Raw genomic sequence first — 120224 nt, 5'->3', positions numbered from 1 at the left:
TTGATTATACCCCATCCTACAGAAGCTGTTAAAATTTATAGAAACAAAAGTCAGTTTGTGCTAGACAGGACTTGTCAAGGGGCAGTTACTGTTCTCAGTTTCCTTGGGATCCCTGAGGCCAGGGGAATGGACAGACCTTCAGCCTTTACTCTCAGTGTGAGAAAATGGAGGATGCAGAAAAAGTTAAGGAAGTTGTCCTTAATGTCAATCTGTTTCAACTCCAGATATCCAAGTTACCCATCTTTTAAGGAATCAATACCTCGTCTGAGAGCTGGGGTACAGGATCAAGCAACAAAGTTTCAGAGTCAGGCACTGGCATTTGAACAAGTGGCCTCAACCATGTGTGTGTTTAAAAATGCCTAAATTGAGCTGGGCACAGTGACCCATGCCTGTAATCCCAGTGGCTCAGGAGGCTGAGACAGGAGGATCACAAATTCAAAGCCAGCCTCAGCAATTTAGTGAGGCCCTAAGCAACTTAGGAAGACTCTGTCTCAAAAAATAAAAAGGGAATGGGGATGTGGCTCAGTGGTTAAGCACCCTTGAGTTCAATTCCTGGTATTAAAAAAAAAAAAGTTAATATAGTTTACTTGAATAAAAATGGGAGGCTGGAAGGTATAGAAGACTCCAAATGCATGAAAGATGTCTACCCTCAGAGTCCTCCAATCTAATTTGAAAAACAAAATTTATTGTTTCAAGATAACCTAAGTGTGTTGGATAAAAGACTGGTTCAGACCTAAGTTTCTTCAGGGTGTGTCAGAAGAGATTATTTTACAGCCAGCTTTGGTGGTACACTTGATCTGTAATCCCAACTACTGGAGGAGGCAGGAGGATTGCAAAGTCAAGGCCAATCTAGGCAATTTAGAATATGTCTCAAAAATAAAATGAAAAAGGTACTGGGGTGTAGCTTGGTGGTAGAGCACTGCCTAGCATGTGTGAGGTCCAGGGTTCAGTCTCCAGCATCATTTACAAATATAAATACACACCCCATATCTATTTCTCAGATCTGACTTTACTAGTCACCAATCGTCCACTCTTGAACTAGCTAGGTCTCTGGCAAACTAGGAATGGGCCTGGGTTTTTAGTCCTTAAGGATCACCTTGAAAAACACAAGCGGGGGGGGGGGGGGGGGGCACAGCAGGAAATGGTAGAGAAGGATGGAGGAAATAAGTAAAAAATGTTTTAGAAGTAGGGAAGGGGTATCCTAGAATAACAGTGTAAACCTGAAAATGTGATGTGATGCAGTCCTATGAACTAGGGTGTCTTATAAATATTGTTTTTTCTTTGGATTGTAACGGCAACTATGTTTCAAGTTCAATTTTAAGTTTTCATCTTCTAATTTTCCTTGTTGTACAGAGGATTGAATCCAGGGGTGCTACCACTGAGCCAGATCCCCAACACTTTTTTTTTTGGTGGGGGAGAGGGAGTACTGGGGATTGAACTTAGAGGCACTGTACCACTGAGCCACATCTCCAGCCCTATTTTGTATTTTGTTTAGAGACAGGGTCTCACTGAGTTGCTTAGTGCCTCACTAAATTGCTGAGGCTGGCTTTGAACTCGCCATCCTCCTGCCTCCTCCTCCCCAGCCGCTGGGTTTACAAGCATGTGCCACCGCCCCTGACACTTTTTTTTTTTTTTTTTTTAGTTAGGTCTATACACTGATCTGCGCCATACAGTAATTTCTACTCCTGGATCAAATTGGTGATTAGGACAAGGCCATGACTTTAAATTAGATGATTGATCCCTCAGTGTGGGGTAGATCAGTAAATTGTCCTTCGTCTTAAATTAATGAAACTCTACAATAGTAGTTTTCAATCTGAACTGTACAATGGAATTATCTGAAGGAACTTTGAAACACATTCTTACCTGGGCCCTGCTTCTAGAAATTCTGATTTATTTCTAGGGTTCCCTGAGTATGGCCTGGACATTGGAGGATTTGAACTCTCCCCAGGTGATCCTGAAGGACAACCCAAATTGAGAACTGCTGCTCTAATTCTGAGCAATCATTAAGGGATTGGTAAACTTCTTAAGAAAAACAACTTATGAGGTCTTACCAGAGTTGGAAGAGACTTGTATTATCATTTGAGACTGAGAGAGTCAAGCAATAGGATGAGCCAAAAAAAAGGGGTTCCCCTACCATGGAGACTGGACTTTTTTCCTCAAGAATAATACATTAAAAAATACTTGGACCCAGGTACAATGGTACATACCTACAGTCCAAGCCACTTGGGAAGCTGAAGCAGAGAATCCCTTGAGCCTAGGAGTTTCAGGCCAGTCTGGGCAACACAGAGAGATCCTGCTTCAAATACATGGACAATAACCATAAAAAAATAAAAAAGTGGGTATTTGACATGGACACTCCCATAATCCCAGCTACTCAGGAGGCCAAGGAAGGAAGATTGCAAGCCAACCTGGGAAACTTAGTTTTGTCATGGTGGGGAATGGAACAGAGGAGAATGGAGGGATGACATGTAAATCAGTGGTAGAGCTCTTGCATAGCATTTGGGATGCCCTGTGTCCAACCCCCAGTACCACAAGACAAAAAGAAAACTTGGGTCAGGTGTGGTGGCACACACCTATAATCCCAGAAGCTTGGGAGGCTGAGGAAGGAGGATAGTAAGTTCAAAGCCAACCTCAGCAATTTAGCAAGGTGCCAAACAACTCGGTGAAAACATGCCTCTAAATGAAATACAAAATAGGGCTGGGGATGTAGCTCAGTGCCTCTGAGTTAAACCCATGGTACAAAAAAAAAAAAAAAAAAAGGAAGGGAAGGGAAGGGGAGGGGAGGGGAGGGAACTTGGTCACACAAGCAATCCAACAACCCCAAACCTGGAGTTTCCAAAGGAATGGGCTAAATCACCTTTGTAGGTTGTAAACATTAGAGAGAATTGCTCAGCCTTTTGAAGAATTGCAAGGTACAGAAAATTTTAAGTGTTCCCAAGAAGTCAGGCTCCAGCCCTGACAGAAGCTTTTGGATTTGTTTGAAATATATGACAGACACACTACAGCAGGTAAAGGTATCATGAAAGGAAGAAATAAAAATATTTTGGGGGCTGGGTATGTGGCTCAAGCGGTAGCGCACTCACCTGGCATGTGTGCGGCCCAGGTTCGATCCTCAGCACCACATACAAACAAAGATGTTGTGTCTGCCAAAAACTAAAAAATAAATATTAAAATTCCCTCTCTATCTTTAAAAAAATTAAAAAAGAAAATATTTTGTGTAAGAGCTGGAAATAGACATTTTTGGTCCCATAAGGGGGCAAAGCCAAATGTCTCTAGGCACATATAGTCTCTCTTGAGTGGACTCCTGGATCTGTCCCAACAGAACAACCATTCCAAAGGGAAAAAGAAACAAATTGAAGGTGAGCTGGGGAGGCAGTAGGGTGAAGAATTCATCTCAATTTGCTTGGGACCTTCTGATTTTGGGTTATGGAGTCCTGTGCCTCAGGAAACCTTTCAGTCCTGAAGAGTTTACCAAATTACAAGTCAAGGGTGGGGGCCATCTGTCTCAGAACTGAACTTGAAAGATAAATGTCCAGATTACCTTCCTTAAAATTTAGTACTGTCTTAGGTTGAGAAGCAGAAGCGGAACATAAACTCTTATACAAGTGGTTTATTGAAGAATTGGTGCTCTTAGAAAGGGAGTAGGAGCAATGCAGACAAGCTAAACAAGAATGTGCTCCCAAGTAAGACTGACCCCAGCCTGATCTCACAAGAAACTCTGCAACAGAAACTTGAAGAAAATTGAAGCTCAGCACGGAAGCAATTTAGAAGGCTGAGGCAAGAGGATCACAAACTCAAGGTCAGCCTTGGCAACCCTATCTCAAAAAGGAATGATACAACTCAGTAGGGTAGGGTTCCCCTGGGTTCAATCCCCAGTACTGGGGAAATTTTTTTTTCCTTATGTAAGTCAGGGGCCAGTCTTTTATACTTTTGTCTGAGAGGTGGAAATTGTTTTCTTTTTCTTGAAGTACTGGGAATTGAACCCAGGGTTGTTCTACCAAGCTACATCTCCAGCCTTTTATTTGTTTATTTTGAGACAGTTTTACTAAGGTTCTAGGTGGGCCTCAAACTTACAATCCTCCTGCCTCAGCCTCCTGAATAGCTGGGATCATAGATGTGCACCACAGCACCCTGCTTCTTTACCAGAATATGTCTCAAAATTAAGAGTGATTAGAACCACTCAGAGGGAGCTGGGGATGTAGCTCAGTAGTAGATCACTTGCCTAGCACACCCAAGGTCCTGGACTCAATCCCTAGTACCACATATACAAATAGAATCATCAAGAGGGCCTGGTAAACTAGGATGCTAGGCTGTATGTCTGAAATGGAGCCTGAGAATGTATATTTCTAATAAGTTCCCAAAGAATGCAGATGTCATACCTTGAAAAATACTGTTCTAGAGAAGAGGACAGCTATGGGGTTTCCACAAACACATACAGCTACTGGTGAAGGCAATCTGGGAAGCATCTACTACAGGTACTAACGAGATTTTCCTCAGGAAGGCATGTTCCAGGATTGGATGAACTAGGGCATCACTTGAGGATGGGAAGATTACATCTTTAGGTCAAACTATCTAAATTCATGATATCCTGTATTTTCCTTTTGTCATCCTGCATCTCCCGGAAAAGCACTGTTGAAACATTCCTGTTTATCTTAGTCTTGTTATTACATTAAGGGGCTGGCAAGTACATGAAGCTTTGAAGAGGGAACAGCTGGAATCTTCTAGGCAAGTGTACAAGGGTCAGGTGCAAGGAGTGAAAAGTTGAGAAAGGGTATGTATAAATATTTGGGGGCAAGGCCCTAAGCTAAACTTGGAAATTTTTGATGATTATATGTTAAATAAAAGGAAGATGGCTTTTGATGACAACTTTTTAATTTCATGAGCCCCACCAGAGCCCATAACACAGTCCTAGACTCTGGGGATCACCACCAGGTGAAGGTGAATATATGGAAGCAATCAGTGACCTTGGCCCGGTGTGCATGATCCAGGTAGTAGCTCCCACAGGACACCTGGTAGCCCTGGGCCTTAATGTCCATCTCCACACAGTACAGAAGGTCCTTGATTTCTGGGCCTACCTTCCAGGGCCCAAACTTGACAACTGGCATCTTTCTGGCCTCCAGAGAATGGAGGGGCTGGGCACACCTTGTGGCTTCCTCCTCAGTGCGCATCACACACACCACCACACTTGACTGGCGTACTGCCACGGCCTCTGCCCTTGCCAGACGCAGCAGGAGTTCTAGATTCTCACTGTAGCCAGGCACTCGCAGCAAGAACTGCTTCCGCGCCACCTGCTCACCAAAAATCTGGGGCGTGTCTTCCAAGAGCTTGACCAAAGGCTGGATTTCATAGAATTGAGCCTCACGGTATACCTCAGGGATGTGCTGTGTAGGCACCTGCCCACTGCGTAGGTAGTCCAGAATGGCCCCAAAATAGGTGCCAGGGCGATCGATGAAGAAGCGACCCTCTGCGTCAGTGCAGGCCTTGGTTGAGCTACAAAACATCTCTGTCAGCTTTGAGCCTGGGAGTTTTCTCAGAGTCCCCATGGTGGTGGTGTAGATCTGGCCCCCGATGTTCAACTCTACAACGGTGGATACCTGGGGGCAAAAGCGGCAGGGTGAACTAATAGCACCATCTCCAGAAAGCTCATGATTTCAGTAACCTAATACAAAACATGGGGGAGCCTCAACCTTTGTCATTAGGTATTGGAAGTTACACTATACTGAAAGGAATTATATTTATACTGTGTAGCTCCAGAGGGTGGATATTTTAAGGAGAAAAAAGACTTCAGATACAAGAATGCCTATTCAAGCCTTTTACATATATATATATGCATATATATATATATATATATATATATATATATAATTTTTTAAGTACTGGGGATTAAACCCAGGGGCATTTTACCCTGAGCTACATCCCCATCTCTTTTTATTTTTTATTTAAGGAAGCATCTCATTAAGTTGCTCAGGGCCTTGCTAAATTGCTGAGGCTGGTGTCAGACTTGGATCCTCCTGCCTCATCTTCAGAGTCATTGAGATTACAGGCACATGCCCCCATATCCAGTTTCAAGCATTTTAACTTCTTTCGATCAGTGAAAACTGCTGTGGAAGTCCCAGTGATAATATTTCCAAAATATGTGGCCTTTGGCAAGCCTTTTCTCCTCCCTGGGTCTGTTTCCTTATCTATAAGACAAGAATATGCAATCTTTTGTGGTACTGTAATAGAACCCAGTGCCTGCCATGCATGCTAGGCAAGCACTCTACCACTGAGCTACATTCCTAGTCCTGAGAACATGCAGGTCAGGAGTTCCCAACCTGGGATGCTCAGATCTCTAAAACAATTTTAAATTAAAGAAAGTAAAGGGATGGACATGGTGATCCACACTTGTCATCCCAGCTACTCAAGAAGCTAGGTAGGAGGATCACAAATTTGAGGCCAACCTGAGCACCTCAATATAAAAAATAAAAAGGACTGGTGGTGTATCTCAGTGAGCATGCAGCTAGGGTTCAATCCCTAGTGTTGAGGGGAAAAAAAAAGAAAGAAAGGAAAAGGTGTGAGTGGGTGATGATCCCCCATCTCATTCCACCATCTTTCCTGCCCGCATGCACCCTCACATTTCAGAAAATTTTAAAGAACTAGAATTCATTCAGAAGTACTTCATGGATACTTACTATGTACTCACATCCTGTGCTAGGAATTGAAGACAAAAATTATTTTTTGAGTGTATATGTGTAGTTCTAGAGACTTAACCCAGGAGACCACTGAGCTACATCCCAACCCTTTTTATTTTTTATTTTAAGACAAGTTCTTGCTAAGTTGCCCAGGCTGGCCTTGAACTTGTGGTACTCCTGCCTCCAAACCCACTGGAATTACAAATGCCACCATACACTGAAAGGACAAAAAATATTTTATCATCAGAAGTTCTGATTAGCAGTTGACAGATCTTTGATTAATTTTAAAAATAGAATCTGTGGGCTGGAGATATAAGTTGATGGTATAGCACTTGCCTAATGTGTGCAAAGCCCTGGGTTCCCTCCCTAATACTGGGGAAAAAAGAAAAAAAGAAGAATTTGTTTGATGGATGTTTTTCAAAATATGAGCCTATGGGGCTTAAATAGGACTGGTCAGCACTAGATACAGTGGATGTAAAACTGCTTCATAAATTATAAATGTGCAAGGGTAAATTAAGTTAAGATGTCCAGTGGAATTTTTAAAAACCTCTCTGTACCAGACCCTGGGCTGAGCACGAAGGATGCAGGTGAGTCTTCTTGGAGATGCCCTCAGCTAGTAGGGAGAGGGACATGGAACCAGACTGGGAGTTGTGTTGTATTTGAGGAAACTTTGGGTGTTTCTAAGGGATTTCTAAAGGATGTGATGGCTTAAGGCCCAGGGTTTTATCCCTAGCACTGCAAACAAACAGAAAACTACATAATTGTTAGTACACATGAAGTGATACACCAGTTGTTACTTTTACAAACTAGCTTCCTAAACAACTTTTGTTATTTAAAATTCACTCATTCAATAAAATATGTATGTGACTATTTTGTACTTTGTGCCAGGTACCTGGTCCCAGCCTTCACATTCTAGTAACTGCAATTTTATTGTTTTTGTTTTTGTGTTGTTGTTGTTGTTGTCGTTTAGGGGTTTTGGGCACTTAACTGCTAAACCATGTCCCCAACTCTTTTTATTCTTTATTTCGAGACAGGGTCTCATTAAGTTGCTGAGGCTAGCCTCAAACTTGTGATATTCCTGCCTCAGCCTCCTGAGTCACTGGGATTACAGGAGTGCACAATCACACCCAGTTTGTACAGTGTTTTAAATGCATTGTCTAATTCAATCATAACCACACTGCTATTAGAATGTATTAAATCCCTATTTTACAGATGAAGAAACTAAAGCTGAAGGAGGTAAAGTAAGCTGTTTAAGATCAACCAACTACTAAGTGATGATTTGAACTTGGGTCTGCTGTACTCCAAACTCACCTCCATTCTTCATCCCCTACTGATTCCTTGTTTTGACAAAATATGTGGAAGACCTATTGTTTGCAAGCCTTGCGCTAGGCAGATGATTAAGACACAGCCCCTGCCCTCAAAGAGCTCGCAGGGGAGAGAGAGAAACAGATGGCTTACACATGTAGGTGCTGAGAGGAAGACCCAAAGGTAGGAGGTGTCAACTTTTTGTGTTGAAGGTTTTGATTTCCTAAGGGATGTGATGGCTGCTGCTGCCATCTGTGTAATGTTAAAGGGAAGGCTGGATTCCTGACCTGGAGACTTTACAACTCATTGCAGGGTCAGGGATGGAGAAAGGGCTCAGGATTGTCCTTCAGTCTGATTTAGGTGCTACCTCATTCTCAACTGGCCTGTGGATTCTACCTCTAAGATTAAAGTTGTATACTGAAATTAAGAGGGCCAAACACAATCAAACTGCTGGAAAGCACTGAGTTGCCATGGCAACAGCTCCTACTAGGGGACAGTTGTGCTACTAGATGGGAAAAGGCAGAGGAGAGAATGCATCTTGTCAGCAGCTGTCAATACAGCTGAGAGAAATAAGCCCAGGATCTATGACTACTCCTTTCTCCCATAAACTTCAAGGGCCTTGGCAGGGCTGTTTAGTTAACCCTGAGGTCACCTCTGCGAAGCAGGCAATTAAATGTGAATTTGCAGACTTTACCCCGTGAATGAACCAATGTGTTCTCATTATTCCTGTTATCACTGAAAGCTTGCGGGTCTTTTCTTTCTTTGAATGTATATGTGTTGTGCTGGGGACTGAACCCAGGGATGCTTTACCACTGGAGCTACATTCCCTAGTCGTTTATTTTGGGAGAGAGTCTCACTTAGTTGCTGAGGATCTCCCTGAGTTGCTTGCAATCCTCCTACCTCAGCATCCTGAGTTGCTTAGATTATTGGTCTGCGCCATCACGCCTGATTCACAGGTCTTCTTAAAGGTCCTCATATCACAGGCAAGGAAAAGTCAGAGATGAGTCTCATAATTAGGAAGTGACAAAGTAGAGCTGGTGCTGGCCATGAGGATATAGGGATGAATTAGACCCAGCCCACTCCCAGTTCAAGCTACAGGGTCTCTACACATCTTACCTATTCCTTCAAACATTCATACATTTCGTTAGATCAGTCTCAGATGAATGAAAGAAGGGATATCTTCCCAAAATGTCCCCCAAGCCCTTCAAGATCTCTCACCAACCCACAACCCTGAACTTTCCCACTTCTCTACTCAGTTATCTGAGCCCTAGGTAATCTTGCATTCTGCTCCCACCCCTCAATTTCCCCACACACCTAATCAATCACCAGATCCTAGTAATTCTATTTGCCTGGTAAGTTCCATGACCCCCTGGATTCCCCCCAAATCCATTCTCCATTCTGAAATCAGAATCCCTTTTCTGAAGTGCAAAACTGATGCTGTCACTCTCTGCTCCCCACCCCCTGACCAGGTACTTAACCACTGAGCCACATCCCCAGCCCTTTAAATTTTTTGTTTGTTTTGAGACAGGGTCTGCTAAGTTGCCAAGGCTGGCTTTGGAACCTGTGATCCTCCTGCCTCAGCCTTCCAAGTCACTGGAATTACAAACATGAGCCACCTCACCCAGACACTCCCCGCTTTAAACATTTGAGTGACTTGTAATTCCAGCAGCTCTAGAGGCTGAAGCAGCAGGATTGCAAGTTCAAAGCCAGCCTCGGCAATTTAGCAAGACCCTAAGCAACTTAACAAAAAAAAAATCTCAAAATAAAAAACATAAAGGATTGCGGCTATAGCTCAGTGGTAAAGTGACCCTAGGTTCAATTCCCAGTACCCACCCTCGTTCCAAAGGAAAAAAAAAAAAACACTTGAGTGACTTTTCATTCTCTGCAGATAAACTCTCAATTCCTTAACAATGCTTAAAAGTCTCTTGGGGCGGGGAATGGGGGCGGGGCTGGGGTTGTGGCTCAATGGTACAGCACTTGCCTAGCATGTGTGAGGCACTGGTGAGGTGCTGGGTTCAATCCCTGGCACCACATAAAAATAAAAAACAAATAAAATAAGGGTATTATGTCCATCTACAACTATAAGGAAAAAAAAGATATTGTGTCTACACACAACTAAACAAATATATTTTTTAAATGACATTAAGAAAAAAGTCTCTTTGCAACATGTCAACTGCTTGGCCTTTAGTAATCCAAGAATAAAACCACCTGCTTGTTCTCTTTCAGGACTTCAATCACTTGCCTCTTCCCCTCCCCTCACTGAGTTCTCATCTTTCAAGTTCGTTCCCCCAGGAATCCTTCTAGTAGGGTTGTCTCAGGATCCCACAGGACTGAGTACTTCCATTGTTACAGCAGTTCCCTTCTTGTAATACCCTGTTTATTCATCTGGATCCCCCATTACCCTGTGTCCCTAAGGAAGAGACTCCTAATTCATCAGTATGTCACATGCTACAAGGCTCAGCACACCAGGGATATTCAATAAATGTCTGTTGGATTGATTCACAGGAGCACCTGATATTCTGATAAAGGCTAAATCTTGCCCTACCTGGAATCATTCTCAGTGCTGGCTCCATAAATTGCCCCGCCTTTGCCCAGGAATTTGTTATTTATTGAGCACCTAGGGCAACGAGCACTGAGCACCCTGAGTACACAACATCTAGAGCACACAGATAATGAGCTAGTGGCTCTATCAACAGCTAACACCAACACTGTCATCACTCTATGGGGAAGACCCGTACTCTTCTCCACTGCTAATCCCCTTTCCTTTCCTGCAATATTCAGGATGGCACTTAAGCCAGGAGAAAATTAGAATTTTTTGCTTTTGTAGTGCACAGGGGCTTTTTTAAAAAAATAAAATAAATACATACATACATACACACACACACACACACACACACACACACACTTAGTTGTAGATTAACACAATACTTTTTATTATGTATTTTTTTATGTGGTGCTGAGGATTGAACCCAGTGCCTCACATGTGCTGGGCAAGGACTCTACCACTGAGCCACAATCCCAGCCCCACTGGGACTTTTTAGCAGGTCCCATAGTGTAATGGTTAGCACTCTGGACTTTGAATCCTACAGGGGCTTTTTTCTTTCTTTCTTTCTTTCTTTTTAATACTCTTTCCAAACTCCCTCTCCCAATTCCTGGGGACAAATAAGCAAGCAGGGGTATAACAGTGATCCCTTGCCTTCTGAATACAGCCCTAATTGCTCAAAGTCTTTTTTTTGTTTTTTAATGTTTTTTTCTCTCTTCTACCCTCTCCCCCTCCCTAACAAGATTAGGGAGACAGTGATATTCTAACTGGGAGATATCCCCTAGTTAATTACCCTTGAACACTCCCACTACTGGAAGGAGATACCTGCTGAGGATCTGGGAAGTGAATATTAAGGTACCCTGGGACCCCTATAAGAGCACACCGGGAATGTAACACTTGAAGTGTTTCTTTAAACACTCTCACCCCCCATACCTTCCCACCCTCACCCCCCCACACACACACACACACACCCTGATCCAGAGAGTCACAGCCTTTGGGACAGGAGTCCCCTGTGTTTCTCCTTTGCTAGCAAAGCACTAAACCTTCTTTTCCCTTTTTCTCAAAACGTGTCCTCATTATTAAATTGGCATTGATTGGCATTGGGGACAAGGACCAAGCTTTTCATTACAGGGGGACTCAAGATCCAGGCAGAGGACAGACAAAGGCAGGCTGGAAATGGCAGGGGAAGCCCTTGGGATTTCCTTGGGCTGGTTGAATAGACTCCCCCATCTGGGGCAGGGGAAAGGGAGAGACAGAATAAGAACAGAGTACTACACCAGAGCCAGGGGAATGGGGATGAGGGTCCCGGGGGACACGCCACACACAGAGTGGAACCAAAACAAAGGACACAAAAATCAAATGGGGAGGGAGGGCGGCGAAGCGGGTGCAGTAGTGCACGCCAGTAATCCCAGCGCCTACAGAGGCCGAGGCCGCAGGATGGCAAGTTCCAGGACAGCCTCAGCAACTGAAGCGAGACCTTGTCTCAGAATAAAATATAAAGAGCTAGAGCTGGAGCTTAGGGGTAGAGTGCTTGCCCAGCATGTGCGAGGCCCTGGGTTCAATCTCCAGCGGAGGAAAAGAAAAGGAAGGAAGGAAAAGAAAAAGCGCAAAGAGGAGAATCTGCACAGAGCCAAATAGGGACCAAGGCGCGAAAGCAGAACGAGCAAAGCAGGAGGGACAGCCACCGAGGACAAAGGAGAGAGCCCAGCCGAAGGCAGAGGGAGACAACGCCACTAGAAACGGGAGACTCAGACAGGGGGAGCAACTGGCAGAGAGAGAAAAAAAAAAAAAAAAAAAAAACAGCGAAGGAAAACCCAGGTGGCGGGAGAGCCAGAGCCGAAAGGAGAGGGAATATAGCAGCCCCAGCCCACCCGTCCGCCCAGCGAAGCCACGCACTCACGGTGGGCGGGCTGGGCCGCATATTCTGGGGCGTCGAGGTCAAACTCATAAGGGCTCGGTAGGAAGTTAGCACTAAGAACCCCAGCAGCCTGCAAATAACTCTGGCGGGCGGAAATGCACCCAGCTACCTGCGGCTGGGCGGGCCTGGGCTGGGCGAGGCCGTGAAGAGACCCTAGGCTAGGCACCGCCCCTTCCCGGGCCCGGAGTTTCGCAGCGAAATGGAGATGACCAAGGGAATTGATTCTGACAACCAGGGACTGACTGACTACTCCCTACAATGATAACTGGTGAAAGATCATCAATTCCCATTTTACAGATGAGAAAAGTGAGGCTCTAGGATGTAGGGAGGGAGGTGTGGACTACTTTTCCACCTCCGAGCAGCTGTTAGGATTGCAAAGCATGACCAATTTTGAAAAGATCTAGGACCTATTATTTTCATTGTTGAATCATAACCTATAAGCAGGGGAGAGCATAACTCCCCTTCCTCATGTGTGGGCTGTGCATAGCAACTAATTGAAGAGTACAGTATGGGAAGGGTGAAAGAGAGGAAGCTTTGCTGTTGTGAAACTGACAACAAACTGAAGTATTACTACTTCAGCCAGGTTATCAAGGTCAACATCAACAGTTACCAATCTTGATCATGGTATGTACATTTGATATGTGATGAAAACGACCTTCCTCCCAGCAGGGCATGATGGTACATATCTGTCTAGGCAACATAGAAAGACCCTGTCAAAAGAGAAGAGAAAGAGAGGAGGGGAGGAAGAGAGGAGGAAGGAAGAAAAGAAAGAAAGAAAAAAATGATATCTACCTCCTAAAAACCTATAACCCCAGTCTAATAGTAAAAAAAAAAAAATCAGGTCAGGCATTGTGGTGTATGCCTGTAATCCCAGCTACTGAGAAGGCTGAAGCAGGAGTTTCTCAAGTTCAAGGCCAATTTAATGAGACCCTGCCTCAAAATAAAAAAATTAAAAGGACTGGAATCTGGGGATGTAGCTTAGTGGTAGAGCACTCCTGGGTTCAATCCCTAATATTGGGGGAAAAAAAAAACAATGTCAGACAAATTCCAATAGAAAGGCATTCTAATATATAGCTAACCAGTACTCCTCAAAAAAAAAAAAAAACTATCAAGGACATCAAAAAACAGGGAGGAGGGCTGGGGTTGTGGCTCAGTGGTAGAACACTTGCCTAGCATATGTGAGGCACTGGGTTTGATTCTCAGCACCACATATTAAAAAAAAAAAAAAAAAAGTCAAGTCCACTGACAACTAAAAAAAAAAAAAAAAAAAAAAAAAACCCAGGAAGGAAAATTTGAGAAGCCCTCACTCATAGCCAAGAGTGGCTTAAGGAGACACAAGACTAGATGGGATAATGAAAAACATAAAATAAAAAACAAAAAACTAAGGACATATAAATAAGTTATTGACTTCAGTTAATAACAGTATATCAAGGGACTGAGGTTGTGGCTTAGTGGTAGAGTACTTGTCTCGAACCATGAAACACTGGGTTCTATCCTCAGCACCACATAAAAATAAACAAAGATATTGTGTTCATTTACAACTAAAAATATTTTAAAAAGTATATCAATGTTGGTTCATGGATAAATGTAACAAATATACAATATTAAAATATAATATGTTAAGGAACAGAGAACTGGGCATGGTGGCACAACTCTATAATCTCAGCAGTTTGGGAGATGGAGTCAGGACAATTGCAAGTTTAAGTCCAGCCAGAGCAACTTAGTGAATTTGTAAAATACTAGGTGAGAGGCTGCCACGGTAAAACGCCCTGAGTTCAATCCCCAATACCACAATAAATAAATAAATAGGAAAACTGAGTGTAGTATATGTGGAAACTTTCTGTACTATCATCTCAATTTCTTTGTAAATCTAAAACTGTTCAAAAATAAAAATAAAGAAGGTCAGGCTGGGGATATAGGTCAGTTGGTAGAGTGCCTGCCTTGCATTTACCCCTGGGTTCGGTCCCCAGCATCACACACACACGCACACACACACACACACACACACACACATACACACGTAAGTTCTAAAAAATCAATTTAGTTAAAAAATAATAAAAATTTGACCAGTCTGGGAAATCATATAGAGTTTCCTCAAAACACCTAAAATAGAAGTATCATAAGATCCAGTAATTCCATTTCTGACTACTTCTCCAAAGAAGTAGAAAATAAAGTCTTGAAGAGACATTTGTTCGCTCATGGTCATAGCTGCATTATCCACAATAGCCAAGAAGTGGAAGCAGCCCAAATGTCCATCAAGAGGTGAATGGAGGGCTGGAGTTGTAGCTCAGTGGTAGAGAACTTGCCTTGCAAGTTCAAAGCACTGGGTTCAATCCTAGCACCACATAAAAACAAATAAAGGCATTGAGTCCATACACAACTAAAAAAAAATTAAAGAGGTGAATGGGTAAACAAAGTGTAATATATAACACAATAGAATATCATTCAGCCTTAAAACAAATAACATTCTGACACATGCTCTAACATGACGTTCTTTGAATAAACCTCAAAGACATTATGTTACAAGCTCCAGTTGTGGCTCAGTGGTAGAGCACTTGCCTAGCATGTGTGAGGCACTGGGTTCAATTCTCAGCACTGCATATAAATAAATAAATAAATAAAACAAAGGTCCATTGACAACTAAAAAATATTTTTAAAAAGACATTATGCTAAGTGAAATAAGTTCCACAAGAAGACCATGCTTTATGATTCTTATGCAGAAACTAGAGTAAAATAAGAGAAAAAATGGAGGGGATCAGATGTCATAAAGATTTAGGGAAGATCAGTGGGGTATAAGAATATCAGAAGGGAGTGAGGAGGGACAGGTAAGATGAGGAAATGTAGAATGAGTTTAGCAAACTTATACTGCGTCCATGTACAAATATACCACAGTGAATTCTACCTTTATGTATGTGTATAAAGCACTAATCAAAAATTTAAAAAAAAAATAAGCAAGTGAAAGGAAGATGAGTAGAGGAAGTAGAATAGGGGGAAAGAGGAGGAGAAAGGGGAGGGCACAAGGAACTGAAATGGAATAAATAAAATTCCATGCACGTACAATTTTGAAAAAGTATAAATGAGAAAAAGAAAAGGCAACACCATAAGACTAGCATAAGATATACCAAGAGGAAGTCAGTTTTTCATTTTGGGGAATCTGGCAAGGCTTCATGTAAGAGGGTCATCTTGAAGGAGGAAGAGGTTTGTGCAAGAGAGGTCTGAATGGCATCCTTTCCAGCAGAGAGCTAAGTTGTGCAAAGTGAAGGAGGGAGGAAAAAGGAAACTAGCATGTGCTGAGTACTGACAGTGAACACAGATTCTCGTGCCAATCCTTCCAAATAGTTAGAATTGCTGGACAGATGAGGAAACTGAAGCTTGGGGAAGTTCAATGAGTGGCTCAAAAGTCATACTGCTGGTAACTTCAGGAGCCATGTTTGGACCCATGTCTTTTTCACTCAAAAGTTCTCTCCCTTTGCCCATGAAGAATCGTTGGGTTACGGAGTATATTAGTCCATTTTCTGTTACTAAGACAAAATACCTGATGCTGTGTACTTTACATAGGAAAGAGATTTATTTAGCTCACAGTTTAGGAGGCTGAAAGTCCAAGATCAGGAGGCCCATCAATTCAGCTCTTGGCTGGGTTATAACATGGCAGTTGGCATCATGGTGAGATTATGTGAGAGAGGGAGAGATCATATTTCAAGATCAGAAGCCAGAGAGGCACTGAGGAGAAGCCAGTAATGACCTCTCACTAGGTCCCACCTCTTAAAGGTCCCACTACATGTTAACACACCATACTGGGTACCAAGCTTCTAACACATGAATCATCAGGAAACATTCTCAACCATAACACCAGGTGAAGTATGTTTCTTAATCATTATAACACTCCAAAAGTGTCCAAGCCATGGGGAGGGACCTGTGATCTCTTCAAGGCAGGCTTCTCTGCTCATTGTGCCTGGTTGGGGAACCTCCTATGAATGCCACACAGCACAAGTGCACACTGTCCTCTGCATAGTCTGACTCCCTCTGAGGTTGATCAGCCACGTGGGTCCGGATGATTCCACAGGGAGGCAGACTTCTGAAGTGTATTCACCCCAGAAAGGAGGGCTGCCCATTCCAAGGGGCAGTGGGTGAACACCAAGCAGCCTGGGCTTTCAGGTCCACTTCCTGCTTCATTGCCAGCGCCAGCCCCCTTCTCATGCCTTCCTGCCTTTGTTATGTGTTTCCCCCTATTTGGAATTGCCCACCAGTCCATTCTTCTCTGCCTGGAAAACTCCAGCACCACCTCAAGACCAAATTCAGATGGTCCTCCACTTCCTTTTGTATCTGTTATGGTTTGGAAATGAGATATCCCTCAAAAGCTCTTGTGTGAATGCAGGAATTCTCAGAGGCAAAATGATTAGACTATGAGAATTGTAACTGAATCTATCCATTCTAGTTTAAATAAAAAGACTCTGTGGTTAACTATAGGCATGTGCGGTGTGATTGGAGGAGGGGGCCCACTGTGAGCTTGCCCTGGAAGGGTTCATCTTCCCTGAGGCCCTTCCTATTCCCTCTCTCTCTCCTGGCTGTCATGAGTGGAGCAGCTTCCTTCCACCATACACTTCCGCCATAAAGTTCTGCCTCACCTTGGGCCCAGAGCAATGAAGTCAGTCAACCATGGAATAAACGTCTGGAACCAAGAGCCAAAATAAACTTTTCCTCTTCTTCCTCTAGGTTGTGTGTGTGTGTGTGTGTGTGTGTGTGTGTGTGTGTGTGTGTGTTTAGTACTGAGGCACTTTACCACTGAACCTCATCCCTAGTCCTTTATTTTATTTTTATTTTGAGACAAGTTCTCATGTAAGTTACTTAGAGCCCTGATAAATTGCTAAGGCTGACCTTGAACTTGCAATCCTTCTGCTTTAGCCTCCTGAGTTTCTGGGATTACAGCTATGGGCCACCGTGCCTGGCACCACCTACATTTTATGTATGAGCACCCCTGGACTACCAAAGATGAAGGATCTGTACCAGAGTCAGCACCAACAGGCAAGAGACCCAGGTCCTACCTGGTTCAACCACCATTTACAGGATAACCTGGGGCCAGTCCCTCCCTCTCTCTAGGCCTCAGTTCTCTACCTATAACATGGTAGGAGTTGGGGAATTATCTGAGAGGGTCCCTGTTATTCTGTCTTTCTTGGTGCTATGGCAACCAAAGAATTCAAAGGGCCCCTTGGTGCTGTCTATGCTGGATCTTATTTCCCTTTGGCCTGATTCCAAGAGCAAGTGCTGTTTCCCTCTGCCCTCCTCCCACCCACCAGCTCTTTGTTCTTCCTGAGACAAAGCCTCCAGCTCTTCTGCTCCCCAGGCAGCTGGGCTTCTGGCCAGCCAGCCAAGTGGCAGCTGGGACTCAGATGAAAGGGCCCTCAGAAGGCTATCTGTGGCAGAGTGCCCAGCCCAGGCCTGGCAGCCCTGGGCCCAGCTGTCCCATGAGGCATTCTGCCCACCCCTCTCACACAAAGCTCCCTTTATGAGACCCGCAAAGGAGGACACCCATGTCAACCCACAAGAACCACCTTCCATTCCCTTCCCTCTGCCCCACAACAGCTTAAGAAATAACCAGGTCTTTAGGGAATGTTCCAGGACGGATCAGACTGGCCTGACTCCATGCCAGGCAGTTTGGAGAGTTTTATCCTGTTTAATCTCCAGAACAATGCTGGTTGCAAATATTGCCATTCTCTTTTGAGAGAAGAGGAACATGCATATCTGAGTGCCTACTATGTGTCAATCATGGTATGAGGCACTGGGAAGACAGCAGTGAGCTAGGGGACAAGAGCTGGCCTTATAGGCCTCACTTTCATCAGGGACACAGATTGTAATTGAATAACCACAAATAAATATCTGGTTACACAGTGTGAGCAGTCTTGAGAGGAAATAAGTAGGAACTGTAATTATAGATAGCTATGCTAAAGAGTGGATAAATAATGGTGGATTCATTAGAGGGGAGCCAGGGCAGGCAATGTCTCAAGGGTGAAGAGGAGTTCAGTGGTAGGAGGGTAGGGTACAGTGGGGCACACAGGACCCTGAGCTCTGAGGCAGGAAGCAGGTGTAGAGTTAGAGGAGGAATGGAAGAAGGAGGCCTGTGACAAGAGAGCAAGGAAGGACACCCCCTTTTGATCATCTTTGGCTGCAACATCCTGTTAGAAATGCTACATTATAAACCACAGGGCACAGTGGGCACACCTGTAATCCCAGTGACTGGGGAGGCTGAGGCAGGAGGATCACAAGTTCAAGGCCAGCTTCAGCAACTTAGTGAGATCCAAAGCAACTTAGACTCTGTCTCAAAAATAAAAAAAATTATAAAATCTGAGAAAAAATGAGTTTATTTGCAGTTTGACCAAATAGGAAAGATAGATAATCTGCCTTCCTGAACCCCCTGAAGAATTAGGATTAGGGAAAGAATAAAAGCAGAAATACGTATATGTATCAGGCTGTGTGGGGTTGTAAATCATTTTTCTTTCTTTTTTTTTTTTCCAATGCTAGGGATCAAACCCAGGGCCTTGTGCTTACTAGGCAAGCCCTCTACTACGGATCTAGGGATTGAACCAGGAACATCATACCTACCATTTTTCCTGTGCTATATCACCAGTCTTTTTTTTTTTTAATTGGAATCTGGTTAACTTTCTAGGCTGGCCTGGAACTTGTGATGCATTCCCTTCCACCTCTCAAATAGCTGGTATTACAGGAGTGTGCCACTGTGCCCTCCTGGCTGTAAATCTGGTTTTCAGGTCCTGTTGGCATTCGCCTGGTGCCAGAGGCTAGAATTTTGAGGGGTAGTTTTCATGTCAGCATGAGATGATTGAAATAGACACATTTAGGGGCTTCCACTCTGAATTAAGGGCAACTTGCTCTGACTGAGAGTGAAAGCTGTCAGGCCACACCCCAACGCTGAGATCCTCAGGACACCAAGAAAGCTGAAAATGGACACTCCCTCCGCTCAGGTCCATCTAGCACTGGGCTGACTCATAGACACAGGGAGATCTCCTGCCTTCTCCCTCACTGCGCTAACTCTTCTTTAAAAGCTCTATTCACCTTCAGGGATCTTGAAGCAATAAGTTTCTTCTATCTTCCTTCAGAGCTGGCTTTGGATAAAACCTATTTTCCTACTAATTTGACTCTCTATATTTCTGGAGCACAGTGTGGTAGCCTCGCCTCTTCCTCTCCAGGCTGGTGTTGGAGCAGCTAGGTAACGTGATTGATTGCCTGCAATATTGGAGACAGGAGTCTTTGACTCTGTGTGTGTAAGAATGGAGTTTGAATCAAGTAAGCATGAATACATAGGCAAAGCTTTAATCAGGACTGACTCATAGTGGGGTAGGGAGGGGTTGCATGGAAGGAATAGAGGAACTCTAGATAGGGCAGAGGGGTGGGAGGGGAAGGGAGGGAGCAGGGGGTTAGCAATGACGGTAGAATGTGATGGATATCATTATCCAAAGTACATGTATGAAGACATGAATTGGTGTGAATATACTTTATATACAGAGATATGAAAAATTGTGTTCTATATGTGTAATAAGAATTGTGGGGCTGGGGATGTGGCTCAAGTGGTAGCGCGCTCGCCTGGCATGCGGGCGACTGGGGTTCGATCCTCAGCACCACATACCAACGAAGATGTTGTGTCCGCCAAGAACTAAAATAAATAAATAAATAAATTCTCTCTCTCTCTCTCTCTCTCTCTCTCTCTCTCTCTCTCTCTCTCTCTCCCCCCCCCTTTTCCTCTCTCTTAAAAAAAAAAAAGAATTGTGATGCATTCTACTGTCATGCATTTAAAAAAATAAAAGCAATTAAAAAAAAAAAAGCTTTTATCAGAAAGAGAAAAGGGGGAGGAAACTTCACCTCCTCCAGGAGAAAGAGGCAGGTCTGATAGAGAAAAGTCAGAACTGTCCATGAACAAATGAGTGGCCCAGGCCTTGCCCTATATTGAGTGGCTGGGGCAGGAATGGTAAAATATTTAAGGAGTTTCTTTTTTTATGTAATACTCTTGCAGATATCTTTTGGCATCACCGTGTACCTGGTGTTTATGGCTGATGTGGTTACAAATAGGAGTATGAGCCCAGTGGGGTGGTGCATGCCTATAATCCCAGCAGCTCAGGAGACTGAGACAGGAGAATCGCAAGTTCAAAGCCAACTTCAGCAATGGCGAGGTGTAAGCAACTCAGTGAGACCCTGACTCTAAATAAAGTGCAAAATAGGCTGGGGATGTGGCTCAGTGGTCGAATGCCCCTGAGTTCAATCCCTAGTACCCCCCCCAAAAAAAAAAGTAGAAGTATGAGAACCAGGTGGCACACACCTGTAATCACAGCAACACAAGAAACTGAGGAAAGAGGATTCCAAGTTTGAGGCCAGCCTCAGGGACTCGGCAAGGCTCTAAGCAACTTAATGAGACTCTGTCTCAAAATAAAAAATAAAAAATTACAAAGGGTTCGGGATATAGTTCAGTAGTAAATCACCCCTGGGTTCCATTCCCAGTTTAAAAAAAAAAAAACTTTAGTAGCAGATTATGAATTGAGAAAGTTCATTTGTCATTTTATCCCCTATTATCCTTGACTGTCTGTAGGAAGCTAAAATGGAGGAAAAAAACCCTAAGAGATTAGCTGATAATGACTGGGTCTTTAAGTTTTTCAAATTTATAGGAGTGGGGCTGGGGCTGGGGTTCAGTGGTAGAGCACTTGCCTGGCATGGGTGAGGCACTGGGTTTGCTTCTCAGCACCACATTTTAATAAATAAAATAAAGGTCTATCAACAACTAAAAAATATTTTTTTAAAAAATTTAAAGGAGTGTTTGTTGCACTGGTAATATAGCTGCTAAAGTATGGCTAGGCTTCCTTTTGAAACCCTCTACTTGTTTGGGCCCCAGACCTAGGAAGCTCCTTTCTGGAGGGAACAGGCAACCTGAGTCCCTGAGTAAGGTTAGAACTTTCACTTTGAGGCTGGGAGTGTAGCTCAGCATTAGAGAGCTCTCCTAGCATGCACAAGGTCCTGGTTCAATCCCTGTTACTGTAAGAAAAAGAAGAAGAAAAAGAGCTTGTTCAATTTAACCTTGACTAAAGGAAACAGAGACCAGACCTAGAAGGTCAGTTCATAAACTTGTGGGCCTTTTTTTATTTATATTTTTGAAAATTTTAATTAATTAATGTATTTATTTAATTAGGCATATATGACAGCAGAATGCATTTTGATTCATTGTACACAATTGCAGCATAACTTTTCATTTCTCCAGTTGTATACGATGTAGCACCGCACCATACGTGCAGTCATACATGTACCTAGGGGAATGATGTCCATCTCATTCCACCATCTTTCCTGCTCCCATGCACCCTTCCTATCCTCTCTCTCCTTTGCCCAAAGTTCCTTCATTTTTCCCATGCCCCCTCCCCACACTTATCAGCAAGAACATTCGGCTTTTGGTTTTTTGGGGGATTGGCTTACTTCACTTAGCATGTTATTCTCCAACTCCATCCAATTACCTGCAAATGCCACAGTTTCTTTAATTCATCTATTGAAGGGCATCTAGGTTGCTTCCACAGTTTAGCTATTGTGAATTGAGCTGCTTATGAAATTGATGTGACTGCATTACTGTAGTATCCTGATTTTAAGTCCTTTGAGTATAGACCAAGGAGTTGGATAGCTGGGTCAAATGGTGGTTCCATTATAAGTTTTCTAAGGAATCTCCATACTGCTTTCCAGATTGGTTGCACCAATTTGTAGTCCTACCAACAATGTATAAGTGTGCCTTTTCCCCCACATCCTCGCCAACATACATTACATCCTCTGTATTCTTGATAACTGCCATTCTGACTGGCATGAGATGAAATCTTAGAGTAAGGATAATAGTCAAGGATAATAGGGGATAAAATGACAGATGAACTTTCTCAATTTAGATTTGCATTTCTCTAGTTACTTACCCCGTCACCTGAGTTTATTGACTGTGAGCACCCAGACACAAATTGTAGAGGAACTCTGTGCTTGCTTTTATCAATACTCCTTTTATCAATACACCACCATGGTGTTTTGTTTGTTTTTTTTTTCTCAGAAACTATTCCTGCTTCACTCTCCTCTGTCACCATCTTATCACCCTATGAAGGAATACAACTAAGAGACGATTATCAACAAATGGGATGGACTCTGGCTGGCTATCATTGGATAGCTAAACTATGTACAAGGCCCATCCCCAGAGCTTCCAGTTGGGTGACCTAAGGTATTTCTTCTTTCTCATTTTTTTTTTTTTTTGCAGTGTTGGAAATCAAATGCAGGGTCTCACATATGCTGAGTTAGCACTCTATCACTGTTCTTTGCCTCCAGCCCCAGGTGATCTTTATTATTTAAGCCTCTTTACATCAGATGTATCTGTCCCTTGCAATCTAAAGAGGCCTATAGGTGCAGATGCTGTGTTACATGTCTTCCATTTGTGCTTCCAGATCCACCATATTCTTCTCCCCAGGGAGGCCAATTATTTCGGGGGTGTATTTACAAGCTCTTAGGCCCTCTGACTCCACCTGAGTTTGGCCACTGGGATCCTAAGGAGATCAGAAGCAAGCTACTGTTGGAATATCTGGGCCCCTTCCTGACAAGTCCCTGAAAGGTGCTGCATTTCTCTTCTGAGGGTCAGGGCCCCCGACAGTTCTGGTATGGCTCCCTTCCTTGTCTTGTTAGCCTTTTACTAGTTTGGGGAGCCACAGTACTATTTCCCCATTGCTGTCTCGAAACCCTGCCAAACTTTATCAAGAGTTCCTTTATGAGAGCCTGATGTGGTGGTGCTCACCTGTAATCCCAGCAGCTCGGGAGGCTGAGGTAGGAGGATCATGAGTTCAAAGCCAGCCTCAGCAACTTGGCGAGGCCCTAAGCTACTCAGCAAGACCCTGTCTCTAAATAAAAACTAAAAAGGGCTGGGTATGTGTCTCAGTGGCTAAGGGCCCCTGGGTTCCATCCCTGGTGCCAAAAAAAAAAAAAAAAAAAAAAAAAAAAGATTTCCTTTATGAAACTTTCCTCAGATAATCCAGTTTGAGGGGGCCTTCTGTGTCCTGTCTACATGCTATTGAATGTGTGTGTCGTGCATGCCCACAACTGTGTGCACATTTATGCATGAACTGTCTCTGTACGATTTACTTGATGATTAGTCATGAACTGGGACAGGAAGGGAACTAATTTTAAAGTATTCGCTACCTGCCCTTTCCTATGAGAACATCAGCACCTCCCATCAAAACCCAATTCTCAGCCAGGCACAGTGATGCTCTCCTGAAATCCCAATGACTCTGGAGCCTGAGGCACGAGGATCTCAAGTTAAAGGCCTGGGCAGTTTAGCAAGACCCTGTCTCAAAAGGAAAAATAAAAAGGACTGAGGATGCAGCTCAGTCACAAAGTGCCCTTGGGTTCAATCCCCAGTACCAAAAAACAAAACAAAGACCCAGTGCTCAGGAGTTTCTCAGAAGTTTGCTCCTGTCTGCTATCTCTCTTTAAATTGGGCTGCCCTCTGAAGCCCAATCTTATAGCCAGTTTATCTTATAGATTAACTACACTGAAGTTAGCTAGAAATGAACAGAACCCTCCCTTCCAAACACTCCCTAATCCCAAGTTATATAGGAGAAGACCACATCTGAATGGGGCTTTGCAGAAACATCAGCCACAACAAAAAACAGACTAGTCACTCTAATCAACACAGAAACTTTGATAATTTATATCTTCTTTATTCCTGCTTAACTATGTGAATGAACTAAAATGCACACAAGCACACAACCCCCATTCCAGAAGAGGTTACTTTTTTTTTGGTGTGTGGGGGCAGGGGGTTGAATGAAGAATTGAACCACTCAACCACTGAGCCACATCTCTAGCTCTATTTTGTATTTTACTTATAGAGACAAAGTCTTACTGAGTTGCTCAGTGCCTTGCTAAATTGCTGAGGCTGGCTTTGAACTCCCCATCCTCCTGTTTCCCTAGCTGCTGGGATTACAAGCGTGAGCCAGTGTGCCCAGCAAAAAAGGGTTACTTTTCAAAAACAGTGAACAACTGAGGTGCTCACCTACCTGGGACCCGCATCCCTTTTCTTGAAAAAAAAAAAAAACATATAAAAGATTCTTCCTCAGGGCAGGGTGTTAGATGGCATTGAAGGTAAGGGACAGCCATCTTCCAACAAGGCCGGCTTGTTGCTAAGGAAGCTCTTCTCTGTCTCTCTGCCTCTCTATTTTCTACCAGTCAGCCGCAAACAGAACCTTTTGTGGTTGCACCTATGAGGCCATTTCATAAGCACGATTTGGTTTCATTCTAACAATCCTATAAAGTAGGGATGGATTTTTAGCCACATGTTATAGAAGGTAAAGCTGAGACGAAGGAACTCTCTAAAGTCCCACAGCTGGGACTCCAAAAGGTCTAGTTCATTCACTTTTTTTTTCCCCTGTGCTGAGGATCAAACCCAGGGCTGCTCTACCACTGAGCCACATCCCCAACCCTTTTTATTTAGTTTGAAACAGCTGCTCACTATGTTGCTGGGGCCTACCTTAACTTGCCATCCTCCAGCCTCAGAGTCCCCAGTCCCTGTGATTACAGGAGTGCACTACTATACCTAGCTCATTCTCATTCTTTATGTATTAGTCCAAATGGCCCATTTCCCAAGAGGCCTTCTGTTTTAAGGGGACAGATTGATAAAAATAGTGGGAACATGAGATTAAGGGAATAGTTCTGGGCTGGAGTTGTGGCTCAGTGGTACAGCGCTTGCCTAGCATGTGTGAGGCACTGTGTTCGATTCTCAGCACCACATATAAATAAATACATAAAGTAAAGGTCTATCAACAACTAAAAATAGGGACTGGGGCTGTGGCTCAGGGGCCGAGCGCTTGCCTCGCACACATGAGGCCCTAGGTTCAATTCTCAGCACCACATAAAAATAAATAAACAGAATAAAGATATTGTGTCCATCTACAACTTAAAAATAAAAAAACCCTAAAAATATATTTAAAAAAAAAAAGCATAGCTCTATAAAATGAGCCCACTGGGCTGGGGTTGTGGCTCAGTGGTAGAGCACTTGCGTCACATGCATGGGGCACTGGGTTTGATCTTCAGCATCACATAAATAAATAAAATAAAGGTATTGTGTCCATCTACAACTAAATATTAAAAATAAATAAATACAATAAAGTTCAATTGACAACTAAAAATATCTTTTTTAAAAAATGAGCCCACTCTGCTAACCCACCCTAACACACACATGCTGTCTTTGCCAAAAAGCCTTCTGCCTGGAGCCCCACCTGGTCTAGGCAGGGGCAAAGGTCAGGTAGTCAGTGTAGGTGATGAATGATGGGAGTTGAGAGAGAATGATGACTGGTCATCACTGGTTATCAAAGAGAGAAAAATGGGTTGTTAACCTCCACAAAGGCTCATGCTCCTGGGAACTCTGCCTTGCGAACAGCCTCCACATCCCTGCTCTTGGGCACAGACATGGAGAGGAGAAGGCAGTAACTAAAAGGGGAGTGCTGGGGCCTATAAAAGAATAAGACACCTCCCCCCCCACCCCCGCAGACACTCAATTCTGGGGTCCCTTCTCTTTGGAGAAGTTTGTCACTGTCCCTTTCTTAAATAAAACTGACTTTCCACACGGTCTTGGCATTTTTCAGGTCTTTAATCTTCAATATCAGGGAAACAAGGACCCATTCCTGATACCAAGACCAGTATCACCCTGAACACTCGATTTGGCGGATGTCATCACTGAAGTTTCTTTTCATAAGACAATAGTCTTTTCCTTCATGACACTTTTTGTTGTTGTTGTTGTTTTGTTTTGTTTTTCATTCCTTGTTTTTTGGTACTGAGATTTAACCCAGGGACACTTTACCACTGAGCCACATCCCCAGCCCTTTTTTATGTTTTCATTTTGAGACAGGGTCTCACTAAGTTGCTTAGGGCCTCACTAAGTTGCTGAGGCTGGCTTTGAATTTGTGATCCTCCTGCCTCATCCTCCTGAGTCACTGGGATTACAGGTGTGAGCCCTTGCGCCCGGCTATGACACATGTTTTTATTTAATGTCTGTCCCAAGGTCCATTACTGCAGCTGGGCTCCATATCTGTTTTGTTTAGTGCTTGCTTCTCCTTGCTTAATATAGTTGCTTACTACATATCAGGCCTCGAATAAATATTTGCTAAGTGAAAAAAATGGCAAAGGAAAGGAACAAATGTCTTATTAAATGTCTGCCCAACATCAGACATTTTAGAAGGTTTATCTTATTTCTTCCTTTTTGCCATGATTCCATGTGGTACATTGTTGTCCCATTTTAGTGATAAGGAAACTGAGATAAGGAGAGGGAATGTAACTTTCCCAGAGTTACTAAGCCCTGAGCCAGAGTTCAAATGCTAGTCCTGTATCCCCACAGCTATGCTCATCCCTCTGTCCCTCACTCATAGGGTAAGAGGAGGAGGCACTAATCAGTGGCACTCAGGTGAATCATTCCTGGACAAATAGAAACTTAGGTAGCAAATAGTGTCTGCTGCAGTATCTCCCCTGTGACCAGCCACTCCCAGATCCTCCTGGCACCTATGCTCCCAGCCCCTCCAGGAAGCCATGCTGTTCCCTGTTTGTCCTCAGGTGCTAGGCCCAGCTCCACCTGGTCTGAGACCTAAGAACACAGTGTTTCCTACCTCTCTCCAGGGCTTCCTATGGCTAAAAACCTGCTCTACAAGCTCTCTGGGGCGGACCTTGAACACTTGGCTGTACATGGTGCATGCTAGCCAGTTCACTAATTTCTGGTAATAAGGAGGGTCAACTGGGCACCATGGGGCATGCCAGTAACCCCAACTACCCTGGAGATTGAAGCAGGGGGATATCACAAACCGTAGGCCAGCCTGAACAATCTAGTGAAACTCTGTTTCAAAGTAAAGTTAGGAAAAAAAAATGGCAGAGAGCTGGGTGTGGGGGGGTCTTCCTGCTGATCTTCTAGGCCTACACTATACATCAGCCCAGGCTGATACCTGGCAGGATCTTTTTTTCCCTTCCCCCTTGGCTCTGAGACCCTGTCTACTGCCCTTTCTAAAATCATTGCCTTTCAAATGGAAGCTTCTGGGATGCTGAGCAGTGTTTTGTTGTTGTTTGTTTTGTTTTGTTTTATGGCACTAGGGATAGAATCCACGGCCTAGGCACATGTTAGGTAAGCTCTCCATCACTGAGCTCCATCCCCAAATCAATGTTCTTTTTCTTGAGCTGGGGGCTGGTTACACAAGTGTGCTTTGTAAAAATTACTTGGGTACATTTTTCTACATATAAGTTATACTTCAAAAAAAGACTGGTTAAAAAAAATTGTTGTCACCCACTCCTGCCTCAGGGTTGCCCACCAGACCAGTGGGACCCATCTTTCTACAGACCCACAGGCCTTTCTCATCTAAGAGTTTCTGATTGAATCATGTCTAGCAAACACAGGACAGCAAAGTAACCAACTTGGGCAGTGCCCCAAATCCTGGACTCCCAGAGTCCTCAAGCACTCTCTTCCTCCCTCCCTCTCAGAGCCATCTCTTGATGCCCCTAAGGCCTCTCTTTGGCCCAGTCTGAGTTAGAGCTTCTTAGATATTCTCTTCCCCCCACCCACCCTCTTTTTTAGGACATGATGACAGCATCTAGCCTGCAGGGCCAATTTTCAGGTGCCTAACACCAGGTGGAGATTAGTTATTGTTTCCCAACTGGCCACTGTCATTCAGAAGAGCACCTCCCTTGCCTGGATTTCTGTCAACTAGTCCTCCTGGTTCCTGGAGAGCAATAAACTATATTTCTTTCAGCCCCTCATTTCTTGTCTCCCAGCCTAACTGCAGGCTGCAGCTGATTACCCCATAACCTTTTCTCACAACCCTAGGAGAGGAGGAATCCTTCACAGGGATGGGGAATTAGCAGCAGACCCTCCCATTGGCCAAATACAGCAGGAATGCTAAACTGGGCTCCTGGGGTAACTAAGGCCAATGCCAGCTCCTTAAACAAAAAGAAATTCTTAGAAACTTATCCATATTCACAGAGGATGAGGGACAGAGGCTCAGGGGGGCCCAGCTGCAGGAGCCTGACCAGGATCACTCTGTGGAACTGGATAGCTACTGCTGCTGTAGTTACAGACAGGCTCTTGGCCATACCAGGACCTGAAGAAGAACCATCCAATCACCTGGGCTTCTGTAGTGGGATTAGGGATCAGGAATAGACCCTTGCCAAAGACTTTAACAGAAATTTCCCCAAAAGGGAGAGTAGGGTAAGGAGAAGCCAGAGTCTGAACTTTATTTATTTATTTATTTTAAAAAATATCTTTATTTTATTTTTATGTGGTGCCTCACGCATGCCAGGCGAGTGTGCTATTACTTGAGCCATGTCCCCAGTCCAGAGTCTGAACTTTAAATGGCCAAAAGCAATTGTCTCTTACCACAGGGTGAAATTGAATCAAACTTTGATGTGACCTTCAACAAGGGCATAGGTTGGTGCCACTCGTTATATACTTATCCACTCATGAAATTTGAATCATACTATTTTTACAAGATTCATTTAAATATGTATGTACTTATTATTCTCCCCATCTAATTTCATGAGGATTTCCTTCATATTATGAACTCTTCTGTACCCCTTTTTTTTTCTTTTGGTACCAGAGATTGAACCTAGGGGTACTTAGCAACGGAGCCACATTCTTAGTCCCTTTTTGAGATAGGATATGGCTAAGTTGCTTAGGCTGGCCTTGAATTGTGGTCCTCCTGCCTCGGTTCCCCAGTAGCTGGGATTATAGGCATGCAACACTGGGCCTGGCCCTTTGTTTGTTTTTGAGATGAGGTCTTGCCATGTTGCTCTGGCTGGTCTTGAACTCCTGGGCTCCAGCGATCCTCCTGCTTCAGCCTTCGGAGTAGCTGGGACCCTGCGTCTGGCTCTGCATATCTTTTTTTCCTTTTCATTTTGGGGATTGAACACAGGGCCTCAAGCACTTTAGGCAAGGCTCTAACACTCAGCTATACTTCCAGGCCTTCTTCAAAAGTTCTGTTTATTTTCAGGGATTTCAAAGATGGAAGCTTTGAAACGTTTATTCCATTTTTCTGGCATTGATTAAAACCTCTTTTTCTACCAATTTGACTTCCAATATTTCTGGGCAGTGAGCTGTTGTAGTTCGGGTCGCCCCCAGCCCCTCCCCCAGCCCGGGGGTAAAAGAGCCTCTGGGTACTGCCAAAGCCTATCAGAACGCTCCGGAAGGAACATGCCAGCACTGGGAATCTGTCCCACAGAAAGGGCTCTGAGGTCCTTGGACTTCGGCCCTGACTTTTCCCCACCGGGTGGGAGAGCACGAAACCCCGAGGAAGGGGCAGGAGGAGCCCAGGAGCTAGGCAGTAAGAGGTGGCGCAGGTCGGTACCGGGGGAATTCTGCTGGAACACTGGCCGGCACCAGAATTATTCAAGAGTTGGAATTACCTGAGAGATGACTTTCAGAAAACCTATGGGACCTAAAAGTTCCCGTAGCAAAGCGGAGTCTACAGAATCGGTTCGAAAAGCACAGTGGGGTGGAGGGGGGGGGGGAGATCAGCTCAGTGCTTTTTTCCTAAATCAAGCCCTTTTAATAAACCAGTTCGAAACACTGATGCCGTCTACTTGGTGAGAGGTATCTTGGAAAGATGAGAGTATTTTTCTCCTACCACCACCAGTCCCCAGGTTTCACCCGCTAAGGAGGCAGACGATTCGGAGGCTGGAAACCCGCGTTTCCCGCTGATGGCTCTGTTGATCTGCTCCTTCCCGACAGCGCCCTCTGCTGGCCGGAGCCGTAGGGGGAGGTGCTAGGCCTCGTGGGCTGGAAGAGGTTCAGCCCTTCTGCAGAAGCTAACCCTTGCAACTGGGAAAAGAGCCTGTTCTATAGTGGGAGGGAGGCGATCTGGTCAGAAAGGTCAGCCATGGCAGGTGAGGGTAGACCTCTAAGGGTGAGTTAGGAAGAGCGGGAGGGAAGATTTGAAAGTTTCTGTGGAGTATGGGGAAAAGTGCGTCATACTGGAGAATTATCAGTATATACCCATGTTATTTTGCGCTTTTTAGCTTTTGCTCAGGCTGGTATTTCTGCCTGGAAAACATTTCCCAGTCTGGTGTGGTTTATTGGTTTAGTTGTCTGTCCTCTCACATCAGTCTCCCACATCTGAGCTTCTTGGGGGCCTGGGCTATGCTTGGGAGTAACTCCCATGACCAGCCCAGAGCTTAGCATAGAGCAGAGTTCAGGTTAGTCTGAGGTATGATAGAGGGAATGAGAAAGAAGTAGAAAGGAGATGTAGTAGAAGGGCAAGGAAATAGATTTTTACCCAAAGTGCTGTATAACTTTCCAGGTCTGTCACCCCCAAATTCCTGGGGAATCTGTTAATCTATCTGAGTATTGTTATTAACCCCCCGATAAATTAAGCAAAGAGACATACAACAGATTAAGTAACTTACAATTTAGTGGACTTTCTAATGCTATCTGTTGATCAGATGATGAAGACTATGTCAGCCTAAGGATCCAGATATTGACCATACAACCAGAAACTGCCTTGAGATCACTAATGTGATATAATTCCTTCATACCTTCCCATACCCAGCCCTTACCAAGTTTCCTTTAAAAGAAGAGCAGGAAACCACCAAAACACCTCTCTCACTCTCTAGATGGCCCACATTCTTCCTTGCATGTGTATTCCTTGCTTTACCCTCAAAGGTGTCTCCCTCTTGAGAATACCCATATTCTCCCCTAAATGTGACTCTACTTTCCTAAGGAAATCTCTGCCTATGCCTCTGCTGAAAGTCTTTCCTTCTCATTTTCCCAGAACCCTGCTGGTTCTGGGTTGAATTTCCCCTTCTCTCTGGGAACAACTCAGACCCTTCTTTGGAGCCATCTCTTCCCCCTTGACAAGTTGATTTGCCAGCAGGGACTAAGGCCAGAAGGGGTAATGAGGTAAGGATAAGGCTTTGGACTTTTATTCCTGACTGGTGGTTTTTTGTTGTACTGTAAGTCTCTCTCTGTGTGTGTATGTGTTTGTGTGTGCTGTTGTTGTGTTTGTTTTTTTCAGTACTGAGGACTGAACTCAGGGCCTTACACATACTAGGTAAGCACTCTACTACTGAGCTACACCCCCAGTCCTTTTTATTTTGTTTTGAGACACAGTCTTGCTAAATTGTCCAGGCTGGCCTCAAACTTGTAATCCTCCTGCCTCCCAAGTAGTTGGGATTATAGATATGTGCCACTGTGCCTGGCTCTCTGGTTCTATTGAAGAGACCTAAGGACTAATGCAAGATGGCCAAAGGATACAGCTATAGTTTCTTCATCTTGCTTCAGCCAAATCAGTTTCTTCCTATATTGCAAGTTGATTGGGAAGGGAAGAATTCATGGAGAATCTCTGTAAATTCCTGGCTGGAAAGGGGAAAAAAGGCCCTAAAGGACAGCTAAGGGTGGTTTGAGGGATGGTAGCCTAAGAGAGTTTGGAAGAATGGTGAACATTGGTTGAGTTTTGTATACACACTCATGGATCTTAACTGGAATCTCCTTTGTCCCCAGCAAAACCTCTTCCCAGGACTTGTCCAGAGTGAACTCTGGCTGGGGTCTAAGCCTGGCAGGGTCCTCAGTCTTGTAGGCAGACCAAGAGCTCTCCTGACTGATGGTGACTTATGGAGTGTCTCTGTCAGGGACTGTCCATGGTGAAAGGACGCAGTTGAGCTCCTTGGGGTCTGGGATGACATTGACAGCTTCCTCACAGAGACCCTCTGTGACCAGTGCTTCCCAGGAGCTCAGCAAAGGTGTGTCAAATGAAAAAAATGAAGGAAGGAATGAAGACATACCCGGACACATGGAAGGAAGAGAGACTTCCACATTTTCTTTCATTCATCCTTTGGGTCAGCAAGCATGGAAATAGTCCTGAGCTCCTGAAGTGCTGGGCAGAAAGAAAAGCCAAGACCTGGTTCTTGACTACCAAGGGCTCCCAGGTAGGGGAGAGGCAGACATGTGTTTGGTCAGTGACAAATCTTGTCTAGTCACAGAATTTTAAAATTCATAGGCTTATCGTAAGTGATAGATCCAGCAGTGACATCCTCCCAGGTGAGGAAACTAAGCATGGCTAGAGGTGGATTTAGGCTCTCAGTTTCTTCTTCAGTGAATTATAGGAGCTGGGCTCACCACAGAGTCTTGTAGCTATGACTATTTTGACGTTTGTGATTGATTTGGGAGCACTTTGTGAACATACAGCCCCTTTCTCCTACTCAACCAGCCTAGAAGCTGGCCTTGGGAGCTAATTGCATCAGCTGGAGGAAGAACTGTCTTTTCTCAGAACTGGGGGAGGGGTATGACAGAGAGGAAGTTGGGAGTGGGGCTGGATGGGAAGATTTGCCAGCTTCCTGGGTCCACTCTGGTCAGCAGAATTTGTAGTAGATTCTCTGAACAGCCAGAGATCCATATTCCCAAGTAAGCAGAAAAAAAAATGGGCCTCATGGGGTGAACTGTCTCTAGAGAAAGGGGCCCTTCTACTCCCTCTAAAATGCCTCTTCCATAGTTGGTCATTTGGTTCTTTTTTTTTTTTCTTTGTTCTAATCAGTTACGCATGACAGCAGAATGCTCTTCAATTCATTGTACACAAATGAAGCACAATTTTTTACTTCTCTGGTTGTACAAGAAGTAGGGTCACACCCTTTGTGCAATCATACATGTACCTAGGATAATGATGTCTGCGTTATTGGCTCTTGGTGCCTCCAAATCCTCTATTCAGAGGAGTTGTGTTTTCAATGTGAAGGATTCTTCTTTTATTTTGGTACTGGCGGTTGAACCAGGGACACTCCACTACTGAACTATATCCCCAGCCCTTTTTATTTTTATTTTATTCCCTAAATTGCCCTGGCTGACTTTGAACTTGTAATTCTTCTGACTCAGCCTCCCAAGTCTCTGGGATAAAAGGAGTGTGCCTAAACTGGACGCATTGGTGCATGCCTGTACTCCCAGTGGCTTGGGAGGCTGAGGCAGGAGGATTGCAAGTTCAAAGCCAGCCTCAGCAAAAGTCAAGTACTAAGCAGCTAAGTGAGACCCTGTCTTTAAATAAAATACAAAATAGGGCTGGGGATGTGGCTCAGTGGTTGAGTGCCCCTGAATTCAATTCTGGTCCTTGCAACCAGCATGGCCAACCTAGCAGGTTCCAGCAAAGGTCGATGGAAAATTAGGAAAAGAAAGACTCACATATGCAGATATTGAAGATAACAGCTGGGATTGGGTGGAGCACTGCTGTCTAATGGAGAAGCAGGTCTAAAGACGCCAGCAATCTTTATTATATATTTATCTCGTTAATCAGATTAAAGACTATGCAAGCATTATTCTTTGTATTCCTGAAAGTTACAAAGTTAGCAACATTAAGCAGCTTATTCCCCAGTTGCCTTCTACAGTTACAATGTGCTATGTTAGGAGCTTTGTGTAGCTTTCAAGAAAGTCCATTGTTTAAATGGGGTCTTAGCACAGTGTTATGTGCAGGCTGAGGAGCAGCAGAGCTGGTGAAACATTGTGGTTGTCTGCCAAGAGAGTTTCTTTATTCCCAGGAGCTGTGTGCCTGAGATCAAGGTAGAGGCTGATAAGACCCTAGCACAGAGCCTTCTCATGGAGGACATTGCCATAGCAACTAGTCATCCTGCACCTTTTTACAGAAAATTTCCCAGGTACCAGGCATGCCACAGCCATGAAGTCATCAGGGAACCCATTTCAGATACTGCTCTCCCATTCACTGTCACCGCTCTGCACACCTGGTATCTCCCCTACCCCCCCAAAAAGGAGTGTGCAATGCACCTAGCAAGATTCTTTATGTAGTTCAACTCCTCTGCTTTCCAGGTAGGAGATTGAGGCTGAATGTCTTACTTAAGGTCATGCAGTGAGTCAGTTGTCCCTTTAGGAATCCTTTGTGATGGATAGCACTTGCCATTCCTTCTGTCTACAGGACAAATCTTCTTGAAGCCAAGAATGTTAAGGTCTCAGCACAGTTGTTTCTTCTTTCCTGGCCATTTAAGAACCATGTTTGGGGGCGCTGGGGTTGTGGCTCAGTGGTAGAGTGCTTGCCTCACCTGTGTGAAGCACTGGGTTCAATTCTCAGCACCGCATAAATAAATGAATAAAATAAAGGTCCGTCAATACTAAAAAATATTAAAAAAAAAAAAAGAAAAAAAGAACCATGTTTGGGGGTGCTGGGGTTGTGGCTCAGCAGTAGAGCGCTTGCCTCACACGTACGTGCGAGACCATGAGTTCAATCCTCAGCACCACATAAAAATAAATAAGTGAAATAAAGGTATTGTGTCCAACTACAACTAAAAAATAAATATTAAAAAAAAAATAAAGAACCATGTTTGGAGTTAGGCATTCCCAGGCTGCGATGTGGTAGGCCCTGGGCTGAGCTTAAGAATATGTATTTCTGGTGAGCCCTGGGATGATTAGATGCTGCTGGTCTGTAGATCACACTTTGACTAGCAAGTCTTGTTATCTTGTTTTGTTTTCTCCAAAGGCTATGTCACAATGTAATGCTAATCACATTTATCTGTGCATATGCTCATGATGGTTCTCTCCCAAATAGATAAAAACTGGGGATGGGGTCTTAGCACAGTGGTAGAGCACTAGCATGTGTGAGGTACTGGGTTCAATTCTCAGCACCATATATAAATTAAAAAAAAATAAAGTCCATGAAAACTAAATTATATATATATTAAAAATCCAAGTAAATAAATAAATAAATAAACTGCCGCAAGTGCCTGGACCTCATCTGCCCTCATGTCCTGTTAAATCCCAGGCCCAGAGTGCTGCACATAGTAGGCTCTCAATACATGGGCTTCCCTGTGTGAAAAGCAGGAGGTCGGAACATACTGTATTAGCTGAGTGTGTGTGGGGGGGAGGGGGCATATTATGACTACAAAGCCTCTCACTTCTTGACTCCATATATTCCCTGGCCAGGACTGGAGTGACAATGTGAAGAAAAATAGCCTGAGGATCCAGGTGTGGTAGCACAAGCCTGTAAACCTAGCAACTTGGGCAGCTGAAGCAGGAGGATTGCATGTTCAAGGCCAGCCTGGGTAAATTAACAAGACTCTGTCTCAAAAAATAAGTGAATAAATAAAAAGGGATTGGGATATCACTCAGTGGTACTGGGTTCCTTCTCAGTATCCCCTCCCCCAAATAGCCTGGGGAACTGGAGATTTGGAGAGCACTTGTCTAACATGTATGACCCCTGGTTCCCTCCAACCTTAGCATCACACAAGCACATAAAAAAAAAAAAAAATTCCTGGAGCCCATAGACATCAGGTGATGTGCTTGTATACAACATTTTCAAACTGAAAAGCTTGTCCCGACCTTGGTCTGTTTCCATTCTGTAGCCACCTGGCCTCAAGGCCAGCCTGGGTTACTTGGGGTCTGGCAACCCCAGATACCACCTGATCATCTTATCCTTGCATCACATTCATACATTATTCCTGGCTTGGACTTTGAGGACTTTGACTCCAGTCTATCTGGGCCAGTTTAGTTTGCCCAGCTTGGGGCACTCAGGGCGAGGCTGTAGACAGCTCTGCAGAGGCCATGCCAGGAGGCACCTTACTCAGCCTCAGTTTCCTTCGGGAGTGGTGGGAGGAAAGACTTGGGAAATCCAATGAAGCTTGAAGTCTAGTCCAGCTTTTGCTGCTTCCTTCCCCCACCTTTGCTGGGATTTTCCACCTGTGATGGCCCTGCTGGACCGGATGAGGCATCTTTGAGAGGAGGAAAAATACTATAACCCCTGAAACACATTTCCTGCTTTCTTCCTCTTCCCACACCTAGAACCTCCCTGAGTCCAGCCTGTCCCTTTAGCACTCCATGTCTGTCTTCTACTCTGACACATGACTGGCAACATTTTAACTAAGGCCTTCTGTCTTCCAGGGAGACCTAGAGGCAGTCTCAGTCTGTAGCCTGCTGGCCAGGGGACCCTGGTCAGCCAGACCCTCCCTCATTCCTTCCCAGGTCTCCTTGTGTTCTACACTTATTCATACAGAGGCCATTTAGTTGCCTAATTGCTAAGTCACTCTCTCCCTTTTCCACTTGATTTACTCATTCATTTCTCTAGTTCAAGCTCAGGAATATGTCTGGAAATAGAATGGCCTCAGATGGGATTAAAATTCACACATAGGCAGAATAACACAGTGAGATATACTAGCCATGTGCTTGGGAGGAGTCTAAAAATCTGAAGTGGAGAGGCCTTAACAAAGTTCAGTCCTCTCAGTTTTATACATGGGGCAAGGGAGGCCCAGGGGTAACCCAGGTCATTGGGCAAAAGAATCAGGAGGCAGCTGCTAGGGCACTCCTGGCAAGCCCTCATGCCAACATCAGCATGCCCCGACCACGAGCAGAACACCATGTTTGCCAGTTCTTAGTTTGTAACCCTGGGGCTGGGTGAAAAAATGTAAGAACTAACACAGGGAGTAATGCCCTTAGGGACTGGACCTAAATTCAGAAGGAGTTACAAAACCAGGGCAGCAAAGGCCTCCCCTTAAGAGATTTCCAAACCTTTCAGTTGACTGTGTGGAGGCTGGAGTCCAGGGAGTCTGGCTGTATCCCAAGAGGCCTGTGGGTAGCACCAGAACCCAGTGACACTGTCCAGCCTTATGAAATATCTATACCCACTGCTTAGCAGCCCTAGAGATTTGTATACAAGAGAAGCCCCATTTCTATTTTTCCTTTCTTTTTTTTCCCTTCTCTTAATACCAAGGACTGAACCCAGGGGTTCTCTACCACCGAGTTACATCCCCAGACTTTTTTATTTTGAGACAGGATCTCACTGAGTTGCCATGATGGGCCTTGAATTTGTGATCCTACTGCCTTATCTTCCCAAATAACTGGGATTGTAGGCATGTTCCACCTTGCCCAGCCCAGAAGTCCTATTTTTTTAAAATATTTTTTTAGTTGTTGATGGACCTTTATTTTATTTATGTGTATGTGGTGGGTGCTGAGAATAGAACCCAGGGCTTCATGCATGCTAGGCAAGCACTCTACCACTGAGCCACAACTCCATCCCCAGAAGTCCTGTTTTCTTGAGGAGAAAATATTTGAAAAAATTTTTCCTCAGTCAAGGAAAAAATAATGTTAGAAGACTAGAAGTGAATTCATCAAAGGCTTACTTAAGTGATTTTTGTTGTTGTTGTTGTTGTTGTTTTTATGGTACTGGGGATTTAATTCAGGGATGCTCTACCTAGATCTTTTTTTTAAATATTTTTTTTAGGTGTAGTTGGACACAATATCTTTATTTATTTTTATGTGGTGCTGAGGATCAAACCCAGTGCCTCACACATGCGAGGTGGGCACTCTACCAATGAGCTACAGCCCCAGCCCAGATATCACCAAGTTGCCCAGGCTGGCCTTGACTTTCTATCCTCCTACTTCAGCCTCCCAAATTGCTGGGATTATCAGCATGAGCCACCATGCCCAGCTTTAGGTAGTCAAACTCTTTTTGGGGGGAGGGGGTAAGGGGGTATGACTGATGATCAAACCTAGGCCCTCACATGTTAGGCAAATACTATACTACTGACCTACATCCCTAGCCCTTAAAATTAATTTTTAAAATTAATTAACTTAGAAAAATTGCTGTTTTCTGCTCATAGTTTAGGAAACAAGTTTATGCAAATTCTTTACCTTGCTGACTGATTGAGGTAACACCAGGCTAATGCATCTTATTAAGAGTTTTTTTCCTAGTCAAGTTCATGGTGGAAAAGCACCCTCTATAAGGAAGATTGTCAGGGACATGAACATGGCCAACATCCAGACCCCTTCTTTCTGGATTTCTGGCCCCCACTTCAGTGCTCTTTGCCCCACACCAAACTATTTCATTTCATGACGCTCTTCCCTTGTTCATTTCACAGTCACTCCAGGTTGAAGAAGTAAGCTTTGTGCTTTCAGAGGGTAGCAAAGACTCAGTTTGACCTCAGGTGATCTGAAAGGATTATTGACTTTCCTGCAGTCAAGTGCATCTGTTGCCAAAGGGAAAAGCTTTGCTTTAACTAGTTCTGCAAGCTGCCAGTGGAAGAGCTGGGCTCTTACTGAGGCAGTCTTGTAGAACTGAAATGACAAGCAAAAGGCTGGCTGGTCTGTCCCTGGGCAGAGTGGATCACCTGATACAGACCTTGGGACCCAAACCCTGGGATTGGCTTAAAACAGGGCTGTGTTGACCCAATGACTGGGCCTTGGCTTCCTGTCAATCTGCGGTCAGAACCAAAGCCTAGAAATAGTGCTGGGGCAGTCTTCCCAACTCATTGTGTAAAAGCAGGCAACCATGCCGGTACTAACCAAGCGCTACCCTAAAAACTGCCTGTTGGCCGTCGTGGACCGGTACTTGGCTGTGGTGTGCAACATGGAGCAGGTGGTGATGATCCCCAGCCTTCTGCGGGATGTGCAACTGGGTGGACATGGCGGCCAGGCCCAGATGGGGGCCCCTGATCTCTACACCTACTTCACCATGCTCAAGACCATCCGGATGGATGTGGAACATGGGCTCCTGCCGAGGGAGGAGTGGCAGGCCAAGGTGGCCAGCCGCAAAGCGGATGAGGCTGGAAAGGAAGCTGCCGAGACAGAGGAGGCCAAGGAAGAAGTCTCCGGAGAGCTGGACCTGGAAACCCAGTTCCATGTGCACTTCTCCAGCCTCCATCGCATCCTTACTCACCTGACTGTGAAAGCTCAGGAAGTGACAAGAAAATACCAGGAAATGACGGGACAGGTCCTGTAGGCCTCCGACTCTAGGGAAGGTAATGGTGGCTATGCTAAAGGGTCCGGGTCCATGGAGGGATATTCCTGGGGAAGAGGGAGTGGTGGTGCAACCTAACAAGAGAGGGGCAGGTTGGCTGTCAGAGTCACCACACATCAGGTGGCCATTGGAATCACCTGGGGAAGGCTCAAGACTGGGCTCACCTTCCTAGTCTTCTGACTCAGTATTGATGAGTAATGGCAGTAAACTATTATGGAGACAAGAAAAAAGTGGCCTGTGAGTGCATAACTCATGGGCACAAATGTGTCTGTGCCTGTGTGCATTTATTGGTAAGTATGTGAATGCTTATACCTGTATGAATGTTCTCCTTGTCAACGTCTTTAAGTATGTGATTAAAGCTAGGCACAGTGGCACATACCTGCAATCCCAGTGATTCGGAAGGCTGAGGCAGGAGGATCCCAAGTTTGAAGCCAGCCTTGGCAACTTGTGAGACCCTATTTCAATATAAAAAAAAAAAATAAGATAAAAGCAAGACTGACCTCAGCTTTGAGCTGAGTGCTCTTTCCATTATACCTACTCTCTCCCACTCTGTAATGATGGAGAATAGACATGCCCTCCCTACCCACAAAGTCTGTAGAGAATTCTTTCCAGGTACTTTCCCAGCTGTTTTCGTTTCTGCACCTCAAATCCAAATGGTCAACTTCAATGCTGCTTTTCTCTCTCCTGAGATTTTCTTGGCTGCCTTCCAGAGTTTCTTCTTGAATTAAATTGAACTGGGTCAACAGCCAGGGGGCCTCAGAAGAGCTGAGCTCTGGGTTCATGTCCTGCTTCTACCACTGAGCTGAGACCTTGGGAAAGCCACTTCACTTCTTTGTGTTTCAGTTTCTTCACTGCATCATGATAGTAATAAAAAATAACAACTGGCATTTGAGTACTACTTAAATCACTTGTATATTAACTATCTAATAAATTATCATTACTTTGAAAAATAGTTTTAGTTGTAGATGAACACAATACTTGTATTTTATTTATTTTATGCGGTGCTGAGGATTGAACCCAGTGCCTCAAATGTGCTAGGCAAGTGCTCTACTACTGAGCTACAATCCCAGCCCTGTAGTCTCATTCTTTTCTCTACATTGATGGATTTTCTGTGCTCCTTAGGGCGTAGATTTCAGAAGAGAATTGGAGATGGAAGACCTGGTAGAAATCCAACTTCTTCTTTTTTTTTTTTTTTTTTTTTTTGGTACTGGAGATTGAACTCAGGGACACTTGGCCTCTGAGCCACATACCCAGCACTGTTTTGTATTTTATTTAGAGATGGGTTTCACTGAGTTGCTTAGCACCTCGCTTTTGCTGAGGCTGGCTTTGAACTCGTGAGCCTCCTGCCTCACTTTCTTGAGCCATAGGGATTAAAGGTGTGAGCCACCACACCCAGTAAAATCCAACTTCTTGACCAACCAAATAGTCATAAAGGCCACAGCAGCTATTCTCTACTACAGTATTTCAACATACCTTAACCTCATTTTCATTCATGGACAAAGTATGGTTTGGCAGATACTGAAAAATCTGGGCTCTTTTCTTGGCTCTGCCATTTTCTTTTGTAATATCCTAGAGAACATATTTGACCTTTCTGCATCTCAGTTTCCACTAAATGTAGAAGAAAAACCAGAGGAGTGATCCTAGCTGACCATCTGGTTCTTCTTCACAGCTGAAGTGTTGCCAGTTTTCCAGCAGCAGTGACAAAACTTTTTCCCCTTGCTCTTCCTATTTTAATAGGTATATCACAGTGCCTTGTTGAATTTAGACTCATTTGGTTCTTTAAATTTCCTGCACTCCACAGATCACTTTACACAAGAGAATGCAGACTATGATGAGGACTTGCAGCAGTGTGTCAGCCCTGATTCCAGAAACACCTGGACCTGCGGCTGAAGTGAAGGCGACTTGTGTCTCTGGGATGCTTCCCTACCTCCCTCTGAGCATCAATTTGTGACCTCCAGTCCTTGGCTCACCTTTAGGATGTGTTGCTATTCACAACTCCATTTAATCCTCTTACCAGCTCAGGGTGGTGGCCAGTGGTTCATGAGGGAGTAGACAAAGTTAGTCTAGTATGACACGGAAGAGCAGAGGTGTTAGTCTATGACCAAAGTTCACGTCCCTCCTCTTGGCAGTCATCCACCCTGTGACCTCAGGCATTATTCACCCACTGGAGCCTAAGTAACCTCATGTATAAAATGGGGACAACTTACCTCACAAAGTTACAAAAATGTAACAAGATGAATCAAAAGAACCTGGTATATGAGAAATTATCAGATTGTAATAGACTGATTTTTCTCCCACCTTCCCCTATGTATTTGCTTTAGTCCTTAACTGAGGTAGCAGGAGTCCCTCAGGATGAGTACCTCACTGTTACGCCTGCCAACCACTGATAAGGCTGAGCAAGAACTATAAACCACCTGCCAACCACTGATGAGGCTGAGCAAGAACTATAAACCTATTTATTGCAGTAGCAATAAAGAAAAAATACCTTGTATTTGTACATCTCTTTATTATTTCAAAAGCACTTTCTCCAATGTTTTACTTTTTACAAGTGATACTCAAGTAAATAGAATAACTTTATTTTTCCCAGAAAACTTCTGCTTTGAAATCATGTATACAATTTTACTAATATCCCCAAACTACTGATTATAAAATTTCAGCTTTTTGGACAAGCTTTTTAGAATTTTTTGGGGGGCTGGGGTGGTGGTGGTACTGGGGACTTTAAAACCCAGGGGCACTTTACAACTTTTATTTATTTATTAAAAATATTTTTTAGTTGTCAATGGACCTTATTTATTTATACGCAGTGCTGAGAATCAAACCAGTGCCTCACACATGTGAGGCAAATGCTCTACTACTGAGCTATAACCCCAGACGCCTTTTTATTTTTTGAGACAGGGTTTTGCTAAATTGTGGAGGCTTAGAATTTGTGATCCTTCTGCCTCGGTCTCAAAGTTGCTGGGATTACAGGTGTGCTCCACTGAGCCTGGCAAACATTTGGATTTGACTATAAAGAACCACCTTCTTCCGTGACTGTGCCAAGCTCCACTGTAGACTGTGCTAGCTGAGCTCTTTGTCCAGGATGATTCACCTAAGAGCACACTCCTGTGCAGTATCAGATGTTTAACTGTGCTTGCCTTAAGTGTCTTCCTTCCAAACCACCCTATATATTGTTGCAAAGGGAGCTCAGAAATACAAACCTGACCATTATTCCAATTAAAACCCTTTTACTGAATTCCCCATACTTAAGGAATCAAGTTAAAATGATCTATGATTCACAAAACCCTTTATAATCTGGCTTATTTTACATTAGAACAGAAGCTGGCAATTCTTTTCTGAAAAGGGCCAGATATTAAGTATTTTAGGCCTTGCCTGCTATAAGCTCTGTCATAACTACTTGACCCTGCTGTTGTAGTATGAAAGCAGCCATATAAACAAATGAAAGTGGCTGTGTTTCAATAAAACTTTATTGACAGTGGGCCAGAGTTGGTCCATGGGCTGAAGTTTTCCAAATCTGATCAGAATAAATGGAGTTTAGTTCTGATTTGGAACTAAATTTATTATTTTGTGGTATTGGGATTCAATCCAGGACCTCACAAATGTTATGTAAGCACTCTACCACTAAGCCACATCCTCAGCCCTTAAACTCCATTTAAAAATCTTCCAAAAACTGGGTCAATGGAAAGTGAACTATTTTTTTCTTTTCTTTTTAAATATTTATTTTTTAGTTGTAGTTGGACACAATACCTTTATCTGTTTGTTTTTATGTGGCTGAGGATCGAACCCAGGGCCTTGTGCTTGCTAGGTGAGCGCACTACCACTGAGCCACAACTCCAGCCCTATTTCTTCTTAAAATGAAAAAAGAAGAGTCAGAGTACTTGTTCATGATAACTACTTTAATTATAGGTGTTAAACTTCGGCTGTCGTGGAGGAAATATGTTCCATAAAATTTAGAAACATCTTAGTAAATGGGAGCAAATATTTTGAAGACTTCAACGCACTGGATGGAATTCTTCAAGAATTTCACCATAAGTTTTCTTATCTATAAAAAAAAAGATTAAAAAAATTATCTTACAATTATGTTTTTTAAAGTTTTATTTCTTAGCTAGGCATGCTGTGCACATGTCCATAATCCCAGCTACTGAGAAGCGGAAGCAGAAGGATCACAAGTTGGAGGCCATACTGAGCAACTCAGTGAGACTCTATGTCAAAATAAAAAAGTGGTGATGGTGGAGGGTTAGGGATGTAGCTCAGTGATAGAGCACTTGCCTAGCATGTGCTAGGTCCTGGGTTCAATCTCTAGTACCACAATGGCTTGGAAATCACTGAAATATTTTATTTCTTAAATCTGTGGTGACATCTAGATGGCTACCAGGAGGGGCAAGTTACTCCTAGGAATATCCTGACTAAAGGGATGAAGGAAGAAATAAACAGGAAGGTTATAGGTCAGCTAGGAGAGGCCAGTTTCAACTAATGTATTGAAACCCTCCATGCTCCTGTAGTCAGTGCAGGATGCTCTTGACACACCTGCTGGTAATCCACTAGAAGACAGAATGAAGTGGCTATATATACACCTGCTGACAGAGGGAGGTAGTGGAAATATCTAGGCAAAGATTCAGAAGGCTCAGGGCTGAAGATTGCCTAGCTAGTGGGACTCACTTCTAGGAATTAGAATTAGCCAAGATTTCTTCAGCTCTAACATCCAATGATTCTGAGTTTCCCCACACCTGATTTATGGCTTTATACCTGTAATTTTATTTATATATATTTTAAGAGAGAGAGAGAGAGAGAGAGAGAGAGAGAGAGAGAGAGAGAGAGAGAGAGAGAGAATTTTTAAATATTTATTATTTAGTTTTCGGCAGGCACAATATCTTTGTTTGTATGTGGTGCTGAGGATTGAACCCGGGCCGCACGCATGCCAGGCGAGTGTGCTACCGCTTGAGCCACATCCCCAGCCCCAATATACCTTTGATTTTTAATGGTACTTTATTTTTTAATGGGTTTAACCCAGGGGCACTCTACCCCTGAGCCATATCCCCAGCCTTTTTTTTTTTTAATGTCTTTATTTTATTTTTATGTGGTGCTGAGAATTGAACCCAGTGCCACACACATGCCAGGTGAGCGTGCTACCACTTGAGCCACATCCCCAGCCCAGCCTTTTTATTTTTTATGTTGAGACAGAGTATTGCTAAGTTGCTCAGGCTGGCCTTGAACTTGGAATCCTTCTGCCTTAGCCTCCCAAGGGATTATAAGTGTATACCACTGGGACTGATTGCACTAGTATTTAAACTCTTCACTGGCCAAAAAAAAAAAAAAAAAAAAAGTCTTTTTTAGACACCATAAATATCACATAGGTGACTCAAGGCCCTGGGAATATTGTATTATAATACTAATAAAGTTTTAGAGTTGAACAGGACCTTTGGGATCAGTCAGCCTAACAATTTTTTTTTTTTTTTGATGGTGCTGGGGATTGAACCCAGGGCCTTGTGCATGCAAGGCAAGCACTCTACCAGCTCAGCTATATCCCCAACTCAGCCTAATGAAATGTAAATACTTTATATTATACATTTACATGCATAGGAAAGTATATAAAAATCTATTATATATTTAAAACGTTCAAAATTTTTCAACATTCATTCACATGTTTAGAAAGGGTCTTTAGGGGGCTGGAGTTGTGGCTCAGCAGTAGAGTGCTCGCCTAGCACGTGTGAAGTCCTGGGTTCAATCCTCAGCACCACATAAATAAAATAAAGATATTGCTAAAAAATAAATATTAAAAAAAAGGATCTTTAGTCCTTGGGAAGATAAAAATTGCCCTAGTAAGTTAAATTTCCAGTCTACAAATAGCACACACATACACTCATCAGTATTGTGTGTAAGTGTGCCAAATGTGGGTAATAAAAGTCATATTACAATGATATTCACAATTAACAGCAACAGTGTGCTGAGGGAATTACTGTCTATAGCTGGGTGAAGGCTTCACTCAGATGATAAACCTTGAGCAGGAACCTGTTCCATTGACAAGATGGAAATAGGGGCCAAAGGAAGAATGTTATAAGAAAGCACATGTCCAAGTGATACAGCGTAGGTTCAGGACAAGCATTTCCTGAGCTTCTTCCATTGACAAGTGGGGACATGGTGAGCTTGACCACATCTGCTGATGGCCTCCAGTACCTGATCTGTGCCTTCCCTATTTATTCCTTCCTCCAACCAGGACCCTCCTGGCAGCATTTTATTTTATTTTTTTTAAGAGAGAGGAAGGAAAGGGTCAGCATCCCAGAATCTCCTTCAAGGTCATGCCATGCCCCCCCTCATTTTTTTAAGAAAGAGAGAGAGAGAATTTTTTTTAATATTTATTTTTTAGTTTTCGGCGGATACAACATCTTTATTTATATGTGGTGCTGAGGATTGAACCCAGCGCCATGTGCATGCCAGGCGAGCATGCTACCGCTTGAGCCACAGCCTCTGGCAGCATTTTATGAAAGGTGAGTGATAGGAGCTAAAGCAGGATTCCCTGCAGGTTTAGGTCAGCTGTTAATTTTATAAGTGCTGCTATGTGTAGTAGGTTCTGTGCTAGAGGCTGGGAAAACAAAGATTAAACTACATTCCAGGGAGTAATACAGACATAATGTGGAAGATAGAAAGACCAATGGGCAAAGCGTTTCTACCAGCAGACAAGCAATTGACTCTGCCAGTGGAGATGAACCATCCTAGGGAGTTTGGATTTTATCCTAGAGGCAATTTATAGAAATATGACCAGATTTGCTGTTAGCAGAAGCAAGACTAAAGGCAGAGGTGAGCTAGAGGTGTCACAGTCCAAACAAGATATTATCTAGGTAGGCCTGAACCAAGGCAGTGGCAGTGGGAGAGGAAGAGTTCGAAGCTCAGCAGAAGGTTTGAGAAGGCGAGGGGACATGAATTTTGTTTGCTATTCAAGGGACACAGAAGTCCTCAGTCAAAAATTTGATACAGGGCTGGGGATGTGGCTCAAGCGATAGCGCGCTTGCCTGGCATACGTGTCACCCGGGTTCGATCCTCAGCACCACATGCCAACAAAGATGTTGTGTCCGCCGAGAACTAAAAAATAAATATTAAAAATTCTCTCTCTCTCTCTCTGTCTCTCTCTCTCTCTCCTCTCTCACTCTCTTTAAAAAAATTTTTTTGATACATGAATTTAAAAACTTCATGTTTGCTGGGCACAGTGGCACAAACCTGTAATCCCAGTTACTTCGGAGGCTGAGGCAGGAAGATTACAAGTTGGAGCCCAGCCTGGTCAACTTAAACTTAGCAAGACTCTGTCTCAAAATAAAAAAGTAAAAGGGCTAGGGATAATAACTCAGTGGAAAAGTGCCCCTGGGTTCAATCCCCTATATCTCTCTGTACTCCTTCAACAAAAAAGATTTCAATCTAGACAAAGATGTAGGAGTCATAGAACACAGAAGGCTTCACACATGAAGCCTCTAGCATAGATAGGATTAATCAGGGAATACAACAGAGTAAGGAACAAGGTTTTCTACAATTAATTTGAAATACCTTTTTCAGGAAAATCTTCTGGATGTGACTTTATATATGCAAACATGTCATGGTCCCTCACAGCATACATATAGTCTTGCCGTTTTAAAAGATAATAGCCAACAAAAACAAAGGAAGTAACATAGAGAAGCTGACGATGCAAACCTGAAATTCAAATGACAAATCCCAAAACAAGCAAATCAGTCATTGTGCATAAAGAATTACATTTTAACATTTTTAGATATCTAATTTATAGCTATGGTATTTCTTCTATCATTCTTTTTTTGGGTGCTTTATTTATTTATTTATTCTAATTTGTTATACATGACAGTAGAACACATTCAATTCATACTACAAAAAATAAAGGAAAACAATCCTTTTCTATATGACTATTTCGAAAGAACCTCAACTGAAAGTGACCTTGAGCCATCTGCCATATTCTTAAAGAAATCTAGTGATTATGAAAAACAACAATAAATCTGCAAACATAACCTACAATTTTAAAATTTCATGTTTTATAAAATACTCAATGGAAGAAGGTAGATAAGTGCCAAATCCTGAATTAACAAAGGGAAAAAAAAAAAACCCAACAACATTTTGTTTTCAATAAAGTTAACTTTAGACCTATATAAACTTATATTCTACTGCTTGTTCAGAATATGATTAAGACAGAGGTAAAGTCTACATATGGTATAAAAGCAATAAGTGATCTGGTTTGTCTGTATATCCCAATTTATATTTGAATATAAATATTTATATTTGAACATAAATATAAATATCATGGGTCACTAAACGGTTATACTACACCTTTTGAAAAATATTATAGATTCTAACAGCTTTTATTATAATGGATCAAGATAGCATTTCATCCAACACTCACCAACATCAAACGATCATCTCCTATAAAACAGTTCCAGAAATTTTAAACAAAAAAACTAACACATACAGTATCCATAATTCTCACACAATAATGTTTAGTGTTCAGACTTAATGTCACCGTGATAAAATATAATCATTTTCTAGCAAACATGGCAAAAAAGTTTGCTGTTCTGTTTTTCTATGAACTTCAAGGATGATAGACTTTAAGGCAAACACTAAAACATGACTCCAAAGACAGCATTGTGGCAGCAGATGCTATAGGTGTATTCTTCAAGTCCTTCTTAGGGTGATGGCCCTGAAAGAACTCTGGAGTTGAGGCCAGCATCAAGCCTTCAAACTACCCGGCATAGTGCTGCATGTGATGACATATTACCACCTGAACATCCACAGGCTTAGGTTTTATTCTGTTGCCACTGAGCTGTAGTGAAGAGCTAATCTGACAACCAACACTCTTTTTAAATCTTTCTGCAGTTGATGTCCAAATTCCCTGAACATTGTCAAGCCTGTCAATCCCTGAAAAATGACTAAAAGAAGGCAGATGACATACACTGATGGGACAGTTCTGTATTACTTTATCAACAACATCCAAGATGAATTCCATGAGATCAGGGTTGGCAAACTCAGGGTGAAATATTATTTCATGACCCAAGAACCTTTTAGAACAAACATCTATAATGAATTTCTTCTGGTTGGTTGCAGATACCCATGAACTATATTATCCACTTCCAGGGATCCATGTTATACTTAGCTAATTCAGGACAAATGTAACTGTATTTTTCCTTAAAGGTTGCTGCAGTTCCCAATGACTGCTCAGGAGGGATTCCTACCTCCTGTTCCTTTAGCAGCTGTTGAATGAAAATACATACTATATCTACCTGCAATCAAGATGTGTTTGAGGGCTGAGGTTGTGGTTCAGTGGCAGAGTGCTTGTCTTGCACATGTGAGGTACTGGGTTTGATCCCCAGCACCACATGATAAATAAACAAATAAAGATATCGTGTCCATGCATAACTAAAAAAGATGTTTTGATGGCAGCTTCCAATTATATAACCTTCTGCCACAGGTGACTCCATGTCCACTGTCAATAACTATGCCCATCAGTGTATGCTCACCAACTTGTCAAGATATCCAAGAGGCTGCTAAAGGCAGCACTGCCTGAGTTGCAATGTAGATAGACTCTTTAAAAAAATTTTTTTGTTTTAATTAATTATACATGACACATTTATAGAACACATTTATGCACTTTGATATATCATAAATAGATGGGATATAATTTCTCATTTTTCTGAGTGTACATGTTGCAGAATCATATTGGTCATGCAGTCACATATACACATACAGCAATAATGTCTGTTTCATTCTACTACCTTTCCTACTCTTAGTAAATACAAAAAAGCAGAGATAATACCCTGCATTCCATCAGACCACAATGGAATGAAATTAGAAATCACGATAAAATAAAAAATAGAAGCTACTGTTAACAAATGGAGACTAAATAATACACAATTGAATGATGAATGGATAGTAGAAGAAATCAAGGATGAAATAAAAAAATTCTTAGAAGTAAATGAGAACACTGATACAACATATCAAAATCTCTGGGACACTATGAAGGCAGTAGTAAGAGGAAAGTTTATTGCATCGAGTGCATTCATTAAAAGAATAAATAGTCAACAAATAAATGATCTAACACTACATCTCAAAGCCCAAGAAAAAGAAAAACAAAAGTGTAGATAGACTCCTGATACATTAAATGATTCAAACATAATTTCTGCAAGATACTTCCTGCCATTAAAAATAATGGTCCTTATTTTTTACTCAAGGTATTTTACTCAAAGGTATTTAAAAACCACTTGTTCCATGAATCTTTCCATAAGAGCCCAGTCCTCAATGATTCCATGTCATATTGGCCACTTTAGAGTACAGGTAGGATTACTAATGGCTTTATCCCCTATGAAAAAGTCAAGGTCACCAACATCCCTCAACCACTATCCTTTGGTTTGGGTTGACTACTTTTGCAGACTCTGATGGCAACACATGACAGAATAATGAACTATGGCTCGGTGTTACCTGTAAAGCCAAGCTTGGTATAGCTAGGAAGTGCAAGACCTCAACGCCACAGTCCACCACACAGGGAGGCAGGGAGTCTGCCATGTTTGGGATGCATGGTACCATTCCATCTTACCCACTACTAGTAATATATACACTAAGACAAAATACATATACAAGTACTTTGGAAAATGTGGGAAGCAATACAATTGCAAAATATTCCTACAACCTGGGAATGGACAGAGCCCAGGCTCTTTTGTATTCTTCCCTAACTCAAACAGCCACTGCTTCCCCTAACTGGCTACCTGCCATATGGTAAACCAAAGTGTGCCAGGTTCTTTCATGTGCCAATGGATCAGACAAAGATCTAGATCCTATCTACACTGATCCATACTCCTCAGAGAAAGACTTCATATGTTTTAGATGATGCTGTCAGTGTCCCTGTTACAAAAGCATGGCTTGCCCTTTCTCCAAATCCCTATTTCCCTAATCTTTCTCTCTTAGGGGTGGTCTTCCTTTCATTATATACATAATCCCTTCACAAACACTTTCCCCTTCTTTCCTACACCCAGTGAATCTAAACCTATAAACCACTGTATTCTTTGCATAATACTATAAATTACTGATACATTGAACTTGAAATAATAAATATTCAATTAGATAGACTACACTTAGATTACCAAATAACTAAATTTAGGGAAGGTAAGTGATAAACAGCAACAAGAGTTTTAAAAGTGAGTGTGGAGGGCTGGGGATGTGGCTCAAGCGGTAGCGCGATCGCCTGGCATGCGTGCGGCCCGGGTTCAATCCTCAGCACCACATACCAACAAAGATGTTGTGTCCGCCGAGAACTAAAAAATAAATATTAAAAATTCTCTCCCTCTCTCTCTCTCTCTCCCCCTCCTCTCTCACTCTCTAAAAAAAAAAAAAAAAAGTGAGTGTGGAAGGCTGGGTGTAGTGGCACATACCTATAATGCCAGCAACTCTAAATAATGAAGTAAGAGGACTGCAAGTTCAAGGCCAGCCTCAGCAATTTGGTGAAACAATGTCTTAAAACAAAAAGGGCTAAGGATGTAACTCAGTGGTAGAGTGCTTATCTAGAATGCATGGAGGTCCTGGGTTCAATCTCCAGTGAAGAAAAGGAAAGAGGGCTAGGATTGTGGCTCAGTGGTAGAGCACCTGCCTAGCATGTATGAGGCACTGGGTTCGATTCTCAGCACCACATATCAATAAATAAAATAAACATCCATTGACAACTAAAAAAATATTAAAAAAAAAAAAGAAAAAAGAAAAGGAAAGAAAAGAGCCAGGTGCTGTGGCACATGCCTGTAATTCCAGCAGTTAGGAGGCTGGCACGAACATCATGAGTTCAAAGGCAGCCTCAGCAACTCAGTGAGACCCTGTTTCAAAATAAAATATATAAAAGGGATGGAGATATGGCTCAGTGGTTAAATGCCCCCAGGTTCAATCCAGGTACCAAAAAAAAAAAAAAAAAAAAAGAGTTGTGAGAAAAGCTTAAGAAAAATTCTATTTGATAATGTCTGCTTATTGAAAAACAGATCTACAAAAATAAAAATATTTAGCCAAGCATGGTGGCATAGGCCTGTAATCCCAGCAGCTCGGGAGGCTGAGGAAGGAAGATTGCGAGTTCAAAGCCAGCCTCAGCAAAAGCAAGGTGCTAAGCAACTCAGTGAGACCCTGTCTCTAAAATACAAAATAGGGCTGGGGATGTGACTCTGTGATTGAGTACCGCTGAGTTCAATCCTCGATACCAAAAAATAAAAAAATTTAAAAAGATCTGCAAATTTTTATTTCATTGATAGAATATTCCATTATTATCCACAGAATGCTAAGACTCTAGTTTGAAAATCTACCATCTATTCCTTTCCCCTTTTTCCAGCCCTCTTAGAAACATCATTTACGTGTCATACCTGTTTCCCTAAATGAATAAATTTGTACATTTTTTTATTTATTTATTTTTTTTTTGGTGTTACTGGGAAATGAACCCAGGGTGCTCTACCAGTGAATAACACCCCCGGCCCTTTTTATTTTATTTTTGAAACAGGGTCTTGTTAAGTTGCTGAAGCTGGCTGTGAATTTAAAATCCTCCTGCTTGCTTCAACCTCCCAAATTGCTGGGATTACAGGTATGCACCATTTCCAGTCACAATTTGTTTTTTAACAGATATGACCATCTGGTCTATAAATATTTGGAGAATTGTTACCATGTTACTTATATGTTCAGTAAGTTATCCCCTCCCCTATTTTTTTTTTTTTTTTGGTAGGGGGATTGAATCCAGGGGCACTCAACCACTAAGCCACATCCATAGCCCTTTTTTATTTTGAGACAGGTCTTGCTAAGTTAATTAGGGCCTTGCCAAATTGCTATGGCTTGCTTTAAATTTGAGATCCTCCTGCCTCAGCCTCCTAACTCACTGGGATTATAGGTGTACACCACTGTGCCTGGCTCAATAAGTATTTGTACCATATTTTAGTCTGCTATATGCTAGGCACTAAGCTAGACAAAGTACAATATGCATTAACAAATGCTGCTGAGGATGACAATTTCAATAGTCTTACTAAATTTTCCAAAGCAATTCTGGAAAATTCAGGGGAACTCAGGAACTGACTCCCACTCCTGTGTTAAGTACTTTATAAATGTTATCTAGTTCTCAGAGTTAGAAAACTTCCTTAGAATTAAATGGCTAGTAGGGTGAAGATGCTGAAAAGTCCCAAAGTTTATGCTCTTAACTAATATGTTCTTCTATTTCCCAGAACAGTTAAATAGACAATGAAGTGAGATTATAATAATAATTCATAATTCTGCCACCTTTACTTCCTCTGGAACAGTCCATCTATCTGTATCTCCTTGTGCTCGAAAAGAACCCCCTGTTCACCCACCTCTATCAGAACACAAGTGTCTATCACGATGAAACCAGTAATGGACTATTGTTTGTTTCCCTGACTTGACTAGGAGCTTAAGAGCAGGGACAGGATTCCTTACCCCATGTATCCAATGCCAGACGGACAAAAGTTCAATGTTGAATAAATATACGGTAAACTGTTCGCATAACAAAAGCTCAGGAAAGGGAATTTCACTCAGCTCCTTCTGTGTATCAGGCATTTTACCTATGTTCTCTGAGTTCACCTGATAATCAAAGGTAAGTTCAAAGGCATCTCTTCCAAAGTTGTTTCTCTCCTCTTTTCCCTTTGGAAATCCATAGTTCTTAGCACAGCTACTGTGTCAGCTATTGTCAAAATAGTCTCTGACACAAGGCCAGTAATGTTCTACTAGAAAATTCAGCCTGCTGGTCACTGAGACTTTCAAAGTGTGGGTTCCCAAACTAGCAGATGTAACTGTTACCCGGGAGCTTGCAAACAACATCAGGCCTGTCCCCTGAACATATCAATCAGAGTCTGAATTTATCAAGATCTCTAGATTATTCTTATGGTCACTAAGACTGAGAAGCACTGGTTTCAAGACACTCCGGGGTCTAAAAACAGGCCTATGCTGCTTACTGGCCACTGACCTTGGGAAAACTGCTTTAATCTCTATGAAGCTGTTTTCTTGTTAGAGGAGAATGCCTCCCCATAAAGTTTTCAAAAGATCTAAATGCTATAACGTCCACGGAGTGTCAGTAATGTATGGCATGGAGTGAACACTCATTTTTACACAAAGCACAGCAGGAACTTAGAGGAACAGTTGCAGGTCCTTCACAGACTCATTGTAAGGTCACGGATAAGTCCCTGTGTCACCGCACTGTCAGTTCCTTCAAGTGAAAAATGACAGTCTGGCTGTGCCCGATTCCGAAGAGCTAACCTGGCAGACAGCCCAGGGAAACGAGGGAGACCAGAAAAACATAAAGACCCAGAAAAACAATGCACCGCGCGCAGGCCTATAGCGAAGCCGACCCACAGGCCTGCAAACCCCTCTCCTCCTGGGAGACCCCGCCCGTGCAGCCCTCACCCGCCGACATCACCGGCCTCCGCCGGAGCGCGTTATCTAGCAGGCCAGAGCAGTAGCCCAGGAAGCCGAAGTAGAGAAGCCGCGAGTCGGTCAATTTGGGCGGAGGCAGGCGCCGAGCCTCATCTGGCAGGAACTGTAGGGGCACTCGGCCCGGCCTTCCGTCCATCATGGTGATGCCGTTTCTACCTGAGGCCTGGCCTCGGACCTCCAACTATAAGGAAAACCACCACCACCACTTTCAGGGCCTAAGCGGCGAACGGTCTCCTCAGTGTACCGGGCTGAAGGGCATGGCGCACGGAGGTGCAGCGCCCAAACACTTCCCGATGCGTGCTACGCCGGAACCCTGCCCGTAAGGTTCCGGTATACTAAAAGGCCGGTGTAGGTAGTCAGCTGTTGCTTATTGGGCGGGTGGTAGTGGGGACAGCGGGGCCAGGGGTGGCGGGGGTGCTTTTATAAAGAAAATAAAACAGTACAGATAAAATGAAAGTTCCTTTTCCCTTTTCCCCTGGAGCAATGATATTGAGGGAAAACTTGAATAAATCCTTTATCACTTGCTTCTGGTTGACTTTAAAAATCACTGGAGGTTACTATAAGTAACACCTCTGACATGCAGGTTATGATGGTTACATTTGCCTGGTTTACTTTTCAGGAACTTGAAGGCCATTTTTGTTAAACCCATTGACTCTTGGCCTGCATAGATGTCTGATGGGCGACCTTTTGACATCAGAAATCTGAAAACTCCACCCTCAGATTGAGATGGCTAAACTAGCCCTCATTCTTAATAGTTACCAGACATACCAGAAAATTGAGAGTTAAAAAATAGACCAGCCTTTAAAGACATGAAATTAAGATACATCTGGAAACAGGATGTTGGAAAGTCAGTTTAGCCTTCAAAGTCTATGTGGTCAGCAGAGATACCAAGAAGCCAGAACCAGGAAAGACAAGATCACCAAAATCAAACCTATTGAGAAAGAATAATAGTATGCCCTGTTCCGAAAATAAATAAAATAAAATAGGGACTGTCTCAGATGATAAGGGACAAGTTCCAGGTAGTGAGGTACAAACACAATTTTAGATTTTAAATCCAAATTTAGATTTAGAATGACAATTTTTAGTGATTCTAAAGTAAACTATAGTTAACTTTATTAGCATAATAAAAATCACACCTTATTTAGAGACCTGAGATGGTAATAAGTCATGAGTCCTATGAAGAGACATGATGAAGAAAAGTGAACATGCAACTAAACTCCATTTCTACATGTCATGACATCAAGAGATTGGGTACCTGCCTATTATGTAGATGCCATATTAGTTGTACAACCTTTGTCCTTTAAGTTAGCCTGGGATTTCTGAACCCCATGTTCTGTTTCCCTGGTGTTTGAGCATAAGAGTAAAAAGTCTTGTTCCTGTGCCAATGTGTTTTTATTTGAATCTTCTGATAGCACAAGAAGGCATGGAATTTTCTGGGTGCTGTGGTGCACACCTGTGATACCAGCAACCTGGAAGGCTGAGGCAAGAGGGTCTTAAATTTGAAGCTAGCCTGGGCAACTTACTGAGATCCTGTCTTTAAAAAAAAAAAAAATTAAAATGGCTGTGGATGTAGCTCAGTGGTAGGTGTCCCTGGGTTAATTTCCATACCAAAAGACAAAGACAAAAATAAACAACAACAACAACAACAAAAAAAAAACACGTGGAGAGTCAGTAATGAGATTTTTCTAACTGCCATTTTCTGAACATGCCAGTCATGAAGACTGATTTTGCATGCACAGACCACTGACAACTTCACCTCCAGTCACCTTTCCCCACACCTTAAAACACCCTGTTTTTTTTTTCTTTGTGGTACTGAAATATTCCATTTATATAAAGCTCAATATTAGGGAAAATACATTATCTATAGATAAAAATATTACTGATAAAACTCTAAAAGGAAAAGCAAATGAAGTTTTGAAGCTATGTGGTGAGTATATTGACATACATTTTATTATTTTAATTGTATCTACACTTTTGGGTTTATGGTATATTTTATGCGATAATCAATTTTATCTCTTTATTGTGGTAAATAATATTAAATATATCAGCTATTCTTGGTGTTTGCAGTGCTGGGATGGACCCTAGAGCCTTGTGCATGTTAGACAAGTGCTCTACCACTGATACTACTGACCCATCTCCCCAGCCTAAGATCCTGCTTTGAATACTTTTGGGTATATACCCAGAAATGGGATTGCTCTATCACATAATATACTGGGGATCAAACCTGGGGCCTCAAGCATGCTAGGTAGGTGCCTCACCACTGAGCTTATATCCCCATCCCTACCCGCTTCCCAATACTTTTTAATTTTTTTAGTTTTTGGTACTGAGAATTGAACCCTGTGTTAATTCAGTTTTTAATATTTTTTGGGGGGGAGGTGCTAGGGATTGAACCAAGGGATGCTCTATTACAGAGCTACATCCCAGCCTTATAAAAATTTGAGACAGGTTTATGCTAAGTTGCCAAGGCTGGCTTCAAACTTGGGAACCTCCTGCCTCAGCCTCCTGAGTAGCTAAGATTAGAGGAGTGTGCAATTGGGCCTGGCTCAATTTTTAATTTTTTGAGGAAATTCCCTACTGTTTTCCATAATGGCTGCATCAGTTTACATTCTCATCAATAGTGCATAAGGACTCTAGTTTCCTCCACATCCTCACCAACACTTTTTCTTTCTTTTCTTAGGTATTGGATATTAAACTCAGGGCCTTCACATGCTAGGTGAACACTACCCCGAGCTACATCCCTGTGTGCCTGCCTGCCTGCCTTCCTTCCTTCCATTTTCTTTTGAGACAGAGTCTCCCTAAGTTGCTCAGGCTGGCCTCAAATTTGTGATCCTCCTGCCTCAGTCTCCTGAGTAGCTGAGATTACAGGTATGCACCTGACTTTTTTATTCTTTTGATAGTGGCCATTCTAATGCGTGTGAGGTGAAATTTCATTGTAGTGTGTGTGTGTGTTTTATTGGGGATTGAACCCAGGAGCATTCTGCCTTTGAGCTACATCCTCAACCCTTTTTAAAATTTTACTTTTAGACTGGGTCTTACTGAGGGTAACTAGACAGGCTGGGAATTAACAACCCTGCCTCAGTTATGCACCACTGTCCCCAGCAGAGAAAGGTAGTTTTGATGTCAACTTCATTCTAGCTTTTAAAGAAAGGGACTCAATGCTGGGCATGGTGGCACATGCCTCTAATTTCAGCAGCTTGGCAGGCTGAGGCAGGAGAATCACAAGTTCCAGGCCAGCTTCAGTAATTTAGGGAGGTCCTAAGCACCTTAGAGAGGCCCTGTCTTAAAATAAAATAAATAAATAAAAAGGGATGTGGATATGGCTCAGTGGTAAAGTGCCGCTGGGTTCAATTCCTGGTGCAAAAAAAAAAAAAAAAAAAGATTCATTTATGTGGTATCCATGGCAAATGATTATTTTTTCCTAAGTAATCTAATTACATTTCTTAATTATCTCTTTGAGATTTGATCTAGGTCTCCTATGGTTTCAAGTTTCTGGCCTACTGAGATGTATAGAAGATAGAATTGGAAGAGACCATAGAGATAATCTAGTTTAAACCTTTTATTTTGTAGATGAGGAAAGTGAACAACAGTGAGATAATGTGACTGCTAAAATAATTTTATATTTGTGGAAGCCATAGACTTAGGATTGAGTTTCCTAATTATTCAGTCTAGTATGCACTTTTAATTTCAAGACTGTGATGCACACTGTTTTTAATTTTTTTTAGTTGTAAATGGACACAATACCTATATTTTATTTATTTTTATGTGGTGCTGAGGATCAAACCCAGCGCCTCCAAGTGTTCTACCACTAAGCCACAACCCCAGCCCTATTTTTTTTTTTTTTTTTGGTGGTACTGTGAAGTGAACCAGGGTTTTGTACATCCTAGGCAAGTACTTTACCACTGAGTTATATCCCCAAGCCCATGATGCTGGTCCAAAAGTTTTTAATATAAGTGGGATTACAGGTGTGTACCACCATTTGAAACTCATTGTAGTTTAGATTTGCATTTCTCCTATGATGAGTGAGGTTGAACATCTTTTCAGATGCTTGTGGGTCATCTTCTTTGAAGAATTATCTATTTAATTTCTTTGTCCATTGTTAAATCAGGTTATTTGTTTTTGTTGTTGTAGAGTTGTAGAAATTACTTATACTTTCTGGATATTAACCTCTTATCAAATATATGATTTGCAAAATTTTCTCCCATTACATGGGCTGCCTTTTCACTCTGTTGATTACTTCCTTTGATGTACAGAGGCTTTAAAGTTTGAGGTAGTTTCATTTGTCTCTTTTTGCTTTTGTAGCTTGTGTTTTGGTGTCATATAAAAAAAGATCATTGCCAAATCCAATGTCATGAAAAATTTCCTATTTTTTTCTAGGCATTTTAATTTTACCCAAAGTGCTTAAAATCAGCATACTACAGTGAGGAAGCCACATCAATGTTTATAGCAGCTCAATTCACAATAGTCAAACTCTGGAAACAACCTAGATGCCCTTCAACAGATGAGTGAATAAAACAACTGTGGTTGGTATATATACACAACGGAATATTACTCATCCTTAAAGAAGAATGAAATTATGGCATTTTCTGGTAAATGGATGGAACTGAAGAATATGATTCTAAGCAAAATAAACCAATCCCAAAGAACCAAAGGCCAAATGTTTTCTCTGATATGTGGATGCTAATTCACAATAAGGGGTGAGGGGGAATAGAGGTAATGTGGTCTAGACAGAGATGAGTGAAAGAAGGGGAGGGGGTATGAGAGTATGAATGATAATGGAATGAATTGGACATTATTACCCTATATGCATATACAACCAGAAGAATGAGAAGTTATACTCCATTTATGTATGATATATCAAAATGCATTCTACTGTCATGTATAACTAATTAGAATTATATATATGTATATATATGAAAAATTATATATAAAATATATATGTGTGTGTATGTGTGTGTGTGTGTGTGTGTGTGTATATAAAATTCTGATGCAGTGATTTGGGGGTGTACCTTACTGGTAGAGTCCTAGCCTTGTGCATACAAGGTCTACCACCGCACACACCCAAATTCAGACGTATTTGTCAATATAATATTTTTCTTTAGGTTTTGTTTGCTGTTTTTAATTCAGTTCAAACCAAACTCCTAAATTTTCTTTTAGGAATTTCAAAATTTTCATCCATTGTGCTTTCTCTTCACCACTCCCCACTTCACTGATGCTCACACCTGGCTCAAGTGGCAACTGTAGGGGACTCCAACTCGTGGAATGCTCTCCATGTTCTCTGTGGAAGACCCAATGTGGACGGTGGGGAACCACGGCACCGCTGGCAGGGATCCCCAGGAAGGCTAAGAAGAGGATGAGAACATCAAGCATACCTGGGATAACAAAAAAACAAGGAAGCGGAAGTAAAACCAGAAAATTTTAAAAATCAGGAATATAAAAGAGAAAAGAATGGCAACAGAAAAAAATGCAAGAAATTAAAAAGAGGTTAGAAGAGGGGCTGGGGTTGTGGCTCAGCGATAGACCGCTCGCCTAAAATGTGCGAGGCGCTGGGTTCAATCCTCAGCACCACGTAAAATAATAAATAAATAAAATAAAGAAATTTTAAAGAAAGAAAAAAATATTAAAAAAAGAGATTAGAAGAACCTGAAAAAACCTAAAGTGCAAACACAACACCAGAATAATTAGCAGATATCTAAACTGCGGCTTCAGAAATTACAGGAAGAGTCAGATCTTGAATTAGCAAAGGAAACTTTTGGTGTTAATAATAGTTTTTGGAATAGATGCTATGAATCCATTTTCAAAGGATGGTTTCAGAGTATGGAAATTTACTAAAAGATAAAATTACACCGTATGAAAAGTTAATTACACTAGTTTTTTGGAAGTCTTAGTTCAAGATGTATTTTGTTGAAAATTGATGTGTTGAAGGAGATAACCAATTCATTAACTGTGCTTTACAGTAAAAAATAAGTCAAAAAAGGCTGCAATGGAACAACTTTGTCAGAGTTTTGGCATTTTCTTTTCTTTGTAAAATAAGCTCAGTGAACTGCACCAGTTAACTATAGTTTGGTAAAGTCATGTTAACAATTATGACATCTGCAATGTTTTTTAAAAAATATTTTTATTTGTTGTTCATGGACCTTTATTTTATTTACTTATTTAAATGCAGTGCTGAGAATTGAACCCAGTGCCTTGCACATGCTAGACAAGTGCTCTATCACTGAGCCACAACCCCAGCCCAGCAACCAATTTAATAAAATCACTATTGTGAGGCTTTTAGAAAAAGAATTTTATAAATTTCAAGCCAAATTTCTTGGTACCAGCCTTCCATCCTCGACTCCCCGCTCTTGCATCTTTCTCATTTCAGAACATGGTGCCTCTGTTCATCCAGGTGTGATGCTCCACATGTAAAGTTCATCTATGATGTTTTCCTTACTCTCGAGCACCACGTCACATCATCTCCACCTCCTGTCAATTCCTCATCCGAATCCATCCACTTCTTTATCACACTGCTGCCACCCTTCTTTGAACTTCATGATCTTGTACCTAGGTAACTCCATAGGGTATAACTGGAATGATCTTTAAAAATATATACTAGAGCTGGGGCTGTAGCTCAGTGGCAGAACACTTGCCTAGAATGTGTGAGGCACTGGGTTTGACCCTTAGCACCACAAAAAAATAAACAACAAAAAAAGGCATTTTCTTCATATACAACTACAAAAAACATTAAAACACACACACACACAGACACACACACACACACACACACACACAGACACACACACTAACTTTCTGGGAATGGTGGCATACACCTATGATTCCGGGTACTTGGGAGACTGAGACAGGAGGAACACAAGTTCAAGGCCAGACTCAGCAACTTAGTAAGACCCTGTCTCAAAAATTAATATGGGTTGGGGATTTAACTTAGGGGTAAAGTGCCACTGTGTTCAATCCTTCATAACACAAAATTAAATAAGTAAATAAATAAAAACATATACCAACTTACAACTAAATATGATAAAAATTCTAATAAAGAGCCAAAGAAGGGGCTGGGGATGTGGCTCAAGCGGTAGCGCGATCGCCTGGCATGCGTGTGGCTCGGGTTCGATCCTCAGCACCACATACCAACAAAGATGTTGTGTCTGCCGAGAACTAAAAAATAATAAATATTAAAAAATTCTCTCTCTCTCTCCTCTTTAAAAAAAAAGAGCCAAAAAACATAATTTAAACAAGGTTTAAAATAGGAAAAGATTCTAACATTCTCACAGAAGAGAAATGCAGATAAAAAAATTACCCTATCATTGGCAAAGATCTAAAATAATGATGAGGGGGCTGGGATTGTGGCTCAGAGTGAGAGTGCTCACCTCGCACATGTGAGGCACTGGGTTCAAACCACGTAAAAATAAAGATATTAAAAAAAGCCAATGGAAACCTTTAAATTAAAAAAAAAAAGGGGCTGGGGATGTGGCTCAAGTGGTAACGCACTCACCTGGCATGCGTGCGGCCCAGGTTCCATCCTCAACACCACATACAAACAAAGATGTTGTGTCCGCCGAAAACTAAAAAATGAATATTAAAAAATTCTCTCTCTCTCTCTCTCTTAAGAAAAAAGAATGATGAAAGAGTAAGTTGGCAAATGTGTGGGAAAATAGGCATCCTCATACATTGCCTGTGGAACATAAACTGCACCTTCTGTGACCAATTAGGCAACATCTATCAAGATTACAACATAGGGGCTGGGGATGTGGCTCAAGCGGTAGCGTGCTTGCCTTGCATGCGTGCGCCCCAGGTTCGATCCTCAGCACCACATACAAACAAAGATGTTGTGTCCTCCGAGAACTAAAAAATAAATATTAAAAATTCTCTCTCTCTCTCTCTCTCTCTCTCTCTCTCCCCCTCTCTCTCTCTTAAAAAAAAAAAGATTAAAAAAAGATTACAACATAGTCAGGATCAGTGGAAAACACCTGTAATCCCAGGATCACAAATTCAAGGCCAGCCAGAGTGAGACTCAGAATAAAAAATAAAAGGGCTGATGATATATGTAGCTTAGGTATAAAGCACTCCTGGTCAATCCTCAGTTTTGGAAAAACAAAACAAAACACACACACACCCCAAGAAACCCAAAACCAAAGTCAAACAAAACAAAACAAAAAACAACTGCACATAGCCTTCAACATAGAAATCCCACTTTCAGAAATTTAATCTTTCATGTACAATCCTTGCACATATACAGAATGAAATATTGATTGCATCATTATTGTACTTGAAACACTGAAAACAACTTAAATGTCCATTAAGAGAGATCTTTTTTTCTTTTTTACAGTAAAATAAATGTATAACCTTTACTATGTTCTAAGTTATATGGGAAGGCACAAACTACAGAAGACAAGGAAAGAAAGCTTTTCTATTTTTAATAACACTGAGGCACAGACTCAGAATCCAGGTAAGGTACCTGGGGCTATAAACAGTTATTAAAATAATCTCCATTCCATGTCACAGATAATTAACTCCTTAATGCAACATCCATCTTGATGAAATCTGAGTAGTGTATGCTGATATGCATAATGATCATACTCTAAGAAAAATATATTTAATATATTCTAAGGGTTTTGTGGAAGTTGCTGCAAAACAAAGAATTTGAAGTAAATAATTATAAAATACAAAAATTAAAAACCAGGTTTTTTTTTCTCCAAATTCCTGGTTTAATAAGGACTTGTTTATTTTGAGAAAAAAGGTCCCAAACATCAGGCTGTTCACAAAAATAACCCACAGTATCAACTTTAGAAAACAAATAAAGACTATTACACTAATTATTCTTCTAGAGGATGCATTTAACATGCCAATTCTCATTCACAAAAATACATTGTTACATTTGTGTTGAACAGCCCCACACAGGACTATTATGTGGGGGATAACACACATACCTCTAAAACTCAAAGCTGCTCTCAGGTGCTACAACAAAATGAGATTGCTTTTGCAGTTAGGGAAGCAACTACTGAAATCATGTATAAATGGAAAGAACTGTAGTCCCTGCATAACAAGAGATTATTCTGGAGACAGTTGATAAAAACCATACATCCTTTTTATTGTTAAGTCATAAAGAGGTATCAAAATTAAAAGCAAAAATTACAGGGTAAGACTTAACAAAACTACTAGGAGCGTCAAAGGAAGTGAAAATGGGACTAGGCGCAGGGCAATATGAATTAATGAACACGGGAAGGACAAAGATAGGGAGAACAGTGAGCATGTGCTGAAGATACTAGGGGAGAGGATCTGGTGAAATTTTGATCTTAAGACAAGCGCCTAGGTAAAGAAATAATGGGTAAGATTTCTAAACCCCACTATGTGCTGAAGAGTCATCCTCGCCATTGGCGTTGTCTCTGTCATCCTCTCCTTCCTCTGCCTCTTTTTCATCATCCTTGATCAACTTCAGCTGGTCATCCCCCATCTTCATTATCATCATCATCCAGTAGATCCCCCTCCTCAGCAGAGTCATCTGCACCCCCCCAGACTCCATCTTCACATTAGTTTCATCTTTCTTCAGGGAGCTGCTGCTCTGCTCCTCTTCCGACTTATCATTCTTTGTCTCTACTGCTTGTTTGCTCTGCTCCTTTTCAATTTTTTCCAGACTTTCCAGAAGAGAATCCACTTTTTGTTTTATTTGGGTCATCTCCTTTCAACTTTCCAGACTTGGAAGAAGATCCCCGCTGTCCACTCTTAGAATTGAAGCCACTTTTGCCCCTTCGGGAGTGTTTCCTGAAACACACTGGCGTTTAGAGGGCACTACAGCCCTAGCAATAGGAGGAGGAGGAGGAACTCGTGCTGGGTAACTATACATCCTGTCATAATAATCACGTTGAAAATCATAGTCCAAGTCAAAAGAGGAGCTGAGTAGAGGGGACGGAGAAGGATGTTCTGGTACTGACCCGTACATCTCCGCTGCAGATCGTTTCACACCTGCCTTTCCTCTGTTCACTTTTGGCTCTGCAGCCAGATTAATATCTAAAACCTGGCCAGCAATCATTCTGCCATCCTCTCCTGCTACAGCAGCCCGGGCATTTTTCTCATTAACATACTGGACGAAGGCAAAGCCCTTATGGACAGAGCAGCCCACAATTTTTCCATACTTGGAGAAGATTGCTTCCACATCAGACTTCTTGACCACCAGAGTGTTTAGATTCCCAATGAATACACGGGAGTTCATGGAGCGTGGATCTGTCTTGTTGGTAACGTTGCTAGCCATCGTGTTTGATAAGGTTCCTCACAAAGGCGGAAGAATGTAGCTGAAGATCAAAAAAATCTCACAGGAAGGGGAGGGAGAAGAGATTCGATTCTGAATCTCCTACTCCCAGATTCTATATGAAGAAGTTGACGGCTGCTTGAGGTCAGCAAGGCGGCCGCAACCGCTTAGCCTTCGTTTCTTCACAAAATCCATTAAGAGAGATCTTGAGGGCTGGGGTTGTGGCTCTGTGGCAGAGCCCTTGCCTAGCATGTGTGAGGCACTGGGTTTGATTCTAAGCACAACACTTTATTTATTTATTTATTTATTTGTTTATTTATTTATTTATTTGGTGGTGCTGGGGATTAAACGCAGGGACCTTGTGCATGCAAAGTGAGCACTCTACCAACTAAGCTATATCCTAGCCCCTAAGCACTGCATTTTAAAAAAGAAATCCATCAACAACTAAAAATAAATGTATACATAAAAAAAGATAAAAAAGAGGAATCTGGACAAATTAGGGAACATCTATATACTGGATTTTATAGAAGACAAACTCTAAAATGATCCCCAATTACCTCTGCTTCCTGTTATTCATGTCAGTATGGGTGGAATGTGTGATTTCCTTCTAACATACAGAATGTGGCAAAGGTGATATCACTTCCATGATTCCATTATGTAAAATTACAACATCTATCTCGCTGTCTCTCTTGCTGACTTTGATGAAGCTAGCACCTAAATAGTGATGACTCTACGGAGAGGACCTCAAGGCCAGGAATTGAAGGTGGTATCCACCCAACAGGCAGAAAGAAACTTGAGGCTCTCAGTCCTCAACCCTAAAGAACTGAATTCTGTCAATAGCCATGCAAGTGTAGAAGCAGAATCTTCTATAGTCAAACCTTCAGGTAACTGCCACAGCTCCAGGTGGCACCTTAATTGCAACTTTTTGAGAGATCCTGAAGTAGAAGACCCAGATAAGCTGTGCCTGGACTCCTGACCTACAGAAATTGTGAGATAATAAATGTATTGTTTCTAGTCACTGTTACTTAGAAATAAATCATTAACACAGATACTATGCAGATGTTAAAATAATGCAATTTTATAGGATGAATCCCCAAATACACTATACACAAAAAGTGAAGTCAAAATGGTGTGCTTAATGTTATCGTTTGTGTGTGTGTGTGTATTCTCCAAGCATAGAAAATCTCTGGTACCTCTGTAATGATTACAAGAAATTGGTAACAAATTGGGAGTTCATAACCCACTTCAATCTAATGTATGAAATATGTCAAGAGCTTTGTAATGTTGTGAACAACCAATAAAAAAAATTAAAATAAAATAAAAAAAATAAGGTCACAGCACTCAAGGAAAAAAAAAAAGAAATTGGTAACAATGGTTGCCTTTTTTTTTTTTTTGGTACTGGGGATTGAACTCAGGGGCACTTGACCACTGAGCCACATCCCAGTCCTATTTTGTATTTTATTTTAGAGACAGGGTCTCACTGAGTTGCTTAGTACCTCGAAGTTGCTGAGGCTGGCTTTGAATTTGTGATTCTCCTACCTCAGCCTCCTGAGCTGCTGGGATTACAGGTGTGCACCACCGTGCCTGGCAAATGGTTCCCTTTTTTACAAATATTTTATTTTTTTTAGTTGTAGATGGACATAATACCTTTATTTAATTAATTAATTTTTATGTGGTGCTGAGGATTGAACCCAGTGCTTCACATGTGCTAGACAAGAGCTCTACCACTGAGCTACAGACCCCAGCCCCAGTGGTTGCCTTTTGGTATAGAACTGGATGGCACCTTTCCCATCCAACTTTGGGCACCTTTTGAGTTTTACTTCAGTATATAAAACTAATCTTAAAATTGTACCTCTCTTCCTGGCTCTTAGGACCCTCTACTCACTAAAAAACTTCCTTGTGGGCAGGAATATATCTTTCTTACTTACCTTTGGTTTCTAGCATCTACCACAGTACATAACACTAAATAATGAATAAACTTGATTTGCAGTTTTAGGAAGGATTAAAAGAGGTTACATGGGCTGGGGATACAGCTCAGTCGGTAGAGTGCTTGCCTTACATGCACAAGGCCCTGGGTTCAATCCCCAGCACCACAAACACACACACACACACACACACACAAAAGGTAACAGATAGCACAAGACTTGGCACTTAGTAGATACTCAATAGAAATGGACACAATATGGTATCTTCCCTTTTTGAATCAGTCAAATGGGTTGTCATGAAAATGGGAATAGAACCTCATTATGTATTGCTCCAAAACCAAACAGGTGTGTCAGAAGAAGAAAAATATTAATCATCAAGTATACCTTAACAGGGAGGCTGGGGCTGTAGCTCAGTGGTAGAGCATTTGCTTTGCATGTGTGAGGCATTGGGTTTAATCCTCAGCACCACATAAAAATAAATAAATATTTAAAATAAAGGCCCATCTACAACTAAAAGAATATCGAAATAATAATAATAATAATACCTTAACAGGGTTGTGGCTTAGCGGTAGAGCACCCGCCTAGTGCGTGTGCAGCATTGGGTTCGATCCTCAGCACTACCTAAAAATAAGTAAATAAAATAAAGGTATTGTGTCCAACTACAACTAAAAAAATTTTTTAAAAAAGAATACCTTGGGGCTGGGGCATGGCTCAGTGGTAGAGCACTTGCCAAGCATGTGTGAGGCATAGGGTTCGATTCTCAGCACCACATATAAATAAATAAAGGTCCATTGACAACTAAAAAAATATTTATTAAAAAGAGTACCTTAATAAATATCTGCATATATTGGAAGGGTTTAAGAGGTGATGGATACTGCTTAATTAGCCATTTATTCTTTGTCAGAACAACTGTAAAAAATAAAACCACTGAGGAACTCTTTTGAGAGCCTTTGTAAGATTGACTCTTTTTTTTTTTAATTCATATATACCACTGTACATAAGTATATATGACGGTCCTGTCTTTTCTTGTGTGGCATTGGGAATAGAATCCATAGCCTTTAGTTGTTGATGGACACAGTACCTTTATTTTATTTATTTATGTGGTGTTGAGGATTGAACCCAGTGCCTCACACATGAGAGGAAAGCGCTGTACCACTGAGCTACAATCCCAGCTCCTGGTCCTGTCTTTTTGAAGAATGGTTGTATATATACAAGTATATTGGTTTTATTTCTTACTCCTAAGTTTGAAAAAAAATAGCACTGCTATTGATCTCATAATAAAATGCAGATGTTGAATATAGAACCTAATTGTGAGAAACTAATGGCTATATTCATTAAAGTTTTTATTTTATTTTTTTGGTACTAGGGATTGAACTCAGGGGCACTCAACCACTGAGCCACATCCCCAGCCCTATTTTGTATTTTATTAGAGACAGAGTCTTACTGAGTTGCTTAGTGCCTCGCTTTTGCTGAGGCTGGCTTTGAACTTGTGATCCTTCTGCCTCAGCCTCCTGAGCCACTGGGATTACAGACACAGCCACTGTGCCTAGATTGATTCAAGTTCTTAAGATTTAAAAAATAGTCTTAGCTGCCATTAGTACAGTAGCCTATTTCTCTGAAGCACAAAGGGATAGAGGGGCCAAAAGCTATTTTTACCATGGTCATGCTGGAAGTATAATTTTATTAAGCTACTGAAGAACAAAGCATTTTTTCAGTATTTAAAAAAAAATTTTTTTTTTAAAGAGAGAGTGAGAGAGGGACAGAGAGAGAATTTTTTAATATTTATTTTTTAGTTTTCGGAGGACACAACATCTTTGTTTGTATGTGGTGCTGAGGATCGAACCCGGGCCACACGCATGCCAGGCAAGTGCGCTACCGCTTGAGCCACATCCCCAGCCCCTTTTTTCAGTATTTTATTTAGAGACAGGATCTCACTGAGTTGCTTAACCTCACTTTTGCTGAGGCTGGCTTTAAACTCACAATCCTCCAGTCTTAGCAAGTGCGCTACCGCTTGAGCCACATCCCCAGCCCCTTTTTTCAGTATTTTATTTAGAGACAGGATCTCACTGAGTTGCTTAACCTCACTTTTGCTGAGGCTGGCTTTAAACTCACAATCCTCCAGTCTTAGCCTCCTGGGCTGCTGGGATTACAGGCATGCACCACCATGCACAGTCATATTATGAATTTTCTTGTACTTCTATTTATTACTAACTTCTGAAACATATGAATTTGTTGTTGAAAATCACCTGCATGTCTATAAAACTTCAAAACATTCATAAATCTAAAATATAGTACCTGGAAAATGTACTGGGTGGTAGGCAGGAAGTCTGGGTTCCAGTCTATGCTGGCACCAGTCAGTATTTCTATCTCCAGAGCCATTTTCCTCCTGATAGTGGAAGGGGTTATTCTGTTTAAAGACTATTTTTGGAATCTGAACCCTGATGTCAAAGGAAAATGTAAATATAACCTAATAGGTAAAATAGATCAAAACATTATTTATTTGGTGGAAGGTGGGATGGAACCCAGAGGCTCTGAGGTAACTTTGAAAACAACCCTCCAGTGCTCAACCCTCCATTCTAGAAACCCCTGCACCAGATGAGTTCTTTCAGTTCTGTCATCACATCACTTTTACAGTAACTACATGCAAAGCCTATTAAATTTGGCTTTGAGAGTAGTCGAATTAATCTTCCACTCAAAAAAAAAATTTTTGGCTTATACAATTGGCGAAAATGTGTGGAGTTACACTGGTCCTTTGTGCCAATGCTTGCACTAGTAACATTTAGGTTTTAATCATGCTCTGTGTGGTGTGCTTGCCCTTTCAACTGTGCCAAACAATGGGACTAACAATACAAGTTTGGATTCCTGGGGAAAGCAGGTTAAAAAAACACACTCAAGTACTACAGTTGTTAATGGTAGAAGCAGATCCCTGGCAGTGGGAACACTGGGTGGGGACACTCAATTTTGGGGGAGAAGGGAAGAGAAAAGATTCATGTAGGTAGCAACAGGTGTGTGTGTGTGTGTGTGTGTGTATATATATATATATATATATATATATATATATATATATAGAGAGAGAGAGAGAGAGAGAGAGAGAGAGAGGGAATCTTCCATATATATTATATATATATAATATATACACATATATAATACAATGCTTCAGGCTATGTTTTAAATCACTTCTCAATTCAAGAGATGATGATTACAGGTGCGGTGACACCTGTAATCCCAGTGGCTTGGGAGGCTGAGATAGGAGGATTGCAAGTTCAAAGCCAGCCTAAGCAACTTAGTGAGGTGCTAAGCAACTCAGTGAGTCCCTGCCTCTAAATAAAATACAAAATAGGGCTAGGGATGTGGCTCAGTGGTTTAGTGCCCCTGAGTTCAATCCCTGGCACCCCCTATCACCAAAAGAGAGAGAGAGAGAGAACAACACTGAGGCAAAGGATGGTTAAATAATTCTTTAAAATGGAGGTAGGGGGTCTGGGGCTGTGGCTCAGTGGTAGCGCACTTGCTTAGCATGCGTGACACACTTGGGTTCGATTCTCAGCACCACATACAAATAAATAAAAAATAAAGGCCCATCAACAACTAAAAAATATTAAAAAAAAAATGGAGGTAGGATTTCCAACCAGGCTGTATGACTCCAGGGTCCCAAAATTCTTTTCCCTTTTTTGTACTAAGGACTGAACCCAGGGGTGCTCTACTACTGAGCTACATCCCTCAGCCCTTTTTAATTTTTGGGACAGGGTCTTGCTAAATTGCTGGGGCTGGCCTCAAACTTGCAATTCTTCTGCCTCAGCCTTCTAAATTTCAGGGATTATAGGCATGTACCATTGTACCTTCCTTTAGGACCATTACCTTATTTTTTGTAGTGGGGATGGTACCTAGGGCCTTGTGCATGCCAGGCAAGCACTCTACTAGTGAGTCACATCTTGAAGTATGCACAATCAGATGATAGTAGAAAAGTCAGAGGGGAGAGGAAGCAGCATGAATGAAAGGAAGCAGAGGTCTAATATACTGTGGCACACTGAGAATTTTATGTTGTTGTGAGAACTGGACAAGGGTGCAGGGGAGACTCTGGTGAGGCGAGAGGAGTTATGTTTCTCTTTCCCTTTGGCCAAATCTCCATCTTTATGTCTCCAATAACAGATTCAAAAGAAGTCTGGGAAAACAGAATGGATTTAAGAGATGGAATAACTGGATTAGCATCCTAGGATGCCGCTGACCTTGGACTTTTTCTGATCTTCTTAGGGGGTGATGGGTAAATAAAATGTGTAAAGTTCTGGTGTTGGCTAGATAAATGTTGGCTAAATTTGAGTGTTCAGCATTAGGTGACTAGAGGTCCTAGATAAAATGTAATGTAGTACTATCAAGGAAGGGACAGGAAGAGACAAATCTGCAAAATCTCTTCAGTTCTTTCACACCAGGAAAAGTTTAAGTGGCAGCTATCAAAATTGCAGTGCTTGCTATCAGAAAAAATGAGCTGTTCAAGATGTCCTAAACTCAATATAAGAGTAGCTTATATTTGGTTTGTAGTTTCTGATGCCTGGCCAAAGCAGTGCATTAAATAGTCTCCTGGCTTTGAATATTATCATTGTGTAACTTCAATGGGAAAAACAAAAACAAAACAAAACCACAAACCAAAACCAAAACCAAAACAACCAAAAAACAACCCCCCCCCCCATCACCAAAAACCTCCTAGAACAAGGTGTACAGAATGGGGATAGTACACCATCTGCCTGTGTGCATGCTAAATAGGAAAATGTAGGAGCTGGTAATGATCCAGAAGTATTCTGTGCAGAAATTTAAAAAAATGCCATTTTATTTATGTTTCCTTCAGTAGAGGAGTCTAATTATCCTTTATATCCTGACAATGGTTAACTTAGGCTACAAATAATTATGCTGTTAATCAGACTCCGTTAGCTTTCAGTAAACAAAGCAGTCAGAGGAAGATGAGATTTTTTTTTTCGGATGAATTTCACTGCTTACGGAGGGCAGTGGCTTCTCACCATGGTGACAATCAGGTTGCTAGGCTCGACAAGGCCAAGGATGGCAAGAATGGTCCTCTAAACAGATCTACTAAAATGAATGGCTCATGCCACCAGCAACTTTCTTCAAGTTCTGATTAATTTCCTATGAAATAATTGCTTGGCCTACTTCCAAGCAGTTCCTCTATTCATTGCTTCTTTGTCTTGCTGACAGGAGGGCCAGTCAACACTGAAACATACAGTCTGAACCAAGCATATGTGATGCCCACTGCACAATACACTGAAGTCAGTAACAAAGGGATAAAGGGGTACTTCAGCTTCCAGGAGGTAAAAGGGAAAACAAATTCACAGCAGACTTCCAGAGGCCCCAGGCCAAGGAGGTAGAAAGTTTCCATCCAATTAAAAAGAGGTTTTTCTTTTCTGAAGAAAAGGAGAGAAAGATGAGTCATTCTGGTTTAGCAAACATTTCCCAGCTAAAGCTTTCCCACCTATACTGTTTTGGTGTGAATTATAGCCAAGGCTGAAATAAAAATTTTACATTAAATTTCACATCTAGAAAAAGTGACAATGATATACCATTACATTATCATAATAATCCAAATTTACCCAGTCATCTACCTATGTTTGACACTTAGCTGAAGCTGTTCATAGAAAATTAGCTCTGTATTTGGAAGAGGGAAAGGGACTGGGGGCTGTGACACTAGAATAAAAATATGATGAAATGTAACATAATTGAGAATTAAAAATTTTTTTTTTGTGGTACTGGGGATTGAACCCAGAGCTTTTTAATTTTTTATTTTGAGACAGGTATCATTAAGTTGCCCAGACTGGATTTGAACTTGTGATCCTTCTGCCTCAGCCTCTTAAGTATCTGGGGTTATAGGCTCACCACTGTGTTCATCTTAGAATTTCAAGTAAGTAGAATCATAAAATATTTGTTGTTTTGTGTCTGGCTTCTTTCACTAAGCAGATTTTCAAAGTTCAGCCATGTTGTAGCATGTATCTGAACTTCATTCCTTTTTCTGGCTAAATAAATTCCATTATAAGTATATACCAAATTTATTTTTTTTATTTATTTTTTTTTTAAATTTTAATGTTTATGTTTAGATTTTGGCGGACACAACATCTTTGTTGGTATGTGGTGCTGGGGATCGAACCCGGGCCGCACGCATGCCAGGCGAGCGCTCTACCGCTTGAGCCACATCCCCAGCCCCTATACCAAATTTATTTATCCATTATTTTTATTGATAGCCATCTGAGTGGTTTGCATCTTTTGGGTATGTAAATAATGGTGCACATTTCCACATTAACATACATGTACTTGCTTGAGTCCCTGTTTTCAATTCTCTTGGGTGTATAACTAGGAGTGGAATTGCTGGGTCACATGATTTATAAGTTTTAAAATAATTATAATTAATTATATTAATTTTTATGTAGATAGATATGATCCATTAGCAAACTAATATAAAGTTTAGAAGAGCAAAAGTTTCACCCATAAATCTTAACTATTATTTTTTCATAGTTCTAGGGATTGAACCCAGGGTCTCACATATGCTAGGCAAATGCTCTACCACTGACTATATCCCTAGTCACTTTTCTTCTTCGGAGACAGGGTCTCATTAAGTTGCCCAGGTTGGCCTTGAACTTGTTATTCACCAGGTTTAGCCTCCCTTAGTTGGGATTACAGATATGCACCATCACACCCAGCATCTGTAACAATTTTTACAAAATATCTTTGTTTTCATCTCTACTTAGGTAATTTTATCCATAATGCATCCTTTGTGTGTGTGTGTGTGTGTGTGTGTGTGTGTGTGTGTGGTAGTACTAGGGATTGAGTCAGGGCCTTTTGCATGTTATTCAAGTGCTCTACCATTGAACTACATCCTCAGCCCTTTACATTCCATTTTTTAGTTTTCATTTAAAGCTTTAAGCTAATTAGTCTTTCTCAAATACTTCCTCAAACTAAAGACACAAATATGCTGTCATGCCAGAATTATAGGATTATGGGTAATTTCTCACTCTGCTTACCAAGTTTTTGTAATGTTATTTTACTGTTATAACTTAAAAATAAATTTTAAAGATTTATCTTACCAGTTAGTAGTAAACATTTCAGAAGTGTAAATATAATTTAAATGTGCTTTTTTTTGATTACCTGAATAGAATCTTCAGTGAAGAAATACTATAGATGGTGAATAGTAACATGAGTAAGATTTTAATGGGAAGTTCTGTTTAAAAAAAAACACATGATATTTTAACTGGTAAGTGAAAGATTTATGATACTTAAGACTATATACACACACAATTAATTATGACAATAATATTTTTGAGTTTATGCATTTTTGTGACATTTAGAGATATTTTGAACTAAGGGCAAATTGGAGGTTTTATTTAAGATGACATCTCTGAGACTTTAGGATTGTTGAAATTAGAATAATGATCTCCAGCCTTGACTAAAAAGGCACATGGTGTCAAATGCATCTAAAAAGAAGCTGTTTACCTGGGGCAGTGAAGAGCAGAGGGAAGAGAGAATAATGTCCTGTTGTGGTCAGAATCAGAAAAATCGAAGCATCTCCTGCTTTCTCCACAGACAAAAGGCTAAAAATAAAAATTCTTACAATAATTCCTTAAAGTAACTGAAATCATACTTGCAAAGAGCTTGAATAAACCGCTTCTATCATTACTCTTACAACTGATTTAAGCTTAAAATAAGTATAGATTTTTCTACAAGTCCAATTCAATTGAGAATAATTTTTTATTCTAATTTGTTATATATGACAGCAGAATGCATTATAGTTCATATCACACATATAGAACACAATTTTTAATATCTCTGGTTGTATACAAAGTATATTCATACCGTTCATGACTTCATACATGTACTTAAGGTAATGATGTCCATCTCATTCCACCATCTTTCCTACCCCTATGTCCCTTCCCTTCCCCTCTCACCCCTTTGCCCTATCTAGAGTTGGTCTAAATCCTCCATGGCTCCCCCTCCCTACCTCACTATGAGTCAGCCTCCTTATATCAGAGAAAACATTTGGCATTTGGTTTTTTGGGATTGGCTAACTTCACTTAGCATGATATTCTCCAACTCCATCCATTTACCTGCAAATGCCATGATTTTCCTCTCTTTTATTGCTGAGTAATATTCCATTGTACAACATCTAGGTTGGTTCCAGTTTAGCTATTGTGAATTGTGCTGCTATAAACACTGATGTGGCTGAGTCCCTGTAGTATGCTGTTTTCAAGTCCCTGGGGTATAGACCGAGGAGTGGAATAGCTGGATCAAAAGGTGGTTCCATTCCCAACCTTCCAAGGAGTCTCCATACTGCTTTCCATATTGACTGTACCATTTTGCAGTCCCAGCAGCAATGTATGAGTGTGCCTTTCCCCCACATGCTCACTAATGTTTTTTTCTATTCTTAATAGCTGCCATTCTGATTAGAGTGAGATGAAATCTTAGAGTAGTTTTGATTTGCATTTCTCTAATTGCTAGAGATGTTGAACATTTTTTCATATATTTGTTGATTGATTGTATATCATCTTCTGTCAGTTCCTTGGTCCATTTATTGATTGGGTTATTTGTTTTTTGGTGTTTAGCTTTTTGAGTTCTTTATATACTCTAGAGATTAAAGCTCTATCTGATGTGCAAGTGGTAAAAATCTGTTCCTAAGCTATAGGCTCTCTATTCACCTCACTGATTGTTTCTTTTGCTAAGAAGAAGCTTTTTAGTTTGAATCTATTCCATTTATTAATTCTTGATTTTAATTATTGCACTATAGGAGTCTTATTAAGGAAGAAGGGGCCTAATCCGATATGATGGAGATTTGGGCCTACTTTTTCTTCTGTTAGATGCAGGGTCTCTGGTTTAATTCCTTAGTCCTTGATCCACTTTGAGTTGAATTTTGTGCATGATGAGAGATAGGGATTTAATCTCATTTTGTTGCACATGGATTTCCAGTTTTCCCAGCAGCATTTGTTGAAGAGGCTATCTTTTCTCCAATGTATGTTTTTGGCCTTTGTGTAATATAAGATAACTGTAATTATATGGGTTAGTCTCTGTGTCCTCTAGAGAATATATATTTTTTTTTTAATGGGAAAAGTTAAGTGACTGATAGAGTATACCAAACCAAATCAGGAAATAACTTCTCCAAAGAAAGGAATCTTGTGGGATTGGGAGCTGCCTAGTGGTAGCAGTCAGGCAAACAGGATTCAGAATTTCATTTCCAACGCCATAGCTCATCTCCTAGATAATGCCCTATACCTTCAGTATGGATTCAGAAAAAGACTATTTTTGGGGGGAGGGGGCTCCAGGGATTGAACCCAAGGGTGCTTTCCCACTGAGCCATATCCCCCAGACCTTTTTATTTTTTATTTTGAGACAAGGTCACTGTTGAGACTCTTTGAATGTGTGATTCTCCTGAGCTGTTGGGATTACAGGTGTGTGTCACCACACCCAAACTGTTCTACTTTTTAATCTGACAATTTCATGTTGCTAAATAAACCCAGAGAAGCCATAAACTGACCTGAAAAATTTGCTTTAATGTTCTTTTAGAGTTTTAAATGATTTCTCAAGATTTGAGAAAAACATCCAAGAAAAAAAGGCCAATTCCATTATCATCTATCTATTGGGTTTCAATTGTACATAAAATGGACACTACTACCTTTAAAATGCTTCTTTTTAGCAGGGCGTGTTGGTGCTCACCTGTAATCCCAGTGGCTCAGGAGGCTGAGCAGGAGGACCGAGAGTTCAAAGCCAGCCTTAGCAACTGTGAGGCACTAAATAACTCAGTGAGACCCTATCTCTAAATAAAATACAAAATAGGGCAGGGGATTCATAAATTCTTTGAGCCCTAGTTTCTACAGATGTTAAGAAAGGGGATGATACCCATTTATTCTAATTATCTTAAAGACTGTTGAGAGGCTCAAAGGAAGAATGCAAAATAATAATAATAATGATAATAAAGCAAACAAACAGTATTGGAAAATCTACTTCTGGAATCTAAACATTACAGAATTATTACAGAATGGTCTCAATCCTTATTTTAACTAACACTTAACAAGGAACCATGGGACTTTATTTTAACAGGAGATATTGCCAAAGCCCAGGCTTTTTCTAAACCATGTTGCCGTTCAACATCCACACCTATCATGATATTTAATTATTACAGTATTTTTACCAAAAAATGTAGAAACATCACATGCATTTTTGCATACCTTGGAACCTTCATGGGCCCAGGGATCCCAAGTAAACATTCCTGTCCTGTTGAACTGTTCCTTTGCCTTTGCCTACCCTGATGAACATGACAAAAAGGAGCAGAGCAAATGGAAAACAGCAAGACACCGTGAAATATGCCAGAAATGCAGACTGACTAAGCTATGTGCTTACCTCATTGGGAGAATTGCGAGGAGTATGGCTTTTTCATGGACATGCCACCCAAACATGAAGGAGCTCAAGGCACAAAGAATTAGACATCGGAGAAAGCCTCTGGGCCCTTGGGGTTTAAACCAAAGACAGAAAATGGAGGGCTAGAAATAATAAATAAAGATAAAATTTCAGTGTCATTTAAAATCCCAGCTTGACAGGATCAGGCAAATGCAATTTGTATTAATGCTGAAAAATAATAGACAAGTCTCTATTAAATTGGTGTAATTTATCACAGTGTGCATAGTCCACCATTTTTTTAATGTAATCTTTTTTTTTTGTTTTTAGTAGCATGTGGACATAATATCTTCATTTTATTTTTTATTTATTTTTATGTGGTGCTGAGGATCAAACCCAGTGCCTCACATGTGCTAGGCAAGCGCTCTATCAATGAGCTGCAACACCAGCCCCATAGTCCAACAAACATTAACATGAAAGCAATAACTCAGAATAAGCAGGCATTTGGAAGTGTATATTTAACTCATTAAAAGCAATTCTAATTATCAAAATTAACAAATGACAATTAAGTTCTGGATATACAGTATAATGATTTATATCTTTATAATTAGTATTAGCTCAATCTATTAGATGAAACTACAAAGTTCAGATATTTTGGGGCTAATAAGTTAGATGTTACCAAATTAATAAGCAAACATGTACCTTTTGGGGTTGGAGTACAATTTACAATAAAACTACTGCTTCTATACGCAGCTTACTAGGCTGAGATTTTTGAAAAAAGGTTTTGACCTCAGTGAAAACATGTGAACAAGTAGGCCAGCAGAGTTTAGTTATCTACATACTAGTACAGCCACGTACCTAAGTGGAGTCAGGTGTCTTGCAAATAAGTTCGGAAATGAAAATTAACACTGAGCATAATCATCAACAGGATTGAATTTATTGGAATTTTACTGAAATTATATCACAAAATTGAAGTCACCATGATCACTAACAATGAATGAAGGCTCTAACAGCATCTGACTCAACAGACTCAACTGATATGCAAAGAGTCACTATTGACTTTCTCAGCTCATTATCTATATCAAGACAAAATATCCATGCCATCTAGACATATTTGGAATGCTGATCATTTAGCTAGGATGAGAAAAACAAAACAATCTGGATGATCTGCCACAAAGATTTCCTCTTTCTTCACAGCATGGTTCATGTCTTCTCTATGGGCTTTCTTTTTTCCTCACCCCAGGGTGGACAGATGGTCTAACAGCCACTGGCAAGAATCTTGCAGAGGCTTTATTGGCAATCCTTCCCTACCATGTACAAAGTTTCTCTAAGAGTTGCCAGGAAATGCTTCAGTCTGCAGGATTACAGCCATGGAATTCACCCTGCAGTCTGAAAACCTTCATGTTGAAATTCAATCAGCCACGCAACAGAAAAGCAGAGAAAACTCAAGTAATACCAGCTGAATTCTTACCAATATGGCGATCAGAGTGCAGATGAGTGTTGCCAAGGGAGTCACTGAGGGAAGGACTATATGTTGGAACTGCTGAACCAAACCACTTGTCATTGAGGCCTTAGGGATCTTGTTGGGATCAAGAAGTTTCAATTCCAAACCTAGAGAATAAATAAACAAACACACTCGCACACACACTCATACACACACATATTTGTAATTAATGGGACTCCATAATTACCTTGAGAAATTTTGTTTCTTAAAGCAAGATTTCATGAATTTAAGTCTGTACTGTCCTACCTCTGGCAGAATGCCTCTTGCTTTAAGTTATAATCTATAAAGTAGCTGTTTGCATTGAAATGGGGAACTGTGGCAGCCTACAGGAATCTTGTGGGCAGGTAATATGTAAACAATAATCTGCTCTTACCTCTTAAATGAAGCAAGTTTTTAGAATGCAGACTATGTCAAATCCCAACTTTGAATCTGTAATTTCTTTTCCTTTTTTGGCAGTAGGGATTAAACTCAGGGGCACTTATTGTTGAATTACATCTCCATCCCTTTATTTTTCAATATTTTGAAACAGGGTCTGGCCAAGTTTCTTAAGACCTCGATAAGATGCTAAGGCTGGCCTTGAACTTGGAATCATCTTGTGTGAGCCTCTCAAACTGCTGACATTAAAGGTGTGCGCCACCATACCCAGCCTGAATCTTTCATTTCTTATAGGAGAAAGTCCATAATCTTAAATACGAAGTCTTCCATGATCTAGCTCCTTCTTACTTCTCCAGCCTCATCTCTTCTTTGTTAAATGTGGCCTGCTTATCATGAACTAACTATGGGTCCTCAACATATCACTCTCAACATCTGTGTCCTTTTGCTCAGGCTACTCTTTGCTTAGAATGATCTACTTGTTTTGCCAAATTAACTCCTAATTCACTTATTCATCTTAGTTCCTAAATCAAAAAGCAGAGATGATTTTCTTGTAAGCTTTCTATTGTAGTGTTTGTATACTACACTGTTTTTGTTTTCATGCTCATTTCCTTTATTATACTATGTTCCCTTAAAGACAGAAATGATAGGATGTTGTCTCCTCTGAACAAAGGAGTTTAAAAAAAAAAAAACTTGTTAAATAAACCAAATTTGGAGTAATGATGCAAGCTCCTTCTCAAACAAGCACCAGAGTAATAGGACAGTTACAGATAGTTTGAGCACCTGCAAAGCCCTTCTAAATGCCATTACTAAATCTCCCTCTTGAGGGAGAGGGGTGGGGCTGTAGCTCAGTGGCAGAGTGCTTGCCTGGCATGTGTGACACACTGGGTTTGATCCTCAGCACCATGTAAAAATAAAATTCTTTCCATCTTCAGGTACAAAACTAAAAAAAAAAAATTAAAAATAAAAATCTTGAGGGATGTCTGGGGATATAGCTGTTGGTAGATTGCTTGCCTCATATACACAAGGCCCTGGGTTCACTCTCCAGCATACCCCCCGCCCCCTGCCCCATAAATCTTGAAGAAAAGATGTAGACTACTAAAATATTTTCTGCTTATTCACCCCTTTCTCTGTCCCCTTCAGTCCGTTGATTCTCTAATAAAAGTTAACAATTATTTCCCTGCAACACAGTTGCCTAACTTGTCACTGACTTTCCATGTGAGACATCTTTGAGGAGGTAGATATACAAAGTATAGCAGTTTCTCGGTTCAGATAAGGCAATTGGCCCTGTCCTGCTTTTTCTCACCAGGGTGGGCATGATTCATAGACGGGAATGAGTTATTCCATAGTGAGTTATTTTTTTTTTTAGTTGTAGTTGGACACAATACCTTTATTTTATTTATTTATTTTTATGTGGTGCTGAGGATCGAACCCAGGGCCTTGCACATGCTAGGTGAGCGCTCTACCACCGAGCCACAAATCCCGCCCATAGTGAGTTATTTTTAACATAACCATCTCAAGGTGTACATTAGTGTTCATTACAACACAAACATGAAATGCATTGCCTAAGCCAGGCATGGTATGTGTCTGTATAGTCTCATCACTTAGGAAGTTGAGTAAGGAGAATCACTTGAACCCAGGAGTTCAATATCAGCCTTGGCAATACAGTGAGATTGCATCTCAAGAAGGAAAAGAAAGCTAGGTGTGGTGGTGCATGCCTGGGGTTTGGGAACATGATTTCAGGTTCAAGGCTAGCCTCAGCAACTATGTAAGGCCCTAAGCAACTCAGTGAGACTCTGTCTCAAAATAAAAGGGCTGGGAATGTAACTCAGTGGTAAAACATCCCTGGGTTTAATTCTCAGAACTGGGGGGGGGGGGGGGGAAGGAAAACATATAGACTGGGCTTTTTCATTTCTTTTCATCTCATGCTAAAATGCATGGTTATCATTTTCCTTATTGGCTTAATATTCAGTCACAATTTATACATTCTCTATTCTTGCTTCTTCATATATTTAAGTATAAAAGTAAGGTTATTTCTGCTGAATGTTTTACTTCAGGCAAAAATTACCTCTGAAGTATCTATATATTGTTTTTTACCAAGGAAAGAATTCCATTTCCACAAGGAGCTTTTTTAAAGAATGCAATTTGTTTACAGAACTAAACCTCAGTCCCAAGAAATGTTTCCTCTGTTCATCCTGAGGGCTAAATGCAGGACTGGAGAAAAAACAATTCAGCCACATTCACAACATATTTCTGGATGTGACCAGTCCTATCAATATTCACAGTCTAAGTTTTGAAAAGATATGATACCATACCAATGACAGACAGAACTTTGTCCAAAGCATTGTATAAGGCCCAGAAGTTTGGAGCCCAGTATGCATGGCAGAGGCCCCTCTTGAAAGGAAAGAGTCGGGAAAAGACTTGAGGCAGCTGGTTCTGTTAAAAAAAGAAGTGATTGAACAGTCATCAATTTTTCCCAATGTCAAAAACAAAATTGGAAAGCTGTCTATGGCACAATGTGTAGAAAGTTATAAGGTCTGTACCAGTTTGTTCCTTTAAGTAAAAAATTGTATGATCCTGAGCAGTTTATAGATCTTTTTTAATCTAATCTTATCAACCAGTCAATGGGGCAAGACACATAAGAAAACACTGAATACAAGTTCCATACTATTATGAAGTAAACAGTAATGAAAGAATTTGTAAGGTGCAAAGGAGAATTCAGAAGTTTACTGGAGTGAAGGGGAGAGCAGGAAAGTCTATAAGAGATATGGTACTTTTCAGTTTCAGTAGAAGTTAAAACTGACTTCAGGGTGGGGAGCAACAGGAAAACAGAAACACTTGAACATCTCTTCTAGGCATTTTGCTGTATTTGAAAGATTATAAAAATACTGATTTGGGGGGTTAGAAATAAATTTCAGCAAGTATGTGAATTTGAAAATAAAAAATCCACAAATAATGAGGATCACTTCTGCACATATCTGTGTGTATAATATACAGTTAACATATACATGTATATACATACATGTACACATTTGAATATGCACAACAATGTCTGAAACGGTACTACCCTAGTTTTGTGAAAGTCAAAAAGGGGAGGGGGTAAGAAATGAGTAGTTTTACTTATTTCATATATTTCTGGCTTTATAATTTTCTACTAAACAATGACAAACACATGTATTTCTTTATTTTTAAAAAAGAAGAAAAAAATAAACAGGCTTACCAAGGCTAGGAAAGGACCCAGTGAAAGAGCAGAAACCAGGAAAACGATAAGTCCCAGCAAAATAACACGGACAAAGCTGAAACTGTTCCATCGGACAGACCCATCTACAGAAAAGGAACATTACCATTAACTAGCAGCTTGGAGAAATATAACCCAATAATAACTAGAAGTATCCCCTTTGGGCTATTTGTCTTTATGATATTGAAAGAACAGAGAAAAGTCAGGATGGGTAAAGAGTCAATAGGATCAATAGATGAGAAATATCTGTTGTGATTCATAAAACTTTATACAGTAAGGCACTAAGTCAATACAGTTAAAGAAGAAAACAAAAAAACATTTTGTTATTAGTAAAACTTGCCTGGTTTATTTGCAGTGAAACAGTAAGAGCGTAGCAGATATATACCATAAGCTGGTGCTACATAGAGGTAGATGTGCTTGAAATGTAGGAGAACGGCAAAGAAAAATGCTCCTTCCACATGCCTTTTCTAGAAGATTGAAAAGGGAAATATTACTTTAAAACTCAAGGTAAAAGAAATTGCAATAATTTAGTATCCTTGATTGAATCCTGAAAGAGGAAAAAGGACATGAGTGGAAAACTGGTGGTCAAGTAAGATGGTAACATTAGGGGAAAATAGTTGAGGAATACACAGGAACTCTGTATTATTTTTACAACTTTTGTGATTACTCACAAAATTTTTACTGAAAAACAGAAAAACATCCAGGGATGGTTGCACACACCTATAACAGCAGCTACTCAGGAGACTGAGGCAAGAGGATCACAAGTTTGAGGCCACCCTGGGCTACTGAGAACCAGTTCAGAAAACAAAAGGGCTGGGGATTTAACTCGGTAGAAGGCTTGCCTAGCACATGTGAGCCCTGGGTTCAATTCTCAGTGCCCCACCCCACAAAAAAGAAAAGAAAGTATTTTGTTAGTTTGTTTTATTGAAGTGTTGGGGATCTTGCTATGTTCCTAAGCTGGCCTTGAACTCCTGGGCTCAAATGATCCTCTAGTCTCGGCCTTTTGAATAGTTGGGACTACAGACTTGCTCTATGCATCCAGCTAAAACAATGTCAAATATTTTTTTTTATTTTAATTTTTATGTTTAGTTGTTGATAGACCTTTTTTTAAATTTATACGTGGTACTGAGAACCAAACCCAGTGCCTCATACATGCTAGGCAAGTGCGCTACCACTGAGCCACAGCCCAACAATGTCAATTTTCAAATAAATATATTCTAAAATATAAACGAAATATGCTATTTGGGATATATTTAAAAATAATCTCACTTGTATCTGTAGATCACTGTTCTATTTGCTCTACTTCTGTATGACTGCCTCATTTTTTCTTTTTCCGCAGCACTGAGGATGGAACCCAGGGCCTCACATGTACCAGGCAAGCGCTCTACAATTGAGTTATGTCTCCAGTTGTAAAACTTTTATTATAGAAAATTTAAATCATACAAATGTATCTCTGGGAATATAGCTCAGTGGTAGAATGCTTGCATAGTGTGTGTGAGGTCCTGGATTCAATCTGTAGTACAGTTAAAAAAAAAAGTTATAAAATTGAAGGTAAATATTTTACAGGCAATATAAGGAGGAATACAAAGGCAAGTGATTCTAATACTTAGCCTAGTGGGTTCATAAATTCATTATTTCAACAAATATTTATTAAGTACCAAGCCTGATGCTTGAGATACAGGATGTATCATTAATAACAACATATTACAAATCCTCCCTAACGAGCTATAGACAAAAGAATTCAATTACTTTCACCCCTTAAAAAGTCTTATAATACGTGGATTTCCAAAGAGGAATTGGGAATAAGAGCATGAATATATGGGCTGGGGATGTGTGGCTCAAGCAGTAGCGCGCTCGCCTGGCATGCGTGTGGCCCGGGTTCGATCCTCAGCACCACATACAAAGATGTTGTGTCCGCCGAAATCTAAAAAATAAATATTAAAAAATTCTCTATCTCTCTCCCTCTCTCTCCTTAAAAAAAAAAAAAAAAGAGTATGAATATATATGATGCTATACTAAAAAATTTAATCTTTTTTTTTTTTAAAAAGATGGGACCTTGCAATGTTAACCAGGCTGGTCTTGAACTCCTGGGCTCAAGAGATCTTTGGGCCTCATCCTTCAGAGTAGCTGGGACTAAAGGCACATGCCACCATCCCTGGCTAAATCTTATATTACTATTACATATCAGGTAACTTGTTATAGGTTGAAGGTACCAGGTATAGCACTTGATCCTAACAAACTACCTAGAAATACAGGTATTTTAAGAAACAAAACCACAATCAAAATAAAAACAAGTTAACTATAATTAAAGAAGTCTGAATTCTACCTATCTCACAGGAATTTTGGAAGGATCAAATGTGGTAATGGTCCTGGTGTTCAGTAAGGGAAACTGCCAAAGGGACCATAAAAGGCCAAGTTTCTTTTCTTACTGTTTTATCAGGTGTGGTCCAGAATAGGTAAGTTTAGGAATAATAAGGAAATAGAATGGGATGCTTCCATTTTCATAACTTAATTTAAAATCCAAATAAAGTCTAGTTGATTCTACAGTCAAATTTTAGTTCATTTGTTCAACAACCATCCAGTAATCATTCACCGAACACCAATATGTTCCACGCACTTTGTGGCTTTTTATAGCTAGAAAGTTCATCTAGCTGGGTGCAATGGCACATGCCCGCAATACCAGCTGTTCGGGAGGCTGAGGCAGGAGGATCACAAGTTCAAAGCTAGCCTCAGCAAAAGCAAGACGCTAAATGACTCAGTGAGACCCTGTCTCTAAATAAAATACAAAATAGAGTGGGGATGTGGCTCAGTGGTTGAGTGCCTGAGTTCAATCCCTGGTACCCGCCCCCAGCCAAATGTTTATCTAGGCATTTAGAGTTGACCAAGAACTTTAAATTTTTATTTATGTTTTTGTGGTGCTGTTGTTAAAACCCAGGGCCTTTCACATGCTGGGCAAACAGTCTACCATGAGCTACACCCAGCCCCTACAGCTGACAAGGTACTTTAAAACAGATACCAAATTTGATCTTTCCAAAGTCCCTGTGATAGGAAACCCCATTTTACAAAAAAAGAACCAAGGGGGTAAGTTTCATTTTATGGATGAGAAAACAAAGGGTAAGATGGTTCAATGACTTGTCCCTGGGCAGTGATTCTCAAACCTGATGGTTTAAGAAAATTCCTTGGGAGATTCCTAAATATCAATTCCAGAACTGAAGAGTCACCTAGAAATCTGAATTTCTGATTTCTTCCTCTATAAAAGGAGGATAATAGCTAAGACAACTTCACAGACTGTTTGTAAGGTAGCCTCAGTGAGATATCCTACGTAATGAATCTGAAACAGCAAATGCACTTGTGTGCTCATTAGTGTTAGTCAGGATTTCAACCCAGGTCTTTTATTTTCCATTACACTATTCTATAAGCTTTTATGGTAAAGCACCACCATCATAGTTAGCACACTGTAAAAACTGCTAGAGATCTCATTCCTATGGAAATAGTATCAACCTAACATAGAACTCAAATTAAATTCAAGCCTCCCACACTCTTAATAAGTTCTTAGAGTATAATTTTCTCATCTGTAAGATGGAGAAAATTACTGTCAAAAGAGAACATGGAATTTTTGAGAATACCCAATAAAAATGTCTATAGCACTTGGAAATCCTAAGCAAGGGGTCAAATAAAAATTACCCACTACAATGTTGTCTTCATAAGCAATAAACTAAAGGGAGAAAAATCTAATTAGGCACTTTGTATTTACCTGAAATAACCGTGCAATGGAGAGCAGCATTAATCCAAATAGGAATCCATTGTACTGGAAATGAATATCTGGATATATGTCAAGGAAACACATCAGAAGACCCCAAATTCATAATGAACAGTGACCACCAAATGAATATAGAAATTGCAAATGCTTCCTTTTTTTATTGGTTGTTCAAAACATTACAAAGGTCATGACATATCATCTTCCATACATTTGATTCAAGTGGGTTATGAACTCCCATTTTTTACCCCAAATACAAGTTGCAGAATCACATCGGTTACACATCCACATTTTTGCATAATACCATATTAATGACTGTTGTATTTTGCTACCTTTCCTATCCCCTACTATCTCCCCTCCCCTTCCCTCTCATTTTCCCTCTCTACCCCATCTGCTGTTGTTTAATTCTCTCCCTTGTTTTTTTTTCCCCTTTCCCCTCACAAACTCTTATATGTAATTTTGTGTAACAATGAGGGTCTCCTTCCATTTCCATACAGTTTCCCTTCTCTCTCCCTTTCTCCCACCCCACTTGTCTCTGTTTAATGTTAGTCTTTTCCTCATGCTCTTCTTCTGTGTTCTGATCTTAGTTGCTCTCTTTATATCAAAGAAGACATTTGGCATTTGTTTTTTAAGGATTGGCTAGCTTCACTTAGCATTATCTGCTCTAATGCCATCCATTTCCCTGCAAAATCCACGATTTTGGAAATTGCAAATGCTTCCTTAAAGACAAATATACTACTAATAATTTGGACTTCTCATAAATGTTTTCCATAAAGAGTCAAAAAAATCTTCTAAAATTAATGTTTAAGAAGAAAAACAGAATCTTTCCTATTTTTCCTAACTTAACCACCATCAGTTAAGGTGCAAGAAGTTTCTATTTTGTTTTGATGTTTGTGGGGTCCTGGGGATTGAACCCAGAGGCAAGTAGTCTAACACTGAATTATTTTCCCAGTACTTTTTATTTTTAAATTTTGAGACAAGGCCTGGATAAATTGCTAAGACTGGCCTCAAATTTGTGATCCTGCTGCCACAATGTCCCGAGTTGTTGAGATTATAGGTGTGTACCCACCAGTTTACATTTTGTTTCGTTTTTCAGAATTAGGGTTGAAAAATGGAGGTACCTAATAGCCATTTAAGGCTGCTAGCATGCAGCACTTCATTGTTTGATGTAATTTGAAGTAATACACAATCTTTTTTTAAAAAATGTTTTATTTGGGGGCTAGAGTTGTGGCTCAGAGGAAAAGTGCTCGCCTAGCATGAGTGAGGCATTGAGTTCAATCCTCAGCACTACATAAAAATTAAATAAAGGTATTGTGTCCACCTACAACTAAAGAATAAATGTTTTTAAAAAAGTTTTTATTTGTTATTTTTAGTTATACATGACAGTAGAATGTATTTTGACATATTATACATACATGGGGTATAACTTTCCATTTTTGGGACTGTACATGATGTGGAGTTACACTGGTCGTGTATTCACATATGAACACAGGAAAGTTATGTCCAATCCATTTTACTGTCATTCCCATTCTCATCCCTCTTTCCTCTCCCTTCCCTTCATTCCCCTTTGTCTAATCAGTTAACGACTGTTTTTTCCTTTCCCCTGCTTATTGTGAGGTAGCATATGAATATCAGAGAGAACATTTGGCCTTTGGTTTTTTGGAATTTGCTTATTTCACTTAGCATGGTAGTCTCTGGGTCCATATTTTCACCTGCAAGTGCCATAATTTCATTCTTCTTTATGGCTGAGTAATATTCCATTGACATACTCAATCTTATTTATTAAGCTTCACAATGAATTTGTGAGGTATTCAGAATTACCATTTATTGATTGATTGTAGTACTAGGAATTGATGCTTAGTGGTAGGGCAATCTACCACTGAGCTACACCTCTAACTCTTTTTTTTTGAGACTATTCATGGTCCTAAAGCTACAGTGACAACATAACTATGATTTAAGTGCAGGTCAGATTAAAAACAAAGTCCAAGTATTCTCTACACCAATCTACTTTTATGAAAATTGCAAACTATTAGATTTCTATCATTAGGATTTTAATTACATAAAGATCCTCTGAATTTAAGAATTTTGCCTGTTAATAGGTAGTAAGCCAAAATGGTAGGAAAGCATGAAGGTCTGGCTGCTCCTACATGTAACATCCTTTCCTATAAGAGGTATTTAGTCTAATGTGTTATAAACTATTTAATATATATTAGTTTAATCTAAAAACAGTTAACAGTTGGGCATGGTGATACATGCCTGTAATACCAGTGGCTGAGGCAGGAGAACTGCAACTCTGAGGTCAGGCTGGGCAATTTAGTGAGACCCTGTCCTAAAAAAAAAAAAAAAAAAAAAAAAAGGGCCAGGGATGTAGCACAGTGGTAAAGCACCTAGGTTTCAATCCTCAGTACCATTTAATTAATCAAAACAGCTGGATGTGGTGATATAATTCAATCCTCAGTGCCAAATTAAAAAGAAGAAAAAAGACAGCTGACAAACTTGAGCATACACATATATGTGAAAATACATACATATACACACACTCTCATGTATGTATCAGCATATTGTTTTACTGATTTTGTTTTCTTGTGGTACTGGGGATTGAACCCAGGGCCCCACGCATGCTAGGCAAGTACTCTACCGTTGAGCCACATCCACAGCTCTTTAAGAATAGTTTAAGAGATTTTCATATATTACCGCTAACTTCTCAGGGACAAAGTGTTCCAACAGCCAGAGTCCACTAATAAAGGGCAGAAAGCATAGTTTTAGAAGCCCATTAATTCACCTGATGCCAATTTTCAAAAGAAGTTCACATTTAGAAATCATAATTATTAAAAGATTTAATCTTATTAGTATACTTTAGAAGACATAAGGAAAATATTACACAGAGTATCAAGGATACGGTCCACAATTAACAATCCGAAATTCCACAATAGTAACACTGAAAGAATAAACTTTGGTTTCTCTGTAAGTTCTTTACCCGCCTTTTTTCCATTGATGCATTTACAGCACCTATTGATTCATCAGGAATGAAATGAAAACTTTGATTTTTCACTAGAACAACACGATACTTCTGCAGAGTACACTATGACATTTTACAAGCCATTACTGACAAACTGTCCATGCTATTCTTAGTTGCTTATAAAGGTGGCAGCAGAGACAAAGAACTCAGGGCTGGTTCCATGTCTTTCTCAGCTATGTTCTTCTTAATCATAAGTCTTCATTTAATTAAAAATAAAATAAAAAGTCACCTAAAACTCGAAAATAAGTCTTTTGAAAACTGAAAGTACACATATTATTTCAGTCCTTTAGAATAAAAAAACGCAGGGGCTTGGGATGTAGCTCAGTGGTAGAGCATGTGCAAGCCCCTGGGTTGAATCACAAACCCCAATGGAGTAGCAAACTTGAGACTCTTGCTTGTCCAAATAATAATTTTATAAAAATTTTATGTAAAATTGTATGCTATTTAAATGTTGTGATATATTAAGTAACAATAAAAGTAATAAAAATATAATCCCATTTTTATTTTATTTTATAAAAATTATAGTAAGGGCTGGGGATATAGCTCATTTGGTAGAGTACCTGCCTTGCATGCACATGGGTTCAACCGCAAGCATCACCACCACCCAAAATATATATATATATATATATATATATATATATATATATATATATATATATATATTAAAGCCCCAAAGAGACCAAATATACATCAAAATGTTAATAGTAACAATTATGGAAGGGAGAAAATAGGGTCATTTTTACTTTGTGTTTGTATGAGTGCTTTTCCAAAGAAGATGTATTATTTTATGAAAATATGTTTAAAAATGTGTTACGTTTGAATATCAGCTAATTTGAAAAACAATAAAGGGCCCAGCGAGGTGGTGACTATAATCCCAGCAGCATGGGAGGCTGAGGCCGAAGGATCACAAATTCAAAGTCAGCCTAAGCAACTTAATAAGACCTTGTCTCAAAATAAAAAATAATAAGAGATGGGGATATGACCCAGTGGTTAAATGTCCCTGGGTTCAATCCCTAGTACCAAAGCAAACAAACAAAAAAACAATAATAGAGACAGTTAAAGAGGGTACTGCTTTTCCTTGATGAAGACTCAGCTTCCTCATGAATAGGGACAGTAACCTTTTAGAATAATTGAGAAAATTAAATAAATTAATAATCTACCCACAGTGCCTGGTTCTGGGAATCGGCATATACATTTTGATGCTTTTATTTAACTATTTTTCCTACTTTGAAATTAATTTTTGCTCCCTTTCCCTTTCTTGGAAAGAGCTTGAATTCAAATATTTTGAGTTAAAAGGAGTATACTACAAATCATCTTCCTTCCAACTTTTGCCAAGTCACAAAGAGTGAAAAAAAGGAGGTCAATCAGGAATTACTCAAAGAGAAAAGCAGAGATTAACACATTCCCAAGGGACTCTTCCTGACTGGGACAAGGGTTTAGTCTAGAGGGTCTCACTAATAGAAAGGATCCATTTATGCCAAGGGTCACTGAACGGACATTAGTTACTGCTCCGTCACAATCACACTGGCAGGTTTAAGTTTTATGAAAGGATGGAAGCCAACTTTAAATGAAAACTTACATATTTGGAAGTCACTGTGCAAGATATACTATATATGAATATTTATTTAAAACTAAGTTATAAGATGTAAGATATAAAATATAAAAAGGTTAACATAATGAAGAGTCTTCATGAAGAAAAGAATCCAGAAATAACAGCTAAAAATACTAAGATTTCTTGAGTTTAGCGGAATGTAAACTTCTAACAGCAGGCTTTGGTGATGAACACAATGGATTATATGTGCACAGTGTTTATGTGCATCCCAAAGAACAAGGCAGCCATAAAAGCCTCTGAGGGCCTGCTGCAAGGAAGGAAAGAAAAGCATGTGGAGATATTCTGGCTGGGAGAAATGGTCTTGGAACTCTACTTGGTCTACTTTTTTTCCCCTACAACATCACAATTTCTTTTTCTACCTCTGCCTTGCCACCTGACCTCATTCTAATTTCTTCTGCAAGATTACATTAGACTGCTCATGTACTTACTCACAGTATTCTGTTATATGAGCTTTGTTTCCTCCCAAATCAGGAATAAGTAAATCTATTTAATACTATATTTCTTCAATACCCTCCACACAGAATGACATTTCCCACTTACTCGTAGACAGCATACACAAAGAGTGCATCTGTAAAGATGACAGAAAATCTCTGGAAAAATAAGGTCCTTGAGCTGCAGTAGTTCAGATTATGAACATTAAGCATCGCTTGATCAAAATATTTGGCAACATGTGACAGGACATACTCAAACCACGCAAAAAAAGGAGGGTAATCCAAGGTCCACTCTGAAGTTGCCTGTGATAAAAATTGAAGATAAAACATTTTAAGTAACTGAATAAACAAAGATATAAAGAATTAAAAACCTTTTCACTTTCTGGCCTTTTAATGAATGAATGAAATGAATTTCTTTTAAAATAATGCCCTAAATATGTAGAGCAATTCCTACCTAAGAACGAGCAGAACACTAAAACTTGTCTTCCAGGTTATTTCATATGGTCTTCAATTTCCTTGTATAGAATCAACTATACTTCAAAGGAAACTAACCTGAAGCCTTGAAATAATAAACATGGCTCAGACATGATTCTACCCCTTGTAAGAAGAGCTGCAGCATAACAAATGATTCTTCAGCTTAGGTTCAATTTCTGTCTGACATACTCAATTCCACAACTTCTAACATGAGATACTATGAACATTAAATGAGGTAATATATGTGAAATATATTTCTAAACAACAAAATGCTACACAAACGCTATTTTACTTTTTTTCAGTAGGTTATAGGATCCTTGAGAGCAGAAACCACCCCTTGTCATTTTGTATCCTGAATTTAGTTAAGTGCTGGATATATTATTAACAATAACTATTAGTTAAATGAGTGAACAGTCACTAATGAGTAAATAAAGCTATAGATCATATGAAAAACATATAAACTTCAGAATATTATATTTTGTTAGATTTCTGTAAATCTCCATTTTTCTTACCTATACAAAAGGGATGGTAGTACCTACATCATGTGGTTATTATGAGTATTATTATAATATATGTATATATATAAATATATGTATAATGCATGTGTATATATAATTACATATAAATAATTTTACCTAATATGCTCTTATTTGTAAGTTATAAAGTCTATATATATGGTATTAAGCTGGATACAAACATAATAATATTATTATCACTTAAAATTATTACTATTGGCTAGGGGTGTTAGATCAGTGGTAGAGTGCGTGGTTAACATTCATAGGGTCCTGGGTTCTATCCCAGGCACCAATCAATAAAATAAAATTTATTTTAAAAATTACTATCATTGTCCCCCAAACTCAAACTAAGGCCTGTACCTAGAAGAGCTGAAGATATTAATCACTTGTTGCTCTTTTCAATGAGAAACTATTCTTTATTTAGAAGTGCACTACATGTCTACTGAATACTAACTGGTTGCCCAAAGGGACTGCTGTTCAGGGTCTCTCTGTGATAAAAAATGAGGTGAGAGAGACTCAGAAAAAATGTTAGTTCTCTGTTCAGTTTTTTTTTTTTTTTTTTTTATGGTGCTGGGGATTGAATCCAGGGCCTTGTGCATGCGAGGCAAGCACTCTTTCAACTGAGCTGAATCTCTAGCACTCCTTCTGTTCACTTTTATTTAAAATTTTAAAATTTAATCATCTGGTCGCCGCGGGCGTCAGCAGAGCCGCTTTCCCTTCGCGCCTTGCCCTGGGACGCGGTCCCGCACTTGCTGACTTTGTTTTCAGGGTAATCCTGGCCTTATAAAATGAGTTAAGAAGTATTCCCGGAGATCCAACATGGCGGCGGGCACGGAGAGATCAAGTCTCTGACCTCTTCAGCTGCGTGGGCATAGGGAGTCGTAAACTGTCTAAATGCTGTTTGCTCAGGATCACTAGGCAATGCTGAGCTGACGTGGATCTGGGGCGAACAGTTTGGGCCTCTCAGAACACACACCGAGCCCGGATGGGCTGCATTCAAGCTCCGGTTCGCTTGCTTCTTGTGACAGCACTAACGATCCCGCTGAAATAACTGGTCAGCCCTTCTGAACTTACAGAGGTAAAAGCCAACCGAGCCTTCATAGGCAGTGGCTACAGGATTGAAACGGGGCATGGGAGAGACAGTCAGGACCCACCCATTGCATTGGTCACCCAGCAAAGGGAACGAATGGTCATCATTTGCATGGGATACCACCATGGCAGAGAACTGACATCATGGGCGGAGGAGATAACTTCATTGAAACCAGCGGTGACAGCATCAAATAAATTTGTAAGAGTAAACAGTAGCTCAGCAGTCAAACAGAACAAGAAGTAACATGAGCAGCATAAAAAAGCAAGGAAGAAAGGAGTACAAACAATGAAGGACAGCCTAAATATTCAGGAGGACCTAGAGTCATCAGAAAAATGGCCATATAATGAACTCAAGGAACACCTTAGACAGATGGAATGGAACCTTAAAGAGGATATGAGACAGCAAATCCAAACAGTGAAAGAACACATTGAAAATGAATTACATAAACAGATAAAAGAAGAAGTTAAGCATCTTTATCAGGAGATAGAGATTATAAAAAAATCAAACAATAATTCTAGAAATGAAGGAAATGATAAACCAAATTAAAAACTCAAATGAGAGTATCACTAATAGAGTGGAGCAAGTAGAAGCCAGAACGTCAGATAATGAAGACAAAATATATCATCTTGAAAAGAGTCTAGCCAACTCAGAAAGGCTGGTAAAAAATCACGAGAAAAACATCCAAGAGTTATGGGATAACATAAAAAAACCAAACTTACGAGTCATCGGGATAGAAGAAGGTACAGAGATTCAAACCAAGGGAATGAGTAACTTGCTGAATGAAATAATTACAGAAAACTTTCCAGAAATAAAAAGGAAACGGATATACAAATCGTAGATGCATACAGGACACCGAGCACACAAAATCACAGTAGACCAACGCCAAGACACATTGTTATGAAGATATCCAATATACAGAACAAAGATAAAATATTAAAAGCTACAAGAGAAAGGAGGCAGATTACATTCAGGGGTAAACCAATAAGGTTAACAACAGATTTTTCATCACAGACGCTGAAAGCGAGAAGATCCTGGAACAACATATTTCAAACACTGAAAGACAATGGATGCCAACCAAGAATTCTGTATCCAGCAAAATTAAGCTTCAACGACAACGAAATAAAAATCTTTCATGATAAACAAAAGCTAAAAGATTTTGCAGCCAGAAAACCAGCATTGCAAAGAGTCTTGAGCAAAACACTACACAAAGAAGAAATGAAAATCAACAACCAAAACCATCAGTGGGAAGTGCCTCGGTAATGGCAGAGGGCGGGGGGGGGGGAACTAATCCTGGAGAAACAAACTAAATTAAAAAAAAAAAGATAAATAATGAAACATGGCTGGCAGTACAAACCATATATCAATAGTAACTCTAAACGTTAATGGTTTAAACTCTCCAATAAAGCGACATAGGCTGGTAACATGGATTAAAAAAACAAATCTAACAATATGTTGCCTCCAGGAGACACATCTGATTGGAAAAGACATACACAGGCTGAAGGTGAAAGGTTGGGAAAAAATATACCACGCACACAGTACTCGTAAGCAAGGAGGGGTGGCCATCCTCATATCGAATAAAGTCGACTTCAAGACTAAGTTAATCAAAAGGGATAAGGAAGGACATTATATACTGTTAAAAGGAACCATTCACCAACAAGACATAACAATTATCAATATTTATGCACCAAATAATGGTGCTGTGATGTTCATAAAACAAATTCTCCTCAAGTTCAAGAATCAAATAGAGCACAACACAATAATTATGGGTGACTTCAACACACCTCTCTCACCATTGGACAGATCCTCCAAACAAAAGTTGAATAAAGAAACTATAGAACTCAATATCACAATCAATAACCTAGACTTAACTGACATATATAGAATATATCAACCATCATCAAGTGGATATACTTTTTTCTCAGCAGCACATGGATCCCTCTCAAAAATAGACCATATATTATGCCATAGGGCAACCCTCAGTAAATATAAAGGGGTGGAGATAATACTATGCATTTTATCTGATCATAATGGAATGAAACTGGAAATCAATGATAAAAGAAGGAAAAATCCTACATCACATGGAAAATGAACAATATGTTACTGAATGATCAATGGGTTACAGAAGACATAAAGGAGGAAATCAAAAAATTCTTAGAGATAAATGAAAATACAGACACAACATATAGGAATCTATGGGACACAATGAAAGCAGTTTTAAGAGGGAAAATCATCGCCTGGAGGTCATTCCTCAAAAAAAGGAAAAACCAACAAATAAATGAGTTCACACTTCATCTCAAAGCCCTAGAAAAGGAAGAGCAAAACAACAGCAAACCTAGCAGAAGGCAAGAAATAATTAAAATCAGAGCGGAAATCAACAAAATTGAAACAAAAGAAACTATTGAAAAAATTAACAAAACAAAAAGTTGGTTCTTCGAAAAAATAAATAAGATCGACAGACCCTTAGCCATGCTAACGAAGAGAAGAAGAGAGAGAACTCAAATTACTAACATACGGGATGAAAAAGGCAATATCACAACAGATGCTACAGAAATACAGAAGACAATTAGAAATTATTTTGAAAACCTATATTCCAATAAAGTAGAAGATAGTGAAGACATCCATAAATTTCTTAAGTCATATGATTTGCCATGACTGAGTCAGGAGGATACACACAATTTAAACAGACCAATATCAATGGATGAAATAGAAGAAGCAATCAAAAGACTACCAACCAAGAAAAGCCCAGGACCAGATGGGTATACAGCAGAGTTTTACAAAACCTTTAAAGAAGAATTAATACCAATACTTTCCAAGTTATTTCAGGAAATAGAAAAAGAGGGAGCCCTTCCAAATTCATTCTATGAGGCCAACATCACCCTGACTCTGAAACCAGACAAAGACACCTCAAAGAAAGAAAACTACAGACCAATATCTCTGATGAACCTAGATGCAAAAATCCTCAATAAAATTCTGGCAAATCGAATACAAAAACACATCAAAAAAATTGTGCACCATGATCAAGTAGGATTCATCCCTGGGATGCAAGGATGGTTCAATATACGGAAATCAATAAATGTTATTCACCACATCAATAGACTTAAAGATAAGAACCATATGATCATCTCGATAGACACAGAAAAAGCATTTGACAAAGTACAGCATCCCTTTATGTTCAAAACATTAGAAAAACTAGGGATAACAGGAACTTTCCTCGACATTGTAAAAGCTATCTATGCTAAGCCTCAGGCTAGCATCATTCTGAATGAAGAAAAATTGAAGGCATTCCCTCTAAAATCTGGAAGAAGACAGGGATGCCCTCTATCACCACTTCTATTCAATATAGTTCTCGAAACACTGGCCAGAGCAATTAGACAGACGAAAGAAATTAAAGGCATAAAAATTGGAAAAGAAGAACTTAAATTATCACTATTTGCAGATGACATGATTCTATACCTAGAAGACCCAAAAGGGTCTACAAAAAAACTACTAGAACTAATAAATGAATTCAGCAAAGTGGCAGGATATAAAATCAACACGCATAAATCAAAGGCATTCCTGTATATCAGCGACAAAACTTCTGAAACGGAAATGAGGAAAAACACTCCATTCACAATATCCTCAAAAAAAATAAAATACTTGGGAATCAACCTAACAAAAGAGGTGAAAGATTTATACAATGAAAACTACAGAACTCGAAAAAGAGAAGTAGAAGAAGATCTTAGAAGATGGAAAAATATACCCTGTTCATGGATAGGCAGAACTAACATCATCAAAATGGCGATACTACCAAAAGCTCTCTATAGGTTTAATGCAATGCCAATCAAAATCCCAACGGCATTTCTTGTAGAAACAGATAAAGCAATCATGAAATTCATATGGAAAAATAAAAGACCCAGAATAGCAAAAGCAATTCTAAGCAGGAAGTGTGAATCAGGCGGTATAGCGATACCAGATTTCAAACTATATTACAGAGCAATAGTAACAAAAGCAGTATGGTACTGGTACCAAAACAGGCGGGTGGACCAATGGTACAGAATAGAGGACACAGAGACTAATCCACAAAGCTACAACTATCTTATATTTGATAAAGGAGCTAAAAGCATGCAATGGAGGAAGGATAGCATCTTCAACAAATGGTGTTGGGAAAACTGGAAATCCATATGCAACAAAATGAAACTGAATCCCCTCCTCTCGACATGCACAAAAGTTAACTCAAAGTGGATCAAGGAGCTAGATATGAAATCAGAGACTCTGCGTTTGATAGAAGAAAAAGTTGGCTCTGATCTATATATTGTGGGGTCGGGCTCCAAATTCCTTAATAGGACACCCATAGCACAAGAATTAATAACAAGAATCAACAAATGGGACTTACTTAAACTGAAAAGTTTTTTCTCAGCAAGAGAAACAATAAGAGAGGTAAATAGGGAGCCTACATCCTGGGAACAAATTTTTACTCCTCACACTTCAGATAGAGCCCTAATATCCAGAGTATACAAAGAACTCAAAAAATTAGACAATAAGACAACAAATAACCCAATCAACAAATGGGCCAAGGACCTGAACAGACACTTCTCAGAGGAGGATATACAATCAATCAACAAGTACATGAAAAAATGCTCACCATCTCTAGCAGTCAGAGAAATGCAAATCAAAACCACCCTAAGATACCATCTCACTCCAGTAAGATTGGCAGCCACTATGAAGTCAAACAACAACAAGTGCTGGCAAGGATGTGGGGAAAAAGGTACTCTTGTACATTGCTGGTGGGACTGCAAACTGGTGCGGCCAATTTGGAAAGCAGTATGGAGATTCCTGGGAAAGCTGGGAATGGAACCACCATTTGACCCAGCTATTGCCCTTCTCGGACTATTCCCTGAAGACCTTAAAAGAGCACACTACAGGGATACTGCCACATCGATGTTCATAGCAGCACAATTCACAATTGCTAGACTGTGGAACCAACCCAGATGCCCTTCAATAGATGAATGGATAAAAAAATGTGGCATTTATACACCATGGAGTATTACGCAGCACTAAAAAATGACAAAGTCATGGAATTTGCAGGGAAATGGATGGCACTAGAGCAGATTATGCTTAGTGAAGCTAGCCAATCCCTAAAAAACAAATACCAAATGTCTTCTTTGATATAATGAGAGCAACTATGAACAGAGCAGGGAGGAAGAGCAGGAAGAAAAGATTAACATTAAACAGCGACATGAGATGGGAGGGAAAGGGAGAGAAAAGGGAAATTGCACGGAAATGAAGGGAGACCCTTACTGCTAAACAAAATTACATATAAGAGGTTGTGAGGGGAATGGGAAAATAAACAAAGAGAGAAGTGAATTACAGTAGATGGGGTAGAGAGAGAAGTTGGGAGGGGAGGGGAGGGGGGATAGTAGGGGTTAGGAAAGGTAGCAGAATAGAACAATTACTAATAGGGCATTATGTAAAATTGTGGATGTGTAACCGACGTGATTCTGCAATCTGTATTTGGGGTAAAATTGTTTTTTTTTTCTTTTTTTTAATTGGTTGTTCACAACATTACAAAGCTCTTGACATATCATATTTCATACATTAGATTCAAGTGGGTTATGAACTCCCAATTTTACCCCAAATGCAGATTGCAGAATCACATCGGTTACACATCCACAATTTTACATAATGTCCTATTAGTAACTGTTGTATTCTGCTACCTTTCCTATTCCCTACTATCCCCCCTCCCCTCCCCTCACATCTTCTCTCTCTACCCCATCTACTGTAATTCATTTCTCTCCTTGTTTATTTTCCCATTCCCCTCACAACCTCTTATATGTAATTTTGTATAGCAATGAGGGTCTCCCTCCATTTCCATGCAATTTCCCTTTTCTCTCCCTTTCCCTCCCATCTCATGTCTCTGTTTGATGTTAATCTTTTCTTCCTGCTCTTCCTCCCTGCTCTGTTCTTAGTTGCTCTCATTATATCAAAGAAGACATTTGGTATTTGTTTTTTAGGGATTGGCTAGCTTCACTAAGCATACTCTGCTCTAGTGCCATCCATTTCCCTGCAAATTCCATGACTTTGTCATTTTTTAGTGCTGCGTAATACTCCATGGTGTATAAATGCCACATTTTTTTATCCATTCATCTATTGAAGGGCATCTGGGTTGGTTCCACAGTCTAGCAATTGTGAATTGTGCTGCTATGAACATCGATGTGGCAGTATCCCTGTAGTGTGCTCTTTTAAGGTCTTCAGGGAATAGTCCGAGAAGGGCAATAGCTGGGTCAAATGGTGGTTCCATTCCCAGCTTTCCCAGGAATCTCCATACTTCTTTCCAAATTGGCCGCACCAATTTGCAGTCCCATCAGCAATGTACAAGAGTACCTTTTTCCCCACATCCTTGCCAGCACTTGTTGTTGTTTGACTTCATAGTGGCTGCCAATCTTACTGGAGTGAGATGGTATCTTAGGGTGGTTTTGATTTGCATTTCTCTGACTGCTAGAGATGGTGAGCATTTTTTCATGTACTTGTTGATTGATTGTATATCCTCCTCTGAGAAGTGTCTGTTCAGGTCCTTGGCCCATTTGTTGATTGGGTTATTTGTTGTCTTATTGTCTAATTTTTTGAGTTCTTTGTATACTCTGGATATTAGGGCTCTATCTGAAGTGTGAGGAGTAAAAATTTGTTCCCAGGATGTAGGCTCCCTATTTACCTCTCTTATTGTTTCTCTTGCTGAGAAAAAACTTTTCAGTTTAAGTAAGTCCCATTTGTTGATTCTTGTTATTAACTCTTGTGCTATGGATGGCTTTGTAATGTTTTGAACAACCAATAAAAAAAAATTTATTTATTTTTTTCAGTTTAGATGGACACAATACTTTATTTATTTATTTATATGTAGTGCTGAGGATTGAATCCAGTGCCTCACATGTGGTAGACAAAGATTCTACCACTGAGCTACAACCCCAGACCTTTATTTGGTTACCATGGTGCTGGGATTGAACCTAGGGCCTCATGAACACCCAGCCAGGCCCTCTGCTCACAATGAGGATAAATGAAACTTTAGTCCTAACCTGTTTGCTCCCCACTGTAGGAGTAAAATGAGAAGACAGATAAGGTAAGGCAAACCAGAGGAGCTATCAGAGCATTCAGGCTATGAACCCATCCATTAAGTTCTACTTCATGAAATATCCTTCTCTATCTCCAAGTTTCCAATGTGGGGTGTAAATAAAATAGACCACTGAACTAAAGAAAAATTAGAAACTTTATGTTTTAGTCTCATTCTTTAAAAATTTCTATCTTAGGGGCTGGAGTTGTGGCTCAGTGGTAGAACACTTGCCTAGCATGTGTGAGGCACTGGGTTCGATTCTCAGTACTACATATAAAGAAATGAATAAAATAAAGGTCCACAACATCTAAAAACATATTTTAATAAAATTTCTATCTTAGCTGGGCGTGGTGGTGCACGCCTGTAATCCCAGCCACTCGGGAGGCTGAGACAGAAGGATTGAGAGTTCAAAGCAGCCTTAGCAACGGTGAGGCACCAAGCAACTCAGTGAGACCTGGTCTCCAAATAAAATACAGAATAGGATTAGGGATGAGGCTCAGTGGTTGAGTACCCCTAGTTCAATCCCCAGTATCTCCCACCAAAATTTCTATCTTAATTATGTATTAATGGAGCATTGCCTTTATAACTTTAAATAAAGACACATTGCATAGACAATGCTCAAAAATGATTTCTTGATAGGGTATGGATAATCCAAAGAAGTTTAGAAATTACTGCTCATGTAATTCTAAGAAATTACAATATTAATGAAGTCTACAATATCTAGATTTCATGAACATTTGCAGTTTCCAGCCACATTCCAAATGACAGACCTCAATCTACTTTTTTTAAAAACTTTTTTCTTTTTTTGGTATTGGGGATTGAATCCAGGGGTGCTTTATCACTGAGCTATATTTCCAGCCCTTTTTATTTTTTATTCTTGAGACAGGGTCTCACTAAGTTGCTCAGGGCCTCACAAAGTTGCTGAGGCTGGCCTCTGCAATCCTCCTGCATTAGCCTCCTGAGTCACTGGGATTAAGGGCATGAGCCACCACACCTGGTTTACTCTTTTTTCACTTTTGGTACAGGAGATTGAACTCAGGGCCTCATGAATGCTAAGCAAGAGGAACTCTACCACTAAGCTATGTCCGAAGTCCTTCAATCTACTTTTTTTTCTGGTAGTTGTAAGTGGACAGAACCCCTTTATTTTATATGTTTATTTTTATGTGATGCTAAGGATCAAACCAGTGCTTCACACATGCTAGGCAAGTGCTCTACCACTGAGCTACAAACCCAGCCCTCAATCTACTCTTAAAGAATCATTTATTTTATTGGAAGTCTAAGTTTTTCCAGTCTTATTTTACTGACATAGTTATATATTTTTAAAGTGGAAAGCATTAAAAGAATTTGGGTTGGCACCATGGCATATAATCCCAGTGGCTAGGAAGGCTAAGGTAGAAGCATTGCGAGTTTCCTAAATTCAAGCCTAGCCTGAGAACTTAGCCAGACCCTGTTTCAAAAATAAAAAATGGTTGGAGATATAGTTCATAGTTTTATGGCAAAGTGCTCTTGGGTTCAATCTCCAATACCCCCCACCCCCCTGAAAAAAAAAAATCAGGACACTGTACTGCCTGAGACAGTCACTTTTTTCAAAATAAAGTTTTATACTTTCTTTACTATTTTTAATCATCTCACACTACTCAGGGACTCTGTGTTCATAACCCCTAATCCACACAAAGATTTCCTAAAGTAGGCCCAGAAGGCCTCTTAACCTCAAGGATTACTATCTAAGGGCACCTTCTTAGCTAAATAAGTTTTGGGAAGCCAATGCAGCTTTAGCTAGAATTTCTTCCGAATCACTTAACTAAGAGGTGCTGGAGACCAAACTCAAATCTGGGTCTTCTGACTCCAAATGCATTATTAGCTCAAGAAGCTACTGCAGGGGCTAGGGCTGTAGCTCAGTGGTAGAATGTCTGTCTAGCATGTGTGAGACACTGGGTTCAATCCTCAGCAACCTCATAAAAATAAGTAAAGATTAAAAAAAAAAAAAAGAAGAAGTGACCACAACAAAGATATTTCTTCAAATATTGAACACACAACTTGTACATATAAAGATTCAAAGGAAATGTGTTCATTTAACAATTTTTTACTGAGTCTTTTCTTTTTTCAATTTTTTTTTAAACATCAGTGGACTTTTATTTTATTCATATATTTGTTTTGGTGCTGAGAATAGAACTCAGTGCCTCACACATGCTAGGCAAGTGCTCTACCACTCAGCCTCAACTCCAGCCCTGTTAAGGGTCTTTCTGGTGTCTCTTCTGACCAACTGACCAATTTAATTTGGGGCCAGTTAAGAAGAACTCCATAAAGCAATCCATTCTTCACACATCTACTCTCCTGGGACATATAAGATCCTAACTGATCCAGTGCACATATCTTTCCAGCCTTATCTCCTCCTATGAGTCTCTGCCAAACCACTGAGTTTTGGTTCTTGTTGGTTTTTGTTGCCAAGAACATGCATAAACCTCTTCTATAACAGATTTAGGAGATACCTTTGGCACAAATACAGTTTTAGAAGTCCTAAGATAATGGGAAGTGGCAAAAGTTATAGGACTAAATGAAAGGATACCCAGAAAGAATTAAAGGAAAAAGAATTCCAGGGAGTACTAGCTTTTTAAGGGGTGTGCAGATAAAGAAGAGTTAGCAAAGGAGGCTGAGAAGGAACAGTCAAAAAGGGAGAAATGGCAGGGCTGGGGTTGTGGCTCAGAGGTGGAGCTCTTGCCTAGCATGCGTGGGGCTTGACCTCAACATCACATAAAAATAAAAATATCGTGTACACCTATAACTAAAATATAAATATTAAAAAAAGGAAAAATGGCAAGATAGGGGACTGCCTTTTCATTTATAGGCTGAAAGTCACTACATTAATGATGTTAATTAATAATTGATTAATAATATTTGTTGAGCATTTTGTTCCAAGTACTGTGCTAAGTGCTTCACGGTTTTATTCACTTCAACTTAACAATTATTTATATTATTTCATAATCGGGAACACTGAGGATTTGAGAGGTCAAATATCTTGCCCATCATCACCCAGCACAGTCATTAAAAAGCAGTGCTGAAAGTCAAATCCAGGCAGTCTGAAGCTACTACCCAAGTTCTAGACTATTAGTCTACACACTACTTCTAGCTGGTATCCATACATGCAGACTGAAATACCTTTTGCTGATGCAATCATTTAAAGTTCCTCAGCATTCCTATGAAATAAAGTATTATCATGTGAGAATAAACTTATTCATATAGGAAAATTGCTCAGAGTACAAAAACAAAACAACTCAAAAAGCTATTTCTGAAAACTCAACTTAAAAAATTATTGATGGGCTTAGAGATGTAGCTCTGGGGTAGAACACTTGCCTATCGAGGTCCTGGATTTGATCCCAGGTACTGTCAAAAATGGGGGGGGGGTGTCCTTCCTGATGGCAAACTACAGCTTTTGATTAGGATATTTCTAAAATGATGTCTGTTTTTCATGAAGTACCACATGCAATTTAGATATTCATCCAGAAATAAAAACACAGATGTGGTTTCTAGAAATATTAGGAGAGAATGATTTGCATATTACATGATACCTACATATTACCTTTAATTATTCCTTTCCACATAAAATCACAAAATACTAGGGATAGACAGGATCTATCCTATCTATCTATTCACATGTGCCATGTGAAAGAGTGTGGTCCGAGACATGAAATATTTTGTCTCTGTCTATATAAATAGAGCCAGGCCTGGAATTTAATTTTTCTTCTTTCTTAATCCAATGTTCCTTAAAAAAAAAAGAGAGGTAGATGATATAATTCAGAATTTATAGATTGGGAATCTCATTTTGAAGTAAGGGGATTCTAATGGTTCCAGAGAACAGAACTGAGGAAAAAAAACATATATATAAAATGTGTGTGTTTATATATAAAACATATATATAAAATGTGCGCACACACACACACACACACACACACACATATATGGTTTTGGCACTAGGGATTTAACCCAGGGTGCTTTACTACTGAGCCACATCCTTGGCCCTTTTTATCTCTCTCTCTCTCTTTTTTTTTAAATACTTTTTTAGTTGTAGGTGGAAACAATATCTTTATTTTATTTTTATGTGGTGCTGAGGTTCAAACCCAGTGCCTCACATGTGCAAGGCAAGTGCTCTACCACTGAGCCACAACTCCAGTGCCGCCCTCCACTCTACTGCCTTTTATTTTTTATTTTGAGACAGGGTCTCACTAAATTGCTTAGGGCTTCACTAAGTTGACAAGGCTAGCCTTGAACCTGAGATCCTTCTACCTCAGCCTTGCAAGTTACTTGGATTACAGGCATGTGCAACTGTTATGCCTGGCTCTTTTTTTTTTTTTTAAGAGTTGGACACAATACCTTTATTTCACTCATTTATTTTTTACATGGTGCTGAGGATCGAACCCAGGGTCCCGTGCATGCAAGATGAGCTCTCTACTGCTGAGCCACAACCCCAGCCCTGCCTGGCTCTTTTTATTTTGAGACTAGTCTTGCTAAATTGTAGAGGCTGGCCTTGACCTTCTGATCTCCTGCTTCTGCCTGCTGGGTTGGTTGTGATTATAGGCATGCACCACCACACAATTAATTTTTGTAAAGATTAATTAGATCTATGTTGTATAAAACCCTATTTTTAATATATTTTTTCTTTTCTTTTTGTGGTGGTCGACAAAGCAAACTATCACTGAGTTATACTCCTAGCACCAGAAACTTGTTTTAATATGAATAATATTTATATGATTTTACATATCATCTTAAAAGAAATAAAAGACATGAAAATTAAAACTTACCTCATAATACCACTGTGATATTGGCAAACTGTGAGTGATAGCAAGCCAGTTGCGGTGTACTTCAAAATCTGTAGAATGGCTACCAAAGCAATCAGATGAATAAAATGAGATTTTGAAACATTTAATAAATTCTATTTTCTTAATTATGCTTTTAAAAGGATCAACAGGGCTGGGGATGTGGCTCAAGCGGTAGCACGCTTGTCTGGCATGCGTGCGGCCCGGGTTCGAGCCTCAGCACCACATACCAACAAAGATGTTGTGTCCGCCAATAACTAAAAAAATAAATAAATATTAAAAAAAAAAAAGGATCAACAGCCCCTTAACAGTCACAGCTCACTATCCTATAAAGACAAAAACAGGCATTACATAATCCTGAAAAACCTCACTTATCTGTACATCACAAGGCCTGACCTTCTGTAAAGTTGTTGGGAGATCTAGAAATCTGTGAAAAGGATCAAAATTATCTAAAGGGCTGAGAAAAAGCTTATAGGAGGCTCCCAGGCCATTCCTCAGAAGTTACTTTTTATTGCTCACAAACAATTCTAACAAAATTAATTTTCTGGAGAAAGCCTCACATAAAAGCTGGACCCTCAAGGATGAGGAGGAGCTCATCAGTCTGAGGAAGTGGAAAAAGGTCCTAGTCCTATCTTTTCACTGCATCCACATCCCTGTCACTATATATAAATAAATCCAAATAGCTCCAGAATATTTTTGTCTGCACTGTACTGCTCCTCCATATCTAGAACAGTACTTTACACCTGGATAGGATCAATGCATTCTTGTTGAATATCCACTCACCAAAGTCAACAGATTATCCCAACACAGCTCAGTTTGTTTTCCAATGTTTTACACCTTTCCACAAGTAACAACTTTGTCTTAAGTCTCCTGGCCACTCCTTTCTCAGTCTCCAGGCTTTTCTTTTCCATACTTATCAGGTAAATGTTGATGTGCCCCTAAGTTTAGTTCTGGGTCTTCTAAAGCAAAGTACTCTGCTCTAAACAATCTTGTTCACATGATAGTAGTTCCACTGTCATTAAGGATTCATAAATTGCAATATACAATCTAGGTCTTTTTCTTGATTTCTAGAGATAGCCCCAAATTCCTGAGATAATCTCACCTAAATTTCATAGCAATTCCTCAAAATCACCACTGAACTGATAACATAGCAATTTCATTTTTAGGTATATATTTATAGATGTTCAAACTAAAAGACTTATGTGACCTAAGAATGTTCCAAAGCAGCATTATTTGCAACAGATAAAAGTGGAGATAATCCAAATGTCCATGAACAGTAGAATGGTTAAACTATCATACATATCCATATAATAGAATACTATAGGGCACCAATTCCCGAAGTATGACTCCCAAGGAGACCCCTTCAGGAATTTTGTAGGACAAAACTTATTTTCATAACATTCAGATATTATCTTTCCGTTTTTTCAGTTTCCTTTTCTCACAAGTACGCAGTGGTATTCCAGAGACTAATGTGATGTCATTACTGTGATAGTTACTAGAATTGGTACTTGCATATTGTGCTTTAACAATTCCTCAGTTCCAATTACTAAAATGGTAAATATAAACCAGGCCCAATGTTATCTCTGTAATCCCAGTGATTTTGGATCTAAGGCTGGAGGATCTCAAGTTCAAAGCCAGCCTAGGCAATTTAGAAAGACCCTATCTCAAAATAAAAAATAATAGAACTGGGAGTATAGTTCAAAAATAAAGTACCCCTGGGTTCAACCCTCACTACTGGGGTCAGGGTGGTGAGGGAGAATGAACCAACTATAAACTCATACATTGAGTGAAAGGAGCCAGAACATTTTGAATGGTTTCTTTTGTATAAACCTCAAAAACAGGAAAAATTTAACCTATGGAGTTAAAGGTCAGAAAACCAATATCCTTGATGAGGACAGAGAAGTGAATGGAGAAGCATGTGGGGTTTCTGATAAAATTCTGCTTATTGCCCTAGATGCTCTTTTTGTTTTGTTTTTTTGATATCAGGGATTGAACTCAGGGGACACTCGCCCTTGAGCCACATCCTCAACCCTATTTTGTATTTTATTTAGAAACAGGATCTTACTGAGCTGCTTAGTGCTTTGCTTTTGCTGAGGCTGGCTTTGATTCTCCTGCCTCAGCCTCCCAAGCTGCTGGGATTACAGGTGTGCGCCACCACACCTGGCCCTATATATTCTTTATTGATAAATTCACTCTGTAAAAATCAGTGATATACATTTATGATTCATACATCTGATATATTTTACTTAACTGGGTATAGAATTCTAGGCTTCTCAGAATTTGGTTTTTATAAAAAATGTTGATGTGCAGATATCTCATTTTTTCACTTCATCTCTGGAAGTCTTTTGTCTTCTTATCCTTAGCAGTCTAAAATTTTTAGTAACTGATGTTCTGGTGAGGGCCTTTTTTTTTTTCATTCATTATGCTGGGCACTTAAGTGTCCTTCAGCTCTGGGAAATTTTATTATTTATCTCCTCTCCTGTCTTGTGTATTTTTTTTCCTGAAAATTTTATAGTTGAATGTTAGGCATTCTACAATGTACTTCTAATTCTTTTCCCTTACATTTTATTTTTATTTATTCTTTTCCCTTATTCCTTTTATTTTAATTTTGGCAATTACATTTACTTTTATTTTTTGGTACCAAGAATTGTACCCAGGCGTACTTTCCCACTGAGCCACATCCCCAACCTTTTTTATATTTTGAGACAGGGTCTTGCTAAGTTGCTTAGGGCCTTGTTAAATTGATGAGGCTGGTCTCAAATTTGCGATCATTCTGCCTCAGCTTCCTGAGTCACTGGGATTACAGGCGTCTGACACCATGCCCAGTTACATTTTCCTTTTTAAAGTACTCCATTATCTCATCATCTCTATTTTATAGCATCTTTTCTGTCTTTATCCATATTATCTTTTTTCCTCTCTGAAGAGCGCATCTAGAAGATATGAGGGAGTGTGGGGACATTTTCTTAGTTGTACTACCTTTTTTTTTTTTTTTTGGTTGCTGTTATTTTGTTTCTTTTTGGATACTGTTGGAGGCTTCACTTTGTGGGGGATAACTAGACATACTGCTAAGTTTTAGTAGCAGATCCCCAAAAGATCTTTTCTCTGGGGTTGTTCAATTTCCCCAGAAAACAACCTGATTTTCTGCTTCTGCACTTAGTTGAGGGAATAAGAGTGGGGTGGAGAATGGGATGTGGGGGATTGACCACTCTGTATAGACTTCCAATTAATCTTCATTTTCTTCCCTTTATCTTACTTACGCCTTCCATATAATCTGCTAACTCTGAATCCAGACTTCCCTATTTACTGTCCTCAGAGAGAAATCTCACTTACAAGGGAAATACAGTCCAGTATTATAGGACTTCAGATTAAAAAAAAAAAAGTATACTGACTGTTGAGCTGGGGATATAACTCAGTGTTAGAGTGCTTGCTTAGCACATGCAAAGACCGGGTTGGATCCCCTGAACCACAGTTAAAAAAAAAAAAATAAAGTATAATGACTGTCAGCCAATTTTCCAATTTCGAGTCCCATATACTCAAACTTTGAAGCCCTCTAGAGTTCTTTAAGGTATATAGACTCTTTTCTTGTCTATCCTCTGCAAGCATGCTGGCAGAAGGTCCCTTTGTGTTGCTAAATCAGTTATCATTCTTCTACCAGTTTTCAAAGGCTGCTGAATGTTCTCATACACTGATATCCTTTCTCATTAGGTTTATAATTATTTTGCCATTATTTTAGTCAGATTGTGAGAAGAGATAAGTTTTGGTAACCATAAGTCTTTGACAGAACTTGTCTGTTTCCCCATCTTGACTATAAGCAATTTGAGCAAAAAAAACCTGTCTTTCACTTTAGTGTTCTGTTTACTATTATGTAGGAATATAGTAGATGTTTTTGAAATGTTTCCTGAACAAAAACAAATGAAGAGTTATAAATATTCATAAAAGCATTACAAAAATCTAAATCAAAGAGGGAGAATTTTAGCCTTGTGGCACCTTTTTTCTTTCTTCCTTTTTTTTTTTTTTTTTTTTTTTTGTGTGTGTGTGTGGTGCTGAGGATTGAACCGAGGGCCTTGTGCATGCAAGGCAAGCACTCTACCAACTGAGCTATATCCCCAAACCATAGCACCTTTTTTCTATTTATCAAAGAAACTAAGAAGAACAAAAGTAATTTTAACTTACTGAAAAGGTATTTGGAAAAAAATGAAAAACCCAAGATTGGAGACATAATGCCAAATAGCAAGTAACTATAGTCATGGACCCCTTAACAACAAGGATGAGAAACGTATCCTTTGGCAATTTGTAGTTGTGCAAACATCATAGAAAGTACACATATAAACTAAGATGGTCACAATGTAGATGATATAATTTTACAGGGTTACAGTTGTATAATATGTGGTCCATTTGAACAAAACAATGTCATTTTATGGTACATGATTGTACTTTGGCTGCAATGTGAAGATTAATAAATGGCTGAAGTGACAATTATCAAGAATACAAGCAACCATAAATGTTGGCAAGAATACTTACATTGCTGGTGGGAATGCAAATTGGTGTAACCACTATGGAAAGCAATGGAGATTCCTCAGAAAACTTGGAATGGAACCACCGTTTGACCCAGTTATCCCACTCCTCAGTTTATATCCAAAACACTCAAAATCAGCAGACTTCAGTGACGCAGCTATATCAATGTTTATAGCAGCTCAATTCACAATAGCCAAGCTATTTAACCAAACTAGATGCCCTTCAACAGATGAATGGATAAAGAAAATGTGGTATATATACACACAGGAATATTATTTGACCTTAAAGAAGAATGAAATTATGGCATTTGCAGGTAAATGGATGGAGCTGGAGAATATCATGCTAGGCAAAATAAACCAAGCCCAAAGTACCAAAAGCCAAATGTTTTCTCCGATATGTGGATGCTAATTCACAATAAGTGGGTGGCTAGTGAAGAACAGAGATACTTTGGATTAGTCAGAGAGGAGTGAAGGGAAGGGAGGGAATATGGGGGTATGAAAGATAGTAGAAGGAATTGGACATTATTACCAGATGTACATATATGACCACACAACCAGTCTAACTCTATATTATGTACAACCAGAAGAATGAGAAGTTATACTCCATTTATGTATGATATGTCAAAATGCATTCTACTGTCATGTATAACTAATTAGAATAAAAAAATATATAGCTCAGTTGATAAAGTGCTTGCCTTGTATGCACAAGGCCCTGGTTCAATCCCCAGCATCACAAAAACAAACAAACAAATAAGTAAATAGCCAGAGTGAATACTCAAAGTTCAATTAGGAAGCTCTCCTACAACAAATACTCTTAATCCTTGACCTACAGCAGTACTCAAGATACATTTCTAGGCTGAAGTAACTAAAACAAGAAATATGACCTTATACACACAGACCTATAGTTTAAAAAGCAAAGCAAAAAAAACCAAAAATCCCTTTCATTTTATTATGAAAGGAATTTCTTATATTTTAGCAAGATCTTTCCAATTTGCTTGTAAGATGGAAAGATGTTTCTTATTTGCTTTCATGTGACCAATACCCCTGTAAGTTACTTTGCCATATTGCAATTCTTATACAATTACATATATAAGTATGGATATTCTATACATATAGTTCTTCATACCCAACAAGAGATTATCAAGAGCTCAAATCAAAATGATACCAATAAAGCAAACCCTAAAACTAGGAAGTGGGAGACGCTGAAGAGCAGTGAGAAAAAGGATGAGGGGAAAAAAAATCAGGAAAGTGGATAAAGGGAAGGCAGAAACTAATGTTAATAAATGTTGATACTGAGCACCTGTTGTATAGATACCACATTTGGTAGTAGTTTCCCCTTCTGATGCTTTCAGTCTTGACCCAGCAAACAACTTTTCTGTATACAACAGTCTAACTATGGTTTTCTTAACTGTGTGATCTGGCTAATATCTACTTTTCCTCCTTAACTGCTATTTAGACACAACAGGCTACTTTCTGTTCAGGGTATCCAGAATTCTTTCCTGTTGTAGGAAAGACCTACCCTTTCTCATTTCTGAACTTTTTTTCACATTACTCTTTTTCATACTTGGGATTTTAACTCAAAGATCACCTCGGATGGATACGACCAAAGCACAATTTTTACGTGTATGAGACTGTCAGTGAAACCCACTAATTTATACAATTGATATAAGGTTTTTGTTTTGTTTTTGTGCCAGGGATTGAACCCAGAGGCACTTAACCACTGAGCCACACCCCCAGCCTTTTTTTTTTTTTATTTTGTATTTTATTTAGCGAAGGGTCTCGCTGAGTTGCTTAGGGCCTCGCAAACTTGCTGAGGCTGGCTTTGAACTCGGGATCCTCCAGCCTCAGCTTCCAGAGCCGCTGGGTTTCAGGCGGGCGCAGCGGCCTCATCCTTCATATATCTTACCACAACCTGAAACTTTCCTGTTTGTCTGCCCCAACCAACTCCACGTCACCGCATCCCCAGGTTTTGGAACAGAGCTGGCGCCCCATGGCAGCTGATAATACCTGTTTAATGAATGGTGGAGGTGGATGTACTTATTTGCATATTGAGGATGAGGACCTTGAAGCTCAAAAAGTTCAGAGTACTTGCCCTAAGTCAGACAGCAACGGGGCTGAACAGGACCAGCCAGGGCTATATTCTAGTTCTAAGTAACAACCGCAGAAGTGGGAAGCTTAGCAAAGGTGGAGTGGCCACCACGACCCAACATCTCTCTTTATAACCAGGGATATAACACACATTTTCCTCCCTCCCGGACCGACCGTGGGGCCTTCCCGCCCAGCCCCTGGCCGTGCAGGTCCTTACTAGGTAGGAATGAGAAGGCATTTGAGGAGAGTCACCCCGAGCGCCAAAGCAGAAAACCAATTGCCACTACCCGTTAGGGTTCCGAGCGCCGCCATTGCTGCAGCACCACGCACTTTCAATCAATTTGAGCCACATCCGGCCTTCCGCGCATGCGGAGAAGGCCGACTGCGGCGGTGCCCCTGCACTGCGCACACGCGCACATCCGCTTAGCCGCCCAGAGGCCAGAACTCAAGCTTTTAAATTTCCCGCCCACTGTATTCCTCACAGTCCGTGCTCCCGGGGGCAGGACGCCACAGCGCCTGCGCGGGCGCTGGCGGCGACAGTTTGTTTTATTTTCCAATTTATACTTCCACTCAAACAGTCCCTGGTCTGCTGTAGGTCTTGATTTTACTGGCGTTTGGCATAATAGGTGAGAAAAATCTTACCTTGTCTTAGAGCTAAGTTCGGAGTGCTAGTGGAGGAGACGGTTGTTATCCGTTGGTTACAGTAGATATAAGTAGGGAGGCCCCGGAACCGGAATTTAAAATGCAGGTGTAGTGGCACCCCCTCCTCCACAGAAAATTTTAACTAAGCTTCTCCGAAATCTTGACCATAATGGATTTTAGGACTAGAAGCAAAAGAGTCTCTACAAAAGAGTTCAATGTAGGTAAACTTCCTATTTTCATGTTGCCTTATTTTACTTGGCCAGTGGCCTGGAAGAAATAAGTGCTCCAGGTGCTGAACACCCCTTTACTAGTTTTTCAGAAACATTTATCCAGTGTAGTAATTTGTAGAAGTGTGTTTACAAATGCAAAATGTGATAATAAAAAGATAAACCTTTTAACAAAGCCTCTGGCCTTGAGCTGGAGCTTCACAAAAATGTCTACATTTCTAGGATGAGAAATTGGGCTCCATGGTAACAGCTGGCAGGGGGAGAAGGAAGGAAGGGGAGAAGAAGCCCTACCCTTCTCAGGTGTTGTCCTTGAAGGGTTAACTTGCCCAGAACAGTGAAAAGAAAAAGCTGTTTTTATGTGAACTTCTGAGCCCCTCCTCTTACATGCTGGGTATAAAATTCTGAAACTAGGGCTGGGGTTGTAGCTCCAGTGGTAGAGTATTTGACTAGAACGTGTGAGGCACTGGGTTCTGTCCTCAGCACCACATAATAAAAATCCTGAAACTACCTGAACTCTGGGGATTAGTTGATTCAGGGGATTAGTTGATTCCAGTGAAAGCTGTACCCTCTGAACTTGGCTGCAGCCAAATAAAACTGCAATTTTGGTGCCCTGCCTCATGTGTCCCTACAACAGAGGTAGAGAATAACATGAGCAGAGATAGAGGTAGAAACCAATCTATATGGCTAGGACTCCAAGCTAGGACATGGCGGAGCACCTACCTGTGTGGAGCCTGTTCTGGAAGCCTGATACCAAATATTAGAGTCTAATATTTCCCGCACTTAATGTGATAACTAGGAATCTTGTTAAAATTCACATTTGAATCCAATAAACCTAACAAACTCCTAGATTGCATCAATGGTGCTGGTACTCAGCCACAGGCACTGAGGCAAAAAGCAATAGAATTAGTTCTTTTTTTTTTAACCTCCATTTTGATACTAGGGATTGAACCCAGAGCACTTTACCACAGAGCTACATCCCAGCCCTTTTATTTTTATTGTGAGACAGTGTCTCACAAAGTTGCTGAGGCAGGTCTTGAACTTGGCAATTCTCCTGTCTCAACCTCCCCAGGTGCCAGCATTACAGGCATGACCATGGGACCTGGCTGAAGTTAGTTTGTCTCTACTTTGTGCTGTCTGTGGTCTAGGACAAACTTTAAAAACAAAAACAAAACAAAACAAAAAAACCACCTCAGTTTCTTTTTTTGTAAAATAGGAGATAAAAATGGTGATTGTGAGGATTAAGAGAATGTATATAAATTGTGTGGGATAATACCAGGACAGAATAAGTGCTCAATAATGTGTCAGAGAAATTAAATACTCTTCTGAAAGATGCACAGCAAGTAGGTATTAACATGAATTTATATTCTCCGCAGCCATCTGCCATCAACATGTGTATGATGCTCAAATTTATACCTCAAGCTCCACCCTCTTCTCTCACCTGTAGATCCTTATCTACCAACTGCCTACTGGTGTCTGCTATGTGTCCTGCCCCACCTTTTTCGTTTTAGTGCTGGGGATCAAACCCAGGACCTCCTGTAGGCTAGGCAAGCACTCTACTACTGAGCTATGCCCCCCAGGTCTCTTAGATGTTTTAAAGTATCTTGCATTAGTTTCTGCTATATTGCTGCTATAACAAATTACCACAAATTCTGTAGCTTAAACAACACAAATTGATTCTTAACAGTTCTGCAGACTAGAAATCTGAAAGTCCCACTAGGTTAAAGTCAAGGGGTTGATTCCTTTTATTTATTAACTCTGACATTATTTCCTGAGCTTTAGGAGTCCTATTGAGAAAGTCGTTGTCTGTGCCTATATATTGGAGTTTTGTCCCCGTAGTTTCTTCTAGGAGTTGTGTAGTTTCTGATCTAATTCCTAGGTCTTTGATCCATTTTGAGTAGACTTTTGTGCAGGATGAGAGATAAGGTCTAATTTCATTCTTTTACATATGGATAACTAGTTTACCCAGCACTGTTTGTTAAAAAGGCTGTCTTTTCTCCAATGTATGTTTTTTGGCAACTTTGTCAAGGATCAGATGACTGAATCTATGTGTGATTTATCTATGTGTCTTCTGTACCATTGTGTATCCTTTTTTAAAAAATTTTTTAAATATTTTTTTAGTTGTTTATGGACCTTTATTTTATCTATTTATTTATTTATATGTGGTACTGAGAATTGAACCCAATGCCTCAAACATGCTAGGCAAGTGCTCTACCACTGAGCCACATTTCCAACCCCTTATGTCAGCCTTAGTGTTGTCAAGGTAGAATATTTGAACAGATAAAACAATATACAATTTGGAGATGTTTTTCTTAAGCCACATGACTTGGCCAGTTTCCTTTCTAAGAAGTTGATCCATTCTGCTCCAGTTCCTGGGCATTGTTGGTGACTGGAAAGCTCTCCTGACCACTAACAAGCTTCTCTCTGAGAGAAAACATGCTCAGATTTTGATTATCTCACAGATTGCAGCAGTTCTGTGTGTTCTGAGTGCCCAGAGCCTTGTTTTTATTTTCAATTCTTATATTTTTTGGAACCTGAAACTATTATTATAATTGTTCCCATAAATGAAAGGTTGTTTTTTCTTTTAACCTCAGGGTGATTGTTGATAATGTCACTTAGAGAATGAAGTCAAAAAGAAACAGCCAAGTTCCAAGTTTAAAATTTTAAATAAACAATATTGCATTTAGATGTTATAGTATTTATTTATTGCTACATAAAAATTTGCCCCCAATCTTAGAACCTAAAATAAGAAACATTATATCACAATTTCTGTGATCAGGAGCTCAAGAGTGGCTTAGTTGGGTGGCTCTGGCTCAGGGTCTTTCCTGAGATTCCAGCCAGGATGACATCAGAGGCTGTAGCCAACTGAAGATGTGACTGGAGCTGAAGTATCCACTTCCAAGGCCAGCAAAAGGCCTCAGTTCCTATTCATCTGGGATTTTCCCTGGGTGCTTGGTTGTCCTTCGGGGACATAGCAATTGACTGCTGCCAGATATAGATTCAAGAATGAGCAAGAGGGAGAGGTTGTGGCTCACTGGCGGAGTGCTTGCCTCGCACATGTGAGGCACTGGGTTCGATCCTCAGCACCACATAACAAAAATATTGTACCCATGTATAAAAGAAAATAAACAAAAAGAATGAGAAAGAAGCAAGTTGCCATGTTTTTCATGATGTAGAGTCAGGTACACATCAACACTTTAGCATCATTTAGTAGAAGCCACTTACTAAATCCAATCCACAGTCAGGGAAAGGGCAGTTAGACTCCACCACTTGAAGGGAGGAATAGCAAGGAATTTGTTGACATATTTAAAATCTACCAGAGAAGACTTTTTTACATTCTTGGGATATTAGGAAAAAAATTGTACCTAGTGAAAACAAAACTGACTCTTGTCGTGGGAAGGCTCTCCATTTATTATGTCTAGTTTGTTCTCCCTGTCAATAATTTTTGTCTCTTTCTCTGTTATAGCAGAGCCCTCAAAATGTACACATTCTATGTTAAGCCTTGGGTATTCAAGGATGAATAACAGGAACTGCCTTACCTGAGGACTAATGCATGCAGGCACCATGCTGAACACTTCTATTGCTTTTATCTTCATAACTATCCTTTGAGGTAGGTATTGTGATTATCCCCATTTTTTAGATAAGAAACCCAAGGTTCACAGAGGTTAAAAAACTTGCTCAAGGATGCTTAGTAAGTTAAAGAGGTAGGATTTGAATTCAGGACTGTCTACGATTACATTTTCCTATCACCCACATGGAATTTCAGGAGCTTAGAGTCTTCCAAAGCATATGACACAACAAATTGCTGATAGAATGTGAAGAGTCAGCAATTAGAGATAGGAATAAAGGGACACAATGGAGAGAATAATCATATCCCCACTTTCTAGTGGTTACACATTGTCTACAGAGAAAAGTTGAAGCTGTCATTCAGACCTCTATGACACAGACCCTACTTGCTTCTACAGCTTCATCTCACATTGCTTCCTCCCACTTAATCTACTCTAGCCACATGAAAGAGTTAGATAGTAGTTAGTGATGATCAGTGAAATGTGAACCAATAACACAGCAAGGTCACAGAGTTTCTTTGAATTGCCTTTAATGAACAATCAAGTAACTTTGTAGAACAACAAGTATACCAACTCTGAGAATAAATAGATGGACACAAAGAGAGCCAATTAAGGAATACATCAAGAAGGAAAGATCAATGGGACTAACTCCTCTACTGAGGTCATTGTAAAGTTAGGATTTATGGCCATAAGTTTCTCAATGTATTTCAGAAGGAAATTTCTTTAGTAATTCAGGTGCACTAAAGATGAGGTCTGCCTGGCCACAGACCCTGGCACCTGCATTAATCTAGAAATTGACTTGTGAATGAAGCCCCCTGAATGGGGTGGTCACCATGATAGTTCTGGAGAGGACCAACTAAGGTCAAAAACTCTCCTGCCTGATGTGAAGGAGGAGTTAAACATCTAATTGGTAAAGACTGCATTAGGTGGAACCCAGTTCTCCTGAAAAACATTAAATGGTAATAAATTTGGAAATGACATTGTTCCTTTGTTTTTGCTCAGAAGTTACTCTCTATCTTTCTTTAAGAATTTAACCTTTATTTTTTATTTATTTGCTTTTTTATGTGGTGCTGAGGATCGAACCCGGGCCGCACGCATGCCAGGCAAGTGTGCTACCGCTTGAGCCACATCCCCAGCCCCTGAAAATGAAATTTTTTAAAAATATTTTTTTAGTTGTATATGGACACAATATCTTTATTTATTTATTTTTATGTGGTGCTGAGGATCAAACCCAGTTCCTCACACACGCCAGGCAAGTGCTCTACCACTGAGCCATAACCCCAAGCCCTGAAATTTTTTTTAACAGTAAGTTTCTTCTATCTTCCTTCAAATCTGTCTTTGAATAAAACATATTTTCCTACCAATTTAAATCGGAATATTTCTGGAGTGGTTTAGCCTTTCCCCAGGTCAGCACTGGAGCTGCTTGGTAACAGGGGACACCCTGTGGCCAGGTAGCTAAAGAGGGTGGAGGAGGGGCAGGCTGACTCTAAAGATTTAAAGAACTTGCTGTGACCCCAGCTGTTCAGAAAAGTTTTATAAATATGCTGTATGAGCAGACTTTTCCTGGAATTGAAAGTACTCCCTGAATTACAGGTAAGAACACAGGCTATGAATGAAGGAGTAGGAAATATGTCATGTGAAAACATAAGTCTGAGAATCTATAGAAATATCAGCAAGGGCTTTGGCTTCTACAGGCCATAAAATCAGGAAATGGCTGGGTAAAGTCAGTTTTACCTAGATCTAAATTGCCCCTCCCTACCTTAAGCTATAAGGTTGTTAAGGTTGTGTCTTGGGCAGCTCCATCCTACCCTTCCCGCTTCAGCCCACCTGTTCCTACCTTTTGGCCATCCCAACAAGCATTCATTCCTGAGTCTAGTCACAAAGAAATCTTAGGACATACAAAAAGGGCAGAACACCTCACTTCTGGGAATACCAGGATACCAGCTATGGCGCCCTTCTCCCTCCCCGGAGAAGTCAATGTTACCCCTTTTAAAATAAACCCTGCTAAAAAAAATAAATAAATAAAATAAAATAAACCCTGCTTTATATGCTTGACTTGGCATGCTTAACTTCAACATGTGAGGGAGCAGAACTCGTCACCCGATAACCAGTGATATCAAATGCATTAAAAGAAATCTACAGCTGGGTGCAATGGTGCACACCTGTAATCCCAGAAGCTCAGGAGGATAAGGCAGGAGAATTGTGAGTTTCAAAGCCAGCCTCAGCAACTTAGTGAGACCCTAAGCAACTTAATGAGACCCTGTCTCTAAATAAATATAAATACAGGTGGGAATATGGATCAGTGGTTAAGCACCCCTAAATTCAATCCCTGATACCAAAAGAAAGAAAAAAAACCTACAGAAAGGGTTTTGGGAAATTGCCTTGGATCCTTTGGGCTGGGTCATGAAGGATTTGTGGTAGCATGTCATGGGCATTGGGGAGAGGGAACAGCACATACAAAGGTAGAGATGCATAAATAACAAGGTATATTCAGAGAAGTCCTATCACAGGAGAACAAGGAGCTGAAACTCCAAACATCTATTCTTGTGTCTCAATAAAAAATTTAAAGTCAGACACAAAAAGTCAAGCAAGAGAATTTTATTATGAGTGAAAGAACACTATCGAGAGAGAGAGAGAGAGAGAGAGAGAGTCAAGGCGGGGATTGTAGCTCAGAGATAGAGCACTTGCCCAGCATGGGTGAGGCATTGGATTCAATCCTCAGCACCACATAAAAAAGCAAATAAATAAAAAATAAAGGTTAAATTCTTAAAGAAAGATAGAGAGTAACTTCTGAGCAAGCCCTTATCAAGGTGGTATTCTAAATAAATGCAACTCCTTTCCAAAGAGGAATCCTAGAGCTGGCAGTTGTTTGGATGTTAATTTTTTCCATCTTCTTATCTAACTATTTGTTTATGAAGGTGCCTTAGTTTAGGCTTCTATAAAAAAAAATACCATAAACCAGACACAGTGGCACATGACTATCATCCCAGCTACTCAGGAAGCAGAGGCAGGAGGATCACAAGTTTGAGGCCAGCATGGACAATCTAGAGAGACCCTGCCTTTTTAAAAAATTTTTATTTTTAAAAATTTATTCTAATTAGTTATACATGATAGCAGAGGAGACCCTGTCTTTAAAATGGGCTGGGGATATAGATTAGTGGAGAGTGTGCTTATATATAGCATGTTCAAGTCCTTTGGTTTGACTCCTAGTATGGGGTGAGAGGGGAGATGTGGGAGGCCACCTGTAAATTATTTGAGCTTATTTGAGCCTCTTCTCTCTGCCTGAGCCAGTAAGATTTAGGTTTGGCTTTGCAAACTATTTTGTGGCTCCTCTGCTCAATAGATTGCGAAATGCACGTGACCTCTGCCTTTTCTGGGCTAGGGACACTGCTCTTGTAGCTCCAAAGTTAGGCATAATGCATTGGAAACTGGACAGCCCACCTCCTACCTTAATTGGCTAAGTATATTCTATGGAAAACCTTTGATGTCCCGCCCCCCCCCCCCCCCCGATAAATAAAGCAAGCACTGGCTCCATCTCCTTATTTCCAGTGTGGAAGCTTGATCCCTAAGATGGGATAGCCATCCTGCCCCCCACCTTTCTAAAATTCCTGTGTCCTGTGGTTTCTTCCCTGTTTTCTCTTTCTTAGTTTTATTTCACAGCCAACTGGTTACACTTGAGGAGCTCCAACTTTCATCGCCTGTGTGGGACATGGCTGTGAGGGTGGTGAGGGGGACAACCATAGACTAGTGACTTACAAACAACAGACATTTATTTCTCACAGTTCTAAGGCTCTTAAGTCAGGTAGAGGGTTCTGGCCTGGGCCCCCTCCAAGCTGCAGACTGCCAGTGTTTCATTGTGTCCTCACCTGGTAGAGAGTGAGACAGCTCTCTGGGATCCATTTGTGAGGACTGTACTCTCAGGACTTAATTACTTCCCAAAGACCCCTCCTCCTGATGTTATGGCACTAAGGGTTAGGATTTCAACATACGAATTTTGGGATAGGAGGACACAAATAGTTCAAAACAGAGTATTTGACCCACAGTTCTAAATCAGGTCTTATCTGATTCATTTTGGTTGCTCCAGTTCCCTGCACAGAGTTTGGGATATTTGTAACATTTGTTGAATAAGTAGATTGATGGGAATGACTTACTGAAAAAAAAAAAAACTATTTAAAGAGTGGAACTGGGCAGTGGGGTGGGGTTGGAGTATCTCAGTGGTAGAGCACCTGGCATGTTTGAGGCCTTGGATTCAATTCCCCCCAAAAAGTGTTTGATATTAATTACCTGATAGTTTTAAGAGATCTTAAGTTTTAAGAGATCTTAAGTTATGTGAAACAAACAGGCTAAGGGCCTTAATGTTAGTTCCAGTTCTGTTTCTGACTTGCTGTACAACCAGGGCATGTCACTTTTCCTTTCTTTCTGTACCTTGGTAGAAAAATGAGAAGGTGGTTTTTGTTATTCCTCTTTGTTCTACCAGCCACACCTCATTCTAATCCCCACCTGCAATCTGATGCTTCACAGTGGGGACCTGGTTGGCCTGCTGGGTGGCTTATTATTAAAACCCACCTGCTTGGTTAAGACGTGTTTTCAAAGCAGAGTCGACCTAGAATTATTCTAGCTCATGGTTCTTATTCAGGACACCTGTGCATTTCTCACTCTCCTTCAGTGCTTATGTAAAGCTGGATGTTGAATGAACTCCTTTTTGTCTCCTTTGCTTTATGTATTAAATGCCAGGGATAGAGCTCTTACCTAGCATATGAGAGGCGTTGGGTTGATTCCCAGCACTAGGGGGAAAAAGTTCCCATCAGTTTTTTCTTGTGTCCAGCCTCCATACATGAATGTGTGTATGTAGCCAGCATGGTGACACATACCTGTAATTCCAGTGACTTGTGGGGGCTGAGACGGAAGGATTGCAAGTTCAAGGTCAGCCTCAGCAATTTAGTAAAAGAGACTATTACAGAGCTGAGGCCTTCTAGGAAACTGAGGCAACACAAATACTCCCCCTTCAAATCCTGATTCTTTGGGCCAAGTCAGAAAGATTTCAGACATGCCACTTAGAGCAACAGGAATGATTTTATTGAAAGGATAGGAAAAGAGAAAGGATACACTCTCAAGGGAGAAAGTGGGTCCTCTCAGAGAGAAGAGGGACAATGTG

General features: G+C 40.3%; 4 protein-coding genes, 1 long non-coding RNA gene and 2 pseudogenes across 16 annotated transcripts; 2 read left to right on the top strand and 5 right to left on the bottom strand.

Annotated features, from left to right (window-relative positions):
- Positions 1 to 4869: 4869 nt before the first annotated feature.
- Positions 4870 to 16055, bottom strand: KCTD14 (potassium channel tetramerization domain containing 14). 2 transcript variants are annotated; one of them, XM_081280558.1, is made up of 2 exons: positions 16017 to 16055; positions 4870 to 5594 (listed from the first exon to the last, which is right to left on the bottom strand). In XM_081280558.1, the coding sequence occupies exon 2, from the start codon at positions 5541 to 5543 to the stop codon at positions 4923 to 4925; it is 621 nt and encodes a 206-aa protein (XP_081136684.1). In that variant the 5' UTR covers positions 5544 to 5594; positions 16017 to 16055; the 3' UTR covers positions 4870 to 4922. The 2 variants fall into 2 exon arrangements, with proteins under 2 accessions (XP_081136684.1, XP_081136683.1); XM_081280557.1 differs by lacking the exon at positions 16017 to 16055 and adding an exon at positions 12419 to 12733.
- Positions 16056 to 19426: 3371 nt separating this feature from the next.
- THRSP (thyroid hormone responsive) lies at positions 19427 to 41659 on the top strand. 4 transcript variants are annotated; one of them, XM_081280027.1, is made up of 4 exons: positions 22530 to 22667; positions 31228 to 31355; positions 38291 to 39169; positions 40970 to 41659. In XM_081280027.1, the coding sequence occupies exon 3, from the start codon at positions 38701 to 38703 to the stop codon at positions 39148 to 39150; it is 450 nt and encodes a 149-aa protein (XP_081136153.1). In that variant the 5' UTR covers positions 22530 to 22667; positions 31228 to 31355; positions 38291 to 38700; the 3' UTR covers positions 39151 to 39169; positions 40970 to 41659. The 4 variants fall into 4 exon arrangements, with proteins under 4 accessions (XP_081136154.1, XP_081136153.1, XP_081136155.1 ...); XM_081280028.1 differs by lacking the exons at positions 22530 to 22667; positions 31228 to 31355 and adding an exon at positions 19427 to 19655; XM_081280029.1 differs by lacking the exon at positions 31228 to 31355 and having other exon boundaries at positions 22534 to 22667.
- A 1417-nt stretch (positions 41660 to 43076) lies between these two features.
- On the bottom strand, positions 43077 to 53870 carry NDUFC2 (NADH:ubiquinone oxidoreductase subunit C2). Its single transcript, XM_081280032.1, has 3 exons — positions 53572 to 53870; positions 46699 to 46842; positions 43077 to 43207 (listed from the first exon to the last, which is right to left on the bottom strand). Exons 1-3 carry the CDS (start codon positions 53738 to 53740, stop codon positions 43158 to 43160), a joined length of 363 nt encoding a protein of 120 aa, XP_081136158.1. The 5' UTR covers positions 53741 to 53870; the 3' UTR covers positions 43077 to 43157.
- Positions 46849 to 48629, bottom strand: LOC308634575 (actin-related protein 3B-like; annotated as a pseudogene). Its single transcript has 2 exons — positions 48608 to 48629; positions 46849 to 48455 (listed from the first exon to the last, which is right to left on the bottom strand). The product of its transcript is annotated as an actin-related protein 3B-like (transcript).
- LOC308641410 lies at positions 53785 to 58221 on the top strand. Its single transcript, XR_014020451.1, has 3 exons — positions 53785 to 53920; positions 56279 to 56466; positions 57976 to 58221. It is a non-coding gene; the product is annotated as an uncharacterized lncRNA (long non-coding RNA).
- A 4344-nt stretch (positions 58222 to 62565) lies between these two features.
- On the bottom strand, positions 62566 to 64000 carry LOC308642898 (heterogeneous nuclear ribonucleoprotein C-like; annotated as a pseudogene). The gene is made up of 2 exons (XR_014024389.1): positions 63522 to 64000; positions 62566 to 63482 (listed from the first exon to the last, which is right to left on the bottom strand). The product of XR_014024389.1 is annotated as a heterogeneous nuclear ribonucleoprotein C-like (transcript).
- Positions 64001 to 70563: 6563 nt separating this feature from the next.
- ALG8 (ALG8 alpha-1,3-glucosyltransferase) lies at positions 70564 to 110983 on the bottom strand. 6 transcript variants are annotated; one of them, XM_081282675.1, is made up of 13 exons: positions 110855 to 110983; positions 104021 to 104099; positions 90174 to 90367; positions 87902 to 88011; positions 85000 to 85067; positions 81586 to 81712; positions 81228 to 81331; positions 80323 to 80443; positions 77603 to 77742; positions 76138 to 76277; positions 73243 to 73340; positions 72898 to 72970; positions 70564 to 71165 (listed from the first exon to the last, which is right to left on the bottom strand). In XM_081282675.1, the coding sequence occupies exons 1-13, from the start codon at positions 110947 to 110949 to the stop codon at positions 70934 to 70936; spliced, it is 1581 nt and encodes a 526-aa protein (XP_081138801.1). In that variant the 5' UTR covers positions 110950 to 110983; the 3' UTR covers positions 70564 to 70933. The 6 variants fall into 6 exon arrangements, with proteins under 6 accessions (XP_081138801.1, XP_081138804.1, XP_081138802.1 ...); XM_081282678.1 differs by having other exon boundaries at positions 76138 to 76243; positions 77603 to 77701; XM_081282676.1 differs by lacking the exons at positions 104021 to 104099; positions 110855 to 110983 and adding an exon at positions 102381 to 102420.
- Positions 110984 to 120224: the final 9241 nt, after the last annotated feature.

The sequence above is a fragment of the Spermophilus citellus genome, assembly GCF_964194105.1.
Source record: "Spermophilus citellus genome assembly, chromosome: 2".
Classification (NCBI taxonomy): Eukaryota; Metazoa; Chordata; class Mammalia; order Rodentia; family Sciuridae; genus Spermophilus; species Spermophilus citellus.
This window is presented reverse-complemented; position numbering and strand designations above follow the sequence as displayed.

Bases quoted from the DNA above. Each gene is read 5' to 3' on its own strand.
- KCTD14 (XM_081280557.1), bottom strand. From the start codon at position 12,466: ATGAGTTTGACCTCGACGCCCCAGAATATGCGGCCCAGCCCGCCCACC. The intron at 5,595-12,418 runs GTGAGTGCGTGG...TTTTGCCCCCAG, and splicing joins TGCGGCCCAGCCCGCCCACC to GTATCCACCGTTGTAGAGTT.
- THRSP (XM_081280028.1), top strand. From the start codon at position 38,701: ATGCCGGTACTAACCAAGCGCTACCCTAAAAACTGCCTGTTGGCCGTC.
- NDUFC2 (XM_081280032.1), bottom strand. From the start codon at position 53,740: ATGATGGACGGAAGGCCGGGCCGAGTGCCCCTACAGTTCCTGCCAGAT. The intron at 46,843-53,571 runs GTGAGGGCTGCA...TTTGAATTTCAG, and splicing joins GAGGCCGGTGATGTCGGCGG to GTTTGCATCGTCAGCTTCTC. The intron at 43,208-46,698 runs GTATTTCAAATT...TTTTTTTTATAG, and splicing joins AGAAGATTTTCCTGAAAAAG to ATAAGAAAACTTATGGTGAA.
- ALG8 (XM_081282675.1), bottom strand. From the start codon at position 110,949: ATGGCGGCGCTCGGAACCCTAACGGGTAGTGGCAATTGGTTTTCTGCT. The intron at 104,100-110,854 runs GTAAGGACCTGC...TTGCTTTGGTAG, and splicing joins TGCCTTCTCATTCCTACCTA to CCATTCTACAGATTTTGAAG. The intron at 81,332-81,585 runs GCAAGTTTTACT...CCTTTTCTGTAG, and splicing joins TTTCACTGCAAATAAACCAG to ATGGGTCTGTCCGATGGAAC.